Source organism: Barbus barbus (genome assembly GCF_936440315.1).
Source record: "Barbus barbus genome assembly, chromosome: 29".
NCBI lineage: Eukaryota > Metazoa > Chordata > Actinopteri > Cypriniformes > Cyprinidae > Barbus > Barbus barbus.
The window spans coordinates 26,019,923-26,133,318 of record NC_136757.1 but is presented as its reverse complement, the minus strand read 5'-3'; the positions used below and the strand labels follow the sequence as shown (position 1 = coordinate 26,133,318).

Sequence of the window (113,396 nt, the reverse complement as noted above, 5' to 3'; positions counted from 1 at the left end):
TTATTTCGGCTGCAAGGTCTGAATTTGTGTGAGTACTTACGCAATTGATATTTATATTGTGGCTCTGGTTTTTAAGGGATTTTTAATTAATTTTACAGCACATGCTGTATAAAGTCTGACCACTGATCTCAGTGCGGTTGGCAGTGTTTGGAGATGTGAGTGTGCTCGCGCAGATTTACGCGCAGGATCAGGTGCATTAATGGGGTCACACATGCACCTCAGCGAGTTAATTATTGGACTAATTAATAGGGAGTTGCGTTTACTCATTATGTTAATGTGCTAGAGTAAATGGACAAGCATGGGAATGTTCTGTTGCTCCTGTGCAGAGACTTGGGCGTGTTCAATTTTCATCCGCACTTACTTTTCAGTGTTAATGTTTTTTTTTTGTGCATGTCAAATTGAGAGTGGTCTTTATTTGAATCAATAAAATGAATGGTTATAATAAGACAGTGGTCTAGAATATAGGGAGATGTCCCCCATCTAATTGCATAGCAATAAGTTTGATCAAACAATTAAATATATGTGTCTGTATAGCCACTAATAAGCTACAATCAGTCACAACAATAATTTCTCAAATATTTATTACAATATACTGATAAATTTAACATTCATTTCAATAGTATGAGATGACAGGATGCTTTCAACAGATTTCCTATTGAACTGCAGTGGTCAAACTATTTCAAGTACTCCAGAGTGCAATTCCATTGGTTTATAACACGGCACATCTTATTGGTCTAGACACCAGCATGCGCATTCCTTTGTGTACGATTTTGTAATTGATTTGGCCATATTACAGAAATATTATGTGCTAACTCTAGAATCATAGGCCTATCTTAATTATTACCTGATTAGTAACCATGGTGATTTTAGTCAGATGAAGTCATTGTTTACAAATAAACTCTTGATTACAGCACCTCCTGGGGCCAAATAAGCCAGGTTTATTTCAGTTGGTTTGACTTATTGTCAGTTGATTTGGTTCAAAATAAGTCAGACTAACTGAAATAAGCCTGGCTTATTTGGTAAACTTGTTTTATGAAACAGGCCCCTGGTTCTTCAGACTGAATAGCACTTCTTTCAAGATTCAAGATTTTTTTTTATTTGTGTCACACACATTTATATAGAGTATAACCAGCAGTGAAATGTAGGACTAGCGGTGAAATGTAGGACTAGCGGTGAAATGTAGGACTAGCAGTGAAATGTAGGACTAGCGGTGAAATGTAGGACTAGCGGTGAAATGTAGGGCTAGCGGTGAAATGTAGGGTCAGCGGTGAAATGTAGGGTCAGCGGTGAAATGTAGGGCCAGCGGTGAAATGTAGGACCAGCGGTGAAATGTAGGGCTAGCGGTGAAATGTAGGACCAGCGGTGAAATGTAGGACCAGCGGTGAAATGTAGGACCAGCGGTGAAATGTAGGGCTAGCGGTGAAATGTAGGACCAGCGGTGAAATGTAGGGCCAGCGGTGAAATGTAGGGGCCAGCGGTGAAATGTAGGGCTAGCGGTGAAATGTAGGGCCAGCGGTGAAATGTAGGGGCCAGCGGTGAAATGTAGGGCTAGCGGTGAAATGTAGGACCAGCGGTGAAATGTAGGGCTAGCGGTGAAATGTAGGACCAGCGGTGAAATGTAGGGGCCAGCGGTGAAATGTAGGGCCAGCGGAGGGCCAGCGGTGAAATGTAGGGGCCAGCGGTGAAATGTAGGGGCCAGCGGTGAAATGTAGGGGCCAGCGGTGAAATGTAGGACCAGCGGTGAAATGTAGGGCTAGCGGTGAAATGTAGGACCAGCGGTGAAATGTAGGGCTAGCGGTGAAATGTAGGACCAGCGGTGAAATGTAGGGCTAGCGGTGAAATGTAGGACCAGCGGTGAAATGTAGGGCCAGCGGTGAAATGTAGGGGCCAGCGGTGAAATGTAGGGCTAGCGGTGAAATGTAGGACCAGCGGTGAAATGTAGGGCTAGCGGTGAAATGTAGGACCAGCGGTGAAATGTAGGGCTAGCGGTGAAATGTAGGGCTAGCGGTGAAATGTAGGGCCAGCGGTGAAATGTAGGGGCCAGCGGTGAAATGTAGGGCCAGCGGAGGGCCAGCGGTGAAATGTAGGGGCCAGCGGTGAAATGTAGGTCACTGCTGGTCACAATATAAATGTCATTCATATTTCCTTGAGGATCGGCAGGCCGCGAATCAGCACTAAATTGGGATTTTATACGAAAATTATGATAATTTAGAATAATTTAGATGTATTTTAGAGATGGACAAACACGAACATAAGCGGCTGATTTTACGTTTTTTGTTGTTATTTAAAGAGATGAGTTGTAGCCTGCGTTGCTCAATGCATCACAAACTTGTAGGTTATAAAGTGCTAATAAAATGTTTTCATGGCAAGCTCAATGTTTCCTTGTTTATGTCTTAATAAAATATTTGAGCCTATATTGATTCTCTTACAGTTTTTAAAGGTTCATAGTAAATAAGTGTCCGCGACACCAGATAGCCTATTAAAAATCCAATTATTTCTGTATCCACACCCTCATAGTGTGTGCCTGTTCTAATACGGGATTCATTAACACTCGATCATTACAGCCATATAGACCTGCATAACTATCGAATATTAAATCACTCAGAGCTGTACGTATATCTGTGCAATATACGTGAGCGCTTTTAATGAGTAAAAGAGACCTTCTCTGTGATTAATATTTTTTATTTATTAAAGACTATAATAACAACTAAAAATCTAAAATCAATACAGTGTATAGTACAGTGATTCCTGGTTATTTTTAAAGGACTGAGCCACAAAACCAGTAATTTAAGTTGTGCATATAGTCGATATATAAAAGTATAAATAAAAATTAACATTTATTGCTTAAATACGCACTAAAGCACATTAATAATAATATTTGCTGTTGGTCAGATTTTATAACAGCTATTTTAAACAAAAACATAAAATAGGCCTATATGCAAAAAAAAGGTTTCAGCAAGGTTTATATTCCCATTATCCACACATAAATCCCCAGTTCATGCTGATGGACTAGTTGGTATTATTGTCTTATTTGTCACCGTAGTTGTTCTTTAAAATAAAACCATTTGCGGATTTGTCCTTTGTCTTACTGAACTACAGTGTATTATCATCGTAAGTTTTTGCTTATCCACTAAAAATAATGAATATGGGCTACATATAAATATACACTATACAAAACAGCTAAATCTCAAACAGTGGATCATTTTTATCAACATCGCCCAGCTAAAATTGCTTAATGTTAAAGTATGTCTGCTTTGTGTACTGTGAAAATTTGGCCTCATCCAGGATGGTGACGAGTCTGCTTACAGACAGGAGGTTGAGCAGCTAGCTGTCTGGTGCAGTCACAACAACCTGGAGCTCAACACGCTCAAAACTGTAGAGATGATAGTGGACTTCAGGAGAAACTCCCCTGCTCTCCCCCCACTCACCATCATGAACAGCACTGTGACTGCAGTGGAGTCATTCAGGTTCCTGGGTGCCACCATCTCCCAGGACCTGAAGTGGGACACTCACATCGACTCCATCATGAAAAAGGCTCAGCAGAGATTGTACTTTCTTCGTCAACTGAAAAACTTCAACATGCCACAGGCACACATGACACAGTTTTACTCTGCGGTTATTGAGTCGGCCTTGTGCTCTTCTATAACTGTATGGTTTGGGTCAGCCAATAAATCAGATATAAGAAGACTGCAGCGGACTGTTACGGCAGCAGAAAGGATCATTGGTGTCCACCTACCCAGCCTTCAGGACTTGTACTTCTCCAGAGTGAAGAAACGTGCAGGTAACATCATCACAGACCCTTCTCACCCTGGACACGACCTGTTTGCGCTTCTCCCCTCAGGCAGACGCTACAGATCTCTGTGTGCACTAGAACATCTAGGCATAAAATTTTTTCCCCCCATGCCATCTCCAGCCTAAACAACTAACACAGGAATTATTACCTGTGTTCTGTAATTCATGCCTGTAACTCATTCCCCATCTCTAATTATTGACTCTCTCCCTAGTACTTTGTAAATATATATGCATATTTTTCTAAACAGCTGTATATATAGAGTAAATGAGGCACAAATCTGTACATAAATTCTTACACATTTTTATCATTATTGTTAAGTCTTATTTAAATGTTTCTGTTCTCATGACAGATATGTATGTATGTATGTACCAAGAGCTTCTTAAAATCCACAACAAATTCTTTGTGTTTGCGAGCACACTTGGCGAATAAAGCTGATTCTGATTCTGAATTGGGCACTTATGCAACATAATCAATGATGTACATATGAGTAAACGAGACAGAGGGAAAATTTCAAGTGAAGGGCATAAAAAAATTAACTGGAACACAGCCTTGATCTGAAACGATGGTTTGTGAATCATTATTAAGATCGGAACCATACGGAGCGTGGATCGGGACTCATTTGACCACTACTCTTTGGCTGCCTTGCAAGTACTGCTATTTGCTTCTGGAAATATCATTAAATATCATCAAATAAACATAATTTCCAGCTGTGAGTTTAAAGTTCCTCATTGAAACTGAATGTGAATGTTCTTTGTACAAAATTGCAAGCATTAGCACATATTTGTGAAAATATCTGGAAGCTTTTTTGCTGGATCACTTTCATATCAGTGATAACCCAGTTAAAGGGTTTCAGAAATTAAAAACTCAACTGTATGTATGAAACATACAATTAGACTTGATGTTTCTCCAAGATATTTTGCCTCATTTTTATGATGCAAACACTCTCTTTACACATAACACTTCCTATAACATAAATATTTGAATTCTCTCTCTTGTCTCAGATCTCTAAAACACTGCCATGTGAAAGTAATATTATCACTAAACGTCTAATACATCATGACTCTCTCTTTAGCTGGAGGAGCCAAGGAGCCTAAATATTAGCCCATTATCCTCTTTACAGACCATAAGTGTAATCAGAGGATTACGCTGAACTGCAGAGAAAGAGAGCAGCTCTGAATGTGCAAACTGGGTTACGCCGCTGTAGGGGTGAAAAGGTCTTGCCGAGTATAATTCTTCTAACCTAAATTAAAAGGAGCACTCACACTAATCTGGCTGTTCCTGACCTTAAGAGAGGGTGTGTGTGGATCCGTGGAACTGGTGAACTGATTATGTGGGCCAAACGCGTGGGTGAGGTCTGGCAGAGGTCTGGTTTTAGCTCTGTTTTGTGTTGGGATGGGTTATTTGGTGTATGTTTGGCTAATCTAGCGCAGAGGATGCTGGAGACTTTCAAGGACAGGTGGATTTGCAAAAATGGGGCATTTATATGAGGCCGTGTGAGGATACAAGGAGAACAGACAAGAATAGACTAGATCGTCCCATTCTATGGAGAAAAAGTTGATGCTTGCCTTTGCAAATCTCTCAGGAACAGTGCTGACGTGTTCTGGGTGGTTGCCAGGTTATTGTTATGTGGTTGCTGGAAGTTTTCTATGTGGTTTCTAGAGTGTTGCTATGCTTTTGCTTGGAGTGTTTTGAATGGTTACCAGGGTGTTGCTATGCCGTTGCTAGGACTATTCAGGGTGGTTTCTGGGGTGTTGCAATGCTTTTGCTAGAGTGTTCTTGGTGGCTCCTATGGTGTTGCTATGCTGTTGTTAGGAGTTTTCTGAGTGGTTACCAGGGTGTTGTTATGCTGTTGCTTGGAGTGTTCAGGGTGGTTTCTAGGGTGTTGCTATGCCATTGTGTCAGTGTTCAGGGTGGTTTCTACACACTAAAAAATGCTGGGTTAAAAACAATGGTTGGGTTACTGCCCAGAAGGTTAGGTTAAACATTTAACCCAACTGTTGGTTGAAAACAACCCAGCATGTGTTCTGTCCAATTTTTACCCAGCACTGGGTTGTATTTAACCCAGCATTTTTTAGAGTGAGGGTGTTGCTATGCCATTGCATGAGTGTTCAGGGTGGTTTCTAGGGTGTTGCTATGCTGTTGCTAGGAGTGTTCAGGGTGGTTTCTAGGGTGTTGCTATGCTGTTGCTAGGGGTGTTCAGGGTGGTTTCTAGGGTGTTGCTATGTCATTGCTAGAGTGTTCTGGATGTGTTGCCCGGTTGTTGTTATGTCGTTGCTAGAGTGTTCCGAGTGATTGTGACAGTGTTGCTATGTTGTTGCTAGGAGTGCTGAACCTTATTGTAAAATGTTAAGGTGTAACTTAAATCTTACACTGTCAGTTTTGTTTTGCTGAGCCAATTAGTTAAAAATGAATTAATGGCACAGACATTTGAAGAAAAACCTATCTCCACCATATCAGCAAAGTTTAAGCATGTTAACGGGATAGTTTTCCCAAAAACAAAAATACTGGCATCATTTACTGGTAAATACTCACGCTTGTGTCATTTCAAACATCTATGACCTTCTTTATTTGACTTTTATTTTTCAAAATATCCTTTTTGTTCCACAGCGCAAATCAATTCATACTGTTTCAGCATTAGCATTTACATAAACTGTTTCTGACTTAAGACTTAGGGTTAATGGTTTGTTCAAGTCCCTAAACCTTTAGAGCAACAGGAAAAGTGATGCTTGCCTTAACACGTATGTCTAAGAGAAACAGCTATAGACAGACAAAGAAAAGTTAAAAGTAGAATATAAAAAAAAAATTAGAATATCGTGAAAATGGTCAATATTTTTTGTCACTAATTTCAGGAAGTGAAACCCATATATTATATAGATTCATTATGCATCGAGTGAAATATTTCAAGCTTTTATTTCTTGAAATTTTGATGATTATGGCTTACAGATAATGAAATCCCAAAATTCAGCGTCTCAGAAAATTTTAATATTACATAAGATCAATTAAAAAAGGATATTTTAAACAGAAATGTCAGGCTTCTGAAAAGTATGTTCATTTCTATGCACTCAATACTTGGTTGGGCCTCCTTTTGCATGAATTACTGCATCAATGCGGCGCAGCATGGAGGCAATCAGCCTGTGGCACTGCTCAGGTGTAATGAAAGCCCAGGTTGCTTTGATAGCGGCCTTCAGGTCATCTGCATTGTTGGGTCTGGTGTCTCTCGTTTTCCTCTTGACAATACCCCATAGATTCTCCAGGATGTGCTATAGGGAAGAGTGTGGGTTGCTTTGTGCATAATAAAGAGTTTCCTGAGGTGAAGGTGTGTAGATTAACACTTAGAAAATGTGCTTTCAAAGTCCCTAGAGGTCAAACTACAAGGACATACAAGAACTTTTAAAGGAATAGTTCACCCAAAAATAAAAATTTCCTGAAACTTTACATATCCGCCAAGGGCGTAGTTTTGGTTGGTTTTGAATATTGGGTGGGTGGTGGGGGTGCTATTTTGCACATGTGCTAAGTTAATTTTGTGCTATTATCCACATGCAAAGTTGGTTTATAACAAAACTTCAATAATAGCCTAGTTAACAATTAGCCTACTTGTTTACATATAGCCTACAGTATATAAAGTATTTTACATTACTTAAGGCACTTGGCTATTTGACAATGTTCTAATTCATCATGCCATGGGAAGTCAATTGAACATTTTCTTATATTGATGTTTATTTCTTACCCCAGCTGATCAGGCTCTTAATGATTTAATCTATGCCATCTCTTGGAATATGTGAAGGCCAGGTTACACATGGCTCTCGATTCTGACTTACATGCTCTTATAAAAAAAAATGTACCATAGTTCTTAATTCTAGCATTTGTTAAGGCATTACCAGGCCAATTATGACTTTTTATTTTTAATTTTTTTATAAATAATCTATAAAGCATTTGTTATGAAAAACAACAGCCTGCACATTTAGCAACAATAGTTACAACATAGCACAGTTGTAATACTGTTTAAATCTATAGGGAAAATCTATTCCCTTAAATGATCTATTATAAATTCTGCAGTAAATGGGTGCCGTCAGAATGAGAGTCCAAACAGTTGATAAAAACACCCCATAATCCACATGTAATCTACACGACTCCAATCCATCAATTAATGTTTTGTGAAGCCAAAAGCTGCATCTTCAAAAGAAAAAAGTGCATCATTAAAGTGTTTTTAACTTTAAACCATTGTGTCTGGTCAAGATACGACTCCATAATCCATACTAACACTTCCTCAAGTATAAAAGTCCGTCCCTGTTGTCCTCTCACATCAAAATCCAACATGTATGTTTTTAACTGTTTTCTTGCAAACAGTGCTTGATCTGTGCATATTTTTCCCCTTAATCCGGAAAGACAACTTTTTCAAAGAAAACAATATTATGATTAGAGGACTAGAGCCAGAGGCAATAGTTTGAAGTTAAAAACATATTAATGAAGAATTTGTTTCTTACAAACATGCCGCTATTTCACAAGACATTAATTGATGGACTGGAATCATGTGGATTACTTGTGGATTATTAATGTTTTTATCAGCTGTATGGACTCTCATTCTGACGGCACCCATTCACTGCAGAGAATCCATTGGTGAGGAAGTGATGTAATGCTACATTTCTCCAAATCTGTTCCAATGAAGAAACAAACTCTTGGCTACATCTTGGATGGCCTGAGGGTGAGTACATTTTCTGCAAATTTTCATTTTTGGGAGAACTATGCCTTTAACAAACCCCACAGCCCGAGTGGAGCCTCTAGAAATGTGTAATGTTTGCCCGCTCAAGAGGTTTGGGGTAGATAAGGACGTGCAGTGGAGTTCACAGCGGCAGCGCCAGGGTGTCAGTGACAGAGCTGGGTCAACACTCAGTCTGCGTCTCTCGCTCTGGGCTCAGTTTAATGAGTTTGTAATCACTCTCATGTCAGAAGGATGCTTGTGCCCTGGAGGCTTGGACGGTGTCGGAGCGCTGAAGGAGCGCTGGAATTCATTCTGCTGAGACTCACGCTGTGCTTCTGCACTGTTATTGAAATATGAAGGCTTATGAGTGATCTGAAAAGAAAAGAACACCTAAACCCCACAAAGGTTATGAAACGAATTACACAAATATTTGTCATACCTTCCGAAGAACAATAAATACACCTTTGGTCTCCTGTGAGCTTGAGAGAAAGAGAGAGGTATGGTAATGTGAAACAGCTCTAGGGAATCAGACAGTATGAAAACAGGTCGTGCTGATCCAAGAAACCTCATACAGAAAGTAGATTATCAGTTAGAAATGGATGAGCTCTGCTTTCCTAATTCCGGTTGTTTCAAGTGATGGTGGTGGAAGATGCTGTTTTTAACAAGAAATTAAAGATAACTTATAAATTAGAGCATTTTAATGTGATAAAGTTCATGACGTGGTCTTTAGTCAGGATGGAGGGCATGTCCATTCATTCATTTATGCCTTCTACATTTATTTATTTATTGATTTGTTTGTTCCCTTTAATATCTATTTATTTATTTATGAATGACTTCTACCTTTTTATTTATGTATATTTATTTAAAATGCCTTCTACATTATTTATTTGTTTGTTCCTGAACTTTTTTTTACTTTTTAATTATTTATTTATATATTTGTTTATTTAAATATGCTTTCTAACATGTTTATTTAATTTGTTCACTCTTTCATTTATTTATTTATTCATTCATTCTTCCTTTTTTATTTGTTTATGTATATAAGTGATAGTTCACTTAAATTTGTATTTTTTCACACAAAATTGAATGAAGCTCGTTTGAAGAAAAAAAAAAAAGGTATATTTTGAACATTTTGTATGAAAATGTTATGCTGTTTCTGTCCATGCAGTGAAAGTCAATAGAGTCCGATAAAAAATATATATTTTATGTATTGTCTTGTTTGGAATAATTGCATTAATGATAACAGAATTTTCAGTTTTAGCTCAACTTTAACATCAATGAAAACAAGACTGTGAGAGACAAACGTACATGCTGTTCAGTGGGTTTTACTCTTGTGTTTGTGTGGTGTTGATTGTTTAGCCAGCAAAACGTTGAAAATATGACTTTAAAAATTTACAAAATACAGCCTTGTTTTCATTCACATCAAGTAAATATGATGTCAACACTATGGAGATCAAGAGATAAAGTTCATATTTACACTAAATCTCAATCAACAGATTTAAAACATCTTTGCTGATCTTTATCTTAATCTTTTAAACCGGTGCGATGAACTTGACACCAGCTAAATAAGTCAGACATATAAGATCCTCTTAGACTGTGGTAACATACATGAATATCAATGCTGTGAGATGAATTTTTAATGTGGCTGTGTGTACTTGGCGTAGAATCACTTGCCTTGCCTTACTTGCATATATATATTCAGTTTTATTAGCTGATAAGTGGCAACATTCCCATGTAGGTCGGAATAAATGGAAATTTATTTTGGAAAAAGACCCTGTTATCTTCTCAAGACTTTTAAAGGAGACCTCAAACAATGAATCAAATTATTTCAAGAACAAATCTCTGAGCTATGGCTTGCTATCCGCGTTTATTTTATAGTTATTACTGTATGTCAGCAATTGTATCATTTGTGTCTAAGGAGAAACAATTGAGGCAGTGTTATTATTTTTATCCACAACTGAGAACTATATTAACAGCCTCTGAGAAATGAAACTGTTATGATCAATGAATCTTCATTTGTTCTAAACTTTAGTAGTGAACAATGTTTCAGTGACTATTTGGCTGCAGGTTTGCTTTTTGTAAAGTGAGAAGTATTTTTTCTGCTGTCAGTAATCTGTTGTGAAATACTAGAGTCCAAACACTGATGCAGCTCTGTTGTCTAACTGCTGTTTTAAGGGGATCAGCTGATGGATGTGTGCGGTATAGAGTTTGGAAGATTAGAGGCTTTTAAGGGCTTTTCCCACGTCCTCTAGAGCATTAACTCCTGGAAGGACAGAGATGTGCCTCAAAACCTGCCACTTAACTTCAGCTGTTTGGGTTACAGGAGGTTTGAAGCTGCTTTTCACCAGCTAAAGCTCATTGAATTTCTACAGATGAGAGCCACACACCTTTTTTATTATGAAGGGAAAACAAAATCCAAACCCACATGGCCCTGTGTGAAAAAGTGTTTGAACCCCGACGAAAACCGCTGCTGAGCAAAAAGAACATAAAGGCTAGTCTGTTTTGCTAGAAAACATCTTGATGATCCCCAAGACTTTTGGGAAAATACTCTGTGGACTGACGAGACAAAAGTTGAACTTTTTGGAAGGTGTGTGTCCCATTACATCTGGCGTAAAAGTAACACAGCATTTCAGAAAAAGAACATCATACCAACAGTAAAATATGGTGGTGGTAGTGTGATGGTCTGGGGCTGTTTTGCTGCTTCAGGACCTGGAAGACTTGCTGTGATAAATGGAGCCATGAATTCAGCTGTCTACCAAAAAATCCTGAAGGACAATGTCCGGCCATCTGTTCATGACCTCAAGCTGAAGCAAACTTGGGTTCTGCAGCAGGACAATGATCCAAAACACACCAGCAAATCCACCTCTGAATGGCTGAAGAAAAACAAAATTAAGACTTTGGAGTGGCCTAGTCAAAGTCCTGACCTGAATCCTATTGAGATGTTGTGGCATGACCTTAAAAAGGCAGTTCATGCTCGAAAAACCTCCAATGTGGCTGAATTACAACAATTCTGCCAAGATGAGTGGGCCGAAATTCCTCCACAGCGCTGTAACAGACTCATTGCAAGTTATCGCAAACACTTGATTGCAGTTGTTGCTGCTAAGGGTGGCCCAACCAGTTATTAGGTTTAGGGGGCAAGCACTTTTTCACACAGGGCCATGTGGGTTTGGATTTTCTTTTACCTTCATAATAAAAAACTTAATTCAAAAACTGCATGTTGTGTTTACTTGTGTTATCTTTGATTAATATTTAAATTTGTTTGATGATCTGAAACATTAAAATATGACAAACATGCAAAAAAAAAAAAAAAAAATCAGGAAGGGGGCCAACACTTTTTCACACCACTGTACATACATATACATATATACTATGTGTGTGTGTGTATATGTGTGTGTGTGTGTGTGTATACATTTTAAAAAATGTGATTCAACTGTTGTTTTATGTACGTGTGTGTGTGTATATATATATATGTATATGTACATAAAACAACAGTTGAATCACACCACATCACGGGGGGTGGTGATGGCGCAGTGGATAAGACACATGCCTTTGGTGTGAGAGACCCGGGTTCGAATCCACTGTGAGACACCAATGTGTCCCTGAGCAAGACACTTAACCCCTAGTTGCTCCAGAGGCATGCGACCTCTGACATATATAGCAATTGTAAGTCGCTTTGGATAAAAGCGTCAGCTAAATGAATAAAAATGTAAAAAAATGTAAAATTTTTTAAAATTATATATATAAATCATGCAAATTTCACGTTTAATTGCGTAATGAGTAATGCACACTAGCATGCATGTCATGTCAGTGGGTCAAAATGGTTTGTATTCCTTCTAAATTCATGTATTTTGCTCTTAAAGGACGATAATAGTCCCTCCAAAGTGATGCTTTGACTGATGGGCGTGTTGGACACAAACTGATTCCTGCAGCTCTCCTGAAAGCCTCATGGGATAGAAAGAAGGGCAGTGTTCAAAGAAATCACCCGAGTGAGGCAAATTGAGGAGACAGTTTGGAAGGCAGTGTGGCCAATGGCTACGACGGCTCAGGGGAATTTAAAGTGACCTGTCCGAACTCTAAAAGCGGGTAACTTTGTGGACGGACATACTCAAACGTGGCTTCATTGTTCGAACATGCTCCCTGAGTAGATTCGCTTTGCAAGGTTGGTGTTTTTGCATGGTTTCGCCCGTATGAGTGCCTCGTTGCGTGAATTTGAACCTACCGGTTCAATGCAGACATTTGGATGAGAGTCAGTCACCCAAACATGACGGTGACGGCCCAGATCTGCCCTCCCTGTGCCAGCACCTCAGGGGTGAAAGGTTATTGGCTGCGCAGTCAGAGCTGCCAGCCTGCGATATGCCACTATTTTTAGTAGGGGATTTTTCGCGTTGTTGCCATGCAGCGGTTAGACTCCCGATCGCTCTCAGCTCAATGCGTTGCTCCTGCTCATTGTGCAGTTCAGCATCACGGCGCTGTGATGTCGAACTGTGACGGATCTCTAAGCTTCACTCGAGCAGAAAAATGTAGGTCATATTATAAAGCAAACACCTAGAGAGGCAGACAGAGAGACTGGCTACAAGGCATTAAAACCTACTCCAGCATGCACATTTTAAAGATGTTTCCTAACTTGCCGTTGGCTGCCTCGTGGAGGAGCGAACCAGTGAACGAGCAGGAGCAGGACGGTGGGCGTGACTGTAGCGGGGCAAGAAAACCTCACAAAAGCGGTGCAGTGGTGTCAAGGAGAGGCTGCCTGCTGGAGAAGGAATGAGCGCAGTTATAAAGCACTCAGAAAATGGAAAGTGTAAAACAAAAGCAAGCGGACTGCAGGAAATGTCCCTGGGCCTCCAGATACAAAGAGATGCAGTTATGTCTTCATCACGTGCTATGACTTGAACAATCCTGTCCTTGAATCAACTGTTTGTGTTAGAGAGGTTGGACAAATATTCTTCAGGGTGACCTAAGCTGAACTTAAATAATATTGCACATATGAACAGTTCAGCACTGAATACTTGTGCAATTTACATATCATCTATGCAGTGCAATGTTATATATATATATATATATATATATACTATATGTGTGTATGTATGCAATTAATATGTTATTATTATTATTATTAAAATTTTTATTTAATATAAATTCTATAATATATACAATGTTACCTTACTGGAACCCTAACATTATTTCCCATATTGAGCATTTCAATACTGAATACTTGGGCAATTTACATGTTATACACGCACACACACACACACACACACACACACACACACACACATATATATATATATATATGTGTATAAAATGTATCTTTTACAGCAACATGCTGCAGCAAGAGAAAAGAGTTGAATTAATTTGTAATTTTATTTATTTATTTGTTTGTTTATTTAACAGGGACAATACACTAGGCATTGTTACACACAGACAATACTGTGTACATAGGGCATAAAGCTAGTTTGCAGCCTTCGTCCCTGGTTAGGCTTTTACATAAAACCAAAACAACCAAATAAAAAACAAGCACAATCATCACAAGAAACAAAACGAGTACAAATAAACATATATACAGATAACTGCGAGTTCCGATTGCAACTTTAAATCAACAGGCATGGTATTCCATAGATGTGAACCTCTTACCGAGAAGGATGATTGACCCACAGTAGTTCTGCATCTCCAAACTCTACAATTCCCACTTACTGCCCCTCTGGTCTTTGCCCCAGCACTACTGAGTTTTTGTATCAACTGATAGACTATATCAGGGGCAAGGCCATGCATACACTTAAATACTGTTTTTATGAATGAAAACTTTAAAAGATTATCAAAACTTAAATTATACTTTTGAAGAATTTGACAATGATGCCATTTCATTGGTTTCTGATCCCTTACTTTTAAAGTTTGTTTGTATAGTGACATCACAGGCTTAACAACTGATTGACAAGCTTGACCCCATATTATCACACAATAGGTCATATGTGATAATATCATAGCATGCATAAACACTTGAGCTGCTTTAAGAGATATACTTGGTCTTATCATACGAAAACAGTTCAAATTTGTCTTGATAGTCTTAGACATTTTCTTAATATGGGCATCAAACTTAAGCTTAGAGTTGACTATAACACCTAAATATTAAAATTCACTCACTACCTTGATTTCCTTTCGATCACTTTTGATTTTAAATGCATCCAGTGCTTTGTTCTTTAATGAAAAACACATTGAAACTGTTTTGTTGTAATTTAAAGTTAAACCGTTACCCTGCAGCCACTGGGAAATACGGACCAGTTGCCTGGTTAACATTTCTGCAGCCATATCATAATTTAAGTTAAGAAAAATGGATTAATTTAAGTTAAGAACTTAAATTATTAACAGAAATTCACAATAACAGAAAGATGGATAATCCGTTTACATGAAAATAATTTATATATATATATATTCATTAAACGGATTTATATATACATATGTGATGTTTAATTGTTATATTTTTCATTGTTTCATTTTAATTAATCAAATTTTAATTAAAATTGTGTTATTTTTAACAGGTTCTAAACCCAACTATTAACTAAACTCACTGACAGTTTTCTCTACAGTTTAATATTTTCCATATCTGCACATCAAATGTTTTTTTCTCAAAGCAATGGTTTGTTTTGTTAGTGAGGCTCATCTTTGCAGGTAGATAACAATATTTTCATGTAAACGGATTATCCATTTTTATGTTATTGTGAATATCTGTTATGAATTGCTCTTGTTTTCCTGCATAAAAATCATACTTACCTGAAATAATGATGACAAATTAATTATTTTCTGTTGCTGCAGCATGTTGCTGTAAAAGATTAATTATAAGCAATTAATTTCTCTTGGCACATGTTGTGTAGACTGTGGAGATTTGTTGTTGCGGTGTGAATTAGTGTTAGAGTGAAGCCAGGTGGTGATCTATTTTTAAAACGCCTGTTCTGATTTTAGGATTGTTCACACCTCTATGAAGTGCTGCAGTCAGGTTGTTGTAATGCTGCTCCTTGCCACAGAGGGTATGCTTGCACTTTAAACCCCATTTGCAAACAAACATATTTGACTTTATTGGGCACTCTGAACATTTTTCACTCAGGTGCATCAAAACAATAAATGAGATTTACCAGCATAATTCCAGATCTCACATACATATTTTAGACTATACCGCAAATATTAAGGTTGGAAATGAGCAGCAACTTGATGATATGATATTATATTTGGGTCATAATATTCTATTCCTAATATTGTTTAAAAAATGAATTCAAAATTATAAATTGCTGTCATTTTTATTCAGTTGTTTCACATTCATCAGCTCTGGACTACAGTAAAAACTCACGTTTTAGTGTGAGTTTGGATTTTGGTCAAATGTAGAAATAATTTTTAATACATTTGAGTATTATAATAAACGATATACTGAAATAATATTATAATATTGATAACCCTATAGTGATATGGTATTTTATAATTATGTAATTTTCTCCGTTTTCTATGCTGTGACCTACCTAGAGCTTTTTACTGCACTGCAGCACTCTTTGGCTGTAGTTTATTGTGTCTGTATTTCAGGAGGGTGCTTATATACTGTAATCTATCCATTCTTGGCAGGCATGATATTCCATGGATCCATCACAGTGTGAAAAGCTTTACACTCCATTATCAAAATCTGTCCTACCTTGTGTTCTGGACACCCTCTAGAGCTGAAGCATCACAGACAACCTGGCAATATTGCTTACTGTGATTTTTTAATTCAAATCATTCAATTACATAAACCATTCTGTCATTTTTAGACTCTTTGATGTCAAACCACAAACCCAATGCTCGTTTAATGCTTGTAGGTACCATTTTAATGCATTTCCTCTAATATTATACCACAAAACAAGCCTTTAATTGGATTTGTTGTTACTCTCCCTTGCTGCCTTTGGTTTTGTTGGCTGATATCTTTGTTATTCTTATAATCATCAGTGCTGTTGATATGAAGCCATATGACCTGCATTCCCCCGCTGCTGCCCAGAGAGGTTTTCTGAAGACTGTGGGAACAACAGGTCTTGACAAGTTAAAAGAGCAGTGAAGTGTTTGGGTTATTTTTCAGTGGTTATTCCAGCCTCCCTCGTGAGCCGCAGCTGTTCAGCCTCTCTGAAGCACACAAACACAAGCAGACTGGGATTAAAGCAGGTGCGTTTGGCCATTTCATCTCATCAAAGTATAACCATAAGCATAAGAGACATATAACACGACTAACATCTCTCTTTGCTAATAGCGGCAACTCATGAAAGCCAGATGTTGTTGAAACACCCCCCAATAACCATTTATGTGAAGCCTTGTGCTCCAAACATTAGGCACAAGTACTACATCTATTAAGATAGCAATAACAATAACTATTAGCCTCCATGCTAAAGCAACGCATCTGTTTGTTGTACGTGTGTACTACAGTTATGTTGCCTGTCACTTTAAATGCTCAAGATTTATTTAAATTAATTGTTCACCCAAAAATTAAAATTCTGTCATTAATTACTCACCCTCACGTCGTTCCAAACTATTTTAACTATTTTAAACTATGAACTATTTTAACAATGTCCTTACTGCATTTCTGTGCCTTGACCGTGGTAGGATCTTTGCTGTCTATGCAGGGGCAGAAAGCTCTTGGATTTCATCAAAAAATCTTAATTTGTGTTCCAAAGATGAACGAGTTTGGAACAACATGAGGGTGAGTAATTAATGATAGAATTTGATTGGATTTTGATTGGCTATCAATGTTTTTATTATTCATCAGCTGGAAAACAAAGTTCTGAAAGTGATTCCAACATATTCGTATGCACAGTTATCATTATAGCTGTAGTGTGGACTCTGCTATTCTTTTAAATTTAGAACACATGTGTATCGTATAAAACAAGTCGTTTGCCCACTGTCAATAGCGTGGAGATACATGAAACACAGTTCACACTGAAATCACTTTCAAATCTGATTTCTGTTTGTCTGCGTGGTGAATTCGCATGACCAATTTGGTCTTTGTCAACTTTTTCCCCCTCACGTTAACAGTGTTCATGTTGGAATGACTGGATTTTGCCCGTGTCAATTTGTGCCAAGTCAGATTTTGCTACCTTCCATTAAAACAGTAGGTAGTACAATTCGACACTGAAAAATTCTACCTGTCAAATTATGGATTATTAAAGGGGTGGCTGACTTTTTTTTTCTAGGCTTGATTGTGTTTATGGGGTGCAGTCAAACGTGTTCATGATTCGTTTTTATAAAAAAACGCATTATTTTTCACATAATTTACCTTTATTCCACACCTCTCTGATAAACGCCCTGATTATTTCCTGGTTTTATGAAGCCCCTCCCTTTGAAATACGTGATGGGCTCTAATTGGTTAGCTTGTCCAGAGTGTGATTGTGATTGGCTAAACCGCCAGTGTGCGTCTAAACATCCCGCCCCTCAGCTCAGCAGCATGTGCTCCGGTTGTATTGTAAACAATGGCGTCGTCTTTATTGCTTATTGATTTGAGCCCGATTGAGCAGAGGGTATTAGTGAAGAGGATCGCGCAGAACCTGTGCAAGCACGGCTTTTAATGGTTTCATTTTCCTAGTTTTCTCTTCCTCTTCTCTAAAGCAGCGCAGCATGGCCTCACCCCCTTCGTTGCATGTTCCCGGGGGCAGGGTTTATCTGGGTCCGTGATGTATCGGATGTATCGTAACTCATTGTAGTCCCTTACCAGCCGTTTTTGTAGGCATTAACCTGCCAGAATTTTAAAAGATGATATCTCTGTTTGCATTGAGCTTTCAGCGTGGTAACTTTGCAGATATTGCTTATGCTCAAACAGCAACATTACACACTAACTAACGTTAAAAAAGTGAAATCGCAATCAACCACCCCTTTAACATCTACACCTACCCCAACCCTAAACCTACCCTTACAGTAATGCAAATACAGTAATTATGTGTTGTGGCTAGAAGGGATACAGCTGCGGCCTGAAACCGAGTAGATTGTGTTTTATTAACAACTACACCTACCCTTACCTAATTGAGAAAAAGAATGCAATATTGATGTGCGCATGCATAGTAAGCCCAGGTAGGACCATCTGACGGGTAGAATAAAATGTCAGGACACTGGCAAAATTTAGCATATGACCGCACCTTTATAGTTGTAATGTGGACCCTGATATTCTTTTGGATTCAGAACGATTTTTAAAACAGTATCTTTATCGTTGTAGTTTGCCTTAATACTGTGTGATGATGATGTGTTATGAAGTCTGGAGATGTGAGCTTGATAAGTTGGCACTGCAGCAGCGGGTGGTGGTGGTGGAGGAGGGTGAGCGGAGGACACGCTGTTTGGATTTTTCTGCTTGGCAACTCGCGCCCCTCCCGTTCAGAATCAAAGCGGAGCGAAGAGGGGAACGCATGCTGTTTGAAGCTCTGCTAGCAAGTCTACGCCGGCTCCTGGCGGGATCACAAGCTCAACCACCGAGAGCCAGAGCGAGAAATTCTTCCAGGGCAGTGGGGCACTGCATGAAATAATAATCAAAACACTTAGATGAAAAATAGTCTGTGGCTGAGACTGCTGTGGTGCTGACAGAAGCTTTAATCAGAGGAAATTAATATATGCAAACAGTCTCACTGTGGACACAGACTAAAGTTTCTATTGTGCTAGAGCAGAAATTGTCTGTAGCAGTGGTTCTCAACTAGTTTGGCTCATGACCCAGATTTTGGCATCTAAAAATCTAATAATGAGAGTCTGAATTGTAAATTGGAGAGGAGCATTATTACTGAGCAATCTTAGAAATATTGCCCCCTGGTGGATAAAAATGCATGGCAACACCCTGGCAACCACCTGCAACTCCTTCGCATTATTTCCACATTATAAAACCACTAATCTTTACAATTCCGTACACATCCTGCACAATGAACTCTGCATTATACCAGATCAATACAGATCTATTAAATCTGTGAACTCCTTTCCTATATGGTGTGTTGTGTCTATACACACAACATCAGAGTGAAAACTCTGTTGTCTATCTATTCTATGAGAGAAAAGAGTTTTAGAGAGTGTGGTGTTGCAGATGTACATGCCCTCAACAGGACACCCAACACAGTAAGATTGTGTCGGACCAACAATTTTCAAAATTAATATTCACTAACTGAATAGGAAAATTAACTTACAGCCATCTCTTTCTAAATTCTCATTAGCCAATGATATGCAAAGTACTAGTTTTAGAGTAACTCGAATAGTTTGAGTGGTAGTTTGATAAGCACATTTATAATAATAATCTTAATTATTAATGCTTATATGTTGTTTAGTTGCAATTGTGAGTGTGTATATATATATTTTTTTGTAATTTTATATTTTATAATTAATTATACATTATGTTGTTTGTATATATTCCTTTGTTACGTTTTATATTTTTATAATTAATTATATTTTTAGAATTATTTGCATTTATATGCTAATTTGCATTCTATATATACACAATTCATATATTTTGTTATATTTCATATTTTATATGAATTATGTATTATAATTATTTTATATTAGCCATTTACGTTCTTAAATATTTTTATTATTATTATTTGTATTTATATAATAATTTGCATTTTATATGCATTTATACATTTATATGATGTATTTTTCCTTGCTGTCTGCAATCTATCAGAACAGACCTGTGACTCATTTTTGGATCATGACATTTGAGAATCACTGGTCTATAGGATGTGGACACTCATACTAGTCATTTATGGGCTTGGATGATGGTATGTTTATGTTTTGTTGCAGGACAGGCAGTTCATCAAGTGATGTATGACTTTAAGAGGAAGTAGAGGAAGTTTTGCCCAGGGATGTTCACATGACCGTATGTACGCTTGTCTGTCATCCTGTGTGGAGTGGCGTCCTGTTGAGGGCAAGTACTTCTCCAACACCACACTCTCTGAAACTCTTTTCTCTCATAGAATAGATAGACAACAGACTTTTCACTCTGATGTTGTGTGTATAGACACAACACACCATATAGGAAAGAAGTTCACAGATTTAATAGATCTGTATTGATCTGGTATAATGCAGAGTTCATTGTGCAGGATGTGTACGGAATTGTAAAGATTAGTGGTTTTTGCATTTATGTCAGCTGTGGAAATAGTTGCAGGTGGTTGCCAGGGTGTTGCTATGCATTTTTATCCACCAGGGGGCAATATTTCTAAGATTGCTCAGTAATAATGCTCCTCTCCAATTTACAATTTAGACTCTCATTATTAGATTTTTAGTTGATCACTCTGTCAAATGACATTTTTACACAAAACTGGATTTCAAATGCAAAAATCTATTCTTAAACAGGGCACTTTTTTTCTCCAATGTTAAAAGGTATACACAGATATAACAGTGTAAATGCACCATCTTGGAAATACATTTTTGTATCATTGTAAAACCGTTAAAAAAACTATATTATAATATGCTAAATGCAATTATAAGGCATGAAGATATTAAGATATTATAAACATTAATATCATGATTGTCTGTAAAGCTGCTTTAAAACTATATTGTGCATGCACTCTCAGAAAAAAAGGTACAAAGGCTGTTACTGGTATGCTACCTTTTCAAAGTGTGCACATTTGTGCATGTTTATCCCTAGACGGTGCATTAGTACCTTAAAGGTCCATGTTTAGTACATTGTGCATACCTTAATAGTGCAATTTAGTACCTTTTTTTTCTCAGAGTGTTAAAGTGCTATACAAGTACGTTTGACTTGAAAATTGAGATTGAGAAGATTCCTCAAAAGAAAACATGAAAGATTTTGTACGTCATAAGAGTAGATGAGGGGCAGATAATCTGGCATGAGCTGTGGTGACTGGGACAGCTGAAGGGAGATGTTTGCCATCTGTTTAACAAATCGTGACATAAACACTCTCCACCCCACTCACAGGTGTTTGTCATTAGCCAAGACCACAAATGCTGCCCAAGGGGAGTGACCTTAAACCCAACAGCTGTCCATTCAAGAACCCCAACATAAAACAGAGCAGTGCTCAAAGAAGGATGTTGACTTTGCCACAGATTGACGACTTGGTGTCCATCCATTCACTGAAAGACATGGACTGAGAGGGATTTTCAGTGGTGCTTCTTAAGCGTTGGCATCGGATGAAACAAACCATGTTTCAAGGCCTGTGAGCCGAACTGCTTATTATAACATCGAAATCCCAAACCATAATGATGTGTAAAGGACTTGAATTATTCATATACTGCTACACAAAGAACAGAATATATATATAAAGTTGTGTTTGCATGCTGCATTTTTTAGCAGATTTAAACAAACGCTCTCACACCTCTTTGATGTCTGAGTTTTCATAGGAACGCAGGAGATTTACGGAGTCTAAGACAATAGCTCCACAGCAGCCAGGCATCGTAGGAGGAAGATCTTGGGGTAACAGCTGATTCTGACATATTTAATGCTGCTCTTTTAGTTTCACGCCAGTTGGCTCGCTCCTCTCTCCATCTTTCTTTTCTAAAACCTCTCCAGGAATAATCCGGGGGAAAAACCCTCAGATCCAAACTCTAAATGCTCCTCTACACTAATCCTCACAGTGGGGAGAGCGCTGGGTTTATCTGTGTGGTCACAGCACAGCAGATAAGAGTCCAGGGATCTACTTAACAGATACTCAATCTATTCTGCAGAGGACTTTATTTTAAGAATTTCAATGTGAAAATACAATTAACCCCATTTTAATGTGCTAACACATATTGCAGTGTAAACGCTGAGGCTGTAGCTACCATTTTGGAAATAAATACATTACTATTTTATCAATGTACTAAATATAACTATAAGACGTAAACATTAACTCATCAATATTTTTTGTCATTTTTCCCACAAGAGAATATGCAATTGAAATTCATATGCTAATTTGTTCATTTTGAGGAGGAAACTTGCAGATTTTCTTAGAGTTTACAGACATGGATTAAATTTGTTTCTATAAGGCTTATTTCAAGGTGTCCTTGTTACAGTGTAATTCTACATTTAAATACTGAGTAATATTAATTAACTGCAAGTACTATATGGTTAGAGTTAGGGTTTGGCATAGGGTTACTTGCATGTAATTACATGCATTATTTATTGTTATTATAACAGTAAGTACATTTAACGTGTAACAGGAACACTGTAAAATAAAGTGTTACCAGAGTGTGTACTGTACATGTTGCATTAGTGTCACATCAGTTTCAGAATTTCAGGCTGTATATTGTCATGTTGATTGGAGCCTCTGGTAATGGTTAATTGGATAAGCACAAAGCAGGAACCATGACACCGCAGACACCGGTGCGGTATTGTCAGTCTCATTAGGAGGAGACTGTTGTCCCGTCCTGTGGAGTGATTGATGAAGAGGCAGAGGGGTCTGGTCCCAGCAGGGTTTCTCTAAGTCTCTCTCTCCTTCAGCGGGACTCGTTGTGAGAATGTTCTTGCGGAGAATTCCAGGAAGGGCAGGAGATGCACTTTGTTCTGATCTCCAGCTGAACTTCCCTTCATTGAAATCCTCGCTCTCAAATTAAACTGCAGCGCTGATGTAAATCCCAGATGACAGGCTCTCCTCCTGTACAGCGGCTCCGTAAAACCTCTCACTAACCATACTGACCATTAGAACCAGAGTCATCTGTAATCCTGCCTCACTTCATGTCTAATTATATGGTGGGAGTCAAGTTTAATAAAGTAGCTGGTTAAGATCAAACCATCTAATTAACGGATTAAACCTGCTCACACAGCCTTTTATGAAATCTTAATTAATGATCACTGCTAGCAGGGTCTTCCCAAATGCCTAAAAACAAAATATATTTCATTAAAAGTGTTTACTTGTACTCTTGTTTTTCAGTGTGGTGATGCTCTGCATTTGTCACTTACTCGTGAAAATCACAGTTCAGGAACATTAACAGCAGACGTGTTGAGCTGTGGCTGTTTTCTCAGTTAGGCTATGTAACAAGGGCCTTTTTAACAAATGGTGCTTATAGTCAATGGACAAAAATAAAGAAAACACATATTCACAAAATTATGTTTCTTTTTCTTCAATATATAACATGATTGTGTATTACTTACCCTTTCATTGCCATTTTTCAGTGTAATATGAGCTCTGGGCAGCTTAAAGGATCAAATTGTTGTTTCATGTAGATGACATCCTTTACATGTGAATAGAAATCCTGTTTTAAAGCCAATTGGTTTGCAAATGAAGGCACGGCTCTGTCCCTCAGGGAAACTGAAGGTAGCCGAAACACAGTCTCAGTTTTCAGCACCTAGATTACCATGAGGCTGCTGCTCTACTTTCTTTTAGACATCTCTGAAACCTCAAGAGTCGAGAGTAATTCAAACACATATTCAATGGAAAGCACAACAGCTGTGTTGGAGAAATTTAATAGCATACCGGGTGTGAAAAAGTACTAACAAATATCTATAATTACAGTCATTTTTTATATTTACTCTTTTATCATATTTATTATTAAATATAAATTATTAAACAACAGCATTATGAACTGCTGAATATGACGAAACTGTGTTTCAGAAGTTTAATATTTAATAAAAAACCTGGCCACAAATCCAATAATTATTTAATTTTATTATTATAGCCTACATTTTAAAAATAACAATTTGATGAGTTAATTATTTTAATGCAATGTATGAGACGAGACGAGAGCTGGAGATGAATTTCAATAAATAAAAAGAAACTTTAAATTTAAATATCCGCAGTTAAATTTATAATAGGGAAAACTTACCTGATAAATATTAATTTTATTATTCAGTTGTTGCATGGTAACTCTCCTAGAGCGTCCTGTTACGTAATATTCCTAAATTACGGTAGGATTCCACAATAGTATCCATTCGAACGTTCTATCCGGCGGACGTCATGTTACGTAATTAATATTCATAAGGCTTACCCTGCGCGTGTGTTTGGATCTGTCCGCTGGAGTGCGCTGAGTTCAGAGCGAAAAACTGCACTGAAAAATCACCGGGTCTGAATGGCTCAGCATTGGACTACTGCTTTATCATTCAAACTCCACAACTTTTCAGTTTTAACTTCGTCAGCGGAATTATATCATTACTGACAGCTGAGCGACGCAGTTGCCGGTGTTTTACCTGCTCTGATGAGGATCATTTACAGCTGGTGCATGACTGCAGTCAGACTGACTTCCCTTTAAACTCAGCAGATCAGGACTAAACATTTAATGTTACAGGTAAGATTTCTAGGAGGCTATATAACAAAAAAAATGTAATAATATTAGAATATTCTCAAACGCATGACACCAAGCCAATTATAGTATACTGTGGCATAAAGCCAAGTACCATGATATTACCACACTACAATTTATTATTATTTTGTATGAGGACTTACATGATGTTTTATCATGACTGCTGTCTAATAACAGCTTGGTGTGATCTTTGTTTTCAATAATGTATAATTTTGTGGTGTAGTTAAACACCTTATGAGAGGAGTGTTATACTGCAGCTGCTTCTCACTTAAATCACATTGTATAGGGCATAATATAGAGAGATGATCGATATGTTGCAAAGTTTGATGACGAGCTCGGGCTACATCTGTAGAAAACCATTAGGATGCGAAACTGAAAATCCAGCCCTTCAGGGAAGAGGATGTGATGACAGGATTATTATTTAATTTATTAGGCACTCGGGCCCGATGTGTTGTCTGTTGGACTGGTTGGCCAGCACTAACAGGACCTTCAGGGACTTGGACTCCACATTTTTGAGCTGCAGCACGCAAGCATTTGCTCACCATTCAAGGTGGTGATTTTCACACACAAAGCCTTTGTGTGGTTTGGTTTGCAGTGAACCTCCTTGAATGTTTATCTTTAAAAGGAAAAGAATAGATCTGTTAGACTTTGGACTGCCAACTTTTGTAAATATTGATCAGCTGGTGTTATTTGTAGCTGTCTTCTTTTCTGTGCAAGAATATTGATTTCTACACTGAGCAGCTATCATTGCAGTCATATATTGTTTAATAATTTGTGTTTTAGCTGTAGGTTTAAGTGATCTTAGCTCGTCTGCCTATATGCCGTCACTCCAGGCAAAAATCTGCCAGTGAAGTTTGTTGACTTGCCTGCAGAAGTTATTGTTGCTTTGTGCTGAAGGAGATTATTGAAGTGTTTGTAGAGCTACCTAGAAACCAGTTTCTGTCTGTGTCACATCCCCACACTCAACACACACTCTGATAACCTCTCGAGACCAGGAATAGCCAGTTCATTAAAAACAAGACCTAAACAAAACCTTGATTTAATGCAAGTCTTTATAATCAATCAGGTTAGCGAATAGATATAAATGAACTTTTCTCCACTATGTTGGAGCAAGGTTATATTTAACGTCCCATTCACTTCCTCCCTTTAAGCAAATGTTATTCTGCTGAATCTGTGATGTAGCCTATTTATAATGTATTTTGTGTCCAAAACGAAAAAAAGTTGTGCTGCTTAATAGTTTTGTGGAAAACATTCAAATTTTTTTTTTAGGATTCTTCGTTGAATATAAAGTAAAAAAAAAACAGCATTTATTTGAAATCTTTTCTAACGTTGTAAATGTCTTTTACTTTTTAGAGTATTATTTAAACAAAAAACCTTACTGACCCCAAACGTTTGAACAGTAGTGACGCAAAGACACCAGGAAACAAAGTGTTTAATGTGATCTCATTGTGATGCCATGTGGGGCATTCCTAAAGACGCCTACTTTAGTATACTATATCACTTATTATGTACACATATTACTGTGCCAGTGCGTGTCAAAACAGTTGATTTCACTCCAAAAAATGCTGAACTTATGATTAAGTAGTAAACATTTATGATCATGGGTTAAAGATAAACGCACATTTCGACTCGCATACTGTATTTGCTTGATCATCAATAGGTCATGCAATTACTTCGTCTCGTGAGTACTTTAAAGGTGAAGTGTGCATTTTTTTTTTTTTTTTTTTTTTTTTTACAATTAGTGACTGTTTCAGACAGGAACATTTCCTGAACATTCATCCGCTATTAGTTGGACCAACAGATAGTCCTGCCCTTAGCTACAAATTGGTTACTAATAGTTGTCTCTGCATATTGAGCTGGGATATGAGGTATTTTAACATTGAAAACATCACCGTTCACTCACATTCATCTGTATTTCTGTCAGTAGCACTTCCAGACAGGGCGGTTTCCACCTTTGCACACATTCAACACCTCAATTAAAGCATGATTTCTCTCTGTAGTTTTGTGTTTGATGGGTGGAGTGACTTTTAGCAATGGGATGTATATGTACAGCACACAAAAGTGCTGACGTCTACAGTCCAACCCAACCCAGAATGATCTCAGAGTGCACTATTAACCAACTGGCTCTTTGACTCACCGCCATCACAGTCTGAATCTTTCCACGGTCAAATAAAGAGCCTCAGATGCTTATACGGTAGTGCAGACACTGAACTTATAAGTTCTCAGAAGTGGAACATTGATCTGAAACGGGATGAAATCACCTTCAAACACACACACACACACAAAATCCTTCCCATTGGCTTTGAATATTCAAATGAGGTTCCAATTTGCATCCATGCTTGAATGCGCCTAGTCTCTTTAAAGCCCATGTGTTTCTCTTTGAGGTCTAATCCGCTCATAATTATGTCATGTTTTCAATGCTCTTTCATTTTTCTTCTTCTGGATATATCTGCACTCCTCACTTTGTCTCTGTAATTTTCTAAAGCACCACTGAATATTGTAAATAAATGTTTTATTTAATATTTTAATTAATCTTAGAAAACAATGCATGCAACTATAATACTAGCCTAGTGCTTTAAAATTTAGTGATCTGATTTAATATGCAATTTGAATGCAATTTAATATGCAAGTCATTCATTTGTTTTTGTTACAAACATGAATGATGGCTCAAATTGTGTAGGAGTTGGGTTTTTTTCTCTCTTAGAAATCAGACTTATATTTTTTGTGGAAAAATCCCGTATACTCACATTGGAAGTGGGACCTGACCTACCGTAGAGACTTGGTGGTGGACTCTTCTGACACCTAGAAGCCACCTTAGCAACTGCATAGCAACACACTTAAAACCTTTAAGAATCAGTGTAGTTTTATTATTATTTATAAAATATTGTAGTTTTATTATTATTTTGAATAAGGTTTTATTTTTATATTGTTAGTTTTCATTTTAATTTAATTTTGTTGGAAATTTATTACATTTGGGATTTTATTATGTGTTTTTTTTATCACAATGTAGTTGTAATTTTTAAAAAAATATATATATATTTTTTTTTATTGTAATTTTTTATGGTCAATTATTTTTTAAATATATTTTTTTATAATATTAATTTTAGTTTAGTTTAATTTGAATTAGTAATTAAATCTAAAAATAATTAAGATTATTAAGATTTTTTTGTTTTGTTTTCTGTGTCCTACTTGTTGCTGAAGTAGTTGTCGTCATATTTAACATGCTCTGCTCAACCTGCATTGATTCATTGCTCAAATTTTCACCACTGAGCTCAAAGACTTCAAAGAAAGCTGTAAATTTTCTTCAGGCATCAAGAGCCTATAAAAAATGTTGCCGCACGCACAGTGTTCTGATTTCGAGCAGCTTCTGCATTCAGAATCACGGTTATGAAAGCCTGACTTAGACTATTAATGGTTGGGATAGATTTCTCAATCCCTGTGTGGTCTTTATGTGCTGCAGCAGTGCAGTTCTTACCGTCGTTGCCAGAATCGAGTCTCTGAAGGCCATATTCTTTGTGCTGTTATCTAGAATGCTTATTTAATATGATGCTTTGGCTGTGGATCAATATGGAAGAGATTTCAGAGGCAGGGCTTTTGTTGTTGAAGCCTCCTGTGTGGTTCGCTGTAATGTGCCACCCAGCGGTGGATGGATGTTGTAGACGCCCTCAGATGAATGTTTGTGCAACATGTGTCTTCCAGATGTACAGGTAGTTGTTGCGGTCCGTCCCCCATGGGACTGCATTTCCTATCATCTGACTTGAAAGAGTTTTATGTGCATAGAGGCCTTTGGATGTGAGATAAAAGCATCGCTTATCGTCCGTGGCCTAACAAAAGGACTGCGATTAAGTTTTCATGTGGGGGACGTAATTGTCATGGTGCACTTGTTGTTTGTTTTCTTTTACAAGCATGCTGGAAAAACGTGTTCAGAGCTCTGGTGGATTAAATCCAGGAAAGTGAAGCCAGGATGCTAGTGTATGTTTTTTTTCTTGAGGCATCCAGCATGAATTACAATAAATAGATGTTTGCTAAATCTAAAATTATTGAATTTTTTAATGGTACATTATCTATTTTTCTCTCCTTGGTTCTGAATTATGTAAAAAAAAAATTTTAGCTTTATCAAGATCACTTTTCCTCAAAAAGATCACAATGTCTTTGACCACTAAAACTTATCGGGCTTGCTGCTCTTTCTTTAAAATTAATATTTACTGAAAAATGTGCTCACCCTCAGGCCATCAAATAGGTAGATGGGTTTTTTTTTTTTTATCAGAACAGATTTGGAGAAATTTAGCATTGCATCACTTGCTCACCAATGGATCCTCTGCAATGAATGGGTGCCGTCAGAATAAGAGTCTAAACAGCTGATAAAAACATCACAATAATCCACAAGTTATCCATATATCTCTAGTCGATTGGTTAATGCCTTGTGAAGTAAAAAGCTGCATGTTTGTAAAAAAAAACAAATCCATCAAGACGTTTTTAACTTCAAATCATTGTTTCTCTATTTTACACTATCCATAATATTGCTTTCTCCAGTGAAAGTCCATTGAAGTCATGTTGTCTGAATCAGGAGAGGAATATGCATGGATGTTGACAAGTGAAAACAGTTCAAAACAAATATATGTTGTATTGATTTTGATGTGAGAGGACAAGGGGATGGATTTCTTTCACCGGAGGAAGCATTATAATGGATTATGGACTTTGGCCAGAAGTGATGGTTTAAAGTTAAAATTCCTTAATGATGCAGTTGTTTCTTACAAACATGCATCTTTTCACTTCACAAGATGTTAATTGATGGACTAGAGTGGTGCGGATTACTTGTGGATTATTGTGATGTTTTAAAAGCTCTCATTCTGACGGCACCCATTCTCTGCAGAAGATCCATTGGTGAGCAAGTGATGTAACGCTACATTTCTACAAATCTGTTCTGATGAAGAAATAAACTCATTTACATCTTGGATGGTGTGGTGAGTAAAATGTTAAATTATGTAATTTTTTTTTTTTGGATGAACTATTCCTTGAATCCATTCTTGCTGAATAAAAGTCTATTTTTTTTTTTTTTTTTTATCTTACTGATCCAAAACCCATTTTTGTTGCTTAGTTTCCATTGATGCTCTGGGTGGACTGAGGACATCTGCTGACTTTGCAATGGAAAGAAATATGTTTTTGCATGTCTAAATTGTGCTGAACGGCAGTATGATGAAACCAGCATCCTGACCGAACGTGACCTTTGAGCATGAATGCATCTGGTCGTGATTGTGCCAGCACAATGAGGGCTTTGGCTCTCTTCACACTAAATTTGGATACCATGTTTACCCTCACACCTGTTCTGTGTGTCCAGCAAGCTTCGTTTTAGTTTCTGTTTATGTCGATAAACATGTCATAACAGATCCAAAAATTTGATGCACATGCAAAAACTGTTTAATTACAGCAAATTTACAGTTACATCTTGATTTTTTTTTTTTCAGATTCCATGGAAGTTGATTTCACAAATACTACATTAACATTTTTTATGTTTTCAAAAAAAGTCTCTTATGCTCACCAAAGCCGCATTTATTTGATCAAAAATACAGTATTAAAATGCAAATATTGTGAAATATTATTTCAATTTAAAAGAACAGATTTCCATTTATATATATTTTGAAATGTAATTTATTTCTGTGATGCAAAGCTGAATTTTCAGCATCATTAATCCAGTCTACGGTGTCACATGATCCTTCAGAAATCATTCATATATGCTGATTTGCAGCTCAAGAGACATTTCTTTTTATTAGCAATGTTGAAAACAGTTTGCTGCTTATTTTTTTTCCAGGACTCTTTGATGAATAGAAAGAGAATTTATTTGAAATAGAAATCGTATATGGATAGGGCTAGGATAAGGGTTTGGCTTACAGTTACTTGCATGTAATTACGTATAATTTATTGGTATTGTAATAGTAAGTACATGTAACATGTCTAACAAGGACACCTTAAAATAAAGTGTTACCGAGTATTAAATCGAATGCTTTGAACAGGGAGCGTAGGTTATAAACTGCATTATGAAATCAGCACCCAAGAGAAGTATTGCAGTGTCTGGCTGCAAATGGTTCTGGATCAGCAGAAAATATTGTCTCGGCACCTCAAAATATCGTCACCTTCTGTAACTCTCCAGTATCTTTGCATCGTTCCTGGTTTTTCATGTGTGATCTTTGCTTTAGGTTCAGATTGAGATCGTGAAATGGGGGGAGCTGGTTCATATGTTGGGGCCATCTGCTGTCTGCAGCCGTCCTGACTCCTCTCAGCCGGAGCTGTTGTTGCTGCCAGTCAGAGGAAATGTGCCCTCCTCCGCCCAGCCTGCTGAGAGGAGACGGAGCAGATTTTGAGAGTAGTGAGGAAAAGAAGAATATGGGATATCATTAAGTTGCTGGTATGGTGAGAAGCAAAGAGCATCAAGGTGTGAACTAACTAGTGTTTCTTTTGAGGACCCTTGGGAGAGCCCTTGAACTGGTTTCATGACCAGGAAACTCAGCTGTAACTGCATGGTGCGTGATGCAACCCTTGCAGTAAATGGCCCGTGTTTCCTTTATAAATTGTGCCAAAAGTTCAGCATGACCGAAAGGTTCATCGGCATCACCTGACCTGTGCGTAAAGGCCAGGACCTGATTCATGCATGAGTGGAGCAGAGACAAATGACTACAAGCCTCATGGGGTTCGGAAGTTATTTCGCTATCTTTTCACTGCGTTTTGAGGTTCATTGGGAAGGAAACTCCCAGTCTCTCGAGATTAAATTTAGCCGCTAGTACTTTGGTTTCGGAGAGACTTTTGATGGTGGTTAAATAGAAATATGCGGCCAGGCCAAAGTGGCGTGAGTTTACTGCATACATACCACATGTCCTTGAAAATAAAACCAGAGAGAAAACAAGATTTTGAGTTTCTGCAGTGGTAATTTGTGCACCAGATCAAATCAATAGAGAACTAAATGGATTTTAATTGGTTCTGTACTGTTTAAAGTGAATTGTGAAGTGTTTTTTTTTTTTCAGCTGACGAACAATAAAAACATTGACAACCAATCAGAATCCACTCATGCTTTAAAAAGCTTGAGTGTTTAAATCAGAAGATGACATTTGCAACTGCAAACAGATAAACAGAACATTATTTTCCAATGGAGTATGCTAAGATGGTTATTGTAATTATAGTTATTGTTCTTGGTGTGAGCGTGCCTCAAGTAAGAAAATAGAAGACGGAGGGAATGCAACTTGTTTAAAAACAATCTTTATTTTTGCAGTACCGTTTGTTGCCAAATCACAGAAATCACGCACTTCACCTTTAATTTGCATGTTGTTTGATTGACATCCCCTTTTATTTAAAGGGCATCAATTATGCAGCTCTCAAGAATAAAATAACATACTTGGTTTACCAAATTTCCTGTCTTCCTCAAAAGAGAAATGGTTGTTTTGATCATTTTGGATCTTGGGAAATGCTGTCTTCGTGGAAAACCGCAAAACTTTTAGGATTGTGTGTTTGATTTTGTTTATTTTATTTTTTTTTTTTTTTTCTCAAAGCTATTTATGAGCAATAGAAAACATTAAAGCGATAGTTCACACAAAAAGTAAAATACTGTCATCATTTGCTCACCCTCATGTTGTTCCAAACATATATGAATTACTCTTTTTTTTTTTTTTTTTTTTTTTTTTTTTCCCATTGAACATAAAAATATATTTTACAGAATGTTTGTAACCAAACAGTTGCTGTTAGCCATTGACTTGCATAGTATGCTTTCCTTACTATTGGAGAGAGTACCACCAGCTACTGTTTAGTATATTCATCAAAATATAATTTTGCGTTCAACAGAAGATAGAAACTCATACAGGTTTGGAACAACTTGAGGGTGAGTAAATGATGTCAGAATTTTCATTTTTGGGTGAACTATCCCTTTAAGGCCTTTACTGATAACTTGCATGTTCCAGGCCAACCTTATTTGATGCTATTTGGTCCCAGATGACCTTCATACAGAAGAGCAACGCCACACATGCATCTATTTAGCACCATTATATGGATCAGGATGGCTTCAGGCAATAGTTATGACTGCCGGATTTCTGTGCACTCACTTTCTTTTATTGTACATGGGGAAAATGACAGTTTGTGTATCATTTCAAGATGCAGATAATTATAAACATAATTTAATGTTTTATGCAGAAAAAGTGAATGACGGTTGTCCATGCAAAACTCACCTGAAGTGTTTGTAGTCTGAGTGGTTGCTAGATAGTTGCTTACAGGCCCAAAGGATTCAAAAGGGCGCACCCCAATATTCTGGTTTAGAAAATCCTTTCTTGTACTAAGTGTATTTGTCGTTAGTGTGACCCATACAGTGTGTGAATGCATGTCATTTTACAGTGAAGAAAGTACGATGGTTTTGGTGCAGTCCAGTGATGTGGAAACGCAGCTGTGTCTACACTTCCTCGTTAGTGTGGGATTAATTACCGGAGGCACAGAACAGTAGAGAACACGTCAGTCAGATCCCGCCGGAATCAGAGAGGTCGCAGAGAGTCCAGGGAGCAAAAAAATCTGCTGACCCCCCGCTCTTCAGCGCTTTCTGCGAGAAGGAAAGATTCAGTTCAAACCGGGCTCCCCAGAGGAGACCATTCTGCAGTCCTGAGGAAAAAAAGTTGCCATTCTGTTTCAATTTGAAATTGTTGCTGTTATGTGAAATATCAAGGTCGTGATTGCAGCGATCAGTCAGGAGAATCTTGCTGAGGGAGGCAATAAAGAGTAAAGAAAACAGAAAGATGGATGTGCTGTCTGTTGTGTTGTATATCTAGATCTATCTATCTATCTATCTACAGGTGCATCTCACAAAATTAGAATATTGTGAAAAAAAAATTTATTGTAACTTTTCAAAAAGTGAAACTTTCATATATTCTAGATTCATTACATGTAAAGTAAAGCGATATTTTCAAGAGAAAGATGAGAAACAGTTCAACAATCCAGACGAGCTGAAGGCTCAAGAGTGCCTCAGCAGTGCCACAAGCTGATCGCTTCCATGCCACACCTCACTGATGCTGGAGTTTGTGCTAAAGGAGCCCCCAACCAAGTATTGAGTGCATAAATAAACATACTTTAAAGAATTTGAACTTTTCTGTTTGGCAAATCCTTTTTTTGATTGATCTTAGGAAATATTCTAATATTTTGAGATACTGGATTTTTGACTTTCATGAGCTGTAAGCTCTAATCGTCAAAATTAAAACAAAAAAAACTTTTGGATTGCATAGATTCCATATGGGGATCTCCAGTTCTTTTTCTCCACAGCCCAGGTAAGATGCTTCTGACGTAGTTTCTGTTTCAGAAGTGGCTTGGTAGCCCTTTTCCTGAAGACTTCTGAGCTGGTGACTCTTGATGCACTGACTCCAGCTTCAGTCCACTCCTTGTGAAGCTCTCCCAAGTGTTTGAATCAGCTTTGCTTGACAGTATTCTCAAGCTTGCAGTCATCCCTGTTGCTTGTGCACCTTTTCCTACCCAAATTCTTCCTTCCAGTCAACTTTGCATTTAATATGCTTTGATACAGCACTCTGTGAACAGCCACTCCTTTCAGTAATGACCCTCTGTGACTTACACTCTTTGTGGAGGGCGTCAATGGTTGTCTTCTGGATCATTGCCAAGTCAGCAGTCTTCCCCATTATTGTGGCTTCAAAGAACAAGAGATACCCGGAATTTATACTGTAGTGATGGTCATTTATTGAAACTCAAATATAAATATTCTAATATTTTGAGATACTGGATTTTTGACTTTCATGAGCTGTAAGCTCTAATAATCAAAATGAAAACAAAAAACTTTTGAAATGTTTTTTTTTTTTACATGTAATGAATCTAGAATATATGAAAGTTTCCCTTTTTGAAATGTTACAATAAAAAAATAACTTTTTCACGATATTCTAATTTTTTGAGATGCACCTGTATCTATTATGACTTTTTAATATAATATAAGAACACACACACACACACACACACACACACATATATATACATATATATATATATATATATATATATATATATATATATATATATATATATATATGTGACCCTGGACCACAAAACCAGTCTTAAGTTGCTGGGGTATATTTGTAGCAATAGCCAAAAATACATTGTATGGGTCAAAATTATAATTTTTTTTTTAATGCCAAAAATCATTAGGACATTAAGTAAATATCATGTTCCGTGAAGATATTTTGTAAATTTCCTACCATAAATATATTAAAACTTAATTTTTATTTAGTAATATGCATTGCTAAGAACTTCATTTGGACAACTTTAAAAGCATTTTTCTCAGTAAATTTTTTTGCACCCTCAGATTGCAGATTTTGAAATAGTTGTATCTCGGGCCAAATATTGTCCTATCATAACAAACCATACATCAATGGAAAGCTTATTTATTCAGTTTTCAGATGATGTATAAATCTCAATTTTGAAAAATTGACACTTATGACTGGTTTTGTGGTCCAGGGTCACACATATATATATATATATATATATATATATATATTTAATCAGGGACAATGCACATTAATAACACAAACAATATTTAAAATGCACTAGATTTGGCCAACACTGGCTAATTTTCATCCGTAAATGATTTGATTGTTATGCCTATATATTACACACACATATAAAATATAATAAAAATGTAAATATAAAACAATTCAAAATGATAATAAATTCAAAATATATTCATTGCAGGGTCAATTCAATACAACCAAATTTTAAGGGAAAAAGAAAAAATATCCTGTAAAATGCCACAAACGTGTGCAATACGGCCTTTACATATAACGGATTAGGCAACAGGTTTACAGAGAACATAGAGATGATTAGAGGAACACATGCGGGAAGACTAAAAAATGGACAGATCGTGCTTCCACAAACATCTGAACGGGAGTGATAATACAGGCTCCGACATGAGAGAGTGGAATGCTGGCAAACCTTGTGAGGACCGCAGAACATTTGTCATGACATTTGGTGAATCTCACACACACACACACACATGCACAGCTTGTCTGGTGCATATTTATAGTCCCAAATTAATGCTGTCTTGCAAAATCTAGGATAAAATTTAGATTTTGCAAAACAGCATTAATTTGGGAACTTCCCACCATGATGCTAAGGAGTAGTGAGTTATTGTCAGAGTGTTGTGGCTGCTTTAAGGATTCTGGCAGGTTGCTAGGGCACTGAGTGGTTGCTAGGTGGCCGAAGTAAAAAAAAAAAAAAAAAAAAAATATTCTGGTCTCTAGATTGCCTCATTCAGCATAAATCTATGAGATGAGTTTTCCTGGTTGAAAACTGTGCAAGAGGCGTTACACTAAGTATGAGCAATAGTAATAGTGATTATTTCCTTAGCAAACGTGCTCTAGCAATGCGCACATATTTGTGTTACGTTATCGGCCTGCTCGCTATTATTTGTCCTCCCCTGACCCTTGAGAGTGTGTGATGGGCACGATTAGGTCATGACAGCACACAATAGCCACATTGTTCTGTTGCTTTCTTTAATTTGAACGCGTGCTTCACTCATCTGCTGCTCTTTTCTCCAAGGTAGTTCGCATATGACTTAAATGGGACTATTGATCTTTCTTTATAATTATAACCTTCTGCATTTTTCAGAGACACCCATCATTCACGGTTTCTCAATCATAGGGCCATCCAGAGAGCCGCCCATCTCATGCAGCTGGAATAATAACTACTTTCTGATGCATTGAGAAGAATAGATCATAGATGGGCGTCGAGACCGAAACATTTGGGTTTTTGGCGTTTATTTAGGTTGCAGACAGGAAAGCGTGTGAGTTGCAGTATTTGAGGTTTTTTGACCTTTCTCCTCATTGTCCGTGTCTCCTTGTTTACGGCTGCTCTTTAGGAAATGACTCGTGCCCTGGGAGAGTGTTTTTGAGCGTGAGGGTTTCTGCCGCCATTGTTGTTGTAGGTCAGTCTGAGCCTCCCATTTCTGTTTCCCGCACTCGCTTCCTGCTTGACGAGCCACTTCCTGCATGCCGTAGTGCACTTCCTGTCCGGAGTTCCCACAGCAGTTCCATGTGAATATGAAAGGGGGAAACACACTGTATCACATGTGAATGTGTCTTGGGTCAACCGGAGATCTTGAAAGTGAAAATAAACTAAAAATAAAATCTCAAATCTCTTACATATGTTATTTAAGCAGTGTTATTTTAGCATTTATTATTTATATACTTTTATAGTATTTATAATTTATTTTTAATTAGCGTTTATTTTTATATTTTCATTTTAGTTTAGGTTTTAGTCATTTTGTTCAATGTGTTTTCATTGGATTGTTTTTTGTTTATTTAAATATTCTCTCTAGCTATAATTTATTTTTTATTTCAGTTTTAGTGAGTTTAGAATTTCAATTTATTGTAAGTTAGGCAACATTTCTAATTTTCAAGTTTAAAAAAATATATATATATGCTCTGTGTGTAAGCTTTTTAATTTTTATTTTTAAAATCTTTGGTTACCTCCATGAACAATGCAAGCTTTTTAATAGCTTTTTTAATCAATTGTTTCTCATAGATTGAGACTTTTAATGATGTCTCAGATTGTTTTCATTTTATAAAGACTTGCAAGTGTTCATCTTAAAGAGATATCAGTGCCTCAAATTTTTGCCAAGATACTAAAACTTGTAATCAAAGGTCAGAGATCTGAACTCAAACATTTCTCATCAAATTCCTCCAAGGCCAAATGATCTGAGCTGCTATTCATTTCATTTTATAGCTCTGTACTCAAAATAGTGTCAAAAAGGCTCATTTATTTCAAATTTTTATTCTCCTAAGGAATTTTCTGAGACAGAGTTGATAAATCAGTTACATCTCCTAATAAACCCCACCTTTCTTATCGGTTAGATTAAGTGCAACTTTGTAGTCAGTCTGAGAGTTTGTCTTCAAAGCCTGTCTCTAGATCAGAGCTCTTATGTGTGGATGGTCTCCAGTGTGTCATGTGGTTTGTTTTATGTTTCAGGGCATTGAGTTTGTGAAGCGTTGCGCAGCAGCACAGTGGCTCAGTCGCAGTACTGCAGCACCCCCCAGCCGCAAATCTGCTTCATGGCCACAAGTCCAAACCTCTGCAGTACATATGACTGTTACCAAAAGGTGAGAAGGTAAGAAAAGTCTAAACTATTTACACGCTTCTCTGGTTTTAATTGACTCCAGCTGCCAGAAAGATTTGTCAGTGTCATGCTTTGTTTGTTTTCTTCGTCTCTCTGTAGGTAAACTTACAATCAGGAGGCAGTGAGGTGACGCAAAAGACGTATGACATGGAGGTCAAAGGTCACCTGATAACCGGCCCTGGTGAGCACCTCCCATGTATCTGTGTGTGTTTGTTTGTTGATAAGAGCTTGTCTTTCTACATAAGACCTGTACTTTGTAAATTGTTAGTCTGACAAGCTTGTGTGTTTTGTTTTTGTGTATTGTGGCGACCAAGTGTTCTCAAATAGACCTTACACAAAACCTTGTGGGGATATTCGGGCAGAGCCGATCCTCCCTATACGCAGAATACGCAAGCTGCGTAGGGCCCCCGAAACACCAGGGGGCCCCCTTGCTCTCAAAGATGTTTAAATTTTAGTTTAGTTTTTGAATTTGGCCAGCGGTTATGAAAACATGAATGGTCATTTCTTTTAATGCGGTGCGCTGTCATGCTCTCTATCTAAAAATCAGCCAAATCATGTAACGCGAATGTCGTACAGTATCTTGCTCTTACTAAAAAAAAAAAAAAAACGAGTTGGAAGCGTATCGAGCTGCGGAAGAGATACTGTTTCTCGAGCGCTTTCCAGGAGCTTGATTCGAGACGGAGTGAAACACGGACAAATGCGTTTCATCCATTCTTTCATCCCAACAACCCCCCGCCCCCCAACACAGTTTTGCATAGGGTCCCCAGAAGTCTAGGATCAGCACTGCATTCGGGAGGTTTCTAAGAGGAGGACATCTTCATGAAGGGACTAAATATTATTAAATTGGAAACTGCAGTTTGCATTTGCCATTTGGTGATGAAAGTGTTGCAGAAATTTACCTTTAAATCTTTAAATATTTTGCATATAAAAAAGGCCAAGAGCTATCCAAAAAGGGAAGGTTATGGGTATGTTTTTCATGTCTTTCTCAGTTATGCATGATTCCTTGTCAAGAATTTGAAGATTTTAAGAACTACTAAAAATAGGGCCTACTGAGGATTTCTTTTTATTTACTTTTCTAGCCCTTGAAATCACAATTATAAACAAATTATTATTAAGACAATCCTGACAGTCTAAAAATATAGGAACAATTTTTTAAATTATTTATTTATTTATTATCTTTAATTGCTATTAAAAATTAGAACCTGTACACTACAGTTCAAAGGTTTGGGGTCAGTAAGAATTTAGTCAGTAAGGATCATGTGACACTGAAGACTGGAGTAACGATGCTGAAAATTTAGCATTGCATCACAGCTGTGAATTACATTTTAAAATACATTCAAATGGAAAACTGTTATTTTTATTGTTTTATTGCATAATTTAATTTGATTGTTTTTGCTATATTTGCTATATTTTTGATCAAATAAATTGCGCCATTTACAGAAAATTTAAAATAAGTAGATTTGAGGTCCCTTCCATGATTTATAACATGACGTGTTTGTGTTTTTCACAGAGCTGCAGACCGCTATGGACAGTAAGCAGCGTGCGGAGCGGATGGTGGAGCCACAGGAGCGCCGGAGGAGTCTGCAGTCGCTGCTCAACACTCGAATAGCAGAACTCAAACGCGTGTGTCTGCAGGAGGCGGTCAGTGTCGAAAAAGAAATCAGAATTTAATGAAGTAGTTTCTCAGAACATTTTCTATTTATAAAGAACTAGAACAAGAAACTTGACTTGATAAACTTTGTATTTCTCCATGGTGTCACTGGCGAGCCACACATCAGTGAGCTGCCAGATCATGTGACGCCACAGAGATGCCGCCACATGCCCAGCTAATCTTTGCTCATACTTGTATCTCAACAAGCTTGGCTTTTGAAATGCTGGTTTTACACCGCATGTGCTACTTGAGATGTGTGTGTGTGCTTTGAGTCATATCATAGAAATGAGTGATTGTGGTTCTCTTTTGAAATAATGTACATGTGTCATACTCTAAGATTCACAATGCAAAACTCATTTTTGAATATTTAGCTGAAAAAATAAACCGCTAACAACATTACAACCACAACCCCATTAACATATGTGACCCTGGACCACAAAACCAGTCTTAAGTTGCTGGGGTATATTTGTTGCAATAGCCAAAAATACATTGTATGGGTCAAAAGGATTGATTTTTCTTTTATGCCAAAAATCATTAGGACATTAAGTAAAGATCATGTTCCATAAAGATATTTTGTAAATGTCCTACTGTAAATATATCAAAACATAATTTTTTTATTAGTAATATGCATTGCTAAGAACTTAGTTTGGACAACTTTAAAGGTGATTTTCTCAATATTTAGATTTTTTTTTGGCACCCTCAGGTTCCAGATTTTCAAATACAGTCATGGCCAAAAATATTGGCACCCTTGGTAAATATGATCAAAGAAGGCTGTGAAAATTAATATGCATTGTTAATCCTTTTGATCTTTCATTTAAAAAAATTTAAAAATCTAACCTTTTACTGGATAATATAAATGTTTTTCTCAAATACACGTTGGACACAATTATTGGCACCCCTAGAAATTCTTATGAGTAAAATATCTCTGAAGTATATTCCCATTCATATTCACAATTCTGAGCACTCCAGGGGGATTATGAACATGAAATTATCCAGCCATGGCTTCCTGTTTCACAGAAATATAAATAGGAGGGAAAACAAAGCCCAAATTCCCTTAATAATCCATCACAAGGAGAAAAACCAAAGAATATATTTCTGATGTGCAGCAAAAGATAATTGAGCTTCACAAATTAGTGAAGTGGCTTTAAGAAAAGAGCTAGAGCAGTGAAAATTCCCATTTCCACCATCAGGGCAATAATTAAGAATTTCCAATCAACAGAAAATGTTACGAAACTGCCTGGAAGAGGACGTGTGTCTATATCGTCCTAATGCACGGTGAGGAGGAGAGTTTGAGTGGCTAAAGACTCTCCAAGGACCACAGCTGGAGAATTACAGAAGATAGTTGAGTCTCAGGGTCAGAAAACCTTAAAAAAATTGTCAAACAGCCTCTACATCACCACATGTTGTTTGGGAAGGTTTCAAGAAAAATTCTCCTAGCTCATCCAAAAGCAATCTCCAGCATATTCAGTTATCAGACACAACTGGAACTTCAAATGGGACTGGCTTCTATGGTCAGATGAAACTAAAGCATGAGCTTTTTAGCAGCAAACAGTCAAGATGGGTTTGGTGAACACAGGGATAAAAAGTACCCCATGTTTACAATGAAATATACTGCTGTATTTTTAATGTTGTGGGCCTATATTTCTGCTGGAGGTCCTGGACATCTTGTTTAGACACATGACATCATGGATTCTATCAAATACCAACAGATAAAAAATCAAAAGTGACGGACTCTGTTAGAAATCTTATAATGGGCCATGTTTGGATCTTCCAACCGTACAGTAATCCAAACACAAACCTCAAAAACAACACAAAAATGGGTCACTGAGCACAAAACCAAGCTTCTGCTGGCCATTCTAGTCCTCTGACCTGAACCCTGTAGAAAATGAGTGAGGTGAACTGAAGAGAAGAAGCACCATCATGGAGCTGGGAATCTAAAGGATCTGGAGTGATTCTGGATGAAGGAATGGTCTCTGATCTCTTGTCAGGTGTTCTCTAACCTCATCAGGCATTATAGGAGAACATTTATAGCTGTTAAACTGGCAAATGGAGGTTTGAAAAAGTATTGAATAAAAGGGTGCCGTTAATTGTGTCCAATGTGTATTAGAGAAAAACATTTGTCATAATGATATTTCCCCCCATTTTAAATTCTTATTATCCAATGAAAGGTTAGATTTTTGTGAATTTTTTTTTAAATAAAACATCAAAAGGATTAACAATGCAGATTAATTTTCACTATTTATTTGATCATATTTACCAAGGGTGCCGATATTTTTGGCCATGACTGTTGCTGTATCTCGGCCAAATATTGTCCTATTTTAACAAACCATACATCAATGGAAAGTGTATTTATTCTGCTTTCAGATGATATATAAATCTCAATTGACCCTTATGTTTTTGGTTTTGTGGTCCAGGGTCACATATGCCCAACAGTTCGTGCACATCAACGTCTATTGTATTTAGTATTCAGCAACTGACCAGAAATATCGTAATTAATTTCATATGCAAAAAGGTTAGCCAATCATAAAAGAGCTCCTATATACGATATAGCAGTAATTAATTCTAGGGTGAAAAAATAAGCATTAAAATTTAAATATTGACTTTTTTTGGGTTCTACAAAAGTGGATATGTCTGCTTTAAAATATTACAAATAAAAATGAAATGGTGTTAATGAAAAATATACTTGTTCATGTTTGTTCTTCATTAATTTTGTCAGGAATTGACGGGTGAAGTTCCTCATGAATATCCTCTGGAAACCGGAGAGAAGCTCCCTCTTGTGCGGCGCAGGGCTGGTCTGTCCCGCAGCGGGTCCAAACATAACACCAAAAATGAGGTGTGTGCATTTAAGATGATGTGGGTGGCCACTAATTTGATATGGGATACGTGATAGATAAATATCAAAAGTTTCTCAATGTTTGTGCTGGCTTAGGAAGAGGACGTCTCTCAGCGCAAGACAAAGAAAACTCTGTTCAGCGGCGCCCTCCGAAGGCACATCGATTCAGAACAGAATCCTCCACACAGCAAGAGAACGGTTCATAGAGGATGCCACACAGGTGGGTTTCAAGATTATACACATGAGCTAAACACCATTTCAAAATTTGTGTTTGGGAATATTTTAATTATGCATACAGTATACACTACCGTTCAAAAGTTTGGGGTCAGATTTTTGAAGGCTTTTGAAAGAAGTCTCTTATGGTCGCCAAGGCTGGATGTATTTATAAAACAAATTACAGTAAAAACCGTAATAGAATTTGAATATATTGTAAAATGTCATTTATTTCTGTGATGCGAAGCTGAATTTTTAGTCTTCAGTGTCGCATGATCCTTCACTGCTCAAGAAACATTTGTCACTTTTGATCAATTGAATGCATCCCTGCTGAATAAAAGTATTAATTTCTTAAAAAAATAGACCCCAAGTGTTTGAGCAGTGGTGTTTGAGTTGACTGTATAATAATAAAAAAAAAGCGGTTTAAATATTGCATGTCAACTGCTCATTGAGGATGGTTATTTTGTGTCCGTTAAACCTGTTAAACACTTTAAAATGTATCATTTATACTAGCTGCTCAACTAATTGACAAATCAATGTTTGTCTCAGCCCTAAGCAGTGTTTTAGTCCATGGTCAAATTGAGCAACCCAGCTGTAAAAAAGTTGATGTAATGAATATAGATTCGACTGAAAAAAACCTGATGAACGTCAGTCTGGATTGTGCTGAGATAACGGACATCACACTGAGACACCGAGTTTAACAGATCAACTATAAGCAAAGGTTATAGAAATCAGATTAACGATAACATTGATTAAAGCCTTACAGAGATTCTTCATATGTAATGCTAAACTCACGTGACTTAGACTTTGGTAAATAGAGACAGGATGAAGACTGGTTTACAGTGGATCAGACCAATTTAGTGTCAAGCTGGCGATCTGGCTCTCGACCACGGGAAATTATTTACAAATAAATCATGAATAAATATTTCCACAATTTTAGAAATAGAAATATAATTATAGAAATTCGTAAAAAAAAAACATTGCTTTTAGATTTGAGGAAATCCTAAAAGAATGTTTTGTCAGATTTAGTAGACTTCCAGGGACAATTTTGTATATTTAACACACATAATGATATAAACAATGTTACAATATAACAACATGGAGCCAGTACAGTGCGTTTATGTAACCTCATGTATGAGTTACATAATGTGTAAATGTTTATGTCCTCAGATAACACAGTGAAGTCAGAGAGCAGCTCCACGTCTGATTCCACCAATCAGGACACTGGTGAGTTATGGGACGGATGAGCGCGTTACATTAGCAGGATAATGAATTCGAGAGACTGAGATAAGAAGCACTATTACAATGGCAGGATGAGTTGAGTGGACGGAGAGACCCCGCGGGGGTCATTAGTCTTCACATCAATGAGTCAAAAGCCTGTTATTAACACTGACTGAACTAATCCTCTCCCTATGGCATTTTTGATTCTCACACATTCGCTCTCGCTCTTCCTCTCTCAATTTTTGATCAAGAAGTGTTGTCTTTTATTGGCATGCTGTAAACGTTTTATTCACAACATTGCCAAAGCATCAATACAAATAACCAAAAAAATAGGGTAAAAACAGTATTTGTGATATATATATATATATATATAAAAACATCTATATTCATATATTTTAAGATGTAATTTATGATGCAAAGATAATTTCTTTAATGAATAGAAGGTTCAAAAGAACAGCACATATTTGAAATACATGCCAGTAATAGTTATAAAGACAAAACTAAATAGTTAGTTTAGTAATTAAGTCACTGATTGTCCATAGTTCCTGAAGGTATGGCTTTATAACTATGAATTTTGCTGTAATTGATACATAAGTACCCTCTTTTAAAAGCACTTGTGTATGTTTGGTGGCCCCAAAATCTATTTACTTAAGACACATAATATCAAACCAAGTTGCTTTTATTCATAAAGAAATATAGCACAAATATAGCTTGTGCAGCATTTGAGCACAGATCACACTGGGTTTGTTTTGTTATTTAGTGCAATGAAGTTCTAAAATCTTCTTTATTATATACTGTTCAAACTTTATTCATTTTATTCAGAAAGGACACATTAAATTGATCAAAAGTGATTCTACTTAGTGAAATCTACTACAAAAGATTTCTATTTCAAATAAATGCTGTTCCTTTGAACTTTTAGTTGATCAGAGAATTCAAAAAAATGTTACAGTGTTTCAACCGTTTTCAGTATTGATCATAAGAAATGTTTCTGAACAACAAATCGGCATATTAGAACGGTTTCCAAAGGATCATGTGACACTGAAGAAAATTCAGCTTTGCATCACAGAAATAAATTACATTTTGTAATATATTCAAATAGAAAACAATTTTTTAAAGGGTAATAATAGTTTACAACATCACTGTTTTTACTGTATTTTTGATCAAATAAATGCAGCCTTGGTAGGCTTAATAACTGCTTTCAAAAATCGTACTGACTCACATCAGTGTGTAGTGTATCTTTAAAGTTTATCTCTGGGAAGTAGAAAGCATGCTTCTGTCTCAACCTCTCAAGTCTCTCTCTCTCTCTCCATCAGAAGACGCCTCTGACAGCCTGTCGCCCTCACAGCCCCAGCTGGTCTCAGGGAGCCCAGACAACAGGTTTTCTCGAAAACTCTCCCCTGTGGAGATCTATTATGAGATGAAAACACGCCGCAACTCTGTGGCCAGCTCAGCCAGGTACACACTCAGCACAATCTGCTTTCAGGCTCAGCACGAGAAAGTAGGAACAGCTGTTCCACTTTATGGTGAATCAGCATTGACTAGCTGGCCTGAAATCACCTCATTTAGATGTAAAACAGTTTAAGTGGTTTGTAATTAAAACCTGATTTTAGAATAAAGGCTCTGTAACACTCAATGACATTTAGGCAGTAAAGGAATAGTTCACCCAAAAATGAAAATTTGCTGAACATTTACTCATCCTCAGGCCATCTAAGATGTAGATGAGTTTGTTTCTTCATCAGAACAGATTTGGAGAAATGTAGCATTACATCACTTGCTCACCAATGGATGCTCTGCAGTGAATGGGTGCCGTCAGAATGAGAGTCCATACAGCTGATAAAAACATCACAATAATCCACATTACAAACATTTCACTTCACAAAGCCGATAATTGATGGACTGGTGTTGTGTGGATCATTGTGATGTTTTTATCCTGTTTGGACTCTCATTCTGACGGCACCCATTCACTGCAGAGCATCCATTGGTGAGCAAGTGATGTAATGCTACATTGTAAAGCTAAATGCTAAATAATGAAAAAGATGTAGATGATTTTGAGCAAATATTCAGCAGATTTTTAGTTTTGATGAACTGGTGTTTTAAGCTAAAAGACATTGTTAGCAACTGTAACCACTTCAGCTGTGACTATCATAATGTAGCAGTGATTTTTCATTAAAATATTAATGTTTTAACAAAAATAATAAGACTACAACATTATATCACCATCAATCAGTTTAATAAAACGGTCTTTGTCACCATGTAACAATAATCCAGGTTTGTTAACTGTGTGCTAGATTCAAAACAAGAAGACTTAACTTGTATTTTTCTCCCAGCCCGAGTCACTCTCTTCCAAGAAGTGTGTCGAATCTGGAAGGTAGAAGTGTCCCGGCAACTCCGCTCCTGTCCCGCAATGGAATAGCAGGAGTGCACATCAGGTTACAAATGCACAAAATATGCATACACAAACAACACTGCACACATCAGCTCGAATGCTGACTCAGATCAATGCCAAGTAGACACTTAGCTAATGGTTTGTATTGTAGTTAAAAGCCCTGAATTGATAATGACACAAACGTTTTGATTAAATTACGTATTAGCAATAATGTGTAATGAAGTAATGGATGTCTAAGGAGGTTGAGTGTAAAGCCCCATTATTTCCTACTCAATTTAATTACTCATACAGAGCAGCTTGTTGTGCCGCAGTGCTGGGAGGCACTGCTATCAGCATATACACTGATGCATTGTGTGGCTGTCAGTTAATCAGTGCGTCGCTTGGGTAGCTTAAAGGGACAGTCCATCCAAAAGTGAGAAGTCTGTCATTATTTGCTCACCCTCATGTCGTATGCATTTCTTTGTTCTGTAGAACACAAAAGAAGATATTTGGAAGAATGGTGGTTCCCATTGACTTCCATTGTATTTTTTGTCCAATGGAAGTCATTGAGAACTGAAATAGTTTGGTTACCAGCATTCTTTCAGATATCTTCTGTTATGTTCCACAGAACAAAGACAGTCATACAGGTTTGGAGCAGCATGAGGGTGAGTGGACTCCCTTTAAATAGGAAAAGCAGTTTTGCTGCCTCATTGATGCTTTTTGAATTTATGTATTAATTAGAAGTGTTACTACTGATTACTGATTTTACCAACCCCCTAATTGTAAATATTAAACTGTAGCATCATAATGAGTTTTGTTTTTGCTGTTCTGGTTGTCACATTTGTTGCTTTTCAAATGTACACTACCATTCATATTGTTTTTGAAAGAAGTCTCTTGTGCTCACCAAGGCTGCATTTATTTGATCAAAAATACAATAAAAACAGTAATATTGTGAAAAATATTTTATCATTTAAAAGAATTTTCTATTTCCATATATTTTAAAATGTCATTTATTATGTAATGGCAAAGCTGAATTCTTTGAATGAATCATGATTTCTGATCAATTTAATGCATCCTTCCTAAATAAAAATATGAATTTAATAATTTGTATTTATTTTAATGTCTTGTTTATTTGTGTAGGTCAGAATCATCTAGCGGCACTGTTGCTGTGAAGCAGTGGTCAGACAATCCCGAGGTGTCCCATCAGGTGCCTCTGCAGTCTCAGGAGGGGTCGTCCTCAGGGTCCTACGAGCAAGGGCACAGACGTAGCAATAGCTCCGAGACGTTACTCGACCGGCACGGCACCACAGCGGAGGATGGAGGTCAAAGGTTAGGCATGCCTGTACGGAACGGCTCGTACAAGAGCTCGGAAGCCATCATGGACACAACTTTAAAACAGGTGCAGCGGAGCAGCCCCGAGCGGCAGGTAAACGGGCACGTCGAGCTGGCCCGTGTTCGCTCGGCCGCGGGAGGTCGAGGAACGAACGGAGGTGTCGGTTACAGTGAGATCCTCATGGATTATGTGTGGGGAAAGCAGCAGAAGATGCAAGCTCAGCAACAACAAAGACAGCAGGTGCAATGTAATGCAAAAGCCCGGCCGTGGCCCGATGGTCCCAATGCTCCTCCGCCTCCCTACAGGAACGGCTTTCCCCAATCGCAGCAGCTTATCCTGGGAAACGACCCTCCGGCCTACAGTCCTCTAATGCTGAGAGGAAAACCCGGCGAGCCACGGAGGGTCAAAGTGTCGCGCACCAAATCCTGCGGCCCGTTCGTTCCCTTGCAGCAGCACCAGCAAGAGTCCATCCTGCTCTCTGCATACAACGAAACCACCACCTGCAATGGTACTGCCATTAATACAACGCATAACCAGCAGATCGACCACCTCCACAGACCGCCCCATTACCCTCTCGACTCCTCCGCACCCACGACCCCCGATGACCCCACGCGCAGCCTGCACAAGGCCCTGGCGCTGGAGGGTTTGAGAGACTGGTATCTGAGGAACGCGCTGGGACAGACTGCTAACGGAGGGAAGGGCAAAGAGGGGACTCAGACTCAGCGCAGACGTACCACATCCTCTCTGCACAACTCACACCCCCATCCATCGCTCAAACACCAGCCACAGTCCTTCCAAACAGACACGTCCTATCCACAGATCCCCCAGTCAGCCACGTTTCATGGACACCCTCTACATGGCAGGTAATTGCAGACTGAATTAAAATCTAAATGCATAAAGTAAAAAAAAAACAAAGTAATATATAAATGCAAAAATGTGTGTTTGTATATGTAATGCACTACCAGTCATTTTAGAAAACGTAATGTTTTCTAAAGAAGTCTCTTCTGCTCACCAAGCCTGCATTATTTTGATTCAAAGTACCGCAAAAGCAGTAATATTGTGAAATATTTTTACTATTTAAAACAAGCATCAGCATCATTACTCCAGTCTTCAATGGCACATGATCCTTCAGAAATCATTCCAATATGCTGATTTGCTGTTGAAGAAACATTTATTATTATTATTATTATTATTATAAATATCTAAAACAGTTGAGTACATTTTTTTCAGGATTCTTTGATGAATAGAAAGATCCAAAGATCACCATTTATCTGAAACAGAAAGCTTTTGTAACATTATACACCATTCCATTCAAATGAGTCAGAATAATTTTTTTTGGGGGGGGGGGGGGGGTATAGAAATTAATACTTTATTTAGCAAGCATGCTTTAAAATTTAAAGTTTAATTCAAGTTTATTGGTATAGCGCTTTTCACGATACACATCATTGCAAAGCAGCTTTACAGAAAATTGAAGTTTCTATTTTAAAGTTTCTAAATTATATTTAGTAGTAGCTATGACTGTCAAGATGATGTCCATATGGCAGAAATGTACAGTAAAATTCATGCAGTTAGTTAAAGACGTATTCAAACAGACGGTGAACACTATTAACTGCAATGTTATCTGATTGTGTGGCCTCTTCTTTCTCGTCACTTATAGGTCGATGGAGCTTTCTTTGTACCAAGATACCTTTTCATCTAAGATGCAGGATATGACACTTAAAGAGAGCAGTAATGACAGACCCACGCCAGGCACGCTGGTCTGATGAGCAAACCATCAATCTCACACTCATGCAAACACAAAGAGACTACAGCAAACACCAGCTTACGTGTGTATAGAATGGCAGACTGAGAGAATGGACTATTAAAAAAACTTTTTGCTTCCTTTCAACAGTTAGAATGGAAGAATTCTGACAGAAACCAGTCTAGCATCCTTGTTATACTAACATATGCTAAGTATACTTGTACTCAAGACCCTTTTCAGTATGAAATCAAGCTGTCTTCTAGTTTCACATCATCTCTGGGTTCCTGCAGACTTCTTATGATAGTTTCCCTTTTAATCAGTAAAAGTAGTAGAAATCTCTGGCAAAAGAGACTATATGTCAGCACATTCCTATTAGTAAACAATGTGAGTTCATTCTATCAAACTATTTCCAGCCTTGATATGGATTTGTCACAAAATAAATACAAAGAGTTTTTATTGTTCATGAGAATCCAGTATCGGTCGCTGGTGAGACCTTCTACAAGTAGTACTGGATATGTAAGGCCCTTTGAAAATGTTTTTATGGAAATATTTCTATGCAAATTACAATCAAGAAGACTGTGTTTAGACAAAATTAATAATTTGAGTTTTGGTTTTGTCATTGAGTAGCAATTTTTAAAAAATTAGGAGAAAAGAACCAAGCCAAATCTTATATTTTGATGGACTGTTGTAGAGTCAGGGACTCATGAAATGTATAATTCCGTTAGTATCTTTATTACTAAATCACAACGTGGAGGAGTATAAATGTGCTCATTCAGGATGATGACATAAGAATGGCACAAGGGTCGCTGTGCGGCTCAAACAACATCTTTGTCTGTATCACTCGTATTTATGATGCTTTCTTCCTCAGGCTGTAATTATATATCAGTATTAATATACACAGTCACAAAGAAAACAAAGAATAAATGACATTTGATGTATTAAAAAATTGCATTTCTACAAAAATCAAACCAGAATGAAAGGTTGAATCTCATGAAATGAGCATATTTCACTCCAAAATCACAAGAAACTTATGTATTAAGTTTTGCATTATTAAAAAAAGGAAATCGGCACCTGAAAAAAGATTTGCATTATGACATTTTCATGACAAGAAAAAGCACTTCTCATTACTGTAAGAGATTTAAGGATTTGCTTTGCTAGATTTATGCTGATTTAAAAAAAGAATCCTTTCTGGACAGTTACTGTAATAAAAATATAATGTGCAGGATCACTAAGAATAATGAGAAATATAAAAATGGTCAAAAGCAAAACAACTGGATGCATTATGATAACGAGAACTGAGAGGGAAATGTGCTTAGTTTTCATGAAAATCATGTCAAAATGCATAATAATAGGTCTTAAAAATAGGCTTCATTTTATTTAGGGTGAAGATCATTTAAAAATACTGTGAAAAATTTGAAAAAAGGTCTAATAAAAAAATAGTAGAAATATAGGCCTGTTTTATTTAGGGATAATATTGTTTCAAAAAATACTATAAAAATAAAATCGTTTTTTTCTTTTGACTTTGTGTTGAAATATGACTCATGTTACATGTTTTTCTAAACTCCTTCTAAAACTATCAGGAATTTTTACTAATGACCACTAGGAGGAACCCCATGATCTGTTTTGAGGGGGTTCTGGATCAGCAGCATCCACTGCAGATGCATGCAAAGCGTCCTGCCAGGTGCAGTGCTTGTCGCAAGAATCACCAGCTTCTTGTGTAAAGCGCCTTAATTGTAATTGTTCATTGTTTTTCCTATCAGACTGACTGCAGATGTCAATATTTCCTGTGTGTTTCAGTAATTAGATTGCATGAAATGAAAAGGATTAATTAACCAAATCAGGACTTTGGCAAGACTAGTAATTTTTCCGTACCCTCCTTTAGAATTAATTTGAATTGTGATACTCAGAACGTGGCGTTGCCTACTAATGCCAGGATGCCAACCTTTGACCATTGTGCCTAGCAAATGTGGCGGGGAAGACTTGTAGAAACAATGACTTATCATGATGTGTATTTCTCACAGCCAGTTTAAATAAAGAATTAGGCTTCTGCTTTTAAATTACCAATTTTATTCTTTCTTTATGACTAAAAAAGAAAAACAAAAAAACAGGCATGTGGATTGCTGGCTAATCCACTCTAAGTAGTAGCTGTAGTCTGCAAAGTTTCTTAGTGTTAGTGCTCCCTTCAGAAAATAACCTTGATGTACCAATGCATGAAGTATCTGTTCTTCTTTATCTCTTCTCTATTGTTCCCTGATTTTTATTTGGTTCACTGTGTTATGTAGGCAACTTGATGTAGGTCTTGAAAAGCTTCTACGTGTCAGATGCCTTCACCATCTGTAGAATATAACACAGAGTTGAATTTACTGAAGCAATCTAAACTTTCTCAGATACTTTGTCACCAAATGCTGCCGTGCTTGTCTCAGGACTACACTGAAAGCTGCTTTGATTGTGGTCTGTCCATTTTGAATCAACACCACTGATGCATGGAAGTGTCTTTTAATAGAAAGAACGTTTCCTATTTTTTTTATTTGATAAAAACAGAGTTTAACACCCGTGAGATGATTGAGAAGGTTGCAGAATGTTTATGATACTAACATACTATCAGATAAAGGACGATGAATATAAAGGATAACAGCCTTTTATTTTTGACTAGAGACTTAATAGCTGTTGATTCTACCAATGAAGTTTGTCATATCTGTTCTGCTTTCATACAAATGTTACAACTTGTTGAAGATGTTCCCTACATGTTTTGGACATTATTGAAGATTTTATTTCCCCAGTTTCAATTTTAAAATTCCTTATCCGAAACCTCTTTATTTGCTATTTCCCTGCTCATATGTTTGATCACTTTTGGAAGAAACCTTTCCAACTGTATATAGGCGAATTTGCCGTTTTCTCTTTGGTTTTCAACATTTTATATCTCTATTAAAAAAACAAAAATCTAATGAAAAACCAAGACTGTACAAAGTTTGTATTTAATAAAGTGTTTTTGGTCATATGTAGTCATCTGTGTTATGTAACATGGTGTACATGGACTGGATGACTGAAAGGTCTGGTTTCAAGGTTGAAACATAACGACATTTAATTGTTTGATCAAAATTATTGCTAGGGACAATTTAGTAGTCGTATATTGTTAGGGACCTGTCATAACGTCTCTGCTAAATTCTATGCCCTTGAAAGTCATAAGAAGAAATGAACGACTTTGGAAACTATGTAAATATGAAGAGGGTGAGCAACCGATTAATGAGTTCATTAAAATTTAACAAAAAGCTGATTGACATAATTATAAGTCAGGCATTGAAGTGAGTTGATGTTTTTGTCTCTTCTGAGGAAGATGTCATTCACGTGTGGCAATGTACCCACTTTTGGTCCGATTTTTTTCATGTTCATCGATGCAATCTCATTTTGTAAGTGACTTTTCTTTCTGTTTAAAATTTTTTTTCTTTGGATTGTTTGACTACTCGAAAGAGAATATAGGAAAATACAACTTAATTTGTTTCCTGCTAGATAAATTTCTCGTACATGAACACAAATCTTGCTCTAAACCTCTCTTTTCTTTATTTAAAGTTGATCTAGAAAAGTATATGGAAACTATCAAAAGTTCTGTTAATCCTAAAGCAGTGACAACTGCAACTCTATGTTCAACCTATGTGTCCTCTTAAGGTGAAAAAAACATGGTTACTATAGTTAAACCACGGTAACCACAAATTAACCATGGGTTTTGCTACACTCTAGATTAATCATGGTATTTGTAGTAAAACTGTGGTTATACAAAAAATAAAAAACATGGTTCACTTTTACTGTAGTAAATCCACGGTTAATTTTTTTTCTTAAAGGTTCTCTATTTGTGTAATTTCTTTCTTTTGTTTTTATAACTGTACTGCCTTAAAGGAAGATCATCAGATGCAAATTTCACTTTTCAAATTGTTTCAACATAAATGTGTGTTGGAAGTGTGTGTACACATCCATTCTATAATGATAAAAATCCACCCAGTGTTTTTTTTTTTTAAATCCCTATTTTAAAATCCCCTTTTTCAAATCGGGCTGTTCTGAGATTCCTGTCAGTAGTTCTGTACAGGCCCCTCCCACCATAGTTTATTGACAAGACCGTCTTACTTTAGACCCGCCTTGAGTGAGCTGTAAACAGTCCGACTGCCGGTGCAGGGGAAGACAAGCTGTCTCCGATTAAGGGATTGAGGTGTTTTGTTGTTGGATGTAATAATGAATATAGCAGTCGTCAGTTACTCGCCCCATCATCTGAGCCGCTGAAAACGCAGAGGATTAACGTTGCTTTCGCTTTGAAGGGAATGCATCGATCCCCGATCTGCCTAAGCTTGAGGTCACAAACCGGCCGGACATTCTCCTTCAGGAATTTCTGATGCAGAATTCATGGTTCCATCAACTATGGCAAGTCGTCCAGGTCCTGAAACTGCAAAGCAGCCCCAGACCATCACACTACCACCACCATGTTTGACTGTTGGTATGACGCTCTTTTTATGAAATGTTGTTGATTTTACGCCAGATGTAACGGGACACACACCCTCCAAAAAGTTCAACCTTTGTCGCATCAGTCCACAGAATATTTGCCCAAAAGTCTTGGGGATAATCAAGATATTTTTTGGCAAATGTGAGATTCTTTTTGGTCAGCAGTAGCTTTTGCCTTTTAACTCTCCCATGGATGCCGTTTTTGCCCGGTCTCTTTCTTATTGTTGAATCATAAACACTGACCTTAATTGAGGCAAGTGAGGCCTGCAGTTCTTTAGATGTTGTTCTGGGTTCTTTTATGACCTCCTGGATGAGTTTTTGTTGCGCTCTTGGAGTAAGTTTGATAGGCCGGCTTTAGAAATGGCTTTATAACCCTTTCCAGACTGATACACGTCAACTATTTTGTTTCTCATCTTTTCTTGAATTTCTTTTGATCGTGGCATGATGTGTTGCTCTTTAAGCATGCTTCCCTTTGTAAGACAGGTTCTATTTAAGTGATTTCTTGATTCAACAGGTCTGGCAGTAATCAGGCCTGCGTGTGGCAAGTGAAATTTACCTCAGCTTTCTAAATTACTGTGGTTAATTACAGTTCTTTCATGATTTAACAGGAGGGGTCCAGAGTTTTCAAGTTATTAGATTTTTAACAAAAATAAAATTTGTACCAAATTAAAATTGTCCCCCAAGTCTGACAAAGCAATTTGCTTTTAAACATATACAAAATTATAATAGCCTATTTGAAATATTTTGTTAGCTGATGCTAACTTAAGGTAATTTTTAAATATAAATCCAAATGTTTCTATATTCAACCAACTAGTTAGAATATATTTGATTGAAAATCAAAGGATTTGATGTTCAGATCAGAATCCTGGGGGTGTTTTACCCCACAGACTATGTTTGAGAAAAAAATAGTCATTCTGAAAATATAATTATATTTGTATTAAATAACACATACACATCTACACGCCTTACTGTTCTCATATCATAACTGTGATGTTCTACAAAACAACAAGCTTTTTTTTCTTACTGCTGAAAATGAGATCATTTACTGTGAAATCCGTCTTCTCTCTGGTACATCACCAGTGCAAGCGTTATGGTGCAAACTTATACTCTTGTCAAATAGTCCATAAAAATTTATCTTGATTTTATCTTGTGGTTATTTTGGGAAAAACAGTAGGGGGGCGTTTCCCCCCCACTCATAATTTAAAAACTGCATGTTGTATTTACTTGCATTATCTTTGTGTAATATAAAAATCTGTTCTGATGATCTGAATCTTATAAGTGTGACTATGCAAAAAAAAAAAAAAAATTTTGACGCCCATGTGCGTCCTTCTATCAAGCGTGTTTCTTTAACTTCTCAGGTGTGACCTGTTACCTGCAGTCGTGCCAAAGCTGTAAAGGGAATTTAATTATAGATAGATAGATCTATGCATCTTGCCATAATAAAACTGATGATGATGACAACAACAGTCGTGTGTGACTTCTGTAATTTGTGTCATGAGTGAGTAATGTCTGTGTGTTTACTCCACCTATCGGCGCTGTTTACTGTGATTCCAGCGAGACCCGGTGAGCTGATGGACCCAGACACACACCGGCGGCTATTATTCTGCATTCGGACCGTTTATTGAATTAAATGACAGGGACTGTATGTGCTCCTCACGATGAGGGTCTGTCACATTTCCGACCTGCTGCGAAAATGACCTTTACGTGGATTAAAACAGACGGAAAGTTGGACGGAGGAAGTTGAAGTGAATATATTAGCCAGCAGCGCTAGCAGCGCGGCTCAAACGACACCTATTTGATATTTACATGCTGTTTGATTCAATATAGTGGAGATGTAAACGTGTAAATAGTATTTTATATAGTTTTTGTGTTTGTTTCTAGTGCTCTTAAATGAATTAGCTTGACTTGCTAGCTGTCATTTGAACTACCTCTGAAGTCAGAACACGTTAGTTCACTTACAAAATATTAACATTTAACACTTTTAACTTTATTGTATAAACCAACATTTCACAGAAATCGTTCAGAGGTGTTCTGTCATAACATTGAAGTGTCAACTGTCTCAGATGTTTCTCCTTTAAAACTCCTTAGCTGCAACAAATATAGACACAAATAGACTGTTGACATACAGTTACAGGCCTTAATGCGTATGGTATAGGCTCGGATTGTTTGTTAGAATGAGAAATATTTGAGTTTATTTGTCTTCTGAAACTTATAGGCGACACTTGTGAGATTTCAGGGTCATTTCAACAGAATTACATACAATTCTGGATTTAATCTCATTGCTGTCTCTGAAACTTTTGAGATTTACGTGTTAGACATGCTGTCAGTTTGCTGAAATCACATTTATATTAGTTTACGTGAATAGACGTCCATATAACTGTGTACATTAGCAACCTGCTTCTCAATAACTTTCATTTTGAATGATCTCAGTATTGATAAGCTACAAAGAAAAATGTCTGTGTACTCAAAACTGCCCTCCGAGCTGAAGAAACCCCTTGTGAGAAACACCATTGTCCTTCTTGTTGCGCTGTATGGGGTGAAAAGACTTTCCCCTTACATATATGGCAAGCTCAAGGGAAGGACTAGTAAACAGGTTAAGGGCACCGACCCGGTTACCGCCAATGGAGAACCCCAAGAAGTGGAAGCTGCAAAGAAAAAGAAAAGCTCCCCGGCTGTGAACCGCGAATTCTTCGAGAGGTTGATTCGTCTCTTGAAAATCCTCTTTCCTCGGCTTTTCTGCAAAGAACTCGGCCTGCTCGGTTTCCACTCACTAGCTCTCATTTCACGCACCTTTCTCTCCATCTATGTAGCCAATTTGGATGGGCAAATAGTGAAAACCATTGTGAAGAAAGACCCCAGGGCGTTTGTGGTTGAGTTAACCAAATGGCTGCTCATCGCCATTCCCGCCACGTTTGTGAACAGTGCCATCCGTTACCTGGAGGGTCAGCTGACCCTTGCATTTCGCACCCGATTGGTCACCCATGCCTACATGATGTATTTCAGTGATCAGACGTATTACCGTGTAAGCAACATGGATGGTAGGCTGGCAAACCCTGACCAGTCTTTGACTGAAGATGTGGTGATGTTCGCTGGTTCTGTGGCTCATCTGTACTCAAACCTGACCAAGCCTATCCTCGATGTAGTGGTGACCTGTTACACCCTCATTAAAACAGCCGAGTCGAAAGGTGCCAACACCACATGGCCCTCCATCATTGCTGGCATTGTGGTGGCACTTACTGCCAAGATACTGAGAGCGTTCTCACCCCGCTTTGGTAAACTGGTGGCCGAAGAAGCCAGGAGGAAAGGCGACCTGAGATACATGCATTCACGCATCATCGCCAATTCAGAGGAGATTGCCTTCTATGGAGGACATAAGGTAAGTTTTCTGTCACCATTTACTCACCTTCATGTCTTTCCAAATCTGTATGACTTTGGAACACAAAAGGAGATGTTTAGCAGCATGTTCACACTGCTCTTTTTCATACTGTGAAAACAGACCAAAACGTGAAGTTGTTCAGTGAATACATTTCAATCAGCTTCTCATACAAAGCTGTCTTATATCTTCAAAGGATTTAAAATATAAAACACAATTTTTGTGGCGCTTTCTTGATTTTCAAACTTCAAAAAAAAAAAAATGAAGAAATATATAATAATATTAGTAAATATATATATATATTATCTTTTATTATTATAACATATTTTATTATTATTGTTTATCTTAATATATTTATTTTAGGCCTATATTTTATGTTGTGTTAGCTTAAGATATTAATTAAATGTTAATGCAGTGTATTTATTTTATAACAGATTTAACAAATGTAATATTATTGTCTCATACAACATAACATATTAATTATATAATATATTATTAATACATAATTATTTTAAAAATATAAATTTTCATATAAATATAATTGGCTTGCTTGCTGAGGTTTTGTAGAATAATGTATGATGTATAGAATAATATTCATTGTAAAAGTGTTAAAAAAACACAAATGCATTTTCCGCTTTAATTACTTTAGACTTTATTACACTGACAATATAAAGGTCAATTATTCAATTAAGTATACTCTACCGTTTAAAAGTTTTGTGTTAGGAAGATTTGCAAGGATGCATTAAATTGATCAAAAGTGGGAAAAATAATTTATTATATAATTTAACATTAGATAATGATATAATTATAATTACATAATAAAAATATATTTATAATTTAAGAAGAATTTATGTCACAAAAGATTTCTATTTCAAATAAATGGTTTTCTATTTAACGTTATATTATTTAAAAAAAAATCCTAAAAAAAATGTTTGTGTTTTCACAAAAATATTAAGCAGCACAGCTGTTTTCAACATTGACATTTTTTGTGTGTGTGTGTTCTATGAAAGAAAAAGTCATATCCTGCAGGTTTGTGGGTGAGGGTAAGTAAATGATGACAGAATTTTCATTTATGGGTGAATTATCCCTTTAAGACTGTAAAACAGGTGTTTGAGGTCATTTTGCTCATGTGTCCCAATGACAAAGCAAATGTCCCTGCTGAACAAACAGTGCCCCATGCCTGCAACGGGAAACGTTCCCGAACTTCACAGTCATATGGCCAGAGAAATTGTTCATAGAGAGAGGTCATGTGATGTGTCTGAATACAAAGAAGGCCCTGGAATTGGGGCAAAAGTCTGTATTTGCCTCTTTGACACGAGGCCTACACGTGCACGCACTGCACTTAACTCTCCTTAACTTACATGATGATTTTAATATGCTCTGATGTTATGCTTAAAAATATATGTTTCTTATAAAAACAAAAAAGTTATGAAATCAAGAAGCCTGATTGGACACTTTATTATTGGAAACTCATAACACTTTATTATTGTTCCTCAACTTGATGTTATCTTGTTGCCTGTGTATCTGCGTGTGTGCCCTGCACAGATCGAGATGCTGCAGCTGCAGCGGAGTTACACGGCGCTGTCCGAGCAGATTAACCTGATCCTGTTCAAGAGGCTGTGGTATGTCATGCTGGAACAGTTCCTGATGAAATATCTCTGGAGCGCATCGGGCCTGGTCATGGTCGCCGTGCCCATCATCACTGCCACCGGATACTCTAAATATGGTATGGATTCAATTATGATTATCTGTAGTTCCTGCTCTTCTCTCTGCGTCTGTGGCTCCAGACGTTTTGGCTGTGTGATTGTTTCAGTCTAAAACTACTTGGACGTCCTTGAGCGTGTGTCGATATTGTGTTCTTAAAGGGGACAGTTTGGTACAATTGAATTTTTTTGTACCTGATGTTCGCTTATTTAGTAGCATTCAAAGTTTGGGGTCAGTACGTTTTTTTTAATGTTTTTGAAATGCTATTATGCTCACCAAGGCTGCATTTATTTATTTGATTATACATATAGTAAAAACTGTAATATTGTGAAATTATAACAATAATTGAAAATGACTCATTTGTATTTAAGTATTAAAATGTAGTATTCCTGTGATGCAAAGCTCAGTCTTCAGTGTCACATGATCCTTCAGAAATCATTCTGATATGCTGATTTGCTGCTCAAGAAACATTTATTATTATTATCAATGCTGAAAATAATAGTGCTGCTTTTTTGTGGAAGCCGTAAGAAATTTTTTACAGGATTATTTACTGAATAGAAAATTAAAAAGAACATTTTGTAACACTATAAATGTCTTTACTGTCACTTTTCAATTTAATGTGTTAATATTAATTTTTCATTTATTATTATTTATTTAGTGTTTTTTACTGACCCCATACTGCTCTCCATACTAAATGTGATAGACGTGTTCGCTGCTCTTTCACCTTTATTATATTTATTTATATTTTCCTCACAGTCTTGTTCTTGTGACATTCATTCAGATTCAGAGGATGTAAAACAGGCAGCCCTGGGGATGAAGGAGGAGGACTTGGTGAGTGAACGCACACAGGCCTTCACCACGGCCCGGAACCTTCTGAACGCTGCAGCTGATGCGGTGGAGAGGATCATGGTCTCCTACAAAGAGGTGAGATGCACTTCACCTACTTAACTTTACAAAAAGTGCTTTCAAATCTAGATTTTGTCAGCAAAATAACAAACTAAGCATAATATATGAACAAATGAATACTAAACAATTACAGAGAAAATGTCTTGCTGTCCTATTTTAAATCAATAAACCTAAACATTTTTAAATAACCAACCACAGTTTGCTTTTAATATTTATTGTTTAGGAGCAGGTATACTGAGTATCAGCCAGTCATCTATCAACTTTATGTCATGTAAATGTAGCAAACCTAAACACTGTGCATTCAACTCCCAGTAAATAATTCCCTGCCATTTCTTGACAAGTCATTTCAGTCAAAGTCATTTGTAAATGTGGCTAAAAAGTACTGATCTCATCACAGGTCACAGAACTGGCTGGATATACGGCTCGTGTGTATGAGATGTTCGAGGTGTTTGGGGATGTGCGTGTCGGAGTGTACCGTCGTTCGGCCTCAGAGGTGAAACCAGAAGAGACAGGGGCGGCTGGGACGATAAAACATGGCATGAGAGTGGAGGGACCGCTGCAGATCAGAGGTATGATCAAGTTTAGTGGCATCTGTTTTAGTTGTGTATTGAGTAAGTGTCATAGCTATGTTTGGAATTGTGTACTATCTACAGCTTCAGTAAGTATGTATACTTTGGACAGCATAGCAATTTTCTATATGCAGGGAATATGCAGATGGCTTACTACATTTGATGAAATATATCCTACACAGTCATCAAATGAATAAATACTGTTCTTTTTAACTTAATATTCAACCTGAAAAGAATCCTGATAAAATAAACCACCGGTAAGACAAAATATTAAGTTTTCGACATTGATAAATATAATAAATGTTTCTTGAGCAGCAAATCAGCATATCAGAATGATTTCTGAAGGATCATGTGATACTGAAGACTGGAGTAACGATGCTGGAAATTCAGCTTTGCATCACAGGAATAAATTACATTTTAACATGGAAATCAAATAGAAATATAACATTACGGTGTTACAGATTTTACAGTATTTTTAATCAAATAAATGCAGCCTTGATGAGCATAAGAAAACACCACTGTTCCAAACAGTAGTGTATATTAAACAGTACATAGTAATCAGTATGTTTATATACTAAACTGAACATTTTCATGAAGTAACTGTCTTGTCATGTTTGTGTGTGTTTGTTTAGGTAAGGTGATTGATGTGGAACAGGGCATCAAATGTGAAAACCTGCCCATAATAACTCCTACAGGGGATGTGGTGGTTTCCAGCCTGAACATACAGGTAAATTCCCATCTTAAACCCTTCTTGAGTCATTTTAATTTAGAATGCGGGTGTAGTAGGCATTGCATACTTGTTACATCCAACTAAAACCGCTCTCCGTCTTCCAGCTAAGGAGACTGTATATTAAATTATTTCTATCACTCTGCTGCAATATCTTGTGCTCATGCAGAGGAAATGAGTCAGTGGTCTGATGCAACATGCTGTTCTCTGCATGATTTATGCTCATGTGAAGTGTGAATATGTCAATGAGGCTGTTATCTGTTCTTATTTCTCTAGCCTAGTTCTGTGAGTACTTCACTGATAATACAGCATTGCTAATCAGCGCCTGACCTTTTGACAGTTTAAAGAGGGTTTAGGAGAAGATATATTATGAGACCCCCGTGGAGAATTTGTATTTAAGTATTTTGCTCATTCACTCGTACTGTGGCAATTTTTGCTTGCATAACATGTTATCTTACATAAGCTTATCTTTATGGAATATTTGAATTAGGTTTCCCCGCCTGTGCGCTGGTGAGAGATATAGTCAATTACTCTGTACAATCCAAAACATGTTGGCAGGACTTAAAGCCATACATTTTAAAGCTAGCAAGATAAGCGCAGAAAAATATGTTGGAGATTTTCTTTTGATATATTCTCACCACGGCTGTTTATTATGCACATGTTTTAGATAACACCTGCAGAGCTGATACATCGATAGTTGATTGACAACATAGACATGTGTAGGTGTTTTTTTTTTTAGCATTAGGTTAATATTGAAGGAAAATTACACTTAAAACTGGTCACTTTTCTTAAACAATGTTCAGCTTTTTGCAGTTTTGCAAATATATTAATACATAAATTATAATTGATATCATAGTAGTTAATGTTATATTTAAATGAAACTATTAAAAAAGCATTTTTGTTGCTTGAAATAAAATAAACGTTATCTAAAATAAAATTAAATATAAAATACTTTTTATTTCATCTAGTTTCCAAGGCAGCATGTTTCATTTTAATTTAGTTTAAATTAATTTACTAAAATAATAAAAAAAAAACAACAACAACACAGGCATATATACAATACAATTACGAAAACTTTTAACGAAAATGGAAAATATAAAATTATAAACATAAAGGAAAATATTAAAATATTAATTGAAATGCTATAATGCTATTTAATTTGAATTCTATATAATATAATATATTATTTCTATAATATAAAGTAGAATATAATTTCTAATATACATTTATTTATTAGAAATCAAACAACTAAGCGACCTTAAATTTATAAATTTATAATAATGTAGACCAGTGATGTTCACTATTGTTTTCATGAGAGCTGCACTTATAGGACAAAGTCAATAGGAGAGCCACTTTTACCGCGAAATATCAAAACTTACATCCAGTTATGTCTGCTTGACTTCTTATAAATGTCATTCCTGAACATACAACGCACTAAAAACGGGGATATTTTTTTAAAAGTTATTTTCTTCTAGATTAGCCTATCATGTATTTAACCATCCAAGAGCACATTTGGCTTTAAGAGCTGGAAAGACTGCCAAAACTGGCAACTCCGCAGCGTGTCATATACGTGAGGGCAGAGCAAGTTTAAATATCTTTTCTAGTCTATATTTCCATCTTGTAATTCCGCTGTTTTGGGTATTTTTTTTAATATAAATGATTTGTTATAGAGCAGACACTGACACCATGTCTATACCGGATGCGACAGTTGTCATGTCGCGCCGCGCTGGAATGTCTACACTGGACGCGAGACCGTTACAAATCATTTAAACGTTGTGTCAGTACATCAGAAATAGAACGAGGCATCCATTTATTCATAGCTTTCAGTCACATGACTGGCTCGAAGACTTGGAGGGCAAAACATCCATAGAACTGCTGCACAAGCTTGTAAATTTTTCATCTGTTTCCCAGCCGCAGATATTTAGATCACCTCTCAAAAGAATAAAACAAAGGTATTTCTGAACAAACTGCAAGTTTTGGCCATTTGCAATCCATATTAAGCATCCACGTAAATATTTCAATCATAAACAGTGCGACAAAACGTTTAAAACGGTAATATTAAAAGATCAAATTCAGTATTCACCATATTATTGATGCATAGTTTACACGGCAAGCAGATGAGGCCGGAATATGAACGCAAGTGTTCGGTTTTGGCGTGGTGTGAGTTTTTTAATGGATTATGTTATAGCCCTGCTTGTTTTTAATATTTGAATGAAATATCAGTTTTGATCATATCATCGTATTTACTGCCATGCAAGCCACAAATTAAAGCTTGTTGAGTCGGGCAGTGAGTAACACTGATGTAGACTGATCAGTATTAAAATGTCTGTATGCACCTGTTGTAAATTCCTGTGCACATCGGTACGCTACTTACATACAATTACTATAATATGAGACGCATTGTTTGTCTGTTAAATTGACTATTTCAGTGAGTATCTTGTCTTGAATGTGAAAAGCACATGCTTTTTGTGCACACATTTCTTGAGTATGGATGGAGTATCTGCTCCCTTATGATTAATTCATGTTTCCTGCTAAATTCTGAGAAATGGGTCATGAGTACCACAGTGTGACCCCCCTGTGGTCTGCCCCGGACAATGTGCTGATTATATTCCGGTCGCGCATTGGTGTGCTCTTTGGGTTTCCTCAACAGCGCCTCGATTTGCAGGGGCGGCATGCTGCTAATACCCTCTCATGGCCCTGATGTTGTAGTCATGCGGTGCGCTCATGACACAATGAACATTCCCCACAAAGCTTTCTCAGATCGCTTTTGCAGCCAAGCCAAGAGGAAGAAAGCACGGTAGACTATGATGTCAAAGATAAAACCTATCACGGAGGCCAGATGGAATTGTTACATTTTTGGATGAACTGTTCCTTTAAGATTAATTTGTCAGCTCTCTCTGGTTAAATCTGCACTTTGCTGCCAGACAGCCATCAGAATAGACTAAAGTCACTTGACTAGCTTGCCTCTATACTTAGTATTATCATTAATGCCGCTTCCAGATGTTTTGAACCCAGATGATTCACATTGGTTTGGTGTTGTGTTGAAGGTCTTTTAATAGTAATTGACGCTCTAGCAGGAAGCCGTGCTGGTGTATTTATGTGTGTCTGGTGAATGGATGCCTTTAGGATAATGACAGGGTGTAGAGAGGGAGCGATCTGTTTTTCTCAGTATGTTGTGCTGCAGAGAGGCCTTTGAAAACCATCAAGCGTTTCCCATCACAGTGGCTCCTTTTAACCCTGTGGCTTTACTGAATTTGTAAACACATTTAGCTGTTTCCCGTGGTTTGTCCCTCTGTGCATCTTTCTCTCTCGCTCTGTGGGGGTGTTACGCGATCCGCTGCATGTATGTTCGTTCGTGTGTCTTTAGTAACATGTAGGGGGATTTTGGTCTTTTTCCTCCAGGTTGATGAAGGCATGCATCTGCTGATCACGGGCCCCAACGGTTGTGGAAAAAGCTCTCTGTTCAGAATCCTGAGCGGCCTCTGGCCCGTCTACAGCGGAGTGCTTTACAAGCCATCACCCGAGCACATGTTTTACATACCTCAAAGGTACTGACTGTACTCTGTGAACTAAAAAGTATGCACTAAAAGTAAGCACTTCACTGTTGAAGAGAAGGTATATGCTTTGTGTGAGTGTGTAGTAAGTAGGGCTAGATTTTATGTCTGGGGTTTATCATATCAAATGATATGTAAAATGATTCAATGTTTATGAATATCAAAATGATTAATGCATTTTCAAGTTGCCAATAAGTAGAGTTTTGCAATCCCTACGTATCTTGTGACTTGCAGCTATTGAAGCATTTTAAACTTCAGTAGCAAAATTTGAGTGAATTGATTGAAAATCTGATTCAGTGAATTGTTTGCATCATCACTCGGTGTTCATTTTTGTATATTAAAATGTTTTATAGCATTATTTAAATTTATGGGTAATATTGTTATTTATGTTATTATATTATAAATCATTTAAAATAAATGCTTATATTATTTTAAATTCAACAATTAATCTTTGCACGGAACCAAAGAGCGCAAATGTGGAATATTTACAGGCTTTTTAACAAGACTCAGAGGTGGCATTAATGCATTTAATAAAAACAATGTTATGAGATTGAATATAGAGACATTAAACAATTAAAAGTTATACTTTAAAAATGAAACTCCCAGTAGGTGGCAGTCACTGTCTGTCACTGAATCATTCATCTAATCGATTCGTTCAAACGGCTGATTCATTAAGGAATGAAACAAGTGACTCCTTTGGGTCATTGAATCATTGACTCACTAGATTTGTGCAAAAACAAAGATTCATTCAGAATCGAAACAGGGCTGTGTTTTCTTGGAGATGCGCAGGGCGGTTATGAACAGATCAGACAAGTGTTCCTAAACTGTAAGTCGCTTTATATTAACTTTTGAATAAAATCAATAATGTATAAATCTGTTGTATTAATTCAATTTCACATTTGCAAACTCTTTATAATCATTGTTCATCGCGATCTTACAAACTTCTATTTTAGTGAATGAAGCTCTCTACACTGCACACTGAATCTATTATTTACATCGTCTCTACACTTTGTTTGTTACAATGAATGACAAACTGCAGTCTGCTTTCCCGATCTGTGCTGTGAGGAGCAGCATGCGCAGCAGTAGAGAAGCATCTTGTCTGTTCTTGATGGCCAATCAAAGACGGCATTGCCCAGCAAACCATAGACACAAATATCCCGCTACATTTTGTTTAGTCTGCCCTGCACTACGGTTTATGCAGAACTGGGTTCGCTTTTGTAGTCTTTTGAATGGATAAAATATTAGAAATCACTTTAATTTTCAAATAAATCTAACCAGTTGGAAATGAAACGCTCTCCCCCCTCGAAATTCACTCCCCGGACTCCGCCACTGTGCTAAACTCCGCATTTGAGCAGTCAGTAGCAAATACTTGAACTAATAACAAAACATACTTACAGTCGCTGATTCAGAAGCGCCAGATTGTCATAGCAAAGTCGGAATTTACCCTTTTTTTTTTTAAATAGCCTTCGTGCATAGCCAGCCTTGTACTCTCCTAGGTTCACGAAACTGTCATCCATAAAATGCGTTGCACAAATGATTCCTAATTGCATATACTTTTGGAATAATAATTCCTAATTGCAAGTGCTTTTGCGTTCGCATAGAAACACACAGTGTCTCCCTGACATGGCTGCATCAACACTACTGCGGTTACTGAAACCACACCTTCTTTCTTTGCGTGAACTTTTGGGCGGCATTACACAAATATTTTCACATCGTGACGTAGACATGTGGGGGCGTGTTTGAATGAGACGTTTTAGCCCGGTCTGGATCAGCCTTCTCTTTTAGATAGAATAAATCTTTTTGTGGGAGACTTTGAGCTTTGTAACTCTACAGATCGTATACATGCACAAACAGCTACATAACACACTAAAGAAAAAGAAAACAAGAAATCGCATCATGTGACCCCTTTAACGGCCGGCTAAATTTAGTCCTTTAAAATGAATTATTCAGTTTTTGGTTTAAAAAAATGCAACATAACACGTTTGAGTGTGTTTTTGTCGTTGTAGTATGATTTTGAGTTGAGCTTATCTTTATCTTCCATGCTAATAGTGTACAGATCAGATTATGATTGTATAAGGCTGTTTCTCTTTGCTGAGGTTCAGGACCCGGTACTGAGATGCAGTCTGCTGGATTTTGTTTAAGAATTAAGAATTAAGATCAATTAGAAGGCAGAGACGTGGGTGTGCGTGCATGTGTTTATTTCCATTTCCCACGCCGTGCCAGGTTAATTAGCGCTGATGAGTGTGCTGATTAAAAAGAGGAGCACAATCCAAAAGCAGTCAGCACATATGGTGCTCCTGTGACTGTGTTACATGGCGGCTTCATTACAAACCCAACAGGAGTACAGCATCGCTTCGTGCTCATGATCACACAATGGGATGTGTCCAACATCATTTCGAACCAGCAGCTGCTTGTCATTTGGCCCGCTTGCAGTTCACTGAATGTCTCTGTATATCAGGACTGTTAAAGAGAAAAAAGATTGAATAAGACTTTCAACTGCTTTTTAGAAAATGTGCAATGATTTTGAGTAGACTACATTTTTAAACACTTCACCCATTTGGCCTTAGTTTTATGAGAATTATTAATGCAAAATGTAAAAGAGGATAGATGGATAAATAGATCAAACAAGACATACAGTGAAAATATCATTACATACACAGTGAGAAATATGAGTGTTATTCAGAAGTAATATCTTTTCATCAACAGAATCCTGCTATTTTAATCCACTAAAAAAAGATGTGGACTCAAGTTTTCTTTGAACTCATCTGGAACAAAGAGAACTAGATGATTAAATCCCAGGATTTTGGATTCATTAATGTTTTTCTTCTCTTTTCAGGCCTTATATGTCGGTGGGAACGCTGAGAGATCAGGTCATCTATCCTCACTCTGTTCAGGAGATGCAGGAGAAAGACATCACTGACCAGCAGCTGGAGGATATCCTCAAAACTGTGAACCTCTGCTACATCCTGGAGAGAGAAGAAGGTAAGAGACGTCACAGGAACATCTTCAGATATTCTCTTCAATCACGGGATGGGAATAAATATATATATAATGAGCTCTGCTGACCCCGCCCCTCTCTTCCATGGGGTGACGAGCAGACTTTAAACTTTAGCCGCGAAACTGGCTAACTAGCACATTATTAGGAAAGGCGATTTGCAAAGATTCATAAAAAAAAACCTTATACTCACTTCTTCTGTAGATGAAGCTGGATCACGAATGATTCACGCAAACATAAATGCATTTAGGCAGATCGGGATCAGCGCATTCCCTTCAAAAGGAAAGTAATGTTAATCCTCTGCATCTTCAGCGGCTCAGATGTTGGGAGTAAATGACGACTGCTATATTCATTATTACATCCAACAACTAAACACTTCAATCGCTGATAATCAATCGGAGACTTGTCGTCCCCTGCACCGGAGTCGACACAATGGCGAACAGCTCTCTGCTCACTCAGGGCGGGTCTAAGGTAAGACGGCCTTGTCAATCAACTATCGTGGGAGGGGCCTTTGCAGAACTACGTCATTCTGACAGGAATCTCAGAACAGCCTGATTTGAGAGAGGATTTTAAAATAGGGACACTGGGTGAATTTTTATCATTATAGGATGGATGTGTACACACTTCCAACACACAGTTATGTACAAACAACTCGTAAAGTGAATTTTGCATCTAATGAATATATTGACACCTCTGTCCAGAAAGGTGGAGTACCAGGAGTCCCCGATTGCATCGAACACAATAGCGTTATCTCCAAGATCAAGATCGCCTATCACGTCCCCCAGAAGGTACAGCTGCTCCTCTGGAACTACTTTGGGCATTTCAAGATGCGTTTCACCGCTGGTGACTTCACCACCAAATGGCAGAGATTGGAGGTTGGAATCGTGACCGGGTGTACCATCTCTGTGATTTTGTTCGCAGCGGCGATGAACCTCCTCGTCAAGTCAGTGGAGAAGCCCAGACGGGGAGCTGTGCTGTCGTCTGGAGTCCAACAAGTCCCAGGGCCTTTATGGATGACTTGACAATCACGGCGAGGTCAGTCCATGAGGGCAGATGGATCTTGGAAGACTTGGTAGAACTCACTACAGCAGCTAGGATGGAGTTCAAACCCTCAAAATCGAGAAGTTTGGTCCTGAAGAAGGCCGTGTCCAGGACCACTTCCGGTTTAAGATTGGTGAAGATACCATCCCAACAGTCACGGAGAAGCCGGTAAAGAGCTTAGGGAGGTGGTATAGAGCCGACCTGACGGACAAAGCAAGTGTGAAGGAGATGCTCAACCAAGCAGAAAAATGGTTGTATGCCTTGGAAAGGAGTGGTCTGCCTGGAAAGTATAAGGTATGGGGCTATCAACACGGTATCCTTCCAAGGCTCCTGTGGCCACTGCTTGTGTACGAGGTCCCCTTGACAATAGTAGAGGCTTTGGAAAGGAGAATTAACAACTTTCTCAGGAGGTGGCTGTCTGTTCCCAAAAGTTTTTGCTCTATAGGGCTATACAGCTCCGGGAGCAAATTGAAATTGCCAATTACATCAGTTGTGGAGGAATTTAAGACAGGCAAAGTCCGGTTGGCAATGATGTTGCGTGACAGTGATGATCAGGCTGTGCGGCAGGCAAACATCGTAGTGAAGACGGGACGGAAGTGGAAGGCCAGCGGAGCCCTGAGGGAAGCGGAGGAGCGCTTACAACATGCAGATATCATGGGCACAGTGACTCAGGGGAGGCCGGGCCTTGGAGTCATCACCCGAGCAAGCTGGAAGGAGACAAGAGCAAAGGACCGATAAGGGATGGTGCAGAAGGAGATTCGGGCTGTGGAGGAAGAGAGCAGACAAGCCAGGGCGGTAGCCATGAAACAGCAAGGCAGCTGGACCTGGTGGGAAAGTGTCCGAGGAAGATCTCTCAGTTGGAAGGACATCTGGAATATGGAGGGGCATCGGATAAAGTTCCTCCTTAGCTCTGTGTACGATGTGCTCCCAACTCCAACAAACCTCCAAAGATGGAGACTGACAGAGGATCCCTCCTGTGCACAGTGCAAGAGACCAGCAAACCTGGAGCATATCTTGTCGTTCAGTCAGGCAGGCTTGACGGAAGGGAGGTTCAGGTGGCGCCACGATCAGGTGCTGGCGCAATTGGCCGATGGTCTGGAGAAGGAGAGGAAGCGGAAAAGAATCAAGGCCCAAGTCAAGGATCCCCGATTCATTGGCTTTCTCAGGCCTGGGGAGAAGGCAGGCAAGGAGGATAGATGTACGGAGATCCTTGGTACGGCAGAGGATTGGGAGATGAGAGTTGATCTCGGAAGGCAACTCAAGTTTCCAGAGGAGATTGCCATTACCAGCCTTCGACCAGATATTGTGCTCTGGTCCCAAGCAACAAGGCAGGTGGCCCTAATAGAGCTGACGGTGCCCTGGGAGGAAAGGATTGAGGAGGCACATGAACGCAAGTTACAGAAGTATCAGTCCCTCATCTCTGAGAGCCAGCAGAGGGGTTGGAGAGCTTGGAATCTACCGGTGGAGGTGGGCTGCAGGGGGTTTCCGGGACAGTCACTTTGGAGAGCATTGGGGATGCTTGGGGTTAGAGGGGCAACCTGCAAGACCCCGGTGAACAACATATCAAAGCAGGCAGAGACAGCGTCCAGATGGCTGTGGGTAAAGAGAAGTGAGCGGTGGCTAAACCAGGCTGGCAGAGGGGGCGGGGTTCAGAGTGGTGAAGTCCTGAACGGCCGAGGGAGCAGTCCCAGGACGCTGGTTCTGCTGTCAAGCCCCATTGAGGTGTCGTGGGCTAGTTGACGAAACACCGGTAAGGTTGGGTGCCCACTTGAAAACCCAGTGAAGTCAACAGGTCTGAATCATTCAGCTGTGCCCTCAGGTGAAGACGTCTGAGGGGAGCATCTTTCAATGCTAGCCACCCACATAAGGAGCAGGACGCAATTCTTGCCAAGTGCGGTGGCTGCGATGTACCCTATCGTTTAAAGACAGCCCTTTAAAATTACTTTTTCTGTGGTGAGATCGGAAACAACTACTGTAACTATGTCCGTTCAGGATAAAATATTCTCTGATTTCCGTTCAATAGTTTATTATCAGTAAGATTTGATTTTTTTTTTTTTTTGGAAAATAATTAATACATTTATTTGACAGCATTGCATTAAATTGCTCAAAAGCAACAGTAAAGACATGCATAATGTTACAAAAGATTTATATTTCCAATAAATAGAATAAATGTTTTAAGTATTCTAAAAAATGTTTCATGATTTCTACAAACACAGCTTAATATTCTAACACTGATAATAATAAGAAATGTTACTTGAGCAGTAAATCAGCATATTATAATGATTTCTGAAGGATCATGTGACACTGAATAAATTACAGTTTAAAATGCATTCAAATTGAAAAAGTTATAAGAGACTTATTTCAAAAACATGAAAAATCTTATCGAACTCAAACTTTTGAATGGTAGTGAACACAATCTGATAAATGAATATCTATTTTCACCAGTGCTGCGTGATAAAAGCAAGCACAGCACATTTACTGTACTGGATGTAAAGTGTTGAACTAACAGATTTGTTTTTAGATAAAATATTAATAGCATGTAATTAATAATGCATGTTTAAATGATTCAGTAATATGGAAGAAGCAAAACTGCATTAAACATTCATTATTGTTCAATTCAAGTTTATTTCAATTCAATTCAAGTTTATTTGTATAGCGCTTTTTACGATACAAATCGTTGCAAAGCAGCTCTACAGGAATTTAAGTTTCCACAATATATTTATATATTGCAGAAGCTTAATATGTTTGACTTCCTTACTATTGTTAGTATTTAAACATTATTTAATATTGTCAGGTTGGGATGCAGTGAGCGACTGGAAGGATGTGTTGTCTGGAGGAGAGAAGCAGCGGATGGGCATGGCCAGGATGTTTTATCATAAGTACGTCTGTTCTTTTTGACTGACATTTTATTAAATATTACACACACGTATCACTTTCAGATGATGTTATGAGCCAGAGGCATATATAATGAAAGTGCAATTTTTTACACCATGGTTAATGCTGGACTAACATCTATTTGAATCCAATTTAATGTTAGTTAAGAATCAGGGATGTTACTGGGATATTTTTTTTTAGTAATGATCTTTCAGTTTGTAACGGAAAAACAAACTACAGAACCCATAATGCATTGCAACAAGTGGGAGGAGTCGGTAGCCAGAAGGAAATGGAGGAAATTAGGTTAAATTAGATGCAGGTGTGTGTGCATAAGGGTGAATGTTTCTTTCCACTACACTAAGAACCAAAGTTGAAGCAGTTTGAACGGCCTGGAGTCTTTATACGTTTAACATGTGCCAGAATTAAGTAAGATTTGAGATGCCGGTGTTCTAAAAGCTTTGTTTGCTGCACTGCGGAAGAGTGTTTCGACTACCCAAATTCCAGCAAGATGCTCCTTTCCATAGCAGTGTTTGGGCTATACAAGTGCTTAGTCAACAGACCGTAAGCACTGCGGTGAAGTATGATGCCGACCAGGAACCAACGAGACTGAAGGTTTTCGTGTCACAAACTTTACGCCAGCTACACAGTGGACGAGTGTTCGGATGATCGCGATGCCATTCGTTTATCAGCTGTGTTTGAACTGTGTGGGGTTGGAATGCTGTGATCGCGAGTGAGTCCTGTCTAGTCTCGGACAGGCCGCAAATATTCTGATTGTACGTTGGACTTCAGGTAGGCCTTGAACAATTTATTCTCGCTCCTAATTGAAGCCGTAAATCACCACTGACTCTTATTTCATACACACTGACTTTTATCCCATACTACACACAGCACATTCACACACATCTACACAAGCCTACAACCATTAAACATTCTCCTCTTGAACCTTGTTTAGGAACACAAACTTTCAATTGCATTATGTCTGGTTTGTTTCCGTTATGGACTTGGATTGAAACGATACCTTGATACCTTCACAAGCATATTGTGTCTGAACATTGACAAACATTGTTTGATCTCTCGTCATTTACTTTTGAAGACTTGTAAATTCCTCTGCCTGGGTTGAAAGATGATTGTGATCTAATGATTGCTCCTATGATGATTGTCATGACATAATGTTTTTTTTTGTTATTTTTGTAATTGGTTTTGCACTTTGAGATGCTTCGGATAAGCAAGATATAGGGAAAAAGAACAAGTCCCTATTTTGAGTTAAATTAAAAAAGAACGTTTTTCAATTGTAAACTTGTGCTTTATTTTGTATTTGTATTGTTCTGTGAAGTGTGATTGGGGTTACGGGCCTATTTAGAATCACTACGTCACAGAAAATGGCGCCCGAACAGGGACTTGAAACTGGAAAAATGTGTAAACTTGTGACCTTGTAGTATTTGAAGCAAAGTATAGGATTATCCTCATTTTGTTAAATGATTTTTTTTTTTTTGCTTTAGAAAATGAACTAAATTGAAGTGCAATTGTAAAAAAAATTTTGGAAACCCTGAAGTTTATTCATTGTACACTATTCATTTTTATTTTGCATTTACCTGCTTGAGTATAATAGTGATGAACTAAGTTGTAGAATGTAACTGAAACTTACTTAAGTGCAGTTGCTAGATGTGAAGTGTGTAGAAACTAACTCAAGTCTTTGAATTTGTGGTGTTAAACTTGTAATCACTAACCAAATAGGGTGTAATTTCACTTGTGAACTGTTGTTTATCCCAAGTGTTTATATGTGATTAGTATTATTGGGAAGTGATCAATTGTTTATTTGTTTTGCACTTCACATACTGACAACATATATACGATATCCTATCTTTCTTACACAATACATAATGGCAGATGCTTTTCACCCATCATCAACCTTTGTGGATATTGATGTTCCAGATGTTGCCACACCAGTCTGGACACCTGGCCAGCAAACTCAGGTGTCTAATTATTCCTATATCCCCATTCAATCCACTGCATTACAATCAAGAACCCATGTACAGTTTGCTCCCTCGACCCTTTCCCCTAACACGCCTGTGCAACCTCTTGTATGGGATGGAAACCAGGACCAAATGCAACTGTGTACTCCTTCTCCAACAGGGACAGTAGCGGATGGTTCTCAAGTGTCTTCAGGGGCCCAGTATGAGTTGCCTAGGACGTTTCCCACACCTGCAAGGGAGATTGGACATTTTACTACCCAGGTCCAGGGTAACTGGGATAAACTGTTTGATCTCCTGGAGAAACAAGAGGCAGCTGTAAGTGTACTTACTAGCGAATTGAAACAGAGTTCTTCACAACATGGAAGTCAGTTAAAAAGTCTTGCTGATAAAGTGGACAACCACACTCAGCAAATTTCAAAGATTTTGTCAGATAACAAACCACAGACTGAAACTGAGACTGACCAAATGGTGAAGACAATGAAGTTATTAATAACAGATGAACTTCAGACAAATGAAAAGTCACTAGTATCCAATATTCGATTCATGGTAGAGCAACTTCAAAAAGAAGTCCAAGAAGACATCAAAACTGTCCAAACAAACTTTCAAAAAAGTCACAATGAAATTGTTAAAGATTTTTCACATTGGACCTTTCAGCTTGACCGCCTTAGTGATAAAGTAAATGAACTGTCAGTGAGTACTGAACACAAAACTACTCTGGACCCACAGGAAGAAGCTGAATTGCCACAACCTTCCATTGCTGTATCACCTCCGCTAAATGCTGTTGCTATCAAGAGTGACCATCTCAAGTTGACCTTTCCCACTTTTGGAAGACCGTCAGATGACTCGGATCCTTTGTTGTATATAACCAAATGTAAGGATTTTCTTGCTTTACATTCTCTGTCTGATCCAGAAATTCTAGCTACTTTCAGAACAGTCCTATATGGTACGGCCCGAGATTGGTGGGAGGTAGCCAGAACTACGGTAACTACCTGGGGTGAGTTTGAGTCTGCATTCCTTACTGCTTTTCTTTCTGAAGACTACGAGGATGAACTCGCTGAACGTGTACGAAGAAGAACTCAAGGTGAGAGAGAGTCTGTAAGGGACTTTGCCTTTACCTACAGAGCACTTTGTAAAAGGTGGAAACCTACTTTAACAGAGCCTGAATTAGTCAAGATGATTCTAAAAAACATAAAACCCTACTTGGCCAGCCAGCTGCGTGGTCGTGTGTCGACTGTGGAAGAAATGGTACGGCTTGGACAACAATTGGAGAAGGATCATCTTCAACAGTCACAGTATGACTACCGTTTGATTTCCAAACACAGTCAAGCTGGGTCTAGAGGTCCAAATGTCAACTGTCCTGCAGATAAACCACAAGTGCAGTGCTGGAGATGCAAAGGTCATCATGCTCCTGGTAATTGCCCACAGTTTACCTTGTCCTCACAGTCTGCTCCACCGTCTACCCAACATGCTATTAACACACAACCAACCTATCCTTCAAAATTCAGAGGCAGACTTGGTAACAATTCTGTGGCTACTGAAAATGCTTCACCTACAAAAGTCAGTTCCACACTTGGACAAAAATCTGTTGTTGTACCGCAACAATTAATTGTACCTGTCAGTATTGGTACTTGGATAGGTAAAGCCATCGTAGACACGGGGGCAAGCTATACTCTAATCCATGAAAGCTTATGGAAAGATCTAGATCCCACAGAACAAAGCCTGAGTCCATGGACTCTTGGACCTTTATATTTGGCAAATGGAAAGGCTGAAGTGCCTTTGGGATGGTTGAATGTTTCGCTTAAATTACATGATCAAATTTGGCCCTTACCTGTTGCTGTGCTGACAACCAACGCTTTTGCTTATTGTATTGTTTTAGGATTAGACTTTATCTTCTTTAGTGGAATGCAGATAAAGGTCTCTCAGGGACAGTATTCATTTATCTCTGATCCAGGCGTGGATTACCTTTTTCAGCCTGGTCATGCCAGTGTGCCTTCACCATTGGGGTCCCCATATCTGCCAGGTGGAAATACAGCTCATCATTTTATACCACGTATTTCATTGTTAAGTTCTGTTCCACCCTTAATGTTACCCTTACCCTTGAATGATAGTGGCAGTGAGGATGACATAGTGCTCATCAATCAAGCCGTGGATGCAGTTCACTTACCACCTGATCATAAGCAACAGTTAAGTCACATCCTACAAACAAATCCTCAGGTGTGCACCCTTCGCTTAGGACGGACGGATGTACTTCAACATCAAATCTACACACATCATCAAATACCCATAAAGCAACGACCTTATCGAATGTCCCCTTTCAAACAAGCCATCGTGAACCAGCAGCTCCAGGAAATGTTGGTAGCCGGCATTGTGGAACCTTCCGAATCGGGATGGTCTTCCCCAGTAGTCCTAGTGCCGAAAAAAAATGGACAGTTTCGATTCTGCGTTGATTATCGCAGATTAAATGCTATAACTGACAGTGACGCATACCCACTACCAAACCTTACTGAAATCTTGGAATCACTTTCAGGATCTGTTATCTTCTCCACTCTAGACCTTAATAGTGGTTACTGGCAAGTTACTATGAATGCTTCCAGTAAAGCAAAGACTGCCTTTACCACCTCGGCTGGGCTATTTCACTTCAATGTAATGCCCTTTGGGCTTAAAAACGCCCCAGCCACCTTCCAACGTCTTATGGAGACGGTTTTGGGAGAGCTACGGGGAAGTATTTGTTTTGTGTATATCGACGATATTATCGTCTATTCTTCATCTGTTACTCAGCATTTCTTTGACCTCCAAGCTGTTTTCCATAAGTTGAAAGAAGCTGGCTTAACCATCAATCTTCGGAAAAGTAAGTTTTGCTTGCCTGAAGTGACATTCCTAGGTCATGTAATTAACATCCATGGCATTACAGCTGACCCGAGTAAAGTGGAAGCTATTCGAAACTACCCAGTTCCAAAAAATCTGAAGGAAGTCCAACGATTTCTTGGACTAGCCGGGTGGTACCACCGGTTTGTGGCAAACTTTTCCAGAATTGCTGAACCACTAAATTCCTTAAAGAAAAAAGGCAGATCTTTTCAATGGACACCACAGTGCCAACAGGCCTTCGAAGAACTGAAAACCTGCTTGATGACTCCACCCATCCTCGGACATCCCAATTTTGAGCATCCCTTTATTGTGTATACAGATGCCAGTGAGACGGGACTGGGTGCGGTCTTGACCCAAAAGAGAGGACAAGGTATGGAGGAGGTAATCGCCTATGCCAGCCGAAATCTTCATCCTGCTGAGTCAAGCTACTCTGCAACAGAAAAAGAATGCTTAGCCGTAATATGGGCATTAGAGAAGTGGCAGCACTACCTTGAACATAGAATGTTCACTGTCGTTACCGATCACTCTGCTCTGCAGTGGGTGATGAATTCTCCAAAGACCACCAGCCGTCTCATTCGATGGGCTCTGCAGTTGCAGAAGTATGATTTCATTGTTGAATATCGGAAAGGAAAATTAAATGCAGCACCGGATGCCCTTTCACGAATTACCCCCCCATCAAGTTGTAATTTGTATTCAAATCAAAAGGATGTGAATACTCTTCCAGTTACAGATGAAATAATATGGGAGAAACAGCACAGTGATCCAGTGATTGTGAAAATATTCCAAACTCTGGCTGCAGATAAAGGAGGTCAGCAGACAAAATATGAAATTATCGAAGACAAGCTATATCTCAAAACGCTGTCCGACAATCATTCACACTACCGTATCTTCCTCCCCAGGGATCTTATTTCACCTATACTGGAACACTATCACTCTGACCCCACGAGTGGACATGCAGGAATCTTTAAAACGTACAAGAGAATTCAGGAAGTGGCGTTTTGGCCTGGGATGTGGTCCGATATAAAACAGTTTGTAAAGAGATGTGTAAAGTGCCAAACCCTAAAAACAGATCAACGGAAACCTGCTGGGAAACTGCAGAAGATTAACAGCACACGACCAAATCAACTCATGGGTGTAGACATCATGGGACCACTACCCCGTAGCACCAATCAAAATGAATACCTTTTAGTGTTCGTTGACTACTTTACCCGTTGGATCGAACTGTTTCCTATCCGTAAAGCTACAGCCAAGGCTGTTGCAACTGTATTCAGAAAAGAGATACTAACCAGATGGGGAGTCCCAGACTTTCTTATATCTGACAGAGGTACCCAATTCGTATCTGCAATATTTAAAGAACTGTGTGAGAATTGGAATGTCACGCCAAAATTGACTACCGCCTATCATCCGCAGACAAACATGACCGAACGGGTAAATCGAACTCTTAAAAGTATGATTGCAGCGTATGTAGAGGACAGTCATAAACGATGGGACCAGTACCTGCCAGAAATCAGGTTTGCTATAAATTCTGCAGTACAGGAAACCACAGGAATGTCACCTGCAGAACTTCACATAGGAAGGAAGCTACAGGGGCCAATGGATAAGATTCTGAAAGGTAGAAGCCATGATCTGTCACCAAATGCACCCCACTATGACACTGTATATCACATAAAGCAATTGCAGGCAAGAGCACAAGAGAACTGTAAGAAAGCCCATCTAAGACAGCTTCGAAATTACAATAAGAATCGACGAGACACCCTATTCAACGAAAAAGACAGGGTATGGATGAGGCATTTCCCACAGTCCAGTGCAAAGGATAATTTCACAGCTAAACTTGCACCAAAATGGAAAGGACCCTACAGGGTAATCCAACAATTGGGGCCAGTAAATTACCGAATAGCACTGGAGGCTACAGGTGAAGATGTCCGTGTTGTTCATGTTTGTAATTTAAAACCCTGTTATCCAACAGCCACTGAATTAGAAGCACAAATCAGACAAAAGCTTGTCGACCTCTTTCAAGAATCCTCTGATGAGGACGAAGAATTCTTAGGATTTTAATGTTTCAACATCTCATAAGGAACCATGAGATGTTTGGTTCAATGGAGGGGGAGTGTAACGGAAAAACAAACTACAGAACCCATAATGCATTGCAACAAGTGGGAGGAGTCGGTAGCCAGAAGGAAATGGAGGAAATTAGGTTAAATTAGATGCAGGTGTGTGTGCATAAGGGTGAATGTTTCTTTCCACTACACTAAGAACCAAAGTTGAAGCAGTTTGAACGGCCTGGAGTCTTTATACGTTTAACATGTGCCAGAATTAAGTAAGATTTGAGATGCCGGTGTTCTAAAAGCTTTGTTTGCTGCACTGCGGAAGAGTGTTTCGACTACCCAAATTCCAGCAAGATGCTCCTTTCCATAGCAGTGTTTGGGCTATACAAGTGCTTAGTCAACAGACCGTAAGCACTGCGGTGAAGTATGATGCCGACCAGGAACCAACGAGACTGAAGGTTTTCGTGTCACAAACTTTACGCCAGCTACACAGTGGACGAGTGTTCGGATGATCGCGATGCCATTCGTTTATCAGCTGTGTTTGAACTGTGTGGGGTTGGAATGCTGTGATCGCGAGTGAGTCCTGTCTAGTCTCGGACAGGCCGCAAATATTCTGATTGTACGTTGGACTTCAGGTAGGCCTTGAACAATTTATTCTCGCTCCTAATTGAAGCCGTAAATCACCACTGACTCTTATTTCATACACACTGACTTTTATCCCATACTACACACAGCACATTCACACACATCTACACAAGCCTACAACCATTAAACATTCTCCTCTTGAACCTTGTTTAGGAACACAAACTTTCAATTGCATTATGTCTGGTTTGTTTCCGTTATGGACTTGGATTGAAACGATACCTTGATACCTTCACAAGCATATTGTGTCTGAACATTGACAAACATTGTTTGATCTCTCGTCATTTACTTTTGAAGACTTGTAAATTCCTCTGCCTGGGTTGAAAGATGATTGTGATCTAATGATTGCTCCTATGATGATTGTCATGACATAATGTTTTTTTTTGTTATTTTTGTAATTGGTTTTGCACTTTGAGATGCTTCGGATAAGCAAGATATAGGGAAAAAGAACAAGTCCCTATTTTGAGTTAAATTAAAAAAGAACGTTTTTCAATTGTAAACTTGTGCTTTATTTTGTATTTGTATTGTTCTGTGAAGTGTGATTGGGGTTACGGGCCTATTTAGAATCACTACGTCACAAGTTGCTTGAGATAATTGGTAGATTGACTTCCTCTATCTAAAGTAAAAAAATAACACTTTGAAGATGCATGTAAGAAAGCTGCTCATGGTTTCCTTAAAGCCACTGAAGTGATAAATATTCAGTTACTGAACGTTATTAGCATTTAACCGGATTCAGTGGGTGTTTTTGGAATCTATACAGCTCACTTTGCATTTGAAGCGAGCAGCTGCTTTAGGCGAGATTATTGTAGAACCACTGAGATATTTATTAATGGGGAAGGGGAAAAAAACCCAAGTCAGAATATAAAAAATTTAACAATTCAACTGCCAACTATTGCTTTTAAGTCTGCTTTAAAAGTCCCCAACAACTTGTGTGTTTAAAGCGGATAAATCTCTGGTTTATCTCTAACAGGCCTCAATACGCCCTCCTGGATGAGTGCACAAGTGCTGTGAGTATTGATGTGGAGGGCAAAATCTTTGAAGCTGCAAAGGATGCTGGGATTGCGCTTCTCTCTATAACACACCGTCCTTCTCTCTGGTGGGTTTTCAATCGAATGAAAATGAAGAGCAGTTCCTTTATTGCTAGTGGGAAAAAAAAGTGTATTTATGTTCGTTCAGGAACTAAGCACTGAATCATAAACACATAAGATTAAAGGTTCATATGATGGAAAACAGGATTTTTCTTGCTTTTTTGAAGTAGAAGTTTGATGTGCTATGAAGACATAGTGTAATATTCACAACACCCAGACCACCCAGACTAGTTATCCAACAAAGCTGCAGTAATGGGTTGTTGAAGGTGCTGATTACTGTAGCATAAAATCACAAATAAGTGCCCTGAGAGAAAACACCTGAGAAAACATGGAGAAAGGGTGTGTGGAAGTTATCAAGTGAATCGTTTAAGCGATCATCGTGACGTTGCATCCATGAACACATTAACACATTTAAAATAATACTTCTGTTCAGGACACATTAAATTGATCAAATATGACAGAAGACTTTTATAATGTTATAAAAGATTTCTGTTTTGAAATAAATGCCTTTTTGTTTACTTTCTATTCATCAGAGAACCCAGAAAGAAATGTATCACAGTTTCCAGAAAAATATGAACTGTTTTCAACATGATAATTAGAAGAAATGTTTCTTGTGCACCAATTCTGAATCACATTAATGATTTCTGAAGGATCATGTGACACTAGATACCAGAGTAATGGCTACCAAAAATTAAGTTTAGCATCACAGGAATAAATTACATTTTAAAATATATTAAAATAGAATTCAGTTACTTTAATTTGTATTAATATTTCACAATTGTACTGTTTTTACTGTATTTGTGATCAAATGAATGCAGCCTTGGTGAGCTCTTAATGATCTTTTGAACAGTAAGGTATATCTATATCAAAACCCAATCTGTTTTTGACCAGTTGCTTTTATCCAGATAAATAAAGATGTGAATTATGCTGTTATACAGATTTTTTTAAATAGACTTCTTAAAAATATTCATATTAACATCGTTTAAATTCAAAGGTTCAAAAAAGGGTGCAAAAAACTAAATTACAATCATTATTGTTGCAAGAAACCTGGATTATCTTTATAAGTGGACATATTAAATAGAAATAAATAACAATAAACTTTAGAAGTGCAAAACTTTCCAGAAATTCAGGGAAAAGCCCATATGAGGACATGGTTTTATCCAGAGGTTTCTCTAGTAGTGTCTCTGTGTTACTTTTAAATCAGTCAGAATGAAACACCTTGTCCTGAACTTCCTCTGTTGACAGGAAGTACCACTCCCACCTGCTGCAGTTTGATGGCGAGGGCGGCTGGCGCTTTGAAAAGCTGGACGCCTCCACACGTATTTCCCTGCAGGACGAGAAGCTCCGGCTCGAGACCCAGCTCTCGGGAATTCCCAAGATGCAGCAGCGGCTGGTAGATCTGTGCCGCATTCTGGGGGAGGACAGCAGTCTGCCGAACCCAGGGGAAGTGGAGGAGGACGACGGGATGGAGGGAGAGAGGGCGCAACAGAAGGAGGGGGAGGAGAAGGAGAGAGATGTGGTATCTGGTGGAAAAGGGAAAGACCTTATGGAGTGATTTGCAGACAGATGAATGGATACATTCAAGGCCAGGTGTGAGCGTGAGCGTGTGTGTGTGTGTGTGTGTGTGTGCGCTCATATATCTGCCCACATATGTTTTAGATGTATGCATTGATTTAATGTGTCTCTAATAGGGTTGGGAATCAAGAACTTAATCAGAACCTGTTCCTTTTTTAAAGAAATAGCACAGCGGGAATCATTTTAAGGATGTTTGGTTCTGTTAACGGTTCTAGAACTTTTGCATTCCACCAAGGATTCATAAGAAACACGGCATTAAAATATGCAAAACGAATGAACGTATCAGAGCCACCTTGAACTAACATTTGCCGTTGTTATGATGATCAACGCGCATCTTATTTTTTGTATCTTGCGTAAGGATCAGCAATCAACGGTTGAGTGTGTAATTGTTGATTTCCATGATTTAAAAAGACAGACTTTGATTACATTTAGGGTTGTGAGTCATTCAAAACTGAATTCAGGATGCTAACCCTTGTGCTGTAAAATCCTTTGCCTAATTTTCTGTTCCTGGTCAAAAATGACTAGCCTTTTTAAAAAATTGCTTATAAAATTCTCATTATGCTATATTTCCACCTAATCTTGGATTTAATCTTTTTGTCAACTTGTTTTCTCTCAATCAGCACAGATTTTGTAGATCTTTTTGGAACTGATTGATCATAGGCCTCATTGATTTGAGCTCAGTTAAAATCATTATTTAGCAATATTCATTTAAAAACTGAGGTGCATAAGCTCAGATCAATGAGGCCTATAATCAATCATTTCCAAAAAAATATATACCTGTGCTAATTGAAAGAAATTAAGTTGATTATTTTGAATCCAGTGTTTGGTGATAATATAGCATAATGAGAAATTTATTTATGAACCATTTTTTGTAGGCTGTTAATTTTTGACTAGGAACACCACAAGTGTAACAAGGTGGAGAAAAAGTAATTATAATTTTGGTGTGAGCAAAGTCGGCAAGTTTTAGTCCAATGCGATAAAATAAAATAAAAATTGGCAAAAGAAACTGACCGGAACACAACATTAGGTTTAAATTTGGATGCAGAATCCAATTCAGATTTGAATCTAAGGAAATTGCATTAAAATGATTTGAAATGTAGAATTTCAAGAAATAAATGTAGCTGTCATTTTTACCTAGAAATTGTGAAGAAAGTTTTGAAAAAACATATTTTTTGGAGGTTTAAAAGCCTTGTGGACAGAAAATGAATGATAAATAGAAAAATTACATTAAAGGGCTCATCGTTCTGAGAAGCGAGGTGTGCTCTGATTGGCCAGCTATCCAGTGCGTTGTGATTGGCCGAATTCCTGAAGCGTGTAACGGAAATGTTACACCCCTTACTGTATTGTGATGCTGTGTCCCGGCGCGACGACACAAAAACAATAAAACCCATTATAAACGAGGCATTTGTTGCATCAAGTGGGGACATAATTACTGATTATATCAACTTATACTGTCTTTTTACGCATTGTGTTGCATCGCGCCGCATAAACATTACCATGTCTGCATTTGTGATCGGAGAAACAACAAACAAGCGCTACTCTACACTGCTCAAAAGTCGCGTTTGAATAGTCAGTGGCAAATTCTTTAAATATGGAAACATACTTACAGAATGTGAGTCATAAGCGTTAGACTGTCCTTGCAAAGTTGGAATTGCCCCACTTTATAGAAACAGCTTTTGTGCACAGCTGGCATTGTAGGCTACTCTCCCAGGTTCAGGAAATAGTCCTCCGTAAATTATGCTGCACACACTAATATTTGGGTTGAATTGTTCTGGAACAGTGTTGTAAATACAACTTAACCACTGATTTCTAATTGTGTCCTCTTTTGGAAGCCCAAACAAAGTACTTTTGCTTTCACAACGAAACACAGCGTCTCCACGGAATGGCGCCGGCGGCAGCAACAATACTACAGCGAATGTATACGACTTTGCGTATACATTTGGGCGGTGTTATGCAGATCTTCCCACACCATGACGTAGACATGTGGGGGCGTGTTTAAATGAGCCGTTTTAGGAGGGCGTGGACAAGTCTGAACTTTTATAAAGAATATCTTTTTGGGTTTGAGACTTTAGTCTTTAAAACTTTAGGGATCTTTTAGTCTCTAGAGAGAAAACGCACAGTGAACACTTCAAAGCTTTTGTTAGCTGTACAAAGACAATGCAGTTATTGTGTGTGTGTGTGTGTGTGTGTGTGTGTGTGTGTGTGTGTGTGTGTTTGTTTATGTAGTACTCAAGACTGGGTGTGTTTTGGAGGGGGTGGGAGACAGCTGCCAACTCCACCAGGTGCGGTCGATGATGAAAGCACCTATGAAAGCTGTTCCTCTTGCTCGTTATCGCTGTTCTCTGAAGAATTCTCTGGAAATCTGCGGGACCCAGGCGGCGTGTGCGTCTGTGCATTTGTCTTTAGGGAAAGGGTGACAGTCGAGTTTGGGCTCTGCTGTTTTGTATCAGTTCAACGGTGGTATTTTCAAACTTCTAAGGAGTTGCCATGAATGCTGTAGCTCAAATCCATGCCATGTTTTAACGTAAAATCAAAAAGGAGATATTTGTCCACAGTGTAGATGATGTGTCTTTGTTTTTATCCAATACTAATATAGATATTTGAACAATGACCACAATCACATGCGCATGAATGCTGTGTACATGTCTATGGGAATATCCCAATAGAATGTATACATCTTTTCCGTGATAATGTGTAAGTAATTGTGGTCAATAACAAATGGGAAATTTATAAATGTAGCTTTTATTCTTTAAACAATCAGCAAGAAGCTATGGAAGGAAGCTTGTTTGCTCCACAGGATAAAAAAAATAAAAAATGATTGCAATTTTTTTATTTTACAATTCTGATTTGTTTTCTTGCAGTTCTGAGAAAAAAGTCAGACATGCAAGATATTAACTCAGAATTGCAAGATAGAAACTATTCTCGGAACAAAAGTCAGAATTGTGGGATATAACCTCAATTCTGAAAAGACTGAATTGTGAGATATTCAATTGCAATCGTGAAAAGAAATCAAAATTGGGAGTTGCATGATGTATGATGTACTGTATGATGTAAACTCGCAGGAAAAAATGCGAAATCGCAATTAATTAACAGTTAATTGTAAGATATAAACTTAGTTCTGAAATAAGTCTGAATTGTGAAAAAATCAGCTTGCAATTGTGAGAAGTCAGAATTATGGGTTGTCCAATTCCAAAGGAAAAAAAGCCACTTATGAGACAATTATGAGATATAAATCCATAATTCTAAGAAAAAAGCCTGATTTGTGAGATAGCAGTCATACTTTTAATTTTTTTTATTCTGTGGTGGAAAACAAGCTTCCATGAGAAGCACCTTAGAAGGAAAGTTTTCCATTCAAATTAAATCTCTGTGACAGAACCTTCTGAACCATCTCTAATTATTTCCTTTAGAGGAGATCATGTTTTCTAAATTAAACTTTCATGCTCTAATTTTGTACAAAAAGCCAGAGGGTAGATCTATGATTTTTTAGAAATGAAAAACAAGGTCTTGATTCTGTTGGTCTGAGCACACGCCCATAGTCACATGATGATTAAATCAGTTCTGATTTAGCCCAAGGTGATGCCGTCTGATATGTGCATTGTGTTAGTTGTAGGGTGATGACCACTAGAGTTAATCTGAACCTCTTCCAGCTGAGACATTTCTTTAAACTGTCCTTAGAATTTCAATCTTTTATATAACGTTTCAAAGTTTGTTCTCTTGTCATGTGTTGACTTCAGAAGGTCAGTCACTTGAAAGATGTTTGTAACATTTAATTACTGCTTTAAAAGAAATTTCCATTCAAAAGAAAATCTGTCCACAATATTTGTATGACATTGAATTTCATAATGTCTGTATTTCTTACAAAAATATTTTATAATGTGAGATTTTGCACACGTAATGCACAGATGATTTTGTATCTTGAACCACAAATTGATTATATTTTCATTGCAATGATTATTTGTAAGACATTTCAGACTAATATTGTACCTTTGCTAACGCAAACTATTTTATATTGTTTTCTTTAGGTATGACTATGATAAAAGCGATTGCAATGTAATTTATTCAATATTGGACCCTTTGCACATTTGCCTGAATTATTAAAAAAATGTATCTCTGCAGTCTAATAAAACATTTCCGCTTGAAAACATCTCTCCGTTCATGTGCCTTCTTTAATAGCATATGCATTCAGAAGGAGATTGCCAAGTTGGTTCCGATGGCTTTTGTGCTTTCTCTGAACATAAACTGTCCACTGCACTCTTAATACATTTTAGAGTGAATCTCAAATCCTCGTTGCATAATATTTATATTTGGGCTTAGGAAGCTTCTTTTTCTATTATACAGACAGACAGAAACAGATAAATGGATAGATAGTGGGACAGATTGGTCACTTGTATGGTTTTCTATCCATGTGTAGACAGATGGATGGAAGTACAGACAGACAATTGGATAGATAGACACAGACATACAGATGGATGGACGGACGGATAGATAGACAGACAGGCAGATGATAGACAGACAGACAGACAACTGGATAGATAGCTAGAAAGACAACTAGACATAGACATACAGACAAACAGATGGATGGATAGACAGACATATGATAGATAGATAGACAGACAACTGGATGGATAGATAGACAACTGGATAGACAGACAAACGGATGGATGGATGGACGGACGGATGATAGATAGACAGACAACTAGATAGATAGACAGACAATTTGATAGATAGACATACAACTAGATATACAGACAGACAATTTGATAGATAGATAGATAGATAGATAGATAGATAGATAGATAGATAGATAGATAGATAGATAGATAGATAGATAGATAGACAACTAGATAGATAGACAGACAGACAAGACAACTGGATAGATGGACAGAAACGGATGGACGGACGAACAGACAGACAGAACTAGATAGACAGATAGATAGACATACAACTAGATAGATAAACAGACAGACAACTGGATAGATAGACAAACAGAACTAGATAGACAGACACAGATAGATAGATAGATAGATAGATAGATAGATAGATAGATAGATAGATAGATAGATAGATAGACAGACAGACACAATTGTAGATACAGACAGATAAGTATAAGAGATGTTCAATAAAGAGATGGATGGATGGATATTTTAATCGGATGAGTGAACTAGCAAACATGTGTCCATCTCTGACCGAAGGGTGTCGCTGTGGCTCTGTATAAGGTGTTACCGCACCTCTCCCTGCTTCAGTTTCATTCCCGAGAGAAATGACTTTCAGCTTCAGTGTTAGTCTGTCTGTCAGTCAGTCATCCACGTGTTGCGCTGCCTGGCGGTTGATTCCCGGGAAGTTTCGATGCTCCAGGAATAACAGCACAAACCAGAGCCCTGACAGAAGTCGCGAGCGGACCGGACTTCTCCATGTCTGACACAGATTGAGCTGAAGTGTTTCTGAGGCAGCAAGAGTGACGGAACGCTGTAAACTGCGGACGGTAAGACGTATATATGGTTGTGACGTCACAGCGATACATTCAGCGTTTGATGTTTGTTACATTTATGCTCCGTTGAGCGCTCACAGCGAACCAGTTTAACACAGATTAACAACCATAGAGAGCAGTTATTCCTCAAAAACCTTACGTGCTTTTGCGACGAGATGACTTCTTACTTTTCTGTTCAAACTTGCAAATGAGACTATATATTTAAAACTACTTTAAACTACTGTTATGCAGTTTGAGATTTACACACACACAAAGATAGATAGACAGACAACTGGGTAGATAGATAGATAGACAGACAACTGGGTAGATAGATAGATAGATAGATAGATAGATAGATAGATAGATAGATAGATAGATAGATAGACAGACAGACAACTGGATAGGTAGATAGATAGATAGATAGATAGATAGATAGATAGATAGATAGATAGATAGATAGATAGATAGACAGACAATTGGATAGATAGATAGACAGACAACTGGGTAGATAGATAGATAGATAGATAGATAGATAGATAGATAGATATTCAAATTGATGTATTTTGAGATACTTATGTAAAGTAGATTAAAATACAGACACTTAAGAGTAAATATTCCACAGTACATAGTGATTTGCCTTTTTCATCCCTTTTTGAGTATAAAAAACTCAGAAGACTTATGAAAGAATTATGGTCAAGGGTCAGTGGTCATCACCCACGGTGGTTTAGATGTAATATCACACCCTGACTGATAAAACTGCTGTCTGCTGTAGTGGAAACCACATTAGACGGGTTAAAATGACCACAGGACTGACTAAGAACCACATTGCATGTTTAAAACGCAATTAAAAGTGAGTTGCAATATAGACTTTCATTTATACGTCCATGTGCATGTTAATGTTACATGTACAGCCTCTCGGATGAAGAGCTGTATTGAATATGTCATGCTCGATCGGCTGCTCTCTAAGGCTCCTGTATTAGGAATAGTTTGCATTCTTACATGGCCGGTGGCTCCAAGTGTTTTTTCAAGCTCTGGTTCATTCGTTCATGATAAAATGGCTTTTCTCGTGGAAGTAATTAGGCAGCATCAAAGCCAAAGAGATCTTGTTATTTCCAACCTCTGAATCAAGTTGAGCCAGACGTGAGCTTTGGTGTGTCAGCGTTTGACTCTCTCCACCTGTCGGTGCGTTACTGCAGTTAACAAAGTTGAGTCCCTTGTAAGGAAAGAGTCATTTAGTTGAGAGAGAATGTGAAAATGGATCTGTCTGAGTGGGAGATGTGTGCAGTTGGCACCCTGAGGTGGTCTGTTAGCTACCGTGCAGAATAAAACACATTTTTCCATATTTAGGGGAAATTTGACCAGTGCAGAACTCATGATGCTAGAAGGTTGCTTGGTTAGTCAACTTAAAAAAAATATATATATATATTTTTCAAAATTGTAAACAAAGCAGGTTTTACAAGAAAATACTATCTAATTCTTTTTACTTCAAAATGTTATGTTTTTATTCAATGTGTTTTTGCCGTTTCTTTGTGAAATTTACTATCAGTTTCTGAGTTTACTAGCAATGTCTCTGTTGTTTCTACACCAGATTTATTTTGTTGTAATAAAAACTGATGTACCCTGGTATTTATGGTACTTCATACTACTTCACCATAGCATCAACGATGCACCAAAATGATTCATTTTTTTATTAATTAAGCAAAAGCTGAAATTTAAAATAAGGTTTAATAATCAATATATTAATCAAATTTAACACAAAAAAATAAATATTTAAAATGCACATAAGGCGGATTTGATATCAACTTTTAAATAGTAAAATTAAGTTTCTACTCTAATTTGTTGTTATATAAACATTTAAACGGGGCTAATGTAAAAATGAGTTTTCATGACATTTATTATAGCATGAAGAAATCACTAACAGGTTAAGTGTAGTTGACACATCAACAGTTCACCGTTTCCATCAATGATTTCGGCTTTCCAAAACCATTTCAGTGCTTCACTGTAGTTCAGACTGTCAGTGTTTGGGATTGACAGCCACGCTTATTTAGACATTTGAGTCTTGAAATGTCCTCATCACACAGCAGCTTACAAAAAGAAAAGGCTTTGATACTGTCTGTACGATCGTGCAGCTGAAGTCAAGCCCGTATTCTGTTTTTGACAATTACCTGTAACCATAGCAGTAGTGGCTAAAGTAAATATAAAAGATGGCATTATGCAAAACTGCAAAGTCTTGTCACATGTGACACTGCAAAAGTTCAATTGAAGTGTGTTACATTTCCGCAACTTTTATTTATACCAGAGTAAAGAGCAGAGTAGAGTCGCATCCAGACCACAAAACTGACCAATGACTGAATTTAAACCTCCAGGTGACACTTAGCTCATTATAGAAACTAGACGTAAACCCACAATGTGTACTTACTGTCACTGTCATAATAACCAAAATGTGTGTGAACGCAGCCATATTAATGACTGACAGCTGTGTGCTGTTTGAGTGCCATGTCCTAAACTTAGTACTTGTACCATGTTTTTTTTTTTTTTTTAAGTTGACTGATGTAAATACAATGGAATATTGTAATCATTCAGTACCGTGGTACATATTAAAGTGCTATAGCATTACTGCTTGAGTACTTTATATAAGAGAAGCGGGTCTAAAGGTTAATGCATACATTATGAGTGGGATTGAACCTGTAATAAGAGCACTGTCACTTTAAATAAAAGCGTCTGCTGAATGACTAGTTAGTTAGTAGTAGCTTGTAATCTGTGAGGTTTTAATAGTCTTCATCTCAGACAAAAGATATTAATGATAGTGTCTTGGTTCAGCAGACTAAGGGATGATTTCAGCAGGCTTCGTGATCGCTGAGCAGATGTGCTGCTGTATCAAGCAGGGATGTCTTGAAGCATTTTGGCTCATTTTCACCAAATCAACACGGTGGTCGGTCCTTCACACTCCGCAAGCGTGCATGAACACGGGTAGAGTCCATCAATGCCAGAAACACTCCCTCTCGCTCTCTTTTGCGTTGCCTTCTTCAGCACATTATGCATCCACACATGACTGCCTATGAAACCTGTCAACGGCATAACAACAGAATAATTGCTGTTTTGGTCCACTGAAATGATTCTCTTTTTGTCTCAATAGCTGCCTAGTTTGCTTCTTTCTTTCTTGTCTCTTTGCAAACATTCTGCTAGTTCTTCAAATAATCTCTCTCCTTCTGTTGTTTCTCTTTCGTCTTCTCATTTCCGTGGTTCAGGAGATTTTCTTTTGAACTGATTAGTCTGTGTTTCGTGTTAATAATCTCTAATCTACGTCCCTCTGCCCCTCTCTCATGTGGTTAGCGCTGCAATACTGAGTAATTAGGCCGGCATGTCCCATGTGTACTATATACTAGTGGTCGACCAATATAGGTTTTTTTAATGGCCGATATCTACAGGGCAGGGCCAGCCGTGGCCGTAATGCTGATCTGTACATAAGACAGTTTAATAATGGCAAATGAAATTAGTGCTTATTCATCCAAGCATTATTCACTGTGTATATGCTATCTGTAGTCATTTTGAAATTAATGTATGTAAATCTCAGTGTCCCACACCAAGTTAAAACTTCTCATTTACATTCACATTAATGCATTTAGCAGATGCTTTTATCCAAAGCGGCTTACATAACAGGAACAAAAGCGTTTTCAGCTTTGACCCCTCTTTTGTGTTTCATTCTGTTGTGCTGTTGTTAAAAACTGTCCATCAGGGTGCATGATTAAATTAGTTGTTTGATTATTAATTGGACTAAGTGAATGTGTTAAATGGAGCGCTGCAGGGATGAAACAGCCTCATATTTAGGCTTACCTGGAATTTAGCATCCCCCTGATTTCCTTGACATTTGATTTCGTTGGCTTTTGGATTATTGCTGAAAATAAGTTCTGTGAAAGTTTATGATTCGAACATGTTTTGTTCATCGTGATAATCATTTATGAATTTTGGAAGCCTAAATATAATCGCCTTAAGTACACATCCAATGTTAGGCTATAAGTGAACTACACCACGGTCACATGACTTAAACATCGCCACCATTAAGCTTTCAAAAACTTAAAATTCAAAAATTCAATTAGAAAGTTTAAATTAAAAAAGGTTAATGATGTGATGACATGACAATGTTTATTGTCCCCAACAAACTCTGTAGTCCCTTTTAGCCACTTGTTAACAACTGCCTCTCTCATTTCAATTCTGACATGTGCAGTTTAGTAACTGTATTCTGTAAAAAAAATAATAATAATTTTAATCCATAAACTGTTTTATAAGCACATGGGAAGTGTAATTCTTGCAGCGTTACTCTGTGGAGTTTTGATAAGATGCAATCTATTTTTTTTTTACTCCATGCAGATTCTATCATAGTTCAGGCCCATATGGGTGTTACATAAGCACTGAAATCCTTTTGTTCGCCCCATCCTGCATGTTGAAACCCCCATGTGTCTGTGCTGATGGATTGCCATTGTTCGTCCTTTAATCAATACAAGAAATTCACACAATTTACAGGGAAAGATTCTAAAACAATTGCCAAAACATTGTTATTCAACACAAAACTAACTTACAGATTGGTTGAATGGTGTATCTCTGTTATGGCCCTAACTGAATTTATTGATCTACACAGAACATCGTAACAAGATACTCAAGTAAGAAGAGACTTGAAATATAATTGCGCTAATCACTGCAATGATTTACATACAAAATTGGTGATTATGATGTGCTAAATGAATTGGAGTGTGATGTATTTGAACTACATCCAATTAAGCCGCTATTGTGTCCTTAGCCTTGATTTTGCTTTCAGATTTGGTTTTACTTTCTTTCAAAATGCCCAAACCTGGAGATTCTGAAGAGGTTACGAGTTTGACATTGACTGCCCTCGGCATTCAATCTGGATTATAGTGGGATTTCCTTTCAAAAGGATGAGACGAACACACTCTCACGCTCACACACACCAGTGTACCTACCAACCCCCCGCTCGAACGCATACATACACACACGTCGTATCGACACAAAGAAGACATCTGTTGTGTTGTGCATTGTTAATCAGTCATGTACGAACTCAGGGTCATTCCGAGGATCATAGGCGCAGAAATTGACTCCGTGAAATTAAATTAAGGAAGACCCATATGATATGGGGTGTTTATTGACTATAACTTGATTTTCCGATGAGCTAAATGAGTCTTTAACTGCCATTGTTGTCTTTTTGTGTCGCTTCTAAGATTAGGTTACTGTGGTTGTTTGGGAAGTACTCGACTACACATTCATACAGGTATGCAAAATCCCATCGTAATGATAAAGAATGTAAATTAGGAGAGGAAGTTGGAATACAGGTCTGACCAGCCAAATGGTGTGTGTTTGTCAGGGTTTATATTGCAAATGTGTGTGTGTGTGCTAATAGAGGTTGGGAATGACAGGCGGGGAAGGGGGATGGGGTTGCGTGCATCGAACACAAGAGAAAACGCACGGCCGAGACTCAGCAAGCGGCCAAAGGGCAAGAGGAGGGAAGAGAGGGCAGATTTTGGCATGCTTGTGTTGCTACACCTGCTCCAGAACAAGATTAACTCACCCTCACTATTGAGTGTCTTATCCCTAGAAACACGCTAGCATATGTGAGCCGTTTTGTTTTTGTTTCTGTCCATTTAGAGATTAGCGCTACTGGAAACCATGTGTTGTGTGTGTATGTGTGCACACCTATGTCACGTGTTTGAAACTTCCCAGGGCACCCTGGCAAAGACAAAACACTTCTTGCAGCCACCAGACAGGAGTTTAAAATCCTTTTTGAATCTAGCAGGTTAAGCTTTGAAGGAGCTGATTTTGATGTTATCGTCTGCTGGAGATTTGAGAATTGATTCGCTGAAAGATTCTGTCTCAATTCTGTCATTCTCACACTCTAGTAGGCCTATACACTGTGCTTTTATATATTTATAGATAACATGTATATTTATGATTGATCTATACCTGTATATATTTTAATTTTTTAGCAAAATTGTGTGAATATCAAACTTGTTTTAATATAATAAATATTTTTTATATAATGTATTTTATAATATATAGATATATTAAAATTATACATATGAAAATAAATGTAATTATATAATATTTGATAAAATATCGAATTAAATATAAAAAAATATATAATATATAATAAAAATAAATTGGATAAAATACATAATTATTCATATGTATATAATATTCGTAATTATATACAAAATATTAATATATAATGTGGATATAAATATATATATATATATATATATATATATATATATATATATATATATATATATATATATATATATATATATTATTTATACAAATACAAAACACACACACACACACACACACACACACACACACACACACACACATATATACATATTTCTCATTTTATATTAATATATATTAATAAACTATATTAAATATAATTAAGTATTTAAAAAGTATAGATAAATTGCATGCATAGATCCAATTTAAAGCTCCATTGTTGCTCTGAGATGTCATTGATGATCATATTGAAACCTGGCAAGTTTACAAATATGAGTGAGAAATATGAGTTTTTCCTCCTTCTGTCTGTGGCAGAGGTCGACACAAAGCGCCTTTTGTCATTTTTCACTATGCCAAATCAAACCCCTTAAAACAATTATCATATGCACAATTCCCTTTTCAAATCATTGTTTGCCGTAATATCCCTCATTTTCACAAAGTATTGCTCTGAGAGCAAAAAGCACCATAACAGCAGACCAAACTGCATCGTTGCATTGAGCATGAGTGCAACCGCACAGCATGACCCGCTGAAAGTGCGCATTGATCCACGCTGCACAGTCAAAACTCTTCTGCGCCACACTATCACTTGGTTTCGCAAATAAGCCATCCTCTCTGTAATGTCCCGAGAGTTTCGCAGATAATTGGTCACAGTTTAGTTGAGAAGCACAGTTACGCCCTGCTTTTGTAGCGGTTAACTTCCCATGCAGCTGGTAACTAGGCCCAGATGAAATCAGCAGTAATTTTTGGTGGTAAATGTGCAATGGTGCATGGTAAAGTGTGTTAAATTGAGAAAAGATTACTGCACTTTTGTTGGTAGCTGAATGCATTATCTGATTAGCCAAAATATTTAATAAACAAACATGCAAGGGTTGGGGATGGTATGCAATTTGCACATTTTTCACGTGGACTCCTATCTAAATAAAACATCATTGCATATCCTTGTGTATTGTGAACTTCACATGTTTGAATACCAGCATGAATCAGAGCTGTGACATACATGACTTACACTTTCAGTCTGTTCCTTACACCAAGTTTCATGTATAACTTATGTATAACAGATCTAGTATATAAAAAAATGAGTCATATGAACTACTTTTATGGTAGTTTTAGGAGCTTGGCAAGTCACTATGCATTTTATTATATGGAGCAGCCTGGTCTTTTTCCAATAGAGTGACATTCAAAAGTTTTGGGTTGGTAAGAATTTTTTTTTTTTTTGCATTTATCTGCTAAAAATGCAGTAAAAACTACAATATTGTGAAATATTATTAACATTTAAATGAAGAATTTTCTATTTTGTTATGTTGTAAAATGTAATTTATTCCTGTGGTGCAAAGCTGAATTTCCAGCATCATTACTCCAGTCTTCAGTGTCACATGATCCTTCTAATATGCTGATTGGCTGCTCTGTAGTTATCAAAACGGTCGTGCTGTTGAGTATTTTGTTGGAAACCTTTGATGTATTCTTTGATGAATAGAATGTTCAAAAGAACAACATTTATTTGAAATAGAAATCTTTTTGTAACATTGTAAAAGTCTTGACCGTCACTTTTGATCAATTTCATGCATCCTTGCTGAATAAATGTATTACTTTCTTTCAAAATGGTAGTGTAAGTACTTTTGTGTCCCATTGTGTTTTAGGTTACATGAGGGTGAACAGACGATAACATCCTCTCTATCCCCCTAAATCTGTTTCTTTGCAAAACACATTCTTTTGATGGGAATTCGACAACAAACAAAACCCCTGTGAACAAGTCGGCACTCGACGGCTCATGAATTTCAGATGAAGATCCTCTGGATCATATTTACAGACCCCTCTCTGATAACGCCGCGACGGGTCATTGTGGCGGCTCTCGGGTCTTAGTTTGTTTTGCCCCCAGTTTTTGTGATGTCATAATGGGTCATTTGCTATTTTCACGGATCAACTGTGGCGTGTATTAGCGCAGATCAAAGCGCGCTGTGTGTCTGTGTCTGTGTGTTTGAGGTGTGGCAGTGCGGTGGGAGTGTCTTTCAGAGGCAAAGGGACACCCGGATTTTCTCCCTGAGAGATTAAGGCAGAGGCCGGGCCTACTCGCTGGGTGCAGACAGATTAGGAAACTCCCGGCTCAGACATGGATCGCGTCAAGTGTGGTGACAGAGTGTGTACTTGTGTGTGTGTGTGTGTGTGTGTGTGTGTGTGTTTGCATGAAGGGCTCTTGATCACGCCCAACCGCTGTGTTACTTTCCCAATTGCCTGTCATCATGCACCCAGCACAATCGCAGAACTTCTGTCGAGGATATGCTGAAGGTGCCATTAAAAATGCATGACTTTTTTTGATATCCCGTGCATTTTCCCAACAGGGTTTCCGGGAGGGCACCTCTTCCTTTCCAAACAATAGCAAAATCTCCATATAAGCTGTAATTATTTTTTTTGTTCTAGAATCAGGAATCTCGATTTCTTTGAAGCCCAGCAGCTACGCTGTTCTTTTTTTGTTTATTATTATGTAAAAATAATACAGATTCATTTATTCTTTTTTGTAAATTATTTGTAATTTTTATAAGGTTTACAGCATGGAGGAAACGGGAAAAAAATAACAAAATGAATGAATCAGTAAATAATTAATGAACAATAGGAGGTAATGATAAAAAGGTTAATTAATGAATAAATAATCAATCAGTTAATACTGAAATTTAATTTTGTTATTTAGGATTTTATTTATATTTTTATTATTTGTTTCATGGAGGAAAAATGAAAAAATAACAAAAATAAAAAGTAAGTAAATATATACATTTAAATTTTAAACAAAAGAGGTAATGATTAAACAAAGAAATTATAAACAAACAAATAAATAAATACATAGATAAATATAAATGAATAATCAGTTAATCCATTCTTTTTAAAATGATGATTTATTTATTTTTAATGAGGTATTCAAGGTGGATGAAAAGAAAACAATAAATTGATTTAAATAAATATATTTTGAACAAAAAGGAGGAAACCAATCAATCTGTTCATACATGAAAGTAAACCACTAAAATGTACAAACATTGCATTAACCATACAAACACTATATTTTAGACAACATTCACAATAGTAATGTAATTCAGATGAATACCAATTTGTAGGGCACTAGTTTTATTTAGGTTCTATTCATAACAAGCAGCTTAGTGTTTTTGTTTTTATGCTTAATACATAAGAATCAGTCGCACTGACCCATGGCTGCTTTGTCCTACATCCCTCATGCATCTGAGGATGGCAGATACCACACCGTTTGAGGATTTAGTCAGAAATAATCTAGCACGCATTTAAGCGAAAACGAGGTACTTATCCCCCCTGATGGGCTTCTGGATCGTCGCTGTTTCCCGACTGGCGCCAAAATAGCTGCGATACGGTTACAGTAGAAGTCGGCGGAGGCGTTCGGCTGCTGCTTCTCTTTTTCTCCGTCTCTGTGTGCTTTTGAAATATGGCAGCGCTCTTCACATGAAAAGAGCTCTTCAAACTTAAACCGCTTTAAATGCTCTCCAGTCCTGCTGTACATCACATTACCGACTGCGGCTCTTTATTTACTCTCATTGACTCACCAAAGGCACACAGACACATTTTCCTCCATTTGGGAAGTGCGCTAACTGAGTTTCTCGGTTTTGCAGTGGGGGGCTTTTGCTCCCTTCAGGTCCTCCTGAGGAGTTTCTACATGGGAGTAATTACGACATGATGGGTGTTCGAGTGGTTTTAGTTGGAAAAAAATTAATGTGTTGGGCGAGTTCATATTTCACGCTCTTTTATGCTTCCTGACAAAGGCAGGAAGCTTTTGTGGCCTTTAAATCGAAGAGCACGGGATATGTTTTAGGCGTTAAAATTATGCCCCAAAGAATCATGGGAAATGTAGTTTGGTCGCACATGTCATTAATTGGCTAAAATAATTATTAGATTAGAGGTTTACAGGGTAGATAAAAAGAGAAAACAAACCAATAAATAAAAGCCAATAAACAAACAATCAGTTAAAGGTTACCTAAAAATGTAAATTTGCTGAAAATTTACCCTCAGGCCATCCAAGATGTAGATGAGTTTAACCATTACATCATTTGCTCTCCAGTGGATCCTCTGCAGTGAATGGGTGCCGTCAGAATAAGAGTCCAAACAGCTGATAACATCACAAAACTCCATCAATTAACATCTTATGAAACCAAAAGTTGCATGTCTGTAAGAAACAAATCCATCATTAAGACCTTTTTAACTTCAAACTGTTGCTTCTGGCTAAAATACGAGTCCTCTTTCCATAATATTGCTTTATTCAAGTAAGACGTCAACTGGTTTGAATCAGAACAAAAATATGCACAGATCAAGCATCATTTACAAACAAAAGCACTTCTAAGCAAATATGTTGGTGGATTTTGATATGAGAGAACAATAGGAGGTGGACTTTTTTTTTAATTGGAATATATATTTTATTGATATTATTATGGATGGACTAGTATTTTGACCATAAGCGACTATTTAATGTTAAAGGTGCACTAAGCGATTTTTACCTAACGATGTTGATATTTGAAAGCACCAAACAAGCACGCCCATACCCCAACAGGACCTCGCCCCTATCTCCGCCCCACACGTACGTACGCAACCATGGCAACGACGATCGCGGAAACAAGTGAAGATGACACGCAAGCATATTCAAACAAAAGCCAACACCGATAAGTTGTGTGACACGAAGCAAAATCAATGTTACTCAACTATCAAGAAGAAACGATGCAACCTCGGGTCTGATTCGAGCCATTCCCGCTCCTTGAGTTCTGTCCACCGCTGGAAAGCTGCTCCGATATTTATGCAGGTCCTACCTCTTGCCTGATCATAACCCTTCTTTTTAATGTTTTGTTTCGCTGATATTTTCCTCTGCCATCTCTCTCTATCTAAAGTCGATCTGCTAATATCCGTCCTGTGCACTCAAATTGACACGCCCCCTTAATGCTGATTGGCTACAAGTGTGTTTTGGGACTCAGTCCGACGCTGGGGTCAAAAAGCGTTTTTCAAAAATCACCTAGTGCACCTCTAAATGCCTTGATGAACTAGTTTCTTACAAACACGCAGCTCTTCATTTCACAAGATGTTAATTGATGGACTGGAGTGATGTGGATTATTGTGATGTTTTTATCAGCTGTTTGGACTCTAACTCTGACGGCACCCATTCACCGCTGAGGATCCATTAGTGAGCAGGAGATGTTTTAATAATTTCTCCAGATGTTTCAACCATGGTTTATTGTCATCCTACAAGCAGTCTTCTTAAATCTCACACGTCGTCTCTTTCAGTTTCAGATGAGATCTCAGCAGTGTCTCAACCTGTGCTCAGACTTACCAAGATACTAAAACCTGCAAATCAAAAGTCGGAGATCTCAATATAAACTCAAACACCTATAGCTGCTATCCACATTCATTTTATAGCTCTATACTCTTCTGCATGTCAGTCGTGTCATACAACATGTCTATATTTAATTTTTCAAACAGATTTAATGAGATACATCTAAGATAATATTCAAAGTCAAAAGACCCCATTTTCCACTGACATCAGCTAGGTTGGGTTTCAGGCTACTGTCAGTCTCCCCAAAAGTAGATGCAGGAGGTGTTTCAGAATGGGATGGCACATTTAGGTAACCCGTCTGGCTCCATTCTAGTATATAATGCCCACTTTTCACTATCCAATCAATTCCTGATGGATAGAATCATAAAAATGTCACATTTATCTAAGAAGTCACTGAAGTCTCTTGAGTTATATAAGGTCATCTCAGAGCAATTAAAAAGCCCTGTGGGTGGTGATTCAATCTGATTGGGGCTCTTGAGTTTTCGTATACTTATACTAGCACACAACTTGCTGTATACCAGGGATAGGCAACTTCGGTCCTGGAGGGCCGGTGTCCGGCAGCGTTTAGCTCCAACCCTAATCAAACACACCTGAAGTAGCTAATCAATGTCTTCAAGAAAGAATAGAAAGTTACAGGCAGGTGTGTTTGATTAGGGTTGGAGCTAAACTCTTCAGGACCGAAGTTGCCTGTCCCTGCTGTATACTGTCTGTTTCTCTTTCTTCCCACCCCACGTTATTATCTGATGGTAAGGCAGGGCTTTTCCACTCTGAATGTTTAACAAAGCTCCGTCTCCCATAATGGCACAGCAGTCTAATCCCAGAGCTGTTTTTACCACACAGAAATGCATTCTGTCTGTGTCTCACTCGCTCACTCGTTCTCTCTCTCCATCCTGCTTTCGAGCATGTGGTTAGGGCTGTTTGTCTTTGAGGTGCGAAATGCAATTTGGCTTGTTAACTACAAAACGAGGGTCAAGAGGGCACATGGTTGCTAAACCAATTTGCCTTTTGTGTTTCTGTCTATAAAGTTCAAGTGAACCCCTTTAACAACTCACTCAACAGTTCTATTGTACAGCCTAGTGAGCTGCCCTGCTGTCTGCTGCCCACGTAGGGAGCATCCTAACGCGATTGGAATGTCATAAGTGATTGCTTTGGCTTGGAAAGTCTGGATTGCCAACTTCCTTTTTTGGGAAGTGCAGTTGAATGACACTTTAAATGCAGTGCAGTTGATTCGGTTCAAAAACATTTTTGTTATGCTGGTTGAAAGTCTCTTGAAATTTGAAATATTAAATTAATTTTTATATTATTTTTATATCATTTGATACATTATAGTAAATGATTATATATTAATCTAATATTATATTAGAATTTATAAATAAATAAACATTTGAAAGCAGTATATTGTAATGTGGTTGTATTTTTTTTTTACATATTATCATTCAAAGGTTCGGAGTCGGTAAGATTTAGTTTTTAACAATTTTATTCTTCATATCATGTGACACTGAAGACTGGAGTAATGATGCTGAAAATTCAGCTTTGTATCACAGGAATACATTTAATTTTAAAATATATTTGAATAGAAAATGATTTTAAATTGTAATAATATTTCACAATATTTCTGTATTTACTGTGTTTTTTATTAACTAAATGTAGCCTCGGAGAGCATAATGTCCCATAAATGTTGCAGTTTGGTTTGGCATCTGCAGTAAAAACAAGTTATACTGCCATTTTGCATGTGCCTTAAGAAAAAAAAAAGTGATAAAATGTCTCCAAAACTTTATAAAAAAATTCAGACATTTTTGTAAATACAATGTAACTTTTCTTTAAAGTTGCACTTCGCTACTGATCATTTTTGATGCTTCAAATCCATTAAATGCACATTGTTTGTTAATGTTTTTCAATTCTAAGTTTCTAGAAGTTCTAATGCACTGAATAACGGCAACCAAAATGCAGTGCTGTGAAAGCAGTGTAAAAGCGTTTTGTTCTTGCTGGGTCATTAGGTTTTGGAACAGAACTACCATAGTGTGTAGACGAGTCATTTAGATTGTAAAATCCGCTCGCTCTCTCTCTCCCTGGAGATCTCCAGTCTCTCTGCGCTGATTCACTCTTCTAGCTAATAAGGAGGTGTGCCTGCGGCTGGTTGGCGAGGGAGTGTTCACTAGAGCTGTGTGTGTGTATTTGTGTTGGGTTCTGTTTACAGCAGAGGGTATTCCCTGGCTGATGTTGGGAGGATGTAGCCCACTCTCTCTCTCTCTCTCTCTCTCTCTCTCTCTCCAGGCCTCTGCGCACACATCCTGACCGTCTTCTCATGTAGCACTTTAATGACAGTGATCTCTGCCGAGAGGGACGCCCAGACGGGATCGCTTATTCAAGCCAAAATCTGCTTCTCCACATGCCGCTATCTCTGTGAACACCCTCTTCCTTTCTCTCTCTCCACAGTTGTCCTTACTTTCTACTCTTCCCCTGTACTTCCTTTAATTCTGTTCTGCTCTGTTCTTCACTTCCTGTTTGTCTTGTCTCATAATTATTTTTGTGATTTCATCTACAGAGGGTGAGAAATCTGAAGGATAAAGCAGAAGTCTTATGTAGAAGTGCGTCTACTTTCTTACTGTATATGTTTTTTTTTAGAAATGGTCTTGATGGTCAACGTGTTGATTAGTATTTTTATACAAGTATATATTGTCTTATGTATAGGTGTATTTTTATTAGTGTATAGTGTACCCACATACAAACAAATCAGATTAAATTCATATGCACACAAATGATATAAAATTATATATATGATATATGCATATGTATGTATATGATATATGATATGACGTATATACATATATATATATATATATATATATATATATATATATATATATATATATATATATATATATATATATATATATATATATATATTTTTTTTTTTTTTTTTTTTTTTTTTTATATCAAATATCATGCACACACACACAATAATAAAATAAAAAATTAAATAATTTAAAAATATAGGCCCGGTTTCACGGACAGGGTTTAGACTAAACCAGGATTAGGCCATTGTTCATTTAGGAAATTTAAGTCATTTTTATTAACATGCCTTAGAAAAAACATTACTGGGGTGCATCGTGAGACAAAACAAATGGCACTGATGTATTTTAAGACCAGTCAGTGCAAGTTTCAGTTAAAACAGCTCAGATTTACACTTTAGTCTGGGACTAGGTTTAAGCCTTGTCTGTGAAACCGGGGGATAAAATCTTAAACTTAAACCAAAATTAAAAAAAAAAACAATCAAAGAAAAAATATATAAATGATTATACAAATAAATAAACTATCTATCTATATCTAGTATTGACCCTGCACAACCATTTATTTATTTAAAAAAAACTTTTAGTCCAAGAATTACATTTTTTATTTTATTTATTTATTTATTTTTAAAAATTGTTTTAAAATATGGTGACCTCAGAAATAAAACTTAATTTAATTTTTTAAAAATTTTATTAAGGCTTAATTTTTTCTGCTCCCACTGTTCTAGAGTCAGCCTTTCCTTTCTGACCAGTAAGTAATTATGGGCTGGATTTGAGAAGAGGAAACTGATCCTAGTGCAGCAATTATGGCCAGTGTTTTCCCAGCCCAGCAATCTGACTTCCCTATCAGTATATGTTCAAATATGACACCATCATCTTACACACACACACACTCATTCTCCTGTCCTTCAGCCCTCTTCTGTCCATCGTTTCTCTCATTTACTCTCTGCATGTCTCTAAGCTTCCCCCCTCTCGCTCTCTATGCCTGTTTTTCTCTTCGCTTCGCGCTCTCTCTCGTTCCCCTTTGACACTGTGTGGGAGTGAGATTTGCAGGGTAGATTATAGAGTGTGTAAAAGTGTGTGTCAGAGGCAGGGTTGCCACTGTAATTGGTGCCTTTACTCCACAGCTGTCTGAGCCCAGCAGCATCTGTTTCACTGATCACGTACATACATGCGACTCGTCGAGCGGCTAAACCCACCAGAGAATCTATTGCGTGCTTCGAGTTATTGATTTTTCTTAAGTGGAAGAATCTCAGTTATGTGTGTCACTGAAGTCTTAAGGATGGACAGCATCTGTGGCATGCCAGCATCAACTAACACCATAAACAATTTTGGCCTCCTTTTGGGAAAAAAAGAAGCACAGAAACTTATTTACAGTAATGCACTTGCAATGCAGGCTAGCATAGAACACAGCAGATAATATTAAACTGTAACTTTTTATAACCCTCAAGAGTTAACAAAAATATAATTTCCTTAGCAAAAATATTATTCGTTCACTCTTTCTAAATTTCGTACACTACATATCTTTTGATATTTCTGTATGGAAATTATTTATCCTGTTTTCTTGTTCACTGTTTTGTCAGTATCTCATTTTAAATATTTTTTTATACATTTTGTTTATTTTCCTTTTTTTGTGTGCCTGATTTTGCCCCATTGTTGACAAGGTAAATAGCTTTAGATAGTGACATGGCATAAATCGTAAAACAAAAAATACAATCACAAGCCACAATTTTTAGTCCAAACACCAATAGCTAGACAAGTAGGTGATGAAATTGCTGTGTTTCTTTGCAAATTTGATGTGTTTTTGCCACAAAGTCACCATTCTTGAATGTGATAGTTTAAGATAAGGAAGTTGGCTTAGAAAAATACCTGAAATTACCAGAAGAAACAACTGTATTGAGCTATTCAAACTAATTAAAAAAAGATTAGACCTAAAATGATTTCTTATGTGGACAATATTATCATTATAGCCCTCATCTGTCATTTACTTCGAGATAAATGGCTGATATCTTTGGTGTTATCAAATGCTGTTAGTCCATCGAGCATCAGAAATTCATGAAATTTGGCATGTTTACTCAGAGTGTCCAGTTGTCCTTGCGCACCAGGTTTTGTAAAGATTAGACATTGTGCTCAAAAGATATAGGCCAATTTATCATTTTGGGCTACACCCCAAAATATGTTGATCCCATCTGCTAAACAGTTAAATGAATAAAAAAGGTGAACTTTTTTTTTTTTTAGAATGACTCCCAAATCTCCTTCACACTTCCACATATTTACACAGGCATTGTGTCACAAGACTCATGAGAACCAATGGCGCTGTTGATGTCAAACGGGGTGCTATTCATTTTAACTCCTCAAGTTTAAATGTGTGCATGGATTTTTAAGCTACATAGGGGATTTTCAGCAATTAATGACTTATATTTTGGACAGTTCCTCATACAAAGTTATCATATGACTTAAGAGAACTTAAAATAAGTTGTATTGCTTTTTCGGCCTTTTTCTTGACAGCCCCTGTGTTCTGTCATTGTATGGAAAAGAGCAGCATCAATGAAGAAAGAAAATGATACAGCTTTGGACATTTTGCAGTTCATTCATTTGTTTTGTTAACTACAGAATGAATGTGTTCCGAACAGCTTCACATCTCTGCTTTACACACTGAGGAACAAGACAAAAGTATTTTCAGCGGTTGACAGAATATGCCACAGATGCTGCTGATAGAGCTTAAATAGTGTTTATCCTCAAATATTGCTCAAAAACAGTGGATGATAGATAAATTGGTTATTTGGATATTCCACAGAAACATTATCTTGTGTGCACACACATCCTTTGAAATCAAAACGTTTCGCTGCTGAATGCAAATGTGACCAGACATCTGCTGGAAGTAGTTGTGCATAAACGAATGTCTCTTTTCTTCTGTCTTGATCAGCTCACGTTGAGATGAGTGATTGCTTTATTCTTCCCCACTATAAAGCCCAAAAATTGTCTTCTGCCCCCATTTTGCAGTTCTGATACGATTGCGTTCCAATGTGTTTCTCTATAATTGAATCTCTTCTGATTTATGATGATGCTGCCAGGGTCTCATGGCGCACTGTAGGTTGTGGTAATAAAAGATATATATTTTTTTTAATAGAGATGGGGATTGTGGTGCAATAACAGCCGTTTCCAAGTAATTGAGAGTTTTCATGGATCAAATATGTTCTCTTGTTCCACTGCCATGTTGTTTGCCTTTGTTGTCAAACCTGTTTTGCCACATTGATGGCGTTGAGGTGAACTGTCAGCCGCTGTTACTCACCAGCCCCCCCCGTAATTTTTTCACTGTGTATGTTGCCTCGGGCGTTTGGATACTGTACTGAGGGTCGCAGTAAACATTACAGGGTTTCAGATTCCTTTTTGGATTGAGAAGGGATTGGGGACGGGCCACAACTACTACAGCAAGATAACGGCATTAGATTGTGTGGGTCTACATCTGCAGAAGTTGAGCTCAAGTGAGCACTAGCATGGCAATGTCGTTGTTTTGGGTAAAGAGAGACACTGCTAACCAGCATGGAAAAAAACAGAACCGAACTCATTAGTGGTGCACTCGAGAATTTTTTAATTTATTTTATTTTTTGCTGCTTGTTCAGAAATAAATGAGCTACACAATTCTTTTTGTCAAGATTTCACGGCACTGAAAGTCATTGGAAAAAAGTGCATAATGTTTAAAATAATGTTTATATACCATATATAATTAATTACGTTGCTTAAACAATTAGAAACAACAAGCATGCAAGTATGTATAGTTTAAAGGTCCCATATTGTACACCTTTCTGGAGTTTGATTTTAGGTTTTTGATGTCCTTAAGAATATATATTTGTGGTATAAGTACCAAAAACCATATCAATATATTTTTACAGCTCTTCTCTCAGGAGCTCTGCTAAGAACAGGTCGATTTTGGCTTGTCTAATTAATATTCATGAGCCTATCTTCTGATTGGCCTGTTGTTTTCTGAGTGCCGCATGGCTAGGCCAACCAGAGGTAAGTAGGGGCATGTAGGGCCGACGTCACAGCGCACAGCTCAGCAATGGCATGGATGCAATGTTGTCTGCGGGTTTGGCAAAAGGAGGGTGGGCGGTGCTCAGGATGGTGACTGAATGCGGTGACTGAGTAGTTCGGATGTCACATTTTTATGGAAGTCACAAGGGCTCGTGAAAAAACAGCTACTTTATGCAGGCTGTGTGAACTTTACTGTGGATTGACTGTTTTGAAACTTAGACCTAGACCTCTGTTATCATGAAAAAAGCCAGGACATTTCATTTTTGACAATATGGGACCTTTAATACAAAACCAATCACAAAGAGTAGCCTACTTTTTTTCATTTAAAAACCTGAGATGCAGAAAAACTGCCATAAAGTCTCGAGACAGTTGCATTAATTTTACATGGCTTACTAAACATGTGGCTCTCTTGTGCGAGACGCACAAGTGATAATGTCGTCGTCTTCTGGTGTTTTATGGTGGTTTGGCAAACCAACGAAAAAGGTTCATTACTGCCACCTAATGATCTGGAGTGTGCATAGATTTGGAAGAAAGAAATACAAAAGGTGATAGATGTCCCTATAGAAAATGCGCGTTCTGTGTGAATGGCTTGGTTCCAGTTTTTGAGGTAAACAGCATCTCTTCATTGATGCTCTCTTTTTTTACAATATTTTGAACGAGCAGCGCCGCATCCAGTGGGTTCAACTGGATAGGTTAAAAAAAGCATTAAAATACAACGACACTTACATCGTTATCGCATCTTGTGTGCCACTGATAAGGCTGCCTAACGCACATCTAAAATTCGAATGCAGCGGATTTTTATTTTAAATTTGACGAATATTCAAATTTTATTTTTTTGACAGCCTTACCGCTCTCTCCTGTGGACTTAAAAAGCCTGCGCTCTCAGCAGCTGCGTTGTGAAATTTTACCTAAGTGGTTAGGTAGAAAAAAAATAACCCAATAAAATGACCCAACAAGCTGAACCCAGCATTTGGATTAAAAAATAACCCAGCAGTCCAGCACCTGGGTAAAAATAACCCAATAAAATGACCCAACAAGCTGAACCCACCATTTGGGTTTAAAAAAATAACCCAGCACCTGGGTAAAAATATTAAAAACAACCCAATAAAATGACCCAACAGGCTGAACCCAGCATTTGGATTAAAAAATAACCCAGCATTTTTTTAGAGTATACAAAATATTTATCTTTCAAATAAATGCAGTTTTTTAAACTTTCTATTTATCACAGAATTTGAAAGGTCACAGTTTCCACAAAAATATCAAAACAGCTGTTTTCAACACTGATAATAAAAATACATGTTTTCTGGACACCAAATCAGCATTTATATTACTTTTATCAAAATCATTGCAAACCCAACATTTTTGAACTTTGTCAATGTTTTTAGTTATATCAGCTCAATTATTTTGAGTAGAATCCAGTATATTCAAATGGTTTTGAGTAAATGTAAACACCTGTTCATAAGCTACAGTATATTCTAAACAGTTTCCAGAGGTTCTCACTGTGGTGAAGAGCGGGGCTTGCGCTCAGGTTGTGGGAGGATGTTGCATGCAAGTGTTTTTTGATTGTCTGACAAGGAGGATGAGCCGATGACCGTATACAATTTGCAGACTATTCTAAATCTAGGAAGCGGTGGCCCTGACAGTAATTCATCTTATCTAGCAGAACACGTTTTGCATGCAAATGCAATGAAGAAGCTACAAGCTATTGTTGATTACATAAAGTATCATGCATCTGTGTATTCATCCCACAAACTAACCTCAAACTCTCTACAGCTCTATGACAACCACAGCAGGTCAACAGAAACTCTTAAAAAATCTAACATAACTTAACAGTAAACACTAACAGGTATTCCTACTTAAAAATGCATAAAAGAACACATTTACTCTCTCAATTCAGTTCCAAAAATCCACTGTCTAGTTTTAGTTAATGAAAAAAAAAAAAAGAGTGATTCTCAGATTAAGTCAACCTACATTTTACAAATTGAAGTGGGTTGCTTGTAAAGAAATTTAATGTCATGAAAACAGAATTGCTGCTTTGACTCGCTTAATAAATGAAACTGAACAAGCAAAATGAAAAATCATATTTTTAAATGTATTTGATGCCTGCACAAACCAATACATTACATAAAAAAGAAGAAGCTTGCTATCTTGCTAATATGCATTATTGGTAGTACTGTTAACCTGAGGTTTATTCAGATTTCTTTTTGTTTTTGACTAATCTAATTTTATTTGGAGACATTTGGACTTGACTTGGACATTTGGATTCAGTTCAGTTCTCAATTCATGCAACACACAAGGTATTTGAGTTTGGTCTACATGCTAATTTTATTTTAAGAAAACCCATTTCTAAAATGTGAATCTATAGTCAACTGAATCAGGTTAAGCCAGGTTATTATTGGATAATAGCATGTGCTTGCTAAAGCTAACATCATTTGTTTAAATCCCTAAAAATTGGTGCCGTTTGTCCCACACAGTTTGTGCTGCAGACATGATTGATACCTCAAATCATGCATTGCGTTGAGGAAAGATGTGCCAGTACTTTCCTAAGCAATAAAACTTTGATTTTTGCCTGGTGAACAATAAAACTGTGAAAAAAATCCCATAAATTCACCCAAATCATATCTAGGGACCAGAATATCATAGAAACCTGAGGGTGGGCTTGCCTAGCAACCATCCTAGCAACCACCCAGAATACCTTTTGCACATGCAAAGCACACATTTTCATCAGAAGACGTTATAATGTAGTTGCACATATTTTCTTTGTTTTAATCTGGCTTTTTCAAAGCACTATTGTGTTTCATACTTCACAAAGTCGCCTAATTTATTCTTTTTTTAGTCCAATTTTGTGTTTTTCTCCTACCGCTCAAATTTGCTACAACACATCAATTATTCATATATTCAATTCATAGTCAATTAACGTATCCCAACTGCTGTGACGAAGCGTTCCGAAGAGGACACTTTAATATCGCGTGTGAGGTGCAGGAAAACTTATTTCTCGTCTGCTGTAGCCTCGGGGGCTTCTGGCAATGAAACGCAAACGAAACGTCCTCGGGAATCCAGCGACGACTTATTATTCCACTCAGAGCGCAGAGAGAGCTGGATATTTGGCTCGTTATGTAAAAAGGAAACTCTGCAGCAGAAAGAGGTCAGCGGTCATGTTCAGTCACAGAAGCGCCATTCAGGCCATGACGAGAGGCGTCCAACACGCGGGGAGGTCACGGCGCTTCTGTTAACACACACACGGTCATCTTTATCAAGTCTTGCTTTGATATTTTAATAGGCATGCGATTTGCGCATTTAAGCGGCTTTCCGTGTCGGGAATGATGGAAAAAGAAGTCAAACCAGAGAGGGAGAGGGAGGAATGTGGACTGAAGTTTGGGTGCCCTTGATTGTGAGAAAGAGACTTTTCTGGCAGTGCCTGGCATGCAGCAATAGAGACGGGCACATGCATGCATTCTTGCTTTCACTCGTTTAATCGGTTGTTCAACAGGGTTATCATCAGTAGCTAAAGCCGTAAAGATCTTTTTGTTACTCGACTAGTGGAAAGAAAACATGCTAAATAGACTTAAGTGTTTAATTTATTGCATCTGTAGATTTCTATGACAATATATATCTTTTAAAGGCCATTTTCTCAACAACAACAAAAAAATTCTCCTGCACTGAGCCAGAAATCTCCACTTCAGCAGGACTTCCATTCACCAAACTTGACCATTTTATTCCAATATTCTATATTCTGAAGGTTTTATAGAGTTTTTTTTCTTTCATTGTGTACAACATTGTATTCCTAAAACCATGTTGACAATGTAATTTTTCTTTGTGGTGTCAGTGTATGCAAATTAGTGCATATTTAATTAGACACTGGCTCATTTGCATATTAAAACTTGACATTTGAGAGAACTTGTAATACAAACATGTTTGTAGTAGCCTACTTTATGTAATTAATCAGCCGGGGAAATATGGTCATATCTATTAGGGATTTCTTTTTAACCTACGTCTCTCCTTAAACTTATTTTATTTCAGCCAATTGCCAAGGCAACATTTCTCCTTTTTGTTTCGTTTAAGTACAAAAATCTTTGTCATTCTCTCTGATGCTCATCCTGTGTGGTTTTGCTTTGCAAGTTAATGTCAAAGTTTTGTTTTGTTTTTGACTGAGCCACAGGTTCTGCAAAGTGCATGAGGTGTGAACTGAACTTACTTTTTGAGTCATAGGCATCACCAGCCAAACCACAAAGTTCACAAACTTGCTGACAAGGTCTTTATTTTGAGATGGAGGCTAAATGTGTGTCCTGCCAACTCTGTGTTCTCATCCTGTCCTATTTATCTGCTGTGGAGTTCCTCTTTCTAACTTTTCTGAAACACTGGTGTTCTTAAAAGTGTAGTTTACTCAAAAGGGAAAATGCACATTTGTTTCATTGAAACAAATGAAGGTCAATTTGGCTGATATTTTTCTGTGGACAGGACAAATTTGGAAGTTTCACTCCACACATAAACAGTTTCATTGCAAAATCAAAAAGTAAAACACACAAAGTTGTCTGTATGACTTTGTGTAAGGGTGAAACCCTTATTCATTCATTCATTTATAATTGCATTCCTGTATCTCAAACAGTGTAGCGTGATGCTAGCAACACCAAGGTCAAGGGTTCAGTTCATAAGCATGACATAAGCAACTTAAAATGTACACTTTGGATAAAAGCATCTGCCAAATGCATAAATGTAAATAAAATTGCCTTCCACTGCAGCTGTCTAATGTCATCGCCCTTCAGAATATTGCAACTAACTCACATTGTATGAGTATTTATGACTATTTTTCTTTTTTTTATTTTCTTTTACAAATAATTCTGATATTTCTGCCTGTTGTACCTCACACAAACCCACTGCATGTCTTTACGAATCATATAATCTATTTTAATTAGGTTTTCCAGTGTTTTCTCTGGTCCTTTTTTAGAGTTTGTATGATGTGCTCACTTAAAAATATCAGCATACGGGATCAGGCCGACATGAGGGTGAGTAAACGATGACAGAAGTTTTATTTTTAGATAACCTAATCCTTTAATCAGAGCATAACCAGCACATTAGATCATCCGTTTCTGGATGAGCCTTGTTTGTTTGCACTAGCCATTGGCCTCTCTTTTAACTTTAAACACCGTCCCTAGTGTGACACGCATCCCACAGGCAGCTATCTGAATAAAATTGATTATTGCTTTCAGGCATCCCTAAGCAATATTAACACTCTGGATATGTATTGATGTCTGATCCGGTGTGGATGTGCATGTGTGCATGTCTGTATGTGTGCACCCTCTCTATTCACTGCCTGTCCTTGTGTGCCAGCATGTATTTGGACATGAAGAGCCGCTTAGAGTCCTCCTAACAAATCAGCATTGTTCTGTTGTGTGCCCAGTCCTTGGCTCCAGGAGTGTAAACAGACAACTGTTGGGCGCTGCGCTTCCTGCCAAAACTTCTATGTGAACATACGCTCCGAGCCCATTCCTCCAAACTCGGCCCTCCGCAGTCGGAAGCGCGCTGCTATTTCTAATTCCGTGCCATTGTCAGGAGAACCGTTTCATTTTAAAGCAATTGTAATTAAATGAGTGCCAATTCTCATCTTTTTGCTCGCCGCATCTCTTCCTTGCTCTCCTCCCCCTTGCTTCATTATTTCAGGGATGCGTCCATTTTTGTTCCACCTGCCAATAATGGTTTCCACCCACCGCCACGCAGATTTCCCCCCAATTACTGCATGTCACCCTTTCACCCCACGGCCCCCTCCCTTCCTCTCGGGTCCATTCATTACGCTCAGCCTGCATCAGTCTCTCTCCGTCTTTCTCTGGTCACTCTGTCCATCTTCTTCCCCTCTTTGTGTGCTGGATTAATATTTTATGAGCTCCTTGATGACGGGTGTTCACTGCTGGGCAAACAGCCCCAGCTGAGCCCCCCCAGTCTCCCCGCATGCCTGCTCATCAGTAAACCCGCTGGGGAGCCCTTCTCTCTCAACTCTCTCCCCTTCACTGACTCTCTCGCTCTTTCTATCGCTTTCTTCTCCGGCTCTGACTAAATACAATGAGCCGTCATCATTTCTTTGCTGTGTCAAGGAGATTTTGTGCTTTTGTGTGAGGCAGGGTTGTTATAGTTAACGAAAACTAAAACCATAAATACAAAAAAAGACATAAAATAAACTGAGTGAAATAAAATAAAATGTTAACTTATTTTATTTGAGCCGGTTGCCATGGCAACATTTCTTATGTTCATTTATTTTATCTTGTGCTAAAAAACTAAAACTAATTAATAAAAACTAACTATATAGACATATAAATAATAATGATAAAAAATTACAGACACAGCAAAATAAAGAACATTTTAACTAAAAATAAAAAAAGAAAATATAAAAAATTTAAATGTATCACATTTCAGCTTTGTCAAGGTGACATTTCTTTAATGTCAGTTCAACTCAATGTACTAAAATAACTAAAACGGAAATAAAAAAATAGATGTTTAAAAAAATAATAATATAAATGACAATAAAATTAGTAAAACTTTAAAATTGTAATGAAAGCAAAAAATGTAAATGCATAAATAAATAAATAAAAGAATATTTTCTTTTATATCAGAAATTTCTCATTATTTAGTTTACTAAATTCATGTACTAAAATAACAAACTAAATCTTAGATAAAAATGAATTAAAACTGTAGTCGTTAAAAAATAATAAAAAATAATATAAAAATTAATAAAATTTGACAAAAAATTTAATTAAATCAGAAAATATTAAAATAAAAAATATGAATAAAGACTGTATGTAAATCAGTGATAGAAAATAACACTGGTAAGTCAACTTTAATGTAATTTTAGCACATTTCATAGAAATGGATAAAGACAAAACCAAGTTCTTTCAGGGAATTACAGTGACGCATGTTGTAGACGGTCACAAAGACTAAAAAGACCACAGTAAATATGGACAAAAGTTTGTAAATACTGTATAAAAATATATATATAATGTACATACACGCGCGCACACACACGCGCACACACACGCACACACATACATACATACATACTTATATACAGTATTGCCCTAAAGTTATGTAATACAAAATTATACAAGGCCCGGTTTCGAATCACAGCTGATTCTAGTTGATTTCTTCTTGATGGAAAGAAGGTACTAAAGCAATTTGTAGAAAGGTGCATGTGTGTATGTTGCACTTATGATTTTCCCCTTGGTATCTTTAAAATGCATGCCTATTTTAATGCACTTGTAGGTTGACACCGTGGGAAATGTCACAGCCGGGTGACATTTGACAAATGAAGCCCAGCGAATGGCGAAGAATCTATTAAAGGCGGTGTGTTTGAGAGATCTACTTTCATTTCAATTGGTATTGTGTGAACCCGACAGTATCCGTGTCAAAACCCGGTGCAACAGAAACACACGGGTGTCAAACCCCATCTGCTCTCTCCAGCTGCGGCGTGGAGAGGCGTGTCTCTGACTCCCCCCACAACACCCCAAATCCACCCGACATGCGGCTTTAAATGCAGCGTGCTTCAGTTCATGCACGAATGCCAGCATTAAATATTAAGGGGAGGTACTGCAGGCTTAAGTGATGATTTTGGGTGGATTAAAAATTTTAGTTGGATTTCATTTTGATTCTCTACGACATGTTGCTTAAGCTAAAATGGCACAAAAATTAATTACTTTAGAATTGGTTATCAGCCTGTATTTAACAAACAGTTAGTAATTTTATGAAATATACTGATGTTCCATATATTTTCACACGCACAGACCACTAATTTTAAATATTGCTTCTTTAAAGATAATTCTCATAATTCTTAAATGGGTTTTTTTAAAAATGCATGTTCATATGCAAATGTTTTATGAAGTATGTTGTAAAATAAATATTTTGAAAAACGTTGTGATGGTTTCTGTGGGATCTA

The 113,396-nt window shown here is 37.6% G+C and overlaps 2 protein-coding genes across 3 annotated transcripts; both read left to right on the top strand.

Annotated features, from left to right (window-relative positions):
- The first annotated feature begins 24,387 nt into the window (after nt 1-24,387).
- Nucleotides 24,388-52,169, top strand: LOC306849305 (coiled-coil domain-containing protein 120-like). Of its 2 annotated transcripts, none has more exons than XM_079384236.1 (11): nt 24,388-24,668; nt 37,668-37,806; nt 37,915-37,996; nt 39,326-39,456; nt 42,183-42,299; nt 42,396-42,519; nt 43,683-43,739; nt 45,047-45,188; nt 46,061-46,162; nt 47,239-48,294; nt 49,089-52,169. In XM_079384236.1, the coding sequence occupies exons 3-11, from the start codon at nt 37,963-37,965 to the stop codon at nt 49,192-49,194; spliced, it is 1,869 nt and encodes a 622-aa protein (XP_079240362.1). In that variant the 5' UTR covers nt 24,388-24,668; nt 37,668-37,806; nt 37,915-37,962; the 3' UTR covers nt 49,195-52,169. The 2 variants fall into 2 exon arrangements, with proteins under 2 accessions (XP_079240362.1, XP_079240361.1); XM_079384235.1 differs by having other exon boundaries at nt 24,400-24,668; nt 37,668-37,798.
- Nucleotides 52,170-55,204: 3,035 nt separating this feature from the next.
- Nucleotides 55,205-85,734, top strand: LOC306849304 (ATP-binding cassette sub-family D member 1). Its single transcript, XM_079384234.1, has 11 exons — nt 55,205-57,033; nt 58,576-58,756; nt 59,516-59,658; nt 60,038-60,209; nt 60,842-60,936; nt 64,339-64,484; nt 67,327-67,472; nt 71,321-71,405; nt 79,896-80,021; nt 81,259-81,603; nt 83,815-85,734. The coding sequence occupies exons 1-10, from the start codon at nt 56,110-56,112 to the stop codon at nt 81,566-81,568; spliced, it is 2,328 nt and encodes a 775-aa protein (XP_079240360.1). The 5' UTR covers nt 55,205-56,109; the 3' UTR covers nt 81,569-81,603; nt 83,815-85,734.
- Nucleotides 85,735-113,396: the final 27,662 nt, after the last annotated feature.

What these genes read in the sequence shown, in the direction of transcription:
- LOC306849304 (XM_079384234.1), top strand. Translation starts at nt 56,110, where the DNA reads ATGTCTGTGTACTCAAAACTGCCCTCCGAGCTGAAGAAACCCCTTGTG. An exon ending in ATGTTTTACATACCTCAAAG is followed by an intron (nt 64,485 to 67,326) that starts GTACTGACTGTA and finishes TTCTCTTTTCAG; the next exon opens with GCCTTATATGTCGGTGGGAA. An exon ending in GCCAGGATGTTTTATCATAA is followed by an intron (nt 71,406 to 79,895) that starts GTACGTCTGTTC and finishes TATCTCTAACAG; the next exon opens with GCCTCAATACGCCCTCCTGG.
- LOC306849305 (XM_079384235.1), top strand. Translation starts at nt 37,751, where the DNA reads ATGGCCACAAGTCCAAACCTCTGCAGTACATATGACTGTTACCAAAAG. An exon ending in CATATGACTGTTACCAAAAG is followed by an intron (nt 37,799 to 37,914) that starts GTGAGAAGGTAA and finishes GTCTCTCTGTAG; the next exon opens with GTAAACTTACAATCAGGAGG. An exon ending in TCATAGAGGATGCCACACAG is followed by an intron (nt 42,520 to 43,682) that starts GTGGGTTTCAAG and finishes TTATGTCCTCAG; the next exon opens with ATAACACAGTGAAGTCAGAG.